This window comes from Benincasa hispida, chromosome 8, assembly GCF_027475165.1.
Source record: "Benincasa hispida cultivar pf3 chromosome 8, pf3_genome.v1.1, whole genome shotgun sequence".
NCBI classification, from domain to species: Eukaryota; Viridiplantae; Streptophyta; class Magnoliopsida; order Cucurbitales; family Cucurbitaceae; genus Benincasa; species Benincasa hispida.
Window position 1 is genome coordinate 38703425 of NC_143485.1, and position 144179 is coordinate 38847603.

Genomic DNA, 144179 nt, shown 5'->3' on the forward strand with positions numbered 1-144179 from the left:
TAAAGATTTCTAGATCTAACTGTTAACAAAGGGTTGTTGAGACAGGTCAGATGCATCTTGCTCAAAGAGTTAAGAGTATCTCAATGTAGTGGGAGGAAAGTGTACTTCCTGGCCTTTGTTGAGATTAAGATGCAATCCCCTTATAGTTTTATCTAAAGCCTATTGTATAATAAATATTCACAATAATTCTCTCGGCTAAAGTGTTTAAGAATTAATTAGTAGGACTAGGAATACCAGATAACCTAGGGCAAGTGGGAGAAATATCGGGTATAGAGATACTGAATGGTAAAAGATGGGTATGGGATGCCCTAGTTTATTGTATTTCTCTATAAAAACTCATAAACTCAGTCTTATATATTGGATGTATAAGTTACCACTGGAGTTTTAGTCTAAGTGGGAGTTTGTTGGTTTTATGTCCTAAAATTCGTGGTATGTAAACAATAGAGCTTATTCTGAAAATTCAATAAAGGTGTTATTGAATAGATCTATTGCTTGAATAGAAATCCAATAAACCTAAAAGTCTCTTGACTATTGGATGAGTACTTAGCAATTTTAATAATTTACCCAAGATTATTCTTTTGCAACGATACTACATCAAGAAATTCTTAACTAAATACTACCTTCAGAATAACTCATATTCCGATAGTCATTTAGGTACCGCTTTTCGTCAGACATTATTAACACTTAATAATTCTGTAAGTGAAGACCCGCCATTTTCGGACCTTATAGAACGGATGAGTATCGCTCTGAAAATAGAAAACAATACCCAAAACGGAACTTTAAAACCCTATTCATGTTACTGAAGCCTGGGTTGCTCTGAATCCTATGTTACAACCATCCGAGGGGATAGCCATCGTTAAAAGACTAGCAAAGAGCTGCCTAAAGCTAACCAGCAGGCGCAACATAAGAATCTCACGGTTCAGACTAATGGAGAAGACCGCAGGATATATTGACACATTTTTTTCACCCACTTACTATGAACTACTTCCTCCATTCACCTTGGTATTGACTCATACGAAACATTTTTCGAAGAGAGGTCACTTCCAGGGGGACACGAAGTGTCATATGAATCTCACGGTGTGAACTATATGGAGACATGGCAGTTGAAATCATACACTTGATCTCTGATCGAACAACTTCCCTTTATTCACCCGAATCTAAATTTAAGCTAAAAAATACTTTCCGAAGGGAGGTCACTTCTAGGGTGACACGAAGTACTGCTTAAATCCAGACTATAAACTCTTAGGGACGCAAGAGTTATGAATAACATACCGTGTATGTTATTAATCTTCTATTGAAGTTTTCTAATAACTCTATCATATAGAAGTTATTCACTACCACTGAAGTGTTCTATGTTTTGGATAATCTTATACTTAGGTTCTTTTCCGGCTAAATAAAAAAACCTTAAGTCTATGTGGTTTATCCATGTATAACTCTTATAAATGGACTTAAACCTACAATGTCTAGGTGATAAACCCTTTTATTACCTCACATCGCTCACGGATACTTATAAAATTGGTTACCAACGCTCAATTATTTGGCTATAATCCCCAGGTAGGAGGTGTTCCGTAGACCATCAACTTAAATACCCCTAGCCTTCGACAGGATTATATATCGGTTGAGTTTGTAACCCTAGTTTTACAAGTTTAACATCCTATTTTAACTAATTAAAACAAATGGTTAACCTACGTGAGCATGCAGCTGTTCTTTGTTATGGATTTTAAATGTCTAACCCAATTTTATAATAGCTTATAAAACTTTGACATGCTAAACATCCACAACATACAGACATTCAATATCTAATATAACACTTATATTAAATACAAGAAACCCTAATATGCATACTATATATTATAACAAATTATAACATACTTTCAATGCATGTTGCATGCTTCTTATGGTGGGATTTTAAATCTAAATGGCATACTATATGCATATACAAGATTTATTTAATTATAACATACATTCAATGCATAAATAATTAAACATGTATTGATATGGTTTTAGTTTTAGCAAAAATAAGCAAACAAAAGCCTAACTATTACAAAAACAACTTCAACACCGCCCGAACTGCTCCAAAATAACTTGAATTAGACCCGAACCGTCTGAACTGGACCAGCAAAGACTGAACCGAACCAACCATAAACAATTTAAAGCTTAACCAGACCAAACCTTAAGAGAACCAGCTGAACTAGCTTCTCTTGCTCTCGCCCAAAATCTCGATAAGTCAAATCGTTTAGCATTGACGACTATCATCATGCAATTGGCTTGATCGTTTAGTGTTTTCTTGATCATTTAGCAACCAACTCCTATTGTTTAACAAAGCTATACGATCATATAAGGTTTGCCTTCTATCGTACAGTGTCATCGTCCAGTACCGGAGGATGCTACACGATCGCTTAATATTAAACACTATCTCATAGCTTCATCGGTTAACACCGCGTCTTGATCGTTTAGTGCATGCCCAAGGTAAGCGATCGCCTAGTGCTATTGCATAGCAATCGACACATCGCTCAGCTGCCACTCATAGGTAAACGATCGCTTAGCGCCATCGCATAGCTCTTCGTCGTATCGCTTAGCTCCGGATCAAAGGTAAATGATCGTGTAAGCGATTGCTCAACACTATCGCATAACTCTTCACCTCATCGCTTAGCTCCCACCCGAAGCTACACAATCGTGTAGTGCCATCGCATAGCAAAATAACACATCGTTTAGCTCCCGAGGTAGACGATCATCTAGCGCACAACACCTAAACGATTAACGCCTGAAGCTACACGATCGTTTATCTTTTCCTTCATATCATCTAACGTATGAAGCTAAATGATCATTTAGCTACAGAAGCTCAACGTCGATATGAACAGAGGCTGATCATCTGGAATCTGTAACTCGACCCCTTCGCTTGTTTCTTCGAATTACAGCTTAATTTCAACTCTAATGACTCCAAATAAATTACAGACTCTTAGGAAGACATTAAAGCTCATCAAGCAAGAGCCAATTACAAATTTAAATGGAAAATCAAAGAGAAATTATAGACCAAAACTGAAAAAACCATATCATTACAGCAGTTTCATATTTTCATACAAAATACCCACCAAACCCGAATTAATCCGAACTGAATGCTTATAAGATACTCTAATACCAATTGTTGGATCTACACCACCACGCAGTGGAAGAAATCAGGATCCATAAGCATTCTAATTCATAATTTTGGTTGAAAAGAAACATGCTAAAAACATAGTATAATGTGTTTCATGAACATACCTTGGCCGAACCAACGAAATCTCCATTTCCAGCTGCAAAATCCTCTGAATCCTTGTGTAGACCACCACAAGAGCTTCTCTACTATCCTCTTGGTGCTCTAGATTGAGTTGTGGGACTCAAAATAAGCTGGAATCAAAGGGAATATGGAGAAAATTCATTGAACAGAACCCATTGAAGAACACCTTCTTCATCCGAATTTTTCAGCAAAAATTCAGTCGGTTCTCCTTCCTTTCTTCACTCCAATCTCCTCAATATATTGCAAACTATTATGCAAAGAGATATGCTGCATGGGATGCAGCTCATGCTTGGAGTAAAGCAAAGGAGTAGGTGGTGGGTTCCTTGTGAGCAAGTTAAAAAAGACTTGAAAAACCCATTTTTCAAGTTTTGTGTAAATTTCCCATTTTCCAAAAAACCAAAATTGATTTTAAAATAATATTTTATTTCTAACATCAAAATTTACTAATTTTACAAATTAATTTCAAAAATTAATTTTCTAATAAAATATATAAATAATTATTTAAACAATTTAAATAATTCTAATTGATTTAATATCTATATTAAATTAATTTTTACACAAATTCATCTTCATATATTTAAATCATATTTAAATATATTTTCTCCAATTTTGTTTGATTCTAATTTGAACGTTTCAAATTAACTTATCACGCGACTCTAGAGCTATCCATTTTCGAGCTAGTAGAGGGACCTCATGGACCTACAGATCATGGGCTTCAACGATCTGAGATTAATCGGCTAAACTCATTAGACCGATCTAACCCCCATTCATTAACTAATGGGTCACTCCACTAAAGCCCATAGTTGAACTCCCCTCACTGTAGATATATTATGTCCACTTGATATAACCATGATTAGTAAGTTAACCCTTCACAAGTTGTTCGCAATAACGACTAGGTCAAATCTCTGTTTCACCCTCGAAATTACCTCTTGTTCCTTAAGTCCCCACTGATCCTCTAATGAACAATTGTTTTGTGATTCAATCACAAAACCGAGTCCCTCTCATGCCAAATGAGAGGGTGGGATCCCTTGTTCTAGCCCCAGAATCAACACTTAAGGGAACAACCTCTCTACTATCCCTAAAGCGGGTAAGAGTGAATTCCCTCTTGCGCCCTATGTCCCCAGCTATCTATTCAGTCTTACCCTTGAAATGGTGGTCGTATTGGGCGGCGCTGTTGAGCCAACCTTCACCTATGCAAATCTAAGGGCAATCCCAGATAAACAGGAGTTCATAGTTAGCTCAGGATTAAGGTCAAGTTACCTAGGTCATCGCTTTGAAATAGTCAGTCTTAAACAGTAAACAATGTTATAAAGTAAGAGTGATTCATTTCGTGGTCCGATCTTGTACAAACTCTTTTGCACAAGGACACCCCCACTCCTCATGTCCAACATGAACGAATTAGGATCACTTCGTTTGTAGTACTTCACAACTCCTTGTAACAACTACAGAGCAGGCCGTATCCAACAGTGTTACCAGAATAAGGTACCCAACTTTATCCATGTACTATAGATCATTTTGACTATTTACTCGAATCTTATCCACGTTTATGTCTCCACATAAAGTTCAAGTACTCGTCCAATAGTCAAGGGATTTTTAGGTTTATTGGATTTCTATTCAAACAATAGATCTATTAAATAACACCTTTATTGAATTTTTAGAATAAGCTCCATTGTTTACATACCACGAGTTTTAGGACATAAAATCCAACAAAACGGTAATTTGGCCTAGTTGTACTTACGAGCATCTGTGAATGGTCATTGTACTCATGATTGGTTATATCAGATGGATGCAGAAATATATCTGTGATAAAAAGAGTTCAGCTATTGGTCTTTAGTGGAATGTCTGACAGTTAACGAATGGTGGATCCCGTGGCTAAATAGTTTAGTCAGCTATTCACGGATCGTTGGAGCTTCAAGCCACAGGTCCATTAGGTCCCTTGGGTAGCTTGGATAAAGTAGAGAACCAGTGTTTGGATTAATTTGAAATGTTCAAATTGACAAAAGGAAGTTCGATTTTATATGATATAATTAGACTGGTTAATTATATATGATCTAATTGACTAAATGTATGAGATACATTATTTTGGAGGAAATTAGATACAAATATAATTTATATCAAGTAGAGGAGAAAATACTATAGTAGATATGTGATATCAAACTATAGGATAAAAATATAATATGATTATATTTATTAATATTTTAGTTGGTTAATTATATGATAATTAACCCAAAAATCACATTTGGACGTGGGTTAGTGGGAATGAGTCAGTTATTGTAATCGATGAAATAAAAATGAAATTGTTTAATTTTTTGAATGGTTCGTCGTCGGTCTCCAAAAGAAAAAGTGAAGTGCGTGTTGGTAGAATAGAAAACGGTCGCTTAAGCATTTCGAGAGCCTATATGATAGCACTCTCTGCCTAAACGATCGTCCTCCCCGCACCTAAATGATCGCACATTAGTTCCTACATGATCGCATAGCTTCTCTAAACAATCGTAGTGTGTGCAGTTTTTGTTAAACGATCGTATACCATTTCCTAAACGATCGTTCAGTAAAACCTACACGATCGTGTAGCTTCTCCTAAACGATAAGCATTTTGCTATGCGATAGCGCTTTTTCCCTCCCACTTTCTTATCGCCTACACAATTTGTGCTTCCTCCTTTCTCTACCAAATTCACCAAAGACCACGCTTTGGGTTCTCACGTCGAGAATACTCGGGGCTCTTTTCTGGTGGTGTCGTCCCCCCGACGTTCATGTTCGTGTGGTTGTTCGTGCTAATGTTGTTGACACTGCTATTGGGCATTGGTAGATCACGTGGAGCGTTCCGCTGCGTTGAGTTCCAAAGTTTGAAGACTATCTTCAACTGGTATGGCAACTCATAGCCTTGTTATTTTGTTATTCATAGCATGCCATTAATTAAGATTTGTTTGCATAACTGTACGTATAAATGTATATTGTTGTATTTTAGTCACTGTGAGATCGGAGTGATCTGAACATGCTCATGGAACTCTTCGGTAAGAGATCCTTCAACTCTTAGTTTAGAACATTGTTTACTACTTAAGACAGACTATTTCAAGGCGATGACCTAGATAACTTGACCTTAATTCTAAACTAACTATGAACTTCTGTTTATTCAGAATTATTCTTAGATTTACATAGGTAAGGGTTGGCTCAACAATGCCAGCTTAATAAGCCTCCCATTTCAAGGGCAAGATCGGGTAGATAGTTGGTGACATGGGGTGCAAGACGGAATTCACTCCTACTCGCTTTTAGGGATAGTAGAGAGGTTGTTCTCTTAAGTACTAACTCCAAGTCTTGAATAGGGGTCCCATCCTCTCATTGGCCTGAGAGGGACTCCATTTGGTGATTGGATCACAAACTAATTGTTCATTAGAAGATCAGTGGCACTTAAGAAACAAGATGTAAAGGGTTGACTTTGACCCAACCGTTATTACGAATAACCTGTGAAGGATTGACTTACTAATTATGGTTATATCGAGTGGACACAAATATATATAGTGAGGGGAGTGCAACTACTGGGATTTAGTGGAGTGACTCGGTAGTTTATGAATGTTGGTTAATTAGATAAAAGAGTTTAGCCAGATAATCTTGTTGGGGTTGATGCCCTAAATCTCGTTAGGTCCTATAGTTTGTGAATGTATTGAACAAACTCATTGTTTATTTAATAGAATATATGATCTTTTATTCCATATTTTTATTACATTAACCATAAACTAATAAACTAGCATCCAAGCTTATCTTGTAACTTAAACATGTATGTAGAAATATACAGGTGGATCATGTTTAAGTGATAGCCTAAATGGTCTGTAGTAGATGGATAAGGCGGGGTACCTTATCCTGGTGACACTATGAGTATGGCTCGCTTTGTAGGTGTTACAATTGTCGTAAAGTGCTACAAATGATCTGATCCTGAAGATTCATGTATAGACATGTGAGCAGGGATATTCTATACAAAGGAGTTTGTATAACACCGGACCACGAAATGTTTAGTCTCATTATATAACGTCGTTCATAATTGAGACTAACATTTCACCAGGATGACCATAGGTAACATGACTTGAATCCTGAATGAGTTCTGAACTTCTGCTTATGAGGACGGTCCTTTGATTTGTATGAGTGAAAGTGGCCATATCGCCGACTCAACAAGCCTACCATTTTAGGGACTCGTCTAATTAGGGAGCTAGGAACACAGCTACACAAGAAGAAATTCACTCCTTCCCCGAGATCGGGGTAAGTAGATAAATTGCTCTCTTAAATTCTGACTCCGAAGCTTGAACAATGTGGCGTAACATCCTCACCTGGCCCGAGAGGGGTTTAGTCATAGTTGGAATATGATTTATTGTTCATTAAAAGGATCAGTGATATTTAAGGAGTTAGATGTAACTACAGGGGCAGAATGGTAATTTTGGCTTAGCTGTATTTACGAGCAATTTCTGAAAGGTTATCGTACTATTGATTGGTTATATCCAATGAACACAAAAATATATCTGTGGTGTAAAGAGAGCAGCTGTCTATTTTTAGTGGAGTGCCCGACAGTTAACGGATGGTGAATAATTTAATTAAAGAGTTTGATTAATTATTCATTTACCGTTTGAGCTTGAAGCTACAGGTCCATGAGGTCTCCTTGGTAGCTCAATAAGATTAATGAGAATCAGTTTTTGGATTAATTTTAATTGTTCAAATTAATAGAGGGATTTAATTATATATGATATAATTAAGTTATTTTTAATTATATGGAGTATAATTATTATAATGTATTTGATACATTATATATTAATTGAGAGGATATAAATATTTGAATAAGATTCAAATATATCAATATGAATTAGATTTATAGTTGTTAAATTTAATATAAATGTGATTTATATTAAATGTCATATAAGAGAGAAAAAAAACTATAGATTATATTGTATATGATACAATAATAAAACTATAGGTTATATGTTGTATTTGATATAACATATAATTTAATGTATATATATTATATGATAAGTTAGTTATTATATATATATATATATATATATATTAAATATCATAATCATTTTTTATTTTAAATAAAAATGAAGGGAGGGAGTTACAACTCCCTCCCCCTCTTTTCTCTTCACCCACGTAAATGAGTGGTTATTATATTTAGTTTTTTGAAAAAGAGAGAGTCTCTTTCATACGACACACAGTGTGAGAATTACAGAAGTGTTCTATGAGTTTTGTGATTGTTGGTGAACAATTTCAATACTTCATCTTCTCTACTAAAATTTCCCTCTTTCCAAAATAGTTAGAGCCCACCACTCTTGGGTTCTCTACTTGAGAATACCGAGGAAACCATTATGGTTGTGTTTCGTTCTTGATCGAGGTCTTCTTGAAGAAAATCTTCAAGGAATTCGTGTATTGTTCGAGGGATTCTTGAAGAAAAGTCTTCAAAGGTAAAGTTTCTAAAACCTAATTATATAACATGCTGTAATTTATGTAAATGCATATCTTGTTCATGATTTACTGTAAAATTTACACTCAAATGAAAAATGGATTTTGGATGATCTTTCTTCCGCTCACAGTTCCCTTCATTTGGGATCCTTCAATTGGTATCAGAGTTGGATTGCTGGTTTACTAATGCCAAAAACCATTTTTTTGTTGAATCGATTTTACAGTGTTGGTGGGTTTTACATATTCTGCATTCTGTTTAAAGTTCATACGATGAATGGCTTATGGTGAATGTGGATTTTGTTGATGGATGTTTCGGGATAGGATACTTAGTTTTAAGGCTCAATTTCATTTACAAATTTGGTTTGTAAAGGCTCTTATTTTGTGCATAATATTTGCTATAGAGTCTGTAATTCATTGTTTTGAGTCACTCATGCTTTTCCCGGGGAGCTTCAAAGAAGAAAAGAAGAAAATGATTCAATTATACAAGATCATATAGCTACAGCTACACGATCGTGTATTATTTGCTAAACGATCGTGTAGCTAATGTTACAAGATCGTGTAGATTTTGCTACACAATCGTGTAGCATTTGATACAAGATCCCACGACAAGTTTTCTACATGATTACTGCAGAGAGTTTGTTAAAGTGTGGTTCGGTTCGAGCGGTTCAAGGCCTGGTTCACCTGTTTAGAACCGGATGACTCTTTCTTTTGTAATAGTTAGCCTTTTAAGTTTTCTTTTATGTGTCCTATCTCGGTCCATCAACTGTTTATATTAAATATACATATGATGTATGTTTTATCTTATATGTCATATTGTATGTCATATAGTTTTAAAACCCACCATAGGTTATGCATTTATATCCATGCATCATTTTATATTATAAGTGTTATAATATATGAATATGCATGATTTAAATTATATAGCATGCTCATGCATCATATAGTATAAATGTTATAGTATATGTATGCATGCATTATAGCATTTTCATGCATCATTTATATTATAATTATTATAATATATGGTCGAATGAATGTATGGAAGTATGCTATAATATGATTCATTACCTAGTTATATAATTGTTATATATATTAGTAGTAAATTGTTATATATATTAGTAATGAATGGAGATTGCATGAAGCATGACATTACGTTAGGTTAATTTATAAATGTTATGATTAACTGAAGAATGTCAAGCATGCAATGGATGTTTTAATTGTTTCGTTTATTTATAATGGTTATAATTAAATGAAATTATAATTAAAATAAATAATTAAGAGTTGCATGCAAAACTTAGGCTATAATCATTTATAAAATTGTTTTAAAATATGATCATATTTCTAATGAGATTAGAAATCTTAGTTTAATCTTTTAATCGATTTAATAGGATTAAATTGATACTTAATAAAAGATTAAATATGTAACAAATGTATCTATGAGGGACATTTTGTCTAAGGCGAGTTCTGGCAAGGCTGGGGTACTTAAGTTGATGGAAACGTCGCATCCTTACCCGGGAACCTACCTGAAAGGTGAATTAGATAGATTTGTTACATGCATGCAAGTTTGATCAAAGTCTATTAAAGAGTTTAATGAGACTTCAATCAACATTGTTTAATCATCGAAGACAAGCTTTGTTTTTTAGAAAATTAAACAAACACTTAGACAAAATCAGTAGACGGATTTTTCCTAAGTTAATTAACCCTAGGTAAAACACTCAGTGGGAGGAAAATGGGGTATATGATACTTTATTTTATCCTCTACACATTTCTCCCTATAAATTCACACTGTGAGATCTACACTTGGCCTCGAGGCACCATGGGTGTCCCCCTACGGATGGCATTTGGATAAGTCAATAACAAGGTGAATGGAGAGAGTGTTTATAGTAAGTGGGAGCGGGACGTGTGACAGCACATTCCTCGGTCTCTCTCATTAGGTTAAATAAAGTTTCATGCATCGCCTCGTGGCATCGTGGGTGTCCTCCTAAAGGATGGCAGTATTGCATGACGCTTTATTCAATCTCCAAATGGATAGAGTTACTTTAGTTTCATTTCCCAATCTGTTTTTCCATATGGTTGACTCATTGGGGCGGAACTCTAGAACCTTAAATGAGGGTTACCCTTACACAGAATTGTTAAGGATGTTAACAAATTTTGGACAGAACCATGGTCACTGTTAGTTGTAGTGAAATGTGTTGTTTCTGTCTAATGGTTGAGAATGCCTCATTTCATTGAAGGGGCACTTGATCACCCTATGGTGACTTTTGTCCTGCCTCACTGAAACATCATTGCAAAATAGATTTAACTGGGGGTACACTAGACTATTTTGCTAAAAATCTGATTGGTTGTCATAAGTGGTTTAATGCAAGTTGACTAAATGTAAATAGTTTGTTCTTTTTCAGCAAACTCTTTAACATGGCTACCGCCACTTTAAGTTTACTTATGGGGGATAAATTAATGAGAGAGAATTACACTAATTGAAAAAAATACAATCAACACAATACTGATCATCGATGATCTTCATTTTTTCCTGATGGAGGATCGTCCTCCCATTCCAACTCATAATGCTCCTCGAAACATTCAAGAATCATACGAGCGTTGGACATGGACAAACGAAAAGGCCCAAACATATATCTTGGCTTGTCTTAACGAAGTCTTGTCCAAGAACCATGAGCCCATGCTCACAGCTCGTGAGATCATGGAGTCCCTGAGGGGAAAGTTCGGACAACCGTTTGCACAGCTCAGGCATGACGCTCTTAAACACATCTTCAATGCCCGTATACAAGAAGGAGCATCTGTTCTCAACATGATGGTCCACTTCAACGTGACGGAGGTGAATGGGTCTAGCATTGATGAAGCCAGTCAGATTAGCTTCATTTTGGAATCTTTACCTGAAAGTTTCCTACATTTCTGTAGCAATGCTATTTTGAACAGGATTGACTACAACTTGACCACTCTGCTAAATGAGCTACAGACCTTCCAATCCTTGATGAAAAGTAAGGAACAGAAGGATGAACCAAATTTGGCTTCATCTTCTAAAAAGTTCCATAAAGATTCAACCTCTGGAACTAAGTTTGTACCTTTTTCCTCCGGCACCAAAAAGTGGAAGAAGAAGAGTGGAAAGGGGAAAGCTAACCCTGTAGTTGCTGCTCAAAGGGATAGAAAACCCATCAAGGCTGCAAAGAGAATCTGTTTCCATTGCAACTAAGATGGACATTGGAAGAAGAACTGCCTCAAATACTTGGAAGAAAAGAAGAAGGCCAAACAAGGTAAATATGATTTACTTGTATTGGAAACTTGCTTAGTGGAGAATGATGATTTTGCTTGGGTTATAGACTCTGGGGCCACTAACCATGTTTATTCTTCATTTCAGGGAATTAGTTCTTAGCGGCAATTAGATGCTACTGAAATGACGACGCAGGTTGGAACTAGGCACATCATCTCGGTTGTGGCAGTTGGAGGTCTTCGGTTGACTTTATGGAACAAATTTCTTATTTTAGAAAATGTTTATGTAGTTTTTGTTTTAAAAAAGGAACCTTGCATCTGTAAAATGTTTGCTTGAACATTCATATTGTATCAACTTCATTGTAAATAAAATGTTTATTTCCAAAAATGGTGTGGATATTTGTTCTACAAAATAGGAAAATAATCTTTATGTGCTAAGACCGTTATCAACTAATGCCCTCCATAACACAGGAATGTTTACGACTACAGTAACTCAACATAAAAAGACTTAAAATTTCTCTTAAAGAAAATATCCAACTTTGGCACCTAAGACTAGGACACATCAATCTCAATAGGATTGAGAGGTTGGTGAAGAATGGACTTCTAAGTGAGTTAGAAGAAAAATCTTTACCTGTGTGTAAGTCATGCCTTGAAGGCAAGATGACTAAGAGACCTTTTATTGGAAAGGGTCATGGGGTCAAATAACCTTTAGAGCTAGTACATTCAGACCTCTGTTGTCTGATGACTGTAAAAGCTAGGGGAGATTATGAATATTTCATCACTTTTATATATGATTATTCAAGATATGAGACGTTTGTTAAACGCAACATAAGTCTGAATCTTTTGAAAAATTCAAAGAATTCAAGGCTGAAGTTAAAAATGCATTAAACAGAATGATTAAAACATTTCGATCTGATCGAGGTAGAGAGTTTATGGATTTTACATTCCATAACTATTTGATAGAACATGGAATAGTATCCCAACTCTCAACACCTGGTACATCTCAATAAAATGGTGTATCGAGAAGGAGAAATCGAACCCTGTTGGACATGGTTCAGTCTATGATGAGTTACGCTTCCTTACCTGACTTGTTTTGGGGTTATTCAATAGAAACTTCAGCATACATCTTGAACTATGTTCCTTCCAAAAGTGTTACTAAAGCACCTTTGGAGTTATGGAATAGTCGTAAAGCTAGTTTACGTCATTTCAGAATCTGGGGTTACCCAGCATATGTGCTTGAGGCTAATCCTAAGAAATTGGATTCACGTTCAAGATTATGCCTATTTGTAGGTTACCCCAAAGGAATGAGAGGTGGTTACTTCTTTGATCCTAAAGAAAAAAGTGTTTGTATCGACAAATGCTACTTTTCTTGAAGAAGACCACATAAGGGAACACAAGCCCAGAATTAAGATTGTGTTTAATGAAATTTCCAAAGAAACTACTGAATCTTTAACAAGAGTTATTGAAGAACCGAGTCTCAATAAGAGTTGTTGAAGTAGGATCATCTAGTAGGTCAAATCCACCTCAAGTGTTGAAGGAACCTCGACGTAGTAGGAGGGTTGCAAACCCACTTGTTCACTATATGGGTTTAACAGAAATCCTGGCTATGGTAGCTGATGGTGAAGTTGAGGATCCATTGTCTTATAAGAAGGCAATGAAGGATATTGACAAAGATGAGTGGATCAAAGCGGTAGATCTCGAAATGGAGTCTATGTACTTCAATTCCATATGGAATCTTGTAGATCAACCTGATGGGATTAAACCTATAGGTTGTAAATGGATCTACGAGAGGAAATGAGGTGTTGATGGGAAAGTGCAAACCTTCAAAAGTAAACTAGTGGTAAAGGGTTATACCCAGGTTGAGGGAGATGACTATGAGGAGACTTTCTCATCTGTTTCCATGCTTAAGTTTATCCGAATCCTCCTGTATATTGCCTCATATTATGGCTATGAGATTTTGCAGATGGACGTTAAGACTGCCTTTCTGAATGAAAATCTTATGAGATCATTTACATGAAGCCGCCCGAGGGATTCATAACCCAAGGTCAAGAGTAAAAGGTTTGCAAGCTTAATCGGTCCATTTATGGACCAAAGCAAACTTTTCGATCTTGGAACATAAGGTTTGATACTGCGATCAATTCTTATGGCTTTGATCCGAACGTTGATGAATCTTGTGTATATAAAAAGATCATTAATAGTTCAGTAGTTTTTCTAGTGTTATATGTAGATGATATCCTACTCATTAGGAATGATGCAGGTCTACTGACTAAAGTTAAGAACTGACTAGCGACCCAATTCCAAATGAAATATTTGGGAGAGGCTTAGTTTGTTTTGGGTATTCAGATCTTTAAAGATCGAAAGAACAAAATGCTAGCTCTGTCTTAAGCATCGTATATTGACAAGATGCTTGTCAAATATTCAATGCAGAACTCCAAGAGGTGCTTATTGTCTTTCAAGCATGGAGTGATATTGTCTAAGGAACAATGTCCTAAGACACCTCAAGAGGTTGAGGAAATGAGATGGATCCCCTATGTATCGGCTGTAGGCAGCTTGATGTATGCGATGTTATGTACGAGACCTGACATCTGCTATGCAATGGGGATAGTCAGTAGATATCAATCTAATCCAGGATTAGATCACTGGACTGCCGTTGAAAACATCCTCAAGTATCTATGGAGAACGAGGGACTATATGCTCATGTATGGTTCTAAGGATATACAGGCTTTGATTTTCAGACTGATAAGATTCTAGGAAATTCACATTAGGATCAGTGTTTACTCTTAACGGAGGGATAATAGTATGGAGAAGCACTAAGCAAGGGTGCATTGCTGACTCCACTATGGAGACTGAGTATGTAGCGGCTTGTGAAGCTGCTAAGGAATCTGTTCGGCTCAGAAAATTCTTGACTGATCTGGAAGTTATTCCCGACATGTCAAAGCCCATCACACTTTATTGTGATAATAGTGGTGTTGTGGCTAATTCCCGAGAGCCTAAGAGTTACAAGCGCGGGAAGCATATAGAGCGGAAGTATCATCTCATCCAAGAGATTGTGCATTGAGGGGACATAATTCTCACGCAGATAGCTTCGGAGCACAATGTTGCTGATCCATTTACAAAGGCACTCACGGCTAAGGTGTTTGAGGTTCACTTATAGAGTATGGGTCTATGGGACAGGCCACGTCTAGACTAGGGCAAGTGGGAGATTTGTACGAGGCGCGTGTTATTATTTGTGTTATTAAAGCAAGTGGGAGCTCATGTTTAAAAGATTTAGGGCATCAACCCCAAATATAAAAATTTGTACAGACCAAAATGGTCTGTAGTAGATGGATAAGGTTGGGTACCTTATCCTGGTGACACTATGAGTATGGCCTACTTTGTAGCTATTACAATTGTTGTAAAGTGTTACAAATGATTTGATCCTGATCATTCATGTATAGACATGTGAGAAAGGATGTTCTACACAAAGGAGTTTGTATAAGACCGGACCAAGAAATGTTTAGTTTCATTATATAACGCTATTCATAATAGATACTTACATTTCACCTAGATGACCATAGGTAACATGACCTTAATCCTAAGTGAGTCGTGAACTCCTACCTATAAGGGCGGTCCTTTGATTTGTATGGGTGAGAGTGGCCAGACCGCCGACTCAATAAGCATACCATTTTGAGGATTCGTCTGATTAGGGAGCTGAGAACACACCTACACAAGAAGGAATTCACTCCTTCCTCGAAGTCGGGGTAAATAGATAAATTACTCTCTTAAGGGCTGATTTTGGAGCTTATACAATGTGATGCCACACCTTCTTCTGACTCGAGAGGGGTTTATCATAATTGGACTATGATATATTGTTCATTAGAGGGATCAGTGGTACTTAAGGAGTTAAATATAACTACAGGGTTAAAACGGTAATTTCGGCCCTGTTGTACTTACGAGCAATTTGTGAAGGGTCATCGTGCTATTGATTGGTTATATCCAATGGACACAGAAATATATCTATAGTGTGAAAAATGTAGTTGTCGGTCTTTAGTGGAATGTCCGACAGTTAACGGATGGTGAATAATTTAATTAAAGGGTTTGATTAATTTTTCATGTACCGTTAGAGTTCAAACTACAAGTCCATGAGGTCTCATTGGTAGCTCAATAGGATTAAATGAGAATCAGTTTTTGGATTAATTTGAATTGTTCAAATTAATAGAGGGATTTAATTATATATGATATAATTAAGTTATTTTAATTATATGGAAAATAAGTATTATAATGTATTTGATACATTATAGATTAATTGAGAGAATATAAATATTTGAATAAGATTCAAATATCATTAATATAAATTAGATTCATAGTTGTTAAATTTAATATAAATGTGATTTATATTAAATATCATATAAGAGAGGAAAGAAACTATAGATTATATTGTATATGATACAATATTAAAACTATAGAGTATATGTTATATTTGATGTAACATATACTTTAATGTATATATATTATATGATAAGTTAGTTATCATATATATATATATATATATATTAAATATCATTTTTTATTTTAAATAAAAATGAAAGGAGGGAGTTAACTCCTCCCCCCTCTTTTATCTCCACCCACAAAAGTGGGTGGTTATTATACTTAGTTTTTCAAAAAGGAGAGAGTCTCCTTCTTCATACGACAAACAGTGTGAGAATTACAGAAGTGTTATGTGAGTTTTATGATTGCTGGTGAACAATTTCAATACTTCCTCTTCTCTACTAAAATTTCCCTTTTTCCAAAATAGTCACAGCCCACCACTCCTGGGTTCTTTACCTAAGAATATCGAGGAAACCATTCTGGTTGTGTTCTCTTTCTTGATCGAGGTTTTCTTGAAGAATTTCTTCAAGGCGTTCGTATACTGTTGGCGGGATTCTTGAAGAAAAGTCTTCAAAGATAAGGTTTCTAAAACCTAATTATATAGCATGCTATAATTTATGTAAATGCATATCTTGTTCATGATTTATTGTAAAATTTACATTCAACGAAAAATGGGATTTGGGACAATTTTTCTTCCACTCACGGTTCCCTTCAATTTGGGATCCTTAAAATCTTGGATCGTTGGAGCCCAAGATCTGTAGGTCCATTAGTTCCCCTACTAGCTCACAAACGGATTAAACCTTAGAATAGCATGATGAATGAATTTGAAACGTTCAAATTCGAATTAAAGGAATCAGTAATTATAGACGTTATAATTACACATTTAATTGTCAAATTAAATGGAATTGGATAATTGGATAATATTTAAATTTTATTTAAATATTAATTACAAGAATAGGGATTCATGTTTGAGGAATTAGTGTATTAATAATTTAATATTGGACATTGATATTTTTTAATTGATTAAATAAAGTTTATTTAAAAATTAATTGTTTGAATTAATTTTATTTTGAATTTTGAATTTTATGAAAATATTAAATAATAAAATAATAAAATTAATTTTTGTTTTAATTTAAGTTTTGAAAATTTAATTAAAATTTGAAAAATTGTTTTTTAATAAAAATTGATTTTAAAACTAATTTTTCAACTTAGTGGGTTTATCTCACATTAGACACTAAATCTCCACTTAATCCACACGTTGGTGGTGTCAATCTTGGATGCATTCTGAATGCATGCTTAAGTTAAATAAAACTTAACAGATTTGAGCTGGTTTTAGAGTTTTGCACGGTTGATTTTGCAGAAATAAGTCTGAAGAAGAGTTCTTCAAACTTGAACCACCAAAAACCAGGTTTTCTCTCCAAAGCCCGTCTTTCTCCATAAAATTCCCTCAATTCCTATTCATTTTGGATCCCACAATCCAATCTAAGTTCCTAGAGGATAGTAGGGAAGATCTGAAGGATCCCTATGAAGGGTCCTTGAGTGGAAGCGAGATCGTCCCAAAATTCTCAAATCTTACAAAATAAAAATTTTACAGAAAAACATACATAATCATGCATTTAATTTAGAATATAGCATGCCAAAAAAATTTGAAGAGCAAAAGGAAATAGGAGGATTACCCTTGAAGACTCTAAACCTTCACGATTCCTTTTTTCTGTGAAAAATACGAACACTCGAAAAAAGGGACTACCAATTGGTGACCTCGGTATTCTCAGGTGAGAACCCAAGATGTGTAGACTCTAGTTATTTTGGATTGAAAAGGAAAGTAGTAATTGAGAGAAAAGATGATGGAATTTCTCAAAGAAAAACACATAACTTTTCTTTATGTTACAAGTTCACTGACCAAAAAGAGAGAAGAAGAAGATCATCCATCTCCCTCTGTCAACTACTCACATAATACGTGGGTGGAGAGAAAACTAGGAAGGAAGTTAATTCCCTCCCAATAATTAAAAATTAATTAATTTAAATTAAATTAATTAATATAATATTTGTATATATATAATAACTAAATTATTATACATATATACATAACTATATATTATATCACATATAATATATAACCTATAGCTTCTATATTGTATCAAATACAATATAGTCTATAGTTTCAATTTTCTCTCACCAATGGCTTTTAATATAAATCAAATTTATAATAAAATTAATTATATGAATTCAATTTATATAATTAATATTTGAATCAATTCAAATATTTATTTCCTCTCTAATAAACTTTATATTATAATGTATCAAATACATTATAGTAATTATATCATATATAATTAAAATTAAATTAATTATATCATATATAATTAATTCCCTAAATTAATTTGAATAATTCAAATTAATCCAAAAATTGATTCTCATTAAATCCCATTGAGCTACTAAGGAGACCTCATAGACTTGTAACTTGAAGCTCCAATGGTACGTGAATAATTAATTGCTCATAACCAATCAATAGTATGATGACCCTTTACAAATTGCTCATAAGTACATCTGGTTCAAAATTACCGTTTTGCCCCTATAGTTACATTTAACTCCTTAAGTACTACTAATCCCTCAATAAACAATAAATCATAGTCCAACTGTGACCAAACTCCTTTCGGGCCAGGAGAGGATGTGGCGCCACATTGTTCAAGCCCCAAAGTCAGCTCTTAAGAGAGCAATTTATCTACTTGCCCGGACAATGGGGAATGAGCGAATTCCTTCTTGTGTAGCTGTGTTCCTAGCTCCCCAATCAGATGAATCCACAAAATGGTAGGCTTATTGAGTTAGCAATCTGGCCACTCTCACCCATACAAATCAAAGGACCGCCCTCATAGGCAGAAGTTCATAACTCATCAGGATTCAAGTCATGTTACTTATGGTCATCCTAGTGAAATATAAGTCTTTATTATGAATAGTGTTATATAATGAGATTAAACATTTTGTCATCCGATCTTATACAAACTCCTTTGTATAGAATATCCCCACTCACATGTCTCCACATGAATGATCATGATCAGATAATTTGTAGCACTTTACAACAATTGTAACATCTACAAAGTGGGTCATACTCGTAGTGTCAACAGGATAAGGTATCCAACCTTATCCATCTACTACAGACCATTTATGTTATCAATTAAACATGATCCACCCGTATGTCTCTAAATACATGTTTAAGCTACAAGATAACCTTGGATGTTAGTTTATTGGTTTGTGGTCAATGCAACTAATTTTGAAATAAAACTTCACATATTTTATTACATAAATAAAATGTTTATACATTACAATTATAAACTATGGAACCCTACGAGATTTAAAGCATCAACCCCAATAAGATAAAGTGGTGGTCTACAATAATTTGGAGTGAAGATTCAAGCATAATTTAAAGACTTAAAGTGTTCTTCAAAGGTAACTTCAGAAACCCTATATTTGTTGTTATGAACTTGCTTGCTTATTACCTAAAATTAATGGAATTAGAGTACTTAATGATTCTATTTGCTTTTGTTCTCCAATAGTATGGTTGAGATCAGATCATTTGTAGTACTTTGCAACAATTATAACAACTACAAAGCGGGTTGTATCATTAGTGTTACTAAGATAAGACACCCAACCTTATCCATATACTACAGACCATTTAGGTTGTTACTTAAACATGCACATGTATGTCTCCACATACATGTTTAAGTTATATCAAATAACCTTAGATACTAGGTTAATGGATTATTTCAGTAGTCATATAAAATTAATCAACCATTGATTCAACTTATATAAAATTACGAGGCTTTAGGTCATACACCCTAATAATCTCCCACTTGCACTAAAGTTGGAACACCCCAACAATCTCCCATTTGCACTAAAGTTGGGGAAATATGAGCTGGTGACACATGTATCCTAGGGCATACACTATACCCTACATGCTCTCTTACTTGCCCTAGCACCCAAGAGACATGTCTCGTAGTCCTAGACAGTCTAGAAGATCCTCTCACACTTTAGCCTAAAGAATCCTTTTATATAATACAAACAGTTATGTCAATAAGAACCATCTGTTCACCAACGAGAGGTACCCACATTCCATGTTATTCCTTCCACTAGGTGTTTACATTTGGTCTCCAACCTAATCCTTGAATCACGTTATCGCATAAAGTGAATATATTGAGTTATATCTGAAACAATTTTCAAATATCTCAAGACACAATGAACATAGGCAAATTATTGCTTCACAAGCAAAATACTGCCTCTCAGTCCAATAGACACCATCTAAGATAAAACATGGATTTCTCTAAATCCAATATGAAACAATGTTACTTATACAAGATCAAATCTTAAACTATATACACTGAAGTTTCATTATTTGTAAGTTTTATTTTTAAACACTCAATGGTCATACCATCGAATTTCTTGATTAAACCAACCAATTGTATATTAAATGTTAATGAAGTCTCATGTAAAATTGATATCCCCTCAACATTTGAGGTGTCTTAGGAAATATTTTCCTTAGACATATCAACGTCATTGTAGACTGGTACATTACCATTCCATCTTTAGCAATCGTATCGAATATTAAAAAACTACTTGGTAAGATGCATGAGACAAATTAAACAACATGTTCTAAACATCTGTATGTGGACTTTTAATATACAAAATCACTTCAAATCAATTATTTGAACTTAGTTGATCAGTCAAACTTGTATATTGATTTTTACTTCATTCATAATGAGCAAATATCAATATAGAACAAATAAATATCCATGTTTCATTTTCTTGTCTGTACAAGAAAATCGTCATCGCTTAGTTGATTGTTTATAGTCCTAGGGGTATTATAGTTATTTATTTTACCCTGTTTTTCTTTCCTTTTCTGTATTTAGACTTGTTGGAGCCCATAAATAAGAATCATCTTGTATCTCTCATGTTGGAGCCTGTAAAATAAAAACTCTTTATCGTGGTTTTTTCTCCCTGTTCTAGGGTTTTCCATGTAAACCTTGTGTCTCCTCTTTCTCTCTCTTTTAACATGGTATTAGAGCATGGTGACAAAATCCTAGTCGCCATCAGCAAAAACCAACTGATGCAAGATAACCTTAGTGCTGCATAAGCACCGTTTCCACCATAGTTGCTGATGGAGCCTCTGACCGTTGCCGCCACTGCCCTTTAGACCATCATTGACCAGTATCTTTGATCGATGAAAATACATCCTCAATAGCTACCGATCGGGAACCTTAGCTCGTCAGCTTTACTCTCAGTGCCACCATCACCGCCTCTGGTCCTACCATCGTTGCCATTGCTCTGCCGCCGCTAGCCACTTCATCCAGTCGGTGGAATCAGAAGTCGGTGCTACTGAATCTTCCATGCATCATCAACGCAAGTCTGTAATCGGGAGTGATGTGCCGCTAGTCATCTATAATAGCTTGTTGTCGCCTGGATTCCCCCATTCGTTGTCGCCAAGCTATAAACATCACAGGTCCATGGGTCTTTCTCCAACAATGGTTTAACAACAGTTATCTGATTTTCAGGCAAGTTTTCAACAACAAATCGACGCTCTTGAGGTAGCCCTAGGTGCTTCCACAACCACAAACTTAAATTCAAGTGTATTGAATTCAAACGTTTCTTCCAGTTAACCGATGTATCTAGAGAATCCGATAAACTTTTTCCCTGCTTTAACTACTGCAAATTATTTGTCTGGTTCTATGGGAAATTCCACAGGCTTAATTGTAAGAGAAAAGTTAAACAACCAGAATTATTTCTCTCAATCCATTTAAATGGCCCTTGAAGGAGAAAATTCTGCTCTGAGGTTCGTCTTGAGGAAGACAAATCTAGTGCTATGAACATCACTACTGTGTCATCTATTGATTCTGTTGCTTTTGGTGCAAAATTATCCAGTAATGATGGTGACAAGCACAATGGGAAACGAACTCCATTGTGTGAATATTGCAAAAATCCATGGCATACAAAGGAACAATGCCGAAAATTACATGGTAGACCATCGAATGGTATAAGACGCTCTCAGAATGACAAATCCAATCCCAACCGTGCACTTGTAAGTGAGTCGACGAATGCTTCTTAGTCACAACCTCAAGTGAATTGTCAAAGTGACTTTGATGTCCCTTTTCTTGGGGAAATTGCTCAATCAAGTACATCACAACTCTTAAGTCTCCTAAGTATAAATGACAATAAACTGTGGATAGTTGATTCAAAGGCTACAAATCATTTAACTGGGTCATCTAATAACTTCTTATTATAGATGGGTCTTTTGTTCCTACTGCGGGTAAACGTCATATTTCTCCCTTTCATGGTTTAACTTTATAGAATGTGTTGCATGTACCTAAAATATCTTACAATTTGCAATCTATTAGTAAGATAATCAAGATCTAAATTGTCAAGTTTCCTTCTCATCGGATAATGTTTTCTTTCAGGACTTGAGCTCAGAGACGACGATTGGCAATAGAGGACTCTACTTCCTTGACGATGATGCTTCTTCTAGGAATAACTATAGGACAAGTTTGTTATCTTCTCATTTTTCAACTTCAAAAAAAGATGGTATGTTGTGGCATTTTTGCCTTGGTCATCTAAATTTTCAATATAAATTTTTATTTCCTCATTTATTTTATAAAGTTGATGTCTCTTCTCTATCTTGTGATGTGTGCATTTGTGTAAAACAACATAGGGTTCTTTTCCCTCTCAACCTTACAAACCTTCACAGCCCTTTAATCTTATTCATAGTGATGTTTTGGGTCCCTCTAGTGTTACCCCCTCTTCAGGAAAATGTTGTTTTGTGACATTTATCGATGATCATACCCATCTTATAGGGGTTTTTATTTTTTCTCATTAATAAATCAGAGGTTTCATTGATATTTCAACAATTTTACACCACTATCGAGACCCAGTTCAATATTAAATTGCTATTTTTCGAATTGATAATGGTCGTGAATTTCTCAATACTACTCTTCATGAATTTCTATCTTCCAAAGGAATTGTTCACCAAAGTTCGTGGGCCTATACACCTCAACAGAATGGAGTGGTTGAAAGGAAAAATCATCACCTCCTCGAGGTTTCCTGATCTCTCATGCTATCTACCTTTCTTCCATCTTATTTGTGAGGAGATGCAGTTCTTACTACAGTTCATCTTATTAACCAAATACTTTCCCATGTTCTCCAACTCCAAACTCCTCTTGAATGCCTCAAGGAGTCATACCCGACCACACGACTAATTCTTGATGTTCCTCTCCGAGTGGCAGAAAATAACAGGGTGGCAAACAGTGATGAGACTACAACAGAAATACAAGAGAGTGAAATTCTACCTCAACGTGAAATGTGTGATCAGAATCCTACTACAGGTGGGAAAGTAGATGAGAAGTTAGACAAACCTAGGGATTATGATGCTTCTCTTGACATGCCAGTTTCCTTGAGAAAGGGCACCAAGTCTTAGACTAAGTATCCTATGTATAGCTTTCTATCTTCCAGTAATCTGTCTTCTAAGTTCAGGGCTTTCACTGCTAGTCTTAGCACAGCAACAATACCAAAAAACATACATGTGGCTATGGAGATTCCAGGGTGGAAGACTGCCGTTATGGAAGAAATGAGAGATCTTGAAAAGAATAATACGTGAGACCTTGTTACTATCCCAAAAGGACATAAAACAGTTGGGTGCAAGTGGGTGTTCACTCTAAAGTATAAATCTGATGGCACTTTAAACAGGTATAAGGCCAGACTTGTATCGAAAAGATTTACTCAGACTTATGGGGTAGACTATTTAGAAACTTTCTCTTCTGTAGCAAAGTTAAACATGATTTGGGTTCTTCTCTCTGTTGCAGTAAATAAAGATTAGGCTCTTCACCAACTTGATGTGAAAAATGTCTTTCTAAACGATGGTTTAGAAGAAGAGGTGTATATGAGCCCTCCTCCAGGTTTTGAAGCTCAATTTGATCAGTAGGTATGTTAACTCAAAAATTCCTTGTATGGTCGGAAACAGCCCCTGAGAGCTTGGTTTGAAAGGTTTACTACCTTTGTTAAATCCCAAGGGTTCACTAAGGGACACTCTGACCATACATTGTTCACAAAAAGGTCAGTGTCTGGAAAAATTGTTGTCCTAATCGTGTATGTGAATGATATTGTCTTGTCAGGAGATGATATTGATGAGATCACCAAATTGAAAAAGAAGATGGCAGACAATTTTGAAATCAAAGACCCTGAGAATCTAAAGTATTTCCTTAGAATGGAAGTGGCCAGATCAAGGGAAGTAATCTTTGTCTCACAATGGAAGTACACTATTGACTTGTTAAAGGAAACAAGTATCATTGAATGTAGACCTGTTGAAACTTCTATAGAATTTAATGCTAAACTGGGAGATTCTGTTAACAAAGTTCCAGTTGATAAATAAAGGTGTCAACGTCTAATGGGAAAGTCAATTTATTTATCACATACCATACCAAACATTTCTTATGTTGTTAGCGTTGTCGGTCAGTTTATGTAGACACCTTATGAAGAACATATGGAAGTTGTGAATTGAATTTTGAGATATTCGAAATACACTCTTGATAAATGTCTAATGTTAAGAAAAACTGACAGAAAATGCATTGAGGCCTATACCGGCTCTGACTGGACAGGATCAATGATTGACAGAAAGTCTACCTCTGGGTATTGTATCTTTATGTGGGGTAACCTGGTTACTTGGAGAAGTAAGAAGCAAAGTGTAGTTGCTAAAAGTAGTGGAGATGCTGAATATAGAGCTATGAGTTTGAGAATTTGTGAAGAAATCTAGTTGAAGAAAGTATTATCTGATCTTCATCAAGATGGCGTCTTACCTATGAAACTCTATTGTGATAATAAAGTTGTTATAAGCATCGTTGATAATCCAGTACAACATGATCAGACGAAACATGTGGAGATTGGCAGACACTTTATAAAAGAGAAACTGGACAATGGCAGTATATGTATTCTGTATATTCCATCAAATCAAAAAGTTGCAGATGTTCTCATTAAAGGGTTACTCAAGCAAAATTTTGACTCTTACATTAGCAAGTTGGGTCTTATTGATATCTATGCCCAACTTGAGGGGGAATGTTGGAAATAAGGTGAAGGAAATCGTGCATGAGGATTTCCATGAGCAGCGGAAAGATCATTTCAAATTACAATCATATATGAACTTTACAATTACAGTCATAAACAGAAATATACGGTTATGCATTCATTAAAGAAATTACAGCATGATGATACAAAAGATCAAGGAGAAATGATACACATATTTGTAGACTCGTCACCACGTTTCTTGATCATGAACACTCGAACACAGCAACCTCGAACACTTGTCCAACATGACCGCTACACTGCTCGAACACCTCGCACTCGAACTCAGCGATCGCCTCAGTCACGAACACCCCAACAACACGAATAGCCTCCAAAAAACCTCGACGGTGTCAAGTTGAGTATGACACCACCAAGAAGGCTACCTTGGTATTCTCGGTGTGAGAATCAAGAAGGTGGGCTCTGTGTGAACTTGGTTTGAAGTAGAAGAACGGAGGAAACAACAATCGTGTAAATGATTGAGCAAGTGGAAGATGGCTGACCTATCGTATAGGTCGATGCCCAACCGTTTAGCAAAAGCTAAGCGATCATTGAGCAAAAACTAAGCGATTGTTTAGCTCATCGTTTAGTTGCGTTTTTGTCGCCTACAAGCACTACACGATCGCTTAGCTCACTCTAAGTTGTCGCTTAGTGAATCCTATTTACTTGACAACTTTCGTGAGATTCCGAGAGAGAAAAATCTCAAATTCACAAAATTTTTACCTTATTAAAATTAGGAAAACAATTTTCCTTTTATCTCACGGTTACCATGAAACCACCAATAACCTCTCACTCAATTGGTTATTAGAGAAAAAGAATTAATTGTCCAATAATTAATATTATTATAAATATAAATGATAATTAACTTATCATACTATATTTATAACCTATAGTTTTAATATTTCATCTCATGAAACATATAAACCATAGCACTTTTTCTGTTCCATGGTACTTAATGTAAATATCATTTACATTAATCCTCTACGAGATGTATCTCATACATCATACCGATCATATCATATATAATCGAAATACCTCTTGACAATTTAAACATTTCAAATCAACACCAAGAACTGATCCTCAACTGAATCCATTGAGCTACCAAGGGGACCTTATGGACTTGTAGCTCGAAGCTCCAACGATACGTGAATAACTGACTAAACTTTTTAGGCACGGGATCTACCATCCGTTAATTGCCAGACACTCCACTAAAGACCGACAATTGAACTCTTCTTACCACAAATATATTATGTGTCCATCTTAACCAATCAACAGAGCGACAACCCTTCACAAATCGCTCGTAAGTACAGCTCGGCCAATAACCATTATGCCCCTATAATTACATCTAACTCCTTAAGTATCATTGATCCCTCTAATGACCATAAGTCATAGTCCTACTATGACTGAGTCCTCTCTTCCAAAGAGAAGTTATGGCCACTATGTTCAAGCCCCGGAATCAACCATTAAGGGAGCAATCTCTCTACTTATCCCTGCTTCGGGAAAGGAGTGAATTCAATCTTGGGGATTGAGTTCCCAGCTCCCAGATCAGACAAGTCCCTAAAAAGGTAGGCATGTTGAGTTGGCAATCTGGCCACTCTCACCCATACAAATCAAAGGACCCTTAAAGGCAGAAGTTCCTAAAACACTCAGGATTGAGGTCGTGTCACCTATGGTCGTTTATGTGAGATGTAAGTCTCTAGTATCAACGACGTTATACATAGAGTCTAGTCATCTTGTGGTTTGGTCTTATACAAACTCTTTGTATAGGACACCCTTGCTCGCACGTCTCCACATGAATGGTCAGGATCTACCATCTGTAGTAGTTTACAAAACTTGCAAACCTCTACAAAGAGGCCATATCCATAGTGTCACCAGGATCAGGTATCCCACTTTAATTCTTATACTACATACCTATTTAGGTTATCACTTAAGGCGTGATCCACTTGTATATCACATATACATGCTTAAGTTTACATAAGATAACCATTGAGCTTTGTTTATTGGATATGAGTAAATGCCAGAATGAAATAACAATTATTTTATTCATCAAACAATGTGTACCATTACAAACAACGAGACTTTGGGAGAATTAGGACATCAATCCCAACAGTCTCCCACTTGTCCTAATGACGCGGGAGATTAATGTACAATACAATATAAAAATGTACAAAATACAATAAACTAGGGCATACCCCAGTATCATCTCCCACTTGCCTTAGACAAGATGTCACATGTCCCGCAGACCCAGACTCTCCAGGTGACCCTCAAACACTTTAACTGTGAGGGCCTTTGTAAAAGGATCAGCAACATTATGTTCTGATGCAATATTCATGACTATCACATCACTGCGATGCACAATCTCCCTGATCAACTGATATTTCGATTCTATGTGCTTACCCTAACGATGACTTCGAAGCTCCTTTGAATTTGCCACAGCCCTACTATTATCACAATAAAGAGTGATAGGCAAATCCATATTTGGAACAACTTTCAAATCTGAAAGGAATTTCCTCAACCAAACAGCCTTCTTAGTTGCTTTACAAGTGGCTACGTATTCGGCTTCCATAGTGGAGTCCGCGATGCATCCTTGCTTGATGCTTCGCAAGACTACAACCCCTTCATTCAGAGTGAAAACTGACCCCGATGCCGATTTACGAGAATCTCTATCGGTCTGAAAGTCAGAGTCTGTGTATCCTGTAAGGATCAAATCCTTATCTTCATACACGAGCATGTAGTCCTTATCCTGTAAGGATCAGATCCTTATCTTCATACACGAGCATGTAGTCCCTCGTCTCTGAAGATACTTGAGGATCATCTTGACCGTCGTCTAGTGATCAAATCTTGGATTGGACTGATATTGACTGACAATCCCAACTGGATAGCAAATGTCGAGTCTGGTACACAACAATGCATATATTTAGCTTCCTACAACTGAAGCATAGGGAATTCGTCTCATTTCCTCAACCTCTTGAGGTGTCTTAGGACATTGATCCTTAGACAAAACCCTTCTTGGAATCCTGCATCCTATACCGGATCAACATTTGATTGATGTACGATGCCGCAGATAAGGCTAACCGTTTTTTTCTTAATATCTCAAATGATCTGGATCCCTAGAACATATTGTGCCTCACCTAAATCTTTCATTTGGAACTGAGCAGCTAGCCATTTCTAAATATCAGTCACATACCCTACATTATTCCTAATTAGTAGGATATCATCCATATACAATACCAGGAAAGCTACTGAGCTGTTGATGATCTTCTTGTAAACACAAGGCTCATCAACGTTCTGATCAAAGCCAAACGACTTGACTGCAGTGTCAAATATGATGTTCCAAGATCTATATGCTTGTTTCAACCCATAAATGGACCTATTAAGCTTGAAAACTCTTTGCTCTTGATCTAGAATTATGAACCCCTCTGGTTGAGTCATATAGATGGTCTTCTCAAGATTACCATTAAGAAAGGTAGTCCTAACGTCCATTTTCCATATTTCATAATCATAAAATGTGGCTGTGAACAGGAGAATCCTGATAGACTTGAGCATGACAATAGGTGAGAAAGTTTCCTCATAGTCAATTTCCTCATGGGTATAACCCCTTGACACGAGTCTAGCCTTAAAGATTTGCACCTTTCCATCTACACCTCTCTTTCACATATAGATCCACTTACATTCAATAGGTCTTACTCCATCAGGTGGATCAACAAATTCCCAGACGTTATTGAAGTACATAGGCTCCATTTCCTGGTTCATGGCCTTAATCCATTCATCTTTGTCAACATCCTCTATTGCTTTCTTAAAAGACAATGGATCTTCGACCTCATCATTCGAAATGATGTTTTGAGCTTCAGTAAAACCCATGTAGCAATCTGGTGGGTTCATAACCCTCCCACTACGTCGAGGCAGTCTCAACTCTTGAGCTAGTTAACTAGATGTACTGACCTTAACAACTCTTGTTAATCTGTCGACCTATTCAACAACTCTTGTTGAACACTCAGCAGTCTCAGTCTCATTAGAGATCTCACACAATCCGAGCTTAATTTGTGGCTTATGATCCCTTATGTGGTCTTCTTCCAAGAAGATAGCATTTGTAGAAACAAACACTTTGTTCTCACTCGTATCATTGAAGTATCCACCTCTCGTTTCCTTGGGGTAGCCTACAAAGAGGCAAACCCTCGAATGTGGTTCCAACTTCTTTGGGTTAGTCACTATCACATGCGCCGGACAACCCTAAATCTTGAAGTGGCATAAACTACTTTTACAGCCTCTCTATAACTTAAAAGGTGTTTCAGAAACACTTTTCGAGGGAACGTTGTTCAGGATATAATGTGCAGTCTACACTGCAAAACCCCAAAACGAGTCTGGAAGATGAGCATAACTCATCATAGACCGAACCATGTCCAACAAGGTTCAGTTTCTCCTTTCTGATACACCATTTTGTTGAGGTGTACTTGAGCTGAGAGTTGGGACGCAATCCCATATTCTATCATATATATCTAGAATTGGAAGTCTATATGCTCTTCACCACGATCAGATCGTAGTGTTTTTATCTTCTTACCTAACAAATTTTCAACTTCGGCTTTATACTCCTTGTACTTGTCAAGGGATTCAGACTTACGTTGCGTTAGGTAGAGATACCCGAACCTTGAATAATCATCTATAAAAGAGATTGAATATTCATACCCACCCTGAGCTCTAACATTCATCGTTCAAAGATGTCTGAATGTACAAGCTCCAAGGCTTCCTTGGCTCTGTAACCTTTTCCAATAAAAGATCATTTGGTGATCTTGCCTTCAAGGCATGATTCACATACCGGCAAGGAGTTTTCTTCTAAACTCTTTAAAAGTCCACTTTTCACCAACTTCTCAATCCTATTGAGGTTGATATGGCCTAACCTTAGATGCCAAAGATTGACGTTTTCCTTAGGAGAAACCTTTGGTCTTTTAGCTATTGTTGTCGTACTAAAAATTTCAGTGTTAAACAAGACTTTATGACTAACGACCTTAGTACATATAAGTTACTTTCCATTGAACCATAACCAATCTCCATTCCATTCTTGAAAATAATCACTTTATTCTCAGAAAAGAAGACGGTATAACCTTGTTCAGTGAGACAAGAAATTGAGATTAAGTTCCTCTTAATATGATGAACTACAAAAACATTATCCAGTAACAAATAACGTTTCTTGTCAATAAATAACTTCAACCTGCCTACAGCAACAGTTGAAACAACCTCACCAGTGCCGACTCGTAGAGTCATCTCTCCCCGTGACAACGTTTGCCAGGAACTGAATCCTTGGTAAGAGGAACTGATATGATTGATAGCACCTGAATCAAGGATCCAGGCAAAATCATCATTCTCTACCAAACAAGTCTCCAAGACCAATAAATCAGATTTATTGTCTTGTCTCCTCTTTTGGAGACTAGTGGAATCAGTGTTAGAACAACTGACACTACTGGTTTTGTTATCCATCCCTTTATGCTCGAAAAGTAAGAACTGACGTTCAAAAAAATCTTGCAACAAGTCCATGATCTCGCATGTAATGATCATGTGTTCAACCCTTTTGGCCAAAACATCGAGTATGTTAGCAAAAATGTAAAGTCTAGCTAATGAATTAGTCTTCATTCACACCTCATATCTATTGCAAACACTTTGCGGTGCATCAAGGGTTGTGACTTGAGGACACTCCTCAACCATGAAAAATACTAAAACGTATTCTTTCCACTGTATGTAGTCGGTCATATTAAAAGCACTAAACGGAAATACTAATGAGTTGCTGAAAAGAAAAAACACATTGATCTACGCTAGGTTTTAAGAAAATACCCGTTGTAAAACAAACAACATCCAATAAGGTTTTAGCAAAACTAATATAAACCTCGTGTGACATCTAGTTTCGCAATTACGCTTCAAAGGTTTAGGACAAAAGCTGCCAAAGGGAGGTCAGTTATCCCTCCTTTGAATTGAGAAGTTCTCAACCAGACATTAATACCAGAACAACTCTTACTCCTATAATGACTAGCCATCATTGATTTGGCCAAGAGATCATTAACTTACTTAATAATCTCCGGTAAGTGTGACTCGCCATTTTAGGCCCTAGAGATCCGTCCTAAAAAGCCAATCCGAAGGGAAAAAATCCTATTGGGGCAGAACTTAAAATGACCATATCCATTTCTAGAGTTCACCTTGATCTTGACCAGCTTCACAAAACCCATCTGAAGGGGGACGCTCACAGGGTTCCACGAGGGAGTACAGAATAATCTCACGATGTGAACCAATGACAGAGACCATAAGACATGTTGACACACACCCTTTACTCACTTACTATAAACACTCTCTCCATTCACCTTGATATTGACTCGTGCAAACACCATCCAAAGGGGGATGCTCCCAGGGCACTACAAGGCCAAGCATGAATCTCATGGTGTGAACATACAGGGAGAAACGTGAGTGGAATCATAGATATATCATATACATCTCTTCCTCCCACTGAGTATTTTATAACCTAGGGTTTAGCTTACTTAGAAAAACACGGCTAAGGATTTTAACTAAGTGACTTTTAGGTTTTCCCAAGAGTAACTTTTACCTTGGATAGTTAAACAACTTTTGATCATCATCCATTAAACTCTTTAATGGAGTCTTTGACCAAATTTTCGCATGCTTGTTGAAAATTTGTCTAATTCACCTTTCCAGGTAGGTTCCCAGGTAGGGGTATTACATTTCCGTCAACTTAAGAACCCCAGCCTAGCCAGAACCCGCCTTAGACAAAAGGTCCCTTATAGATAGATTTAAAACAAATTTAATCTTTTATTCCAACCAATTTAATCCTATTAAACCAATTTTAAAAGATTAATCTATGTTACTAAACTCTTTAGAACAACTTGAACTTAGGTCTATCTCAATCCAATTTTAAAACCCTTTTAAAAAACTTGAGCTCACTCTAAGTCCGCATGCAACTCTTTCTTATTGATTTTAGGTCTAATTTCCTTTATAACATTTATAAACGGAAACCAAAATCATAATGCTAAGCTAACACATGCAAAGCATTTAGAATGATTATAAACAGCCTAAGTGTCATGCTCAATGCATTGTCCATTCATTGCTACTTCTTTTATATAAACTTATACAAAACAACAATGAGACAAGCAAAATATGCTTCCATTCACCCTTAAACTATAACACTTATAAGAAAATGATGATGCATGAAAATGCTCATTGCATGCAAAATATAACTCTTATATTTCATGATGCATGTGCATGCTTTCAAGTAATTTCTTCATGCTAGATTATAACATTTATAATACATGATGCATGAATAATTGCACAACCTAAGGTGGGTTTTAAACTATATGTCAAACACTTTGCCATATAAGCACCATATATCACATGTATAATAAACAAATGTTGATGAACTGGGTAAAATTGCCTTAAGACACAAAATTAAAGCTAACTATTACAAAGACAAGGAGTCTCCGGTTCAAATAGGCGAATCGGGTCTTGAACCGCTCGGGCGAAGCAACGCGTCTCCAACCATCATGTATTAAAACCCCCGCGATCATCTACACGATAAAATAAACACTTTGTTCTATCGCTTAACAACGCTCCCAGAGCTAAACGGTCGTTTAGCAAATACTACACGATTATGTACCTTTTACTAAGCGATGAAGCCTGAGGTACGCGATCGCTTAGCATGCTCCGCACAACACCCACCTTACACGATCTTCTAAATGACTACGATACGGCAAAGCACCATCGCCTAAATGATCGCTTAGCTAGTGCCTCTGTATCGTATATGCATGATCGTGTAGGTAGTAACTAAGCAATGAGGCTTGCTAACTACACGATCATCTAGTGCGCGCCTTTTACTAAACGATGAGCATCACATGCTCCCACTACGATCGTCTACCTCCACGCCTATGCGATCGGGCAACCAACGATATGCGATAGAGTAAACAATTTACCACATCGCTTAGCATTAGCTAAACGATCGTTTAGTAAATATTACACGATCGTATAGAAAAATCTGCATGATCGCTTAGATAAATCCCAACGAACGTTTACCTTAGGCTACATGATATGACCAATGCTTGGTCTTCTTCTTCATTGAAAACCGCATCTCCATGAAACTTCATCATGAACGACTCGACTAACTCAAACTCTTTGAATTACAGACTCGGTTGCAAGTTAATTACGCCCAAAAAAAAAAAGGGCCCTTACAAATTAAAACTTAGTAATTATAGAAATCTTTAACTAAAGGCAATTAAACCCGAAACATTCATCAACTCTAACCACAAATGCACTTAAAAATTAAATACAAATGCAGAAACCCACCGAGCCTGTAAAATGAAGTTCAAAATAGACTTGTAATTTGGAATATCAGAACAACTTAGCTCTGATACCAATTGAAGGAAATCGTGCACGAGGATTTCCATGAGCAACGGAAAGATCATTCCAAATTACAATCATATATGAACTTTACAATTATGGTCATAAACAGAAATATATGGTTATGCATTCATTACAGAAATTACAGCATGATAATATAAAAGATCAAGGAGAAATGCTACACACATTTGTAGACTCATAACCACACTTCTTGATCGTGAATGTTCGAACACAACAACCTCGAACGCTCGCCCAACACGACCACTACACTGTTTGAACACCGTGCACTCGAACACAGCGATCGCCTCAGTCACGAACACCCCAACAGCACGAATAGACTCCACAGAACCTCGACGATGTCGAGTTGAGTATGACACCACCAAGAAGGCTACCTTGGTATTCTCGATGTGAGAATCCAGAGGGTGGGCTTTGTGTGGACTTGGTTTGAGGCAGAAGACGGAGGAAACAACAATCGTGTAAACGATTAAGCAAGTGGGAGAAGGTTGAACCTATTGTATAGGTCGATGCTCAATCGTTTAGCAAAAGTTAAGAGATCGTCTAGCAAAAGCTAAGCGAACGTTTAGCTCATCGCTTAGCTACGTGTCAGTCGCCTACAAACACTACACGATCATTCAGCTCGTTTCAAGTTGTCGCTTAGTAAATCCTATTTACTTGACAACTTCTGTGAGATTATTTTCCGAGAGAGAAAATCTCAAATTCACAAAATTTAACATTACTAAAATTAGGAAACAGTTTTCCTTTTAGCTCACGGTTATCATGAAATCACCAATAACCTCCCACTTAATTGGTTATTAAAGAAAGAGATTAAATTATCCAATAATTAATATTATTATAAATATAAATGATAACCAACTTACCATAATATATTTATAACCTATAGTTTTAATATTGCATCTTATGAAACATATAAACCTTAGCTCTTTTTTTATTCCATGGCACTTAATGTAAATCTTATTTACATCAATCCTCCACTAGATGTATCTCATATATCATACCGATCATATCATATATAATCGAATTACTTTTGTTAATTTGAACATTTCAAATCAATACCAAGAACTGATCCTCAACTGAATCCATTGAGCTACGAAGAGAACCTTATGGCCCTGGAACTCAAAGCTCTAACGGTACGTGAATAACTGACTAAACTCTTTAGTCACGGGATCCACCATCCGTTAACTGTCAGGCACTCCACTAAAGACCGACAACTGACTCTCCTTATCACAGATATATTATGTGTCCATCTTAACTAATCAGTAGTGCAACAACCCTTCATAAGTCGCTCGTAAGTACAGCTCGGCCAATAACCATTATGCTTCTATAGTTACATCTAACTCCTTAAGTACCACTGATCCCTCTAATGAACATAAGTCATAGTCCTACCATGACTAAGTTCTCTCTTCCAAAGAGAAGCTGTGAGCACTATGTTCAAGCCCCAGAATCAGCTCTTAAGGGAGCAATCTCTCTACTTATCCCTGCTTCAGGAAATGAGTGAATTCCATCTTGTGGATTGAGTTCCCAGCTCCCAGATTAGACAAGCCCCCAAAAAGGTAGGCATGTTGAGTTAGCAATCTGACCACTCTCACCCATACTAATCAAAGGATCGCCCTCAAAGGCAGGAGTTCCCAAAACACTCAGGATTGAGGTTGTGTCACCTATGGTCGTTTAGGTGAGATGTAAGTCGCTAGTATCAACGACGTTATATACAGAGTCTAGTCATCTCGTGATCTGGTCTTATACAAACTCTTTGTATAGGACACTCCCGCTCGCACGTCTCCACATGAATGGTCAGGATCTACCATCTGTAGTAGTTTACAACACTTGCAAACTTCTACAAAGCGGGTCGTATCCGTAATGTCACAAGGATCAGGTATCCAACCTTAATCCTTATACTACAGACCTATTTAGATTATCACTTAAGGCATGATCCACTTTTATATCACATATACATGCTTAAGTTCACATAAGATAACCAATGCCAGAATGAAATAACAATTATTTTATTCATCAAACAATGTGTATTATTATAAACAATGAGACTCTGGGAGAATTAGGACACCAATTCCAATAATTTCAATCTATATTTTGTGATTTTTGGTATGTTATTTCAATCTAGATAGGTGTGAAAGGCCCATAGTTCACAGTGGGCTATATTATTCTCGTAAAGGCAGAAGTATAGTGAGCAAGATTTGGCTAAGATACTTCATTTAGGATTGATACTTATAATTTTTGGAATTGTTCAATATGGGGGGGGGGGGGGGGGGAAATGTATTCATATGGGGTTGATAGTTAGTTATACTTTTGAAAATGTTCATGTGGGGTTGATAGTCTACTAACTTATAAACTTTTTATTTGAACTTTGTTAACATGAGGTTCAGTATGATAATATATATATATATTCAAGATATATGAACTTTGTTAGGTTGGTGGAAATTTTGGGTTGATTGTGCTTAAATTATCCATATATATGCATTGTTTTTTTTTTTAAATAAATGATTATCCTCTTCAATTAAATTATATCATTGTTGAACCTCAAAATAGGAGCAATTCTAGGTAATTTCTAATAATACATTTAAAAAAAACACATACGAACTTGACAAAAAAAATGTATCAAGTATTAATTAAATTTTCATTTTTTGGGTGTCAGGATTAAGTTACATTTGACAAGTAAAAATTGTCAAGTTATAAAAACCTAAATTTCAAGATCTTAGACACTTGACACTTTCAATGAGTCAACAGATTTCACATACTTGACAATTTTAACATATCAAGTAAATCACAGCTCGATGTTTTTACCCAATAAAAAATATTAATCTTATTCTTGACACGGGCTTGTTTGACATTTTTAAAAACGTCAAGTACATTGATAGTTGACTTAAAAAATGTCAAGTAATACAGTTCTTGTAGTAGTGATTAAGCTTTTTCTAGATGAGTTTGTCTTCAGTTTAGCTTGAACGGGAGTTTTAGAGTGAATTTCTCATGACCTTATGAATTTTTAAAATGTGATAATAATTTCATTGATCCTCATGAATGAATTTTTGAACTTTTTTTTATCCAATTGAAGGCATGATTTGAGAATTTTAAAGAGAGTTCAACATATTGAATTTCCACTTTTTGAGGAGTAAATTAGTAGATTGATTTATGATGATTGTCATATGTGTTTGTAATAGAGAGACGTTTTTTTTAAGCTCAAAGATATCTCAAACTTTACATATATGACATAAGAATTTAGTAATTCTATTTCATTGTTATATTTGAGCATGAAATTCAATATATATTTGACAAGTATATATTTGAATACTTCGTTGGCGAGCATATTAGTTTATAGTTATTGTATTGCTTTTAATACCTTAAATAGAATGCTATTGTGATTAAGTTTAAATAATGCTACATGTGTTATTTTTACAAAGTTTATGCATGATTCATGTCAAAAAGAATATTATGTTTGGCCATTAATTTCCTTGAAGTTGAAAAGTATTGTAATTACTTTTAATTTAGTTTAACCATGTAATATTATTTGTTGCAACATGAAAACATGTAAATTTATTATTTAGGAAGCTTGCAGAATTTGATAGTAATTTGAGATATTGTCTAATCTATAAAATTTGCGATATTTTATAAGGCGGACTTATGCCCAAAGTAGATATAATAACATACTATTGTGAAGATATTTAGAGAGTTGTTGTCCCTAATAAGTGGTATTAGAGTCATGTCCCTACTTTAGCCATGTTGATATAATCCTCAGTTATCGAACAAAGATGTAGTGGAACCTCGTAAGTAGTTATAGTTTGATCCATGGCTAAACTCTATCAAATAGTGCCTACTTTAGGGGAGGCTCAGTTGGTCCTTTGTTTGAGGGGAGAATTGTTGGAAATGCGACCAAAGTCTCACATTGGTTAAATAAGGAGATGATAATGGTTACATAGATGTGCGTATATATATATAACTCCAATTGATTGAAAGTATAATGTTTTTATTTTATTGAGTCTATCTAAGATCTTGAAAATTGATCTTTATGGATTTAGTATAATTTCTTAAAGGAAGTAAATCGGTTAGGTTTTTAAATGGATCTTCAAATATTTTTATGCACATTCTCATATGACTAAATATTTGAAATAACTACTATAATACTTCAAATAACATTTGAATAATACTTCAAATGGATGAGCTACCAACTAATGGTGTGAGAACTTTAACAATACATTAGAAATATCATTTGATACATGTGTCTACTCAATTTTATTTGAGCTGATTATGTGATCATCTTTTTGTATGTTGATGATATACTAATCTCTAGTACAAACATAGATGTAAGTAATAATACTAAGTTATTTATGTCCTCACAATTTGAAATGAAAGATTTATGTGAGGCTAATGTGATGCTTAGTGTTACTAAAAATGGATTTTCTTTATGTCGATCACACATTAAAAACTGTTAAAGAGATTTTATAGTTTGTTGACGCTCTTGTAAGAACACCTTATGATATTAGTAAGAGTCTTAAGAAAAATAAGGAAGATGGTGTTTCTCAATCTGAATATGCAAATATTATATGAAGTGTTATGTTTTTAATATACTACACTAGACATGATGTCGCATATGTTGTGAGTAGATTGAGTAGATATACACATAATCCTAATAAAGATCATTGGATTGCACTTCGTCATTTGTTAAGGTATCTTAAGGGCATTATAGATTATTGTTTGCACTTTAATAAATTTACTGCTATATTAGAAGGATATTTGATGCAAACTGGGTAACAGAAAACGACGAAGTAAGCTCCACTAATGGATATGTGTTCTTACTAGAAGGGGGAGTCATATCATAGAAGTCTGCAAAGTAGACTTGTATAGCTAGGTCCACCATGGAGTCAGAGTTTATTGCTCTAGAATTAGCAGGACAAGAGGTTGAGTGGCTTAGAAGCCTATTGAGAGATGTACCATTGGGGGCATCCAGTCTTTTTACACTATGACTCATTAGCAACCATATGAATTGCCAAAAATGTATATATATTGGCAAAAGAAGACATATACGTCACAGACATGAAGCTGCGAAACAGTTGTTAAAAGGAGGAATTATCTCCTTGGAGTTTGTGAGGTCAGAGAGGGACTTAGTGCATCCTCTAACCAAAGACCTAACAAGGAGAATTGTTCAGGAATCTTCTTTGTGCATGGGACTCAAACCCATAAAAACTTCATAGCCTTTTCTTTGGGTGATTCTTATATGAACTTGATGGAGATAACTAAAACCTTAAAGATCTATAGCCCTTTCTTTGAATGGTTCTGGTATGGACTTGATGGATAGTTGTAAAAATCTTCATAACTCAGTTTTGAGTGGTTTGTCTTTTGAAAAACTTGATGAAGTTCGTCTAGATATGGACTAGATGTGAAGTCTTCATAGCTCAATTTTGAGTGGTCTATTACGATAGACTTGATACAGCAATAAACATGAATGTGAAGGTGTGGCCGCCTTTTATGAAATAGTTTAAAGGTCTCTTTCTAGAGCTTTCACAGTGACTCGAGGTTTATGTGCATGACCTTATATAGTACATTTTATATTGCAAAATCAAGGAAAAATTAATTAGTAAAAACGTGTTGTAGGGGTCTCTGTTAGGACTGGTGTCTTAATTCTCCTGGAGTCTCGTTGTTTGTAATTATACACATTGTTATGAATAAAATAAGAGTTATTTCATTCTGGCATTTACTCATATCCAATAAACAAAGCTTCATGATTATTGTATATAAACTTAAGCATGTATATGAGATATACAAGTGGATCATGCCTTAAGTGATAACCTAAACAGGTCTGTAGCATAAGGATTAAGGAGGGATTCCTGATCCTCGTGACACTACAAATATAACCCGTTTTGTATAGGTTTGCAAGTATTGTGAACTATTACAGATGGTAGACCTTGACCATTCATGTGGAGACATATGAGCGGGGGTGTCCTATACAAAGAGTTTGTATAAGACCGGACCACGAGATGATTCGTCTCTGTATATAACGTCGTTGATACTAGAGACTTACATCTCACCTAAACAACCATAGGTGACATGACCTCAATCCTGAGTGTTTTGAGAACTTCTGCCTTTGAGGGCGGTCCTTTGATTAGTATGGGTGAGAGTGGCCAGATTGCCAACTCAACATGCCTACCTTTTTTAGGGCTTGTCTGATTTGGGAGTTGGGAACTTAGTTACACAAATGGAATTCACTCCTTCCCCAATGCAGGGGTAAGTAGATAGATTGCTCCCTCAAAGACTGATTCCGGGGCTTGAACATAGTAGCCACAGTTTCTCTTTGGAAGAGAGAACTCAGTGGTACTTAAGAAGTTAGATGTAACTACACGGACATAACGATTATTGGTCAAGCTCTACTTACGAGCGATCTGTGAAGGGTTATCGAACTGTTGATTGGTTAAGATGGATACATAATATATCTGTAATAAGGAGAGCTCAACTGTCAGTCTTTAGTGGAGTCCTGGTAGCTAATGGATGGTGGATCTAGTGACTAAAGAGTTTAATCAGTTATTCACATACCATTGAAGCTTCGAGCTACAGGTCCATAAGGTCCCCTTGGTAGCTCAATGGATTCAAGTTGAGGATCAATTCTTGGTGTTGATTTGAAATGTTCAAATTGACAAGAGGTAACTCGATTATATATAATATGATCAGTATGATGTATAAGATACATCAAGTGGAGGATTAATGAGATTTATATTAAGGACCATGGAATAGAAAAAGAGTTATGGTTTATATGTTTCATGAGATGAAATATTAAAACTATAGGTTATAAATATAGTATGGTAAGTTGGTTATCATATATATTTATAATAATTTTAATTATTGGATAATTATCTTTTTTCTCTAATAACCAATTAAGTGGGAGGTTATTGGTGGTTTCATAGTAACCATGAGATAAAAGGAAAAATGTTTTCCTAAATTTAGAAGTGGTTAAATTGAGTTTCCATTCTCGGAAATTACTCATGGAAAGGTTGTCAAGTAAATATGATTTACTAAACGACAGCTTGGAGAGACTACATGAGCGTGGAGTGTTTCTATACGATAAACACTCAGCTGGCCGATTAGCTAAACAATCGCATAGCTTTAGCTAGACGATCGCATAGCTTTTGTTAAACAATTGGGCATCTCCCTATATGATAGGCTTTAACTTCTTCCACTTGCTCAATCGTTTACACGATTGTTCTCTTCGGGTCTCATCCTCTAACCAAGTCCACACAGAGCCCACACTTCTAGATTCTTACACTGAGAATACTAAGGTAATCTTTGTGGTGGTGTCAAACTCAACTCGACACTAGTTGAGGTTCTGTGGAGGTCATTCGTTGCGTTCACTGTGTTCGTGCTCCGGGTGATCGTTGTGTTCGAGATTGTTGTGGATCGTGCAGTGTAGCGGTCGAAGTGTTTGAGCATTCGTGGTTGCCGTCTTGCTGTGTACAAGCATTCGTGACCAAGGGTGTTGAAGATGAGTCTTCAAAGGTATGTTTGTTCTATCCCTTGATCGTTTAGTAGAGCATGTTGTAATTTCGTTTTATGCATGACCGTATGTTTCCGTTTATGATTGTAATTATTAATGTTTATATATGATTGAAATTTGAAAGGATCCTTCTGCTGCTCATGGAAATCCTCATGTTTGATTTCCTTCAGCCTTAACCATAATTAGTGAAAGTTCAAGTGGTAAACTCATTCTCCCTAATAAGGTTATTGCCCTACTTCACTATACATTAGTTCAAATCGTAAGATATTGATGTTTAAGTTTGTTCTTCTTTCTTAGCTCAAAAAATTGTTTTCAAAATCTTTTTGTTGTGTTTTACTTTATTTGCTATACCAATCATTCATGGGAGATTGTTAGGAATGATTTTGGGCTTTTGGCCCATAGCAAAAGATAGCAAAAGGAAAAAGTAGTTTTGAGAGAACAGAGTTAGAAGTTGTCCCACATTAGAAGATTTAGACTTGACAAGTGAGTATATATTAAATGTTTGCAATGGAGCTTCCAAAGTGTGGTGGTGGTGGAAGTATAATCCTTTCACCATATGCGCGCTGCCGCCAACCAGACAAGCGGACGAGTTCAGGTAATCGTGCTTGCACGAAAAAAGAAATAACTTTTTATTACCTATCTAGTCCGGGTGTTGTGTGAACCTTGTGAAGCAACCAGCTTCTTACAATATAGTACCGAGGTCATACCGTTCTTGCTTTCAAGGAAGTGGATTTATCTATGGCGGGTATTTAAGGCCAAAAATTGAAAATCATTCAAAAGTATCTAAAAAAAGATAGTAGGTCATACGTAAATTATTTAGCAATGGGACCCACATTTCATTATGATTATAGAATATAGGTATATAAGAAGAAACATAGTCAAATGAAAATCATTTTTCAAATTAACATTGATGGATTATGTTTTCAGAGTCATAAACATGGCCCAAAGTATAAAATTCATGATTATTTTCTATAATTTAACCCATTAAGGGGGGTGTTTGGCTCACCAACATGAGTTGAGTCAAGTTAGTATAATATACCAACTCAATGTTTGGTCCACCAACTTTAAATGTTGGTGGAGTTGAGTTGGTATATTTTACCAACTCACTCCAACTCTATCTTCTTCCAATATTTTCAATGACTCCACCTACGACCACTTATAGCGACCATCGCTGTCACACTCCAGAAACCAACTTCAGGCTTCGACAACCACCTCTAGTGACAACTCCGGCAACCACCTCTGAGCTCTTACAACCACCTCCAATAACAATTTTTGCGACTAATTCTGAGCTCCGACAACCACCTCTGATGACAACTCTGGTGACCAACTCTGGCGACCACCTTCACACAACCAACTCCGACGACCAATTCCAAGCTTCAGCAACCACCTCTAATGACAACATTGGTGACCCAACTTCGACAACCACCTTTGCACGACTAACTCCGACGATTAATTTCAAGCTCTAACAACCACCTCTGACAACAAACTCTGATGACCAACTCTGATAACAAACTCTGACAACCACCTTCGATGATCAACTTTGATGACCACCTTCGAGCAAGCAACTTCGACAACCAACTCTTGGCTTTAATGAAAAACTTCGACAACCGACTCTAATACCACATTCATGCGACTAACTTCAGGCTTCAATAATCGTCTCCGATTACAAACTTCAGTGAAAATTATCTTCGATAATCAACTTCGACAACCACTTCCGACTATTATGAGACTAATGACTATTAAGTTATGTTGTAGGGTTGTTGATTATATAAATAATAGTATTTTGTGTACATTAAGTGTGATATCTATACGTAGAAAATTGTAAAATATATTTTTATTTTATTGAATTCACTTATCATGTTAAGAATATTTGGAAAAATATGTATGTAGTTGGATAGTATGTAACATATAACAAAAAAAAAACCATAAAATGGAGGTTTTCTCTCTAGAATATTTTCTAGCAAGAATTAGTGAAAAATGAAGAGTTGTTCTCTGATGGTCCTCCAAATTTTGAGGAATTGAGAGTGAAATTGTTGAAAAAATGTGGTGACATTCTATTAGTTGCTAAGATGATAGGGGATTGAATTAAAAAAATTCATGATAGAGTAAAAATAAATAGCAATAATAAGAAGAAGAATAAAAAGAAGATGATGATAATAAAACTCATGAAGAAAGCTTAATAATCAAAAGTTTTAATTTCTTTTTGGTTTCTCATTTTATTTAACCATCTGTAAGATATGTGGTGAATTGTTATTCATTATTATATATGTGTGTGTGTAAACTTTAAAATTAAAGGGAAAAAATTGCAATCCATATTTTATTCAAACAAAGATAGGTTTAATTATTAAATAAACAAAAATAATAATCGTAAAAACATATTATTTTGGCCGAATTTGGTTAATAATTCAACCATTATAAAGATATAAATTATTGTAATAAATGTAAATGAAATAGATTTAATGTTAAAGATAATTTTTTAAAAAAAGAATAAATAATTATCAAACGAGGTCTTAAAATCCTCCACCCAAAAATCAAATTTATGGTAGAGAGAATTTTGGACAATAGGCGAAACAACATGGCAAAAGGATGTATGGCTGAGACGAGAGGCTAATTGCCCGGCTGAAAAGATCGCGAGATTGGGACCCGCGACGAGTAGCATTTAGCGAAGAGAGAATCCACGCGTCAGCAAGTAAGCCACTCAGTCGAAGCTCGTTTACATTTTTCCGTGAACCACTGAACCATACCTCTTCATCCTTCGACAGTTCTTCAAGCAAGGCGAGCGAGGGCGAGGGCGAGAGAGGCCATGGAAGCTGCAATTTGCGGTCGAGTATCTCTTTCACCCAACCATTTCTTCAGCTCAACCAAGCCAGGTATTCATACTTCTACGAATTTGCTCCTCTTAACTTTCTTCCCTAATCAATTTGTCTGTACTTCTTTTGGCTCTTGGCGCTATGTTCTTAATCCAAATTTAGAGGAAGGTTTTTGAGAAATTTCGGTTTCTTTGTTGAATATTTGCATAATTCCTGGCTTTGTGGAGACTGGAGGTTTTGGCTTCTTAGAATGAGTAGAATTATAATTATTAACCGGGAAAATCTGCGTACCATCTGCATGTAGAATGATTATTTTCCTGTTTGTATGAATTTTATTTGTCTTAAAGAAGGAAACAAGGTGTTGCATTATGAGGGGGAAGAACTACAGATGGAACCAAATTGATATTTAGAGGAAGATCTGAAGCTTTCTATTTGTGTGTGTCTGTGTATTTACGGTGCAGTAGTTTAATTCTTTCGTGATTGTTTAGTAAAATCTTGTTTGTGTGGGTGGAAATATTGATATAATTAACTTTATCCTAATCCAAACGTGTAAGAGAGTAAGAAGTCATATTTTCAAATCCTGTAATGTCATTTTTACTAGGTAACATGAAGTTTGATCTTTAAATTAACTGGCAATGAGAAAAGTAGCTTATCTATCTTATTAAAATCGGAAGGTCTCTTGATTTTTCCAATGTAGGATCCTTGGCATGCCCCCTCAAGATAATACCTCTTTTGGGTTCACCATTCTTGAAATTGGATCCTTTTTTTTTTTTATTGAACCAAATTCTCGTTTGGGTTTTATGAACTCTGTTACCATATTAGATAACATGGAACTCCATCTCAAAACTAATTGGCAATGAAAGGTCAAAGGAGTAGCTCATATATCTTGTTAAGATTTTGAGGTCTTTTAGCCAATTGATCTTCCAATATGCCAGTTTCAATTTGCGAGGCCCCTTGATTTCTCCAATGTGGAATTCTCAAAAAATTTATCTCCAATCAATATTGCATTCCGAGAGATAAGACACTAAAAGTGAATTAAAATAAAGCTTTTCAATTGGAACTTAGAGTAGAAAGACTATAGTCTTTGAAAAAACTGCATTCTTTGCACCAATATAAAGCTTGAAACAAAATTAATTAAAAAAAACTATCAACATTTGAGGAAGGGTACCCAAAAATTCTCCCATTTTGTTCACACCAAAGGTTCAAAAAATCTTCCCTGTTGATAGCAAGCTATGATGATTTCTTCCCACCATGGTAAGGATGACCCACAAAAATGGAGGCAAGAATGTCATCAATGTTGGAACTTAGAGTAGAAAGACTATGGTCTTTGAAAAAACTGCATTCTTTGCACCAATATAAAGCTTGAAACAAAATTAATTAAAAAAAGCTATCAACATTTGAAGAAGGGTACGCAAAAATTCTCCCATTTTGTTCACACCAAAGGTCCAAAAAATCTTCCCTGTTGATAGCAAGCTATGATGATTTCTTCCCACCATGGTAAGGATGACCCACAAAAATGGAGGCAAGAATGTCATCATGTTGCTAGACATAATCATTGACCAACCAAAAGCATCCAACATTAGTATCCAAAATTCAAGAGGCAAAAGAGCAACCGGACAAAAAGATGGCATGGATGTTAAGAAAACACATCACACCCTAGGAAGCAGAGAGGCGAACATGGAGCATTCTCCTTTGAAGGCCAACAACAATATTGATACCCCCATGACTTAGCTCCCACAAAAAGATTTAAATTTTCTTCAGATAAGCTTCCTTCTAAATCACCGAATACAGGTTGTTCGGAGATGAGTCCTTAGCATGGATAAAATCCTTCATTAATAAACGTATCATGAAAGCTTTAGAGGGATGGTCAAATCCGCCAATTGTTAACATTCCTCTTAGGCATGTCCCGGTGGCAAAGAGTTAGGATGTTTGGTGATATTCACCAAAGTTCTACTTCAAGTCTTGCAGGCTAAAAATTTAATACTAATGCAACCCACATTCCATCTAAGACCTAGAAAATATGATGCATTAAATATTTGTGTAAAATTCAATTGGTTAAGGCATATACTCTTGACGTAGAGGTCAAAATTCAAATCCTCGACCCCTACTTATCATTGACTAGTGTGTGAATCATGCAAGTGGATAAACATAAAAGAGGTTCATTGTAAGAACTAAATTTGCAAGTATCTTAGATCCTATTTATATACTCAGCTTTAAGAAACCTTTAAATTTCTAGTTTGAGATAAATATTAATGGCCTATTCTAAACGTTAATATTCTTGGATAATCTTGGATGACAAATCTTGGATAATCTTGGATGGTGATTGTTAAATTTTACATGATCCATAATGGACCAGATCCTGGGCTGCATTTAATTAAGAACTTCTTGCATTTAACACGTGACCAAAAAGTGAACACTTGGGAATATATATTGATAGATGAGCTCAGAATCAGAGTCAGCTTTGGGCTACAATATTCATAATCACAGTACATTTTTTTTTTACCTGCAAAAGTGTTGACGCTGTTCATTTTATTATTCGTTGGAACTTGCATGACATCTTCATACAATATTATCCATTTATAATTGCTATTTGTGTCATAGGGGATAAATACTATTTTCATAAACAATGTAGAAACCGGAGCGTCTTAATGATGTTATCAGTTGCCGAGCTTGGAAAAGGTGGGGGGTTGTTGGAAAAGCCAACAATAGAGAAGACAACGCCTGGTCGTGAATCTGAGTTTGATGTTAGGTATAAAACATTTCTCCTTTGAATTTATGCCACGTATAGGCAACTAAAGATCTGTACGCATAAAAGAAGGTTCAACTTCCAAAAAAAATTTGGTCTTCAGGAAATTAAGGAAAACTTCTCCGCCTTATCGAGTGTTGCTACATAACGACAATTACAACAAGCGGGAATACGTTGTCCAAGTTCTGATGAAGGTGATCCCTGGAATGACCCTTGACAATGCAGTCAACATAATGCAGGAGGCACATTACAATGGGATGGCAGTGGTAATTATCTGCGCACAAGTGGACGCAGAAGATCACTGCATGCAGCTGAGAGGCAATGGTCTTCTAAGTTCAATCGAGCCTGCAAGTGATGGTTGTTGAATAGGAAACACAGATTATGTAATGTACTCTTTTTCCCCCCTTAGTTATCAGCCATATAAAATTGTATGTCCTCGACTGCTACAATATTGCAAGTTGCACCTATGTACATAAATAGAGATACTTCATAAACAAATAAACTTCAATTTATGAATACAATATTCGCGCTAGTTATATTATGAGTTATATACACACAAACACATTTTCCTTTTGAACTATTTTTTACTTGACTTCCATGTGGCTTTTTGTGCACTTATGAATGCAATGCTTAGATTGGGATCTTACTTTTACTTGGTAGGACGAGTTTGAGTAAATTTCTGCAACGTTCTTCCCTTGGTCCCACCCTCATACATACATTGAGAAGATTTCTAAGAATGCTGTTTTCTCTGTTGCTTGCTTGGGATAAAACCCATCGGTACAAGAAATATTTCTTGGTCTAGAACTGAAACTCTGTATTTACACAGTTTCTAGTTCCAATTCTTCCAGTTATAGGAAGTAGCTCAAAATGGCTGGAGTTTCCAGTTTGCAGTTCCACTCCTTCTAGAGGGTAAAGTGAGAAAATAATCACCTTGATTTCATATTCCTAGAATCGGATAAAGACATCAATTACCATCTCTAAAGGTCGATGGCAATTGTTGAACTCCAAAGTGTAGATAAAAGCGAAAAATACGGGGTTAAAGGGTTGCATTATTCGCTATTATCTTGAGACCATTACAGTGTTTTCTATATTAGTTTCTTCATCTTGGTAATTGGGAAAACTAGTTGCAGAGTCTTTTCTGTGTTTACATATCCATATATTTCGAAGTTTCCCAATGCACCTATGAATGTAATGAAATAAAATCAAATGAACACATTGAGAAGTTTATTTTCTATAGTGTTGCAGGGCTGAAAGAGAGATGAATCGGGTGCACCAACTCTTGCAGGACTCAACTTGGACTGCCATTGAATTACTGCAACAGCTGCAGGTAGGTCCAATATCCAACCCATACTGCTATTATTTCTTTCCTTATTTATTATAACATGACAAATTAACTTCGAAGTATGTTAAGAAAAATCCTGGACTTTTCTATCTAGAAGTAGGTGAACTAAGGTACCAGAGTATTTCCATTGTATTTATCGTTCCTTTTAAAAGATTGTTTTCTTTGGTTGGTGAGTATTATTAACTTTCAACAACTATATACAATTTTAAACCAACTTTAAAACTTCTATTACCTTGTAAGTTATACAGGCAAAATAGAAAATTGGTTTCAATACTATTTTGGCCTTGCGTTTTTTGCTTTGGCTTATTTTGGTTTTTATACTTTTAAATGTTCATTTTGATTCTTATATTTTTAATTTTTTTTGTTTTTTTTTTATTCATGTACTTTTAAAATGTTCATTTTAGTCACTATACTTTTAATTTTGATTTTTATGCTATGAAAAAATGATCATTTTGATCTCAAGTTGAAAGTACCGTGACTAAAATAGTATTTAAACATATAAAACGTGGTTTTTGAAAGAAACAAATTTATCCAACCAAACTTCAAAATTTTCCTTCCAAAATATGTATATATCGTAACTCACATGATGCGAAAAATATAATAGGGGATGTTTGGTCAATCGACTTCATAAGTGGATGTTAAATAATTTCAATTCTACCAATTTCAACCGTATTCATTATTAACGTTGGCACATTTATCGAGTAATTTCATCATCTCCTCTTTCTCTTCCTCTTCTTCTAATGTAACTTAATTCTAGGCTAAACGATTTTACACCCCAAACACAAAAGTTCTAACTCTAACATATTAATTTCAGACTTTAAAACTTAATTCAGTGTCACAAATAGCCCCTAAGTGCATCTTAACGACACAAGATGACTTTTTCTTTAAAAGCATATTTTGAGTTTTTTTTTTCCATTGTGATTGCAAGGTAAGTCCATGTAGAGTTAGTAACATTTATTATTGACTACATATGTCACGTCTATAATTTATATTTAAAATTTTCTTTTTTTTTATTAAAAAAAAAACTATTTTATGTATTTCACTTTGAAAATGACAATTTTCAAATTTAATATGTTGCAAGTGTAAATTAAATGTTTCGAAATATATATATATATAAAATGTGAATTAAAGATAAAATTTTAAATACTTTCCTTTTAGGAAGAAAAAAAAGCAGATAATGCCAACTAGGGAGCAGTGCCCTGCCTCCAACCCCAAACCAAACTCAACCATCTTCTCAGTTAAAAACCCGACTTCCTTTTAAACCCAACGCTCAAACTCTACTTCTCACAACAATCTTGTCCCCAACAATGGCGACTCCAAATCTCCCCCCTCTCTTCGCCGTCGCCCTCTTCTTTTTCTCTCTCTTCCCCTTCACTCTCGGTCGCACTTCGCCGGAGCTTTCTCGCTCTTCCTCCTCCTCTGCTTCTCTCGATGTTTCAGCTTCTCTGCAACAAGCCAACCACGTCCTCAAATTCGACCCCAAGCCTTTCATGTCCTTCCAACAGCAGGTTCAGGTTGTTCCCTCCAACTCTTCCTTCTCCTTCTCTCTTCAGCTCCACCCTCGCGATGCTCTTCACAATGCCGGACATAAGGACTACAAGACCCTCGTCCTTTCCCGCCTTGTCCGCGACTCTTCTAGAGTTAAATCGCTCTACGATAGGCTTCAATTTGCTCTCAGTGAATTGAAGAGCTCGGATCTTCACCCGCTGAAAACCGAGATTCTGCCCGAGGATCTGAGTACTCCGATTGTCTCTGGCACCAGTCAAGGAAGCGGCGAGTATTTCTCCCGCGTCGGCGTCGGACAACCGGCTAAGCCATTCTATATGGTTCTTGACACTGGTAGCGATATCAATTGGCTTCAATGTCAGCCTTGTACGGACTGTTACCAGCAAACCGACTCCATTTTTGACCCGAGAACTTCCTCTACTTTTGCTTCACTTCCCTGTGAATCTCAGCAATGTCAAGCTCTAGAAACCTCTGGTTGTCGTGCTTCGAAGTGTCTTTACCAGGTCTCGTACGGCGATGGTTCATTCACCGTCGGCGAATTCGTAACGGAAACGCTGTCCTTCGGTAACTCCGGGACGATTAACAACGTCGCTCTCGGCTGCGGCCACGACAACGAAGGATTGTTCGTCGGATCCGCTGGATTACTCGGACTTGGTGGCGGATCATTATCCCTCACTTCTCAGATGAAAGCTTCGTCGTTCTCATACTGTCTTGTCGACCGTGACTCTAGTTCGTCTTCATTTCTCGAGTTCAATTCCGCTGCATCGAGTGACTCAGTAAATGCTCCATTACTCAAAAGTGGAAGAGTCGATACATTCTACTATATCGGACTCATCGGATTGAGCGTCGGTGGCCAGATACTGTCAATTCCTCCTAATCTCTTCCAAATGGACGATTCCGGCTACGGCGGCATCATCGTCGATTCAGGAACTGCGATAACTCGGCTGCAAACTCAGGCCTACAACACCCTTCGCGACGCCTTCGTCAGTCGCACACCGTACCTGAAGAAGACGAACGGCTTCGCATTATTCGACACATGTTACGATCTGTCGTCACAGTCTCGAGTGACCATTCCGACAGTGTCGTTTCAATTCGCCGGCGGGAAGTCTCTGCAGCTGCCGCCGAAGAACTACCTCATCCCGGTGGATTCCGCCGGAACATTCTGCTTCGCGTTCGCCCCAACGACGTCGTCTTTGTCCATCATAGGTAACGTCCAGCAGCAAGGGACACGTGTCCACTTTGATTTGGCAAACTCGGTCGTAGGGTTTTCACCCAATAAATGTTAAAGGGGGAAATATAAATTAGGTTTTTGTCCTTTTTTGTGTGGGAATTTACGAAATTAGGGTTGTGATGAATTATAATTTTAATTTAATTAGGGGAAATTAATTGGGTTGTTTAAGGAGGGGCCGGTGGATATGGATAAGTAAAATGGGGCCATTGAAATCAATTGGAGAAGGGTTTGGCATGTGCTCCTCATAAATCAATCATAATTGTACTCTCAAGATTCAGTTGAGTGGCATGTATAGTAAATAGAGTGCAAAATTGTGGGCAACTTTCAATTCCCTCCTTGTGCTACATACTCAATTGCCCTTTACACAATAGTGTGAATGGAGGGAAGCAAAGTACACACAAACGTACATATGCTAATTTAAGCATATTTACGTCAAGGTATCCATTATCATCTTATATATATAAATCTTTTGGTTTAAATACTAGTTTTAGTTCCTATATATTTAACTTTGATTTATTTTAGTTCTTGTACTTTCAGAATATTCATTTTAAGGGATCAAAAGGGTCATTTTTTTAAAGTTAAAGGACCAAATTGAACCAAAATTAAAAGTACAAGAATCAAAATGAATATTCTGAAAATATAGGGACCAAAATGAATCAAGAATATAAAGATTGAAATGAACATTTTAAAAGTACAAGGATCAAAATGAACAAATGACAAAAGTATAGGGACTGAAGTAGTATTTAAATTAAATCTTTGTTAGTTATTTGACTGGGTAGTATTGAAGATCATACATCGAAAAAATAGAGAAACATTACAATGGTTATAAGATACATGAGTTACTCCTTATCAATTGATCTTGAAATGGAATCATGTGTTAGTGCAATACAATATAAAAATTGAGATATGAATAAAAAAACATCATTTTAAAGAGATGTTGAGGTTCCAACATTGAAAACATGGAGAGGAATCTTATATTTATTTATAGGTTGTAACCTCTCTAGTTATATTTTGATGCTCATGTTCTTTATTCTAACAAAATAGTATCTATATATTATTCAAGATATATCATATATGTAACAAATTTCATGAACATTTTGACTGGCTAATGATTTGAATAAGTTATCGTACTTTGTGTGTGTGTGTTTTTAGGGTAAAGTTTTGATTATGGTTATATTTAATAATTGTTACTAATATTATCCATGCAGCATTGCATATTTAATAAAATTTTGTTGAGTAATTGTGGTAGCTCAAATAGGAGACATTCTTTCAATACTCCAAGAGTAGGTACCCCTCTATCATTTTTCTTTTATAAATAATTTTGTTATATATAGTTGAACCCTCATCAATATAATTAATGAAAGTAGTATCCATATTTTTGTAATATAATTGTTTTTGGTCATCAAATAGCTAGACAAACTTATTGACGTGTCATTTGTTTGTGTGTACTAAATAAAAACCTAGGAATTCCTTTTAAATTTAAAAATTAAATAGAAACACATCATAATAAAAGAACCAAGTTTGTAATGTAATTAATATACTAAAATAAAAGTATGAAAAAAATCTAGGTTGAAATATCATTTTGATCCTTGTACTTTTGCTTCATTTCCTTTTCATAATTGTAATTTCAATTGATAAATATTCTTTTGTGTTGAAATGCATTAAATTATTACCATAAAATTTCATGCAATAAAAACTCTAAATACGAATATATTTTCAAAAAAAATTAATGAGAATGCTAATAGAAATTATTTTTTTTAAAAGAAAAAATAACAATAAACTCACTACATCAACTATATTTAAGATTTTTTAAAAGTATAGACATTCAAATATAATAAAACTCAAAGTACATGTCCCAAAATCGGACCTCAGATATCACATAATAAGAGGCCATATTTACGAATATTTACGGATTTAAATTCGAGTTGAGTTGGGTTGTTGAGTTATAATTTATTTCTTTTTTCTTTTTAATTAAAAATATGTAAATTTATCTACAATACATATCTGATAACTAAAATATCAAATATCTATGATATTTATTACAAACTTTAAAAAAAGACATATATCATAATAATTTTTAAAAAAAATATATTAAATTTTCATAAATTAATCAATACAAAGTAATCAAATTTTAAACAAATAGATATATATATATATAATTCGGGTTGGGTTGGGTCAACTAAACTTTTTTAGCCAACTCACGACCAAATCCAATCCAACAAAAATAGAAAAAGTTTAACCTAATCCAATTCTTATATTTTGGGTTTGGTAGTTTCTTCTTTGAGTTGTCGAGTCATTTGAATATCCCTAATCATATTAGTTGAATTATACTTATCGGTAATTCAAAAGATCCTTTTAACTAAAATGACATGATATTTTAATGTATTGTGACATGTGAGTTACATTTTGGGATTTAAGGATGACGTAGAATTGAGGTGGCACTAGAAATATTTATGGATGTAAACAAAAGAAGAAATTTTACAAAAAAAAAAAAAAAAACATTTAGACTAAGAAGAACAAGAACCAAGGGGCTTGGGAGAATGGAAAATGTGGGATCCACTTTAGGGAGTGGAAGACAGCATAATAAATGAATAATGAAATGCTAAAATTTATGGATGTCTTTAAAAAAATGATACGCTGCAACAAGGACCACGATAATGTTTTTGTGGATCAATTAATGGCCACCGATTTTACATTGATGTGGGGCCACGTGGCGTGATTGTCGGTGAGGTCCAACCTACCAACTTTATTTTCAGCTGCCAATATCTCACGTTCAATGCTTGCTTTTATTTATTGACTTTCATTTTCTTCAATCTAAGGTTAAAAATGTAAATTCCTTTACTCTCATTAATCCCACTCACATTAGAATACAATTTTTTTTAACTTTATTTTGATGGAAAATTTTATATATATAAAGAAAAGGGTGATACAGAAGTTGAAAAGCTTCCAAGTTGACGCTAATTGAAATAGTGTCTCACTAGTAGAGATGGCAATAGGCGAGCCGGAGTTGGATGCACTCCTCGTCTCCTTTTTCGTGGGAATTTTTAATCTACGTTTTCGTCTTATTTTTCGTTTTGAATAGTAGAAATTGGGATTGAAAATCTCCGTTCATGGATTCGGATCCTTATTTTATTATTCTTATTATTTAAAAATTTTAATATTTGTATTAATATTGTAAATATTTCGAATAAAAGTTTAGCATTATTATTATTATTTTAAATAAAGGATTAAAAAAATATAACATACTTTTTGTTATAAATTTAAGTATATTAGAAAATTAGAAAATTAGAAGAAAAAAAATTAACATTAAGCTACTGTGTACGTGTGTGTGTCTCTCTCTCTCTATATAATTAAAATGTTTTATTATTTTTTCTACTTTATATATATATAAACAAACAATTAAAAAAATGGGAGTGGGGACGGGGACAGGGACGAGGTCGGTGATCAAGTAGGGATCCCCTCCATGTCTCCGATCGGGGACCCGATTTAAATCTCCAATTTAACCTCGTGTCCGATCAAATTGGAAATTTCCCGACCCAATCACACGGAGATTGAAACCCACAGAGAATTTTGTTATCCCTACTCACTGGGGGGAATTGGGATGAAATTGCATTCCAAAAAAAATGATGAAATGTTAATATGAACAAGAATCGTGCTTCATAATGAATTAGGGATCTTATAAAAACAATTTGAAAAAAATCCCCTCCAAAAAAAAAACCTCGTGTCCGATCAAATTGGAAATTTCCCGACCCAATCATTTAGATTGAAACCCACAGAGAATTCCCTAAAATGTATTCCAAAAAAAATGATTTTTATAATGAATTAGGGATCTATAAAAACAATTTTAAAAAAAAAAAAAAAAAACTCAAATTTAAGTTAAAATGTAATTTTGATTTTTATACTTCAAGTTTGATTTTATTTTAGTTCATCTCCTTTTAATAAATAATTAAAATTAGTCCATGTACTTTTACTTAGTCTTCAATTTAATCCTTTAAAATTAATTTTGTCAAAAATTGTTAAATAATAATAACTTTATGAAAAAAAAAATCATGTAAATATATTTTCACAATTTATAAAGTAGATGTATATAGACTAAATTTTTTTGAAAAAAAAATTAACTGGATGGATTAATGTCAAGATTTATTGAAAGTAAGAGAACTAAAATTCAACCAATATATGAATGAAAATGAAATAAAAATCAAATGTTTGAGACAAAAATGTTATTATAACATTAAAATTTAGTAATATATGAAGGAACTTTTAACTTTTTGGAACACATTTTGCACCTCACGCGTTTACATATAAAAACAAGTCCTAAAATAAGCATGTGGATGTCAACACTTCATTTTATTTTTTTATTTTTTAAAGAAAAACAATAAAAATAAATTAAAAAAAGAAAAGGAAAAAGAGAGAGGCTATAATAATACATTTATTCGACAAAATAATAATTGGAATAGAAATTCTATGAGAGACATCATGTGAGTGAGAAAACAAAATATTCTTTGCAAAACAAGAAATTAGATAATAATGGTAAATTAATAAATATAGATTGGGATGATTGATTAAATTAGAGAGCACATGGGAAATCTTATTATGAATAAGAATAAATACAAAATAAAATTACAAGTTGGGAGTTTGGAAAAGGACAACAACGGGGGCGGTGGTTCATGTGAATGTTTTAAAAGAAAAGGACATTCCTCCATTTTTTGAACCCGTGTGACTGTTTTTTATTTTTTATTTTTTGGAAAATTAACGCTAACTATTTGATTTTTTTTTTAAATTAAATCTATTTTATCTACCTTTCTTATAATAATCTACATCTTTTTTTTTAAGTATAATGGTTAAATTTATAACCAAATTATTTTGAAAGTTATTTTTTTTTTAGTTCTCAAATTTTAGCTTTATTTTTTTTTAAAACCATTGGTGAAAAGTAGATAACAAATGAAGAAATTTGAAGGTGGAAGTAATGTCCATAGACTTGATTTTTTTCAAAAACAAAAATAAAAAACAAAGGTCTCGATTGGTAACTATTTTGTTTTTTTGTTTTTATTTTGAAAATTAAGTCTGTATCATCCACATTTCTTATAATAATTTGCATATTTCTTAAGTATAATAGTTGAATTCTAAGCCAAAGTCCAAAAACAAAAATAACTGTTTGAAAGTTATTTTTTTTAGTTCTCAAAATTTGGCTTGATTTTTTAAACCATTGGTGAAAAGTAATAACAAAAAAAGAAATTTGGAGGTGGAAATAGTGTTATAAGCTTAATTTTCAAAAAAAAAAAACAAAAAAAAAAAAACAAAATAGTTATCAAATGTGGTCAAAATGGTTACCAAACGAGGTCAAAATTTTTATACTCATTTGGTTTTACATGTTTAGCTTTTTGGAAAATAAATACATACATACATACATACATACATACATATATATGATTTTCTACTACCTCTACTTATTGAATATAAAAGTATAGAAAGATTAAATGCAGGACGGTAGTATAAAAATTTTGATATTATCTTCATTTATGGTATGCTATAAGAATAAATTTAGGTTAAATTATGTAAATACTCTCGTACATTTTCAATTATATCATTAAACTTTTTTTTTTCACTTTAAATTTATATTTGTTCCTAAACAATCTTAGGTATACATTTCCATTAAAATAAAAAGGAAAATACAATGTGAGAAATACATGTGAAATTGGCGTAAGGTCTCAATTATGCCAATAAACTTTAAAAGTAAAATAAAACATGTCATATCTAAGTTTACAAGCACAATTAATTGAAACTTGCATTTTTTTTCTCATGTTACTCATTGATAGAAAAGTTCAAAATAGTTTATTCGGAAACAAATTTAAAGATTAAGAATAAAAATAAATATTTTTGGAAGTTCAAGAACAAAATTAAGGTGTATTCTATAAAACGTTAGATGATATTGTGTATTACTTCATGAAATAAAATAATAAATAACTTAATGATATGTTAGATTATGAATGAAAGTCGTGATTATCATTTTTTTAATAAAAAATCATTCAACAAATCGAATCAAAACAAAACAAAACGTCTTTAGTAAGGGAGGAATCCCCAAAGGAAAAGCAAGAGGAAAAAAAACCATAATGAAGAAGATGAAACTTTCCTAAGTTTATTTAATTTACTTTCTTCTCTAGATTTTGTTCGATCAATATTGTGTGAACTTGTAATTGAGTAAATGAAACTCCATAAATCAATCAGTTTAGATCTTCATTACGATTAACTTTGAAAATTATTCATGCATTAATTTTTAAATAAGTGTAGACTTTCTTTAGATGCCGTTTTACAAAATGATGATTAGAGTAAATGTATGGACAATTTTCAAAAAGAATTCTGATTAAGAATATAAATTGATTCATTTAAAAATATTTAAAATTTTAATTGATATAATTATAAGTTTTCACGTGAATTTTTTTCAAAGAAAAAATAATAGAATGCGTGAATTAATACACTTACAAAAGTTTAAATTAATACCATTAATATAAATTTTAGAGTGTAATTTGATGTTTTTTCTAATTCTTTTAATATAGTTGAATCTTACATCATTAGAAAATGATGACTAGCTGACATTTGACAAAAGTATACTAAAAGATTCACAAGAGGATAGAGAAGGAATTAGAGAAAAAAAGGTCAACATAAATAAGAGGGAAAGAAATTATGACTTAGAACAGATAAAAGAGAGTATGGTATTCTGACAATACTATAAATTTTCCAAAAAAAAAAAAAAAAAAGAAAGAAAGAAAGAAGGAAAAAAAATGAATTGATTTTTTTTTTTTTTTTTTTGAAAAAAAAGAATTATGAAAATTGAAAAAATATTTTACATGAAGGAATGAAGGTGAAGGCAGGCATACAAACTGAGCTCTGCACAAATGTCTAATCTTTGGTGCCATATATTCTCTGTTTTTGGTGAACATGATAGACTTATAAATCGAGCCGATCGATCGAATTGAAGTCGGTTGGTCGAAGAAGGAGAGGGATCGGTCAGTATCGATTTGAAAATTTTTCAAATCGACAAATTTCAAAAAATAAAATAAAATAAAACAATCAAACCGACCGCCCGACTTTCACTCCTCAACGATCGAGGTCGGTTTGAACATTTACTAAGTCAACCATAGTTAGTTCGATGGTAGTTTAGTTGAAAAATTGACTACGACTGACCGATGCTCACCCCAAACCACATCCCACTTCCGAGAAAATTTCTAGTATTACTAAAATATCACTCTCCTTTTATATTCTAAAAATTTTCTCGATATCAATATTAATATACCAAATTGCTTGGTAAACAATAAATAGAGGTAGTACAATCTCAAAATATACAATACATATATATTATCATGAAACTAAGGTTGGTTTGATTACTTAGTGGGTTAATTGGAGTATTTGTCAGAAATCACCCTAAAAGGTTTTCATCTTTCATAATTAGCACTTTTTGGCAATTCATAGTAATAGTTTTTCTCGGTTCTTCCTTTTTGAGATCAACCCTGAGATTCGAATAAAAATTTAACTTATTTTCATCACACATCTAAATTGTCGATTTTTTTTTTTTTTGTTTCTCAACAGAATTTCAGTCAAGATAAAAATAAACTGTATACAATCTTTCATAAATCTTAAGTAATCTTTTCCTAAATAGTTTCTCATTGTTTTAAGGAAGTGAAATTCTATATAAAAAAATAGGAACCCACTACACTTCTTCTTCCTTCTCTCTCATTCAACTGTGGATTGGTTCGCTTTCTCAATTTTTTCAAATAACTCTCTAACTCAGAAAATCCTTAATGACAATCGAAAGAGAGTCAAAATGTAACGAAGATGATAAGTTTTGATGGATAAAAGGTTTCACTTTTCGCCATTAATATTGGCAAATTGGGGCAATATCTTAAAAGGAAATTTGAGAAAATAGGAAGAAATTACCTCTAAAAAGATTAGATAAGATTTAGGTAAGATTACATACAATAATTTTGATCTTCATCTTGATTGAGATTTTATAGAGAAAACTAAAAAATCAATGACTTAGATGTGCAATAAAAAGAAGTGAAATTTTTATTTGAATCTCGGAGTTGATCTCTGTGGAGAAAAACTATTATAAAAATAGCAAAAAATAGAGCTAATGGCGAAAGATGAAATATTTTTAAGATTATTTGTTACAACTTTTGTGTTTAATTGACTATGGGAGAGGTTGAATCAAAGGATGAATTTTTGTTCTTCAAGGTTGCCTGCCTAATAATTCCCACCTAATCTAGTCTAGGGGTTTCTCCCTTAAAAAAAAATAATTAAAATAATATATATACCCCCTAAAGTTGAGTGAATTTCACACAATCCCTTTGGTCTATTATAATGTCAAATTTATTACCATCTGCCCCATTTGATTTTCATAAACTAATTTGATATTATTACAGCTGTCAGCTTCGGTCAATTTGGTTCATGAGCTCAAATATCTATTTGGATTTTTTTAAATAATTATAATGGTTACGATCATTTTTAGTGATAATAACTAAGTGTATAACAATATATTTAAAAAATTACAAAGGTCTATCGTTGATAGATTTTTACCAACGATATGGTCTATCACATTCTTATCTGTGTTATAGTCTATGATTATCTAAATTTTACTATATTTACAATTTTTTTATATTATGTTATATCTACTAATAATTTGGATTTGATTGTTATATGTAGTGCCATGGTTTCAAAAAGTCAAATTCCATTTTTTTCCATCTGAAAATGGCTTCAACACGGTTGTGGCTTAAAGTCAACATCAACCTACTCACACTTAAATTTCCCAAGATATATATAATTAACATTGTTTACCATTTGAACTCCAACTTGGTCAATTATCACTTGACTATATAGATCACGGTTTGTTTGAAATAGCTTATTAAAAAAACACTTTTCCAGAAAAATCAAAATAAACTTTAAAAAAAAAAAACTAAATTAATGTAATCTCAAACAATTTTTGGTGACTAAAAGTATTTTTTATATAAAAAATTAGTTTTAAAATTTGGATCAATTTTAAAACTATCATAAAAAAAACTTCAATTATTCAAAAACAACTAATAAAAATCTTTCAAATTTGTTGCATGAAAAAAAAAAACACAAAAACATTTGCTATTAATAGAATCTCTCAAATATAGTGTAACAAAAATTTGTTATTTCCAAAACTTTTTATTTTTTATTTTTACTTTTTTAAAAAAATATTGATGCAGGTTATAAAGACATTTTTATTGAAATTATTGTTTTTTTTTTTTTTTTAAAAAAAGAAAAGTTTGAACTAGAAGGTATTTCAGACACTGATTGATCAAGTTTGATTTTCTTCATGTGAATCTTAAATTCAAAATATACTTTTGGTTCTTAAAGTTTGAACTTAGTGTCTATTTGATCCTTAGGAGGCATTTAAATTAAGAGAAATGGGATGGGAATAAGTGTGAAAATTAGTAAGTGATGCTTGTCCGGTTGTTTAGTACAAGTTTTGAAACTTTGGCATGGGAATAAGCTTTTTTCATCCATCTTTTATACCCATGAATGATACACATCCAAAAGTGTGGGATTTCTTGATTCTCACTCTCTTTCATATTTTAATATATGAATTTATTCTTTTATTTTATATATTACTAAAATTAATTAATTTATTCTTCTTTTAAAAAAACTATAATTTAAATTAATTAATATATGAAAATAAAAGTTATAATTTGGAAAAACATATTAAAATTTAAATTATAATATTTGAATTTAACTAATCCAGACTATATATTAATTAATTATTTTTTGAAATATAAATTATTTTTTAAAAGAAAAGATTATATATATATATATATTTGTTATTATTTTTTTTAATAAACCATAAAAAATTAATGCATTAAAACTATTAATTCATGTATAATTATTAATAAATTATACATGTAGCTCATTAATTATTATTACGTTTAATATTTAATGAGATTATTTTTTACTAATTATAATTAGATTATAATTGATTAATTATAATCATCACAAAATGTTATATTTATTTTTTCAAACTAATTTTGATTGTTTCACTAATTAATATAATTATGTAATCATATAACTTTAATTATAAATTACTCATAAATACTTGTAATTAATAATTTAATTATTATTATTATTTGATAATTAAATAATTAACTTTGTTCAAAACTTTGAATTTATTGTCTATCAATTAATCTATTAAAATTTTATAAAGGTATCATGATTAATTTTATAAATTAAATACAATGATAATTTATTTTCATAAAAATTCTAGTAACATTCCCATGCATAATGAAATTCGGTCATCCTTAATTCCCAATAATCTTATTCCCAAACATCTTTAATTCTTGTACATCTATAAAACCTTAAACCAAACAGTCCTTTAAGATTTTAAAATCGACACTTTTAGTCCCTAGATTTTGAAAAACGATTTAAAATTATCCTTGAGTTAACTAACGTAGCATTGTGAGTTGAATTTTTGTTTTTGTTTTTGTTTTTTTTACTGATATAGCAATATATCAATTTTATTTCTCTTCCCTTTAGAAATTTATTTTGCTTTTTTTTTTTTTCCTTTTTGCTCTTCCTCTGTCTATATCTAAGTCTCACAGAAAAAATAAATAAATTATTACAACCATTGGACTATCAAACCCACGTGACAAGTAACAAAATCACTTGGGAAATAAATACTAGAAAATCACTTGGCAAATAAGCCCATCACCAACATTTAAAATTTTGTGGGATCCCACCTACGTGGAATCACTACGTATGAGGGAATTCCAAAGGGAAGGTATTTAGAAGAAACCTGAAAAACATAGGCAGACAAACATGAAGAAGAGAATGTGAATGAGATGAATCGTTAAAGTAGAGAGAGAACATGGGCCAGCCAACCGGGGAAATGCATATGGAAGAAGATGACAAGACGGGCAAAGAAAGAGCCTCCATTGGCGATTGCCAAGATGAGATAATTAAAGCAATAAAAGTTAGGTAGAGGTAGCTCCCTTTTATCAATTCCTGTCTTTCTCAACTTTTACCGGTTGGTTTGCCTGCATGGTGGGGGAGGTTTTTAGCTTTATTGGTCCCTTCAAAGATCACAACTTTATGTCTTAAGAGATTTCAATCCTAAAGGAAGGAGACAGAGAGAGAGGGAATTCAACAAGAAAGACAATGCGATTACCATTGATGGGGTTCAAAATCCTACACTGACTGTTTGTTGCTGCAATAAGCCTTCCACCCCAAGGAATTTGGTAGTTGAAACTGTAGCGAATGCCGCCCCATGCATAAAGCAGTTTGATACATACAGTAAACAATATGGAGTCCTTATAGAGTGTCTATAAAAAGGTTTAAATATTGAATGTTTTCAACCTATTTGTTCCAGAGGTTTGTTGGTGTTGACAAATGTTGCACTTTTGTTGAACCCCTCGAGCAAAAGAATCCGTATCGCATCTGTGCCAACTTGCAATGTAAAATTCAACTGAAAACAGATGATTCCACTTGGATAGTTAAAACTAAACTCAGTTCGATCATCAACAAGCTTCATTTAGTAGAAATATGATAGCATTTTACACACCTCTTCCCGTTCTTGTTTGTTGAAGGGGCGAAGAACAAAGTTCGCAGCATCCATTTTCCCGGGAGGGCGCCCTATGCCTAGAATGTTTTCACCCATTTAGCAGCCGATATTATATAAAAGCAGTGTGGAAGTGTTAACAGAGGCCTAAGGTACGTACCAATCCTTAATCGAGGGAAATCACGACTGCCTTTCAAGTGATCAATAATACTCCTCATCCTGCCACGGACAAATAAGCAATTATAATTTGTGCTTCTGATGTCTATTGCTCTTCTTAATGTTTATTCTATTTACAAACTTAATCATACAATCAAAACTCCTACTAGATCCTTGAACTGAGCTTTCTTTGATCAGGCGCACACATGGTAGCTTTTAATCTTTCTGCAACTTTCACATTTACTTATTCAGTCAACCTAATTAAATTCTATTTCTTCCTCTTAAAAGCTGCAAAAGTTCAAAAGTAAAAGTCTATCGTTAGATCTGAATAAAGTATGATTTTTTATAGGACAAATTTTTTCAGTCAAAACTTTTCAAGTAAAAAAATTTATTTAAAGAAAGTGTACTTTTCCTTGTGTGGACAAAATTGTCGAAAACATAGCCTTTCAACCAAAAGTCCATTAAAATGGAATATGCTTCTTTTTTTCCGGAATGGACAAACACATGCACTGCCTCTACTGCCTCACAGAATGAGAAATAAAAATAAAAGTCAGCATTGTTCAGATACAAAACATAGAATTAGATTGGCCAACACGCCCACAGAAAGTTATCATGCAGTGAATCAAACTTCCTCCACTCTCACAACATTCAACATTCTTCTAGAGCTCATTCTTTAATTAAATGAATGTAACTCGGTTAATATATACACAAAAAGACAGAAGGTATGAAGCATGACCCTGAAGAAATTATATGAAAACCCACCGCTGTACCTCCCTCCTAGTATTACGGATATTAAAAAATAAATGCCACAAAACTCAGGAGACTGAGACACCCAAAATGTAGATTAAAATGAATTACATTTTTGAGAGAGAGAGAGAGAGAATTACCCATTATGTCCTCCATGGCCACCCTTTGGCAGCATCCGCAATTTGGCAAAAGGTAAATCCAAGTCGTCGAAAATCTGTTGTATGGATCGCAATTCATGGCTTAGATGTGGTAGGGGGAAAATGAATCACACAGATCATCCCACAGCCCAACCTCCTCTCTTGTCCTCCCCAAAAGTAGATATATCACTCGTCAAGAATACTGATAGTCTTACATGGGGAATAAAATATTTACCACAAGTACTTGCTTCAATGGAATTTTATAGTAGGAAACAATAGCACCAACCTGCAACCAAAGGTTAAATTGCATAACAAATCAATCATTTAGACCGAAGGACAAAATTAATAATTAAAATGGATGGAGATCCTTGAGACAGCTTACTTACAGACTCACCACTTGCATTCATGAAAGTTTGTGGCTTGGCTAGCATTACAGGAACATCCCCGATGAAACCTGAAATACAAGTACATCGAAAAAATGTCTTCACTATTTTAATAATCTACAGCTGGGAGATAATCATATCCCCAATACTTTTTTCCTGGACAATAACTCGTTTTGGGGGAAAAGAAACATTTTTCTAGACATTTCAATTGCATTACAAAAAATTTTTGGTAAAAAAAACTCCAACTAGTGCATTATGCTTTATCTTTTTTTAACAAGAAACAATCTTTTAACGGATAGATGCAAAAGGAAGATATAGGTTTGAGGATAGAAACCCCCAAATGGAGAGAAGAAACAAAACGCCCAAAGAAAAAAGAAGATGACAAAAAATCCAGGAGCCCGAAAAGAAACCAACTATCCAAAGGGACGAAAGGACACCCAGCCAACTGCTAAAGCTGCATCAAAATGAACACAAAAGATTGAAAGTACAAAGACAACAACAAAGATATAAACTTCTAGCCTTCTTGAAAAGCAAAGCACCGAGGACTCTAAGAGATCTTCTATCAAACAAAAGCTGAAAGGAAAGCTTTAATGGGAAACACCACAAACCACGGAGCCTTCAAGAAAAAAACAGCAAAGCCAGCTGGATCTTAGTGAAACATGTTCATCAAGGATCGAGAATGCAACAATAGAATTAGAATTTCAATGGGAGTCTGAATACAGACAATCTAATTGTAATTTGATCAAATTATAGGTCATGATCAAACCATCTCGTCCCAAAGATAAGGACAAAGAATTTTACACATCTTCAAAGAGGAAAGGATGGAGTCAGTAATCTACCAGCAAATCAATTTAAGTCTAGCAAATTGACTTGCTGGTAGATGTAATTCTCTAAGTTGTAACCAAATACTCTAGTTTCATCAACTGTCAAGAATTGTTACATACTGCACACCTTTCCCGATCAGAGCTTTGAAGGAAACACTACTCATGGATATCCCTTCAGCTTCAGCTACAGTGTCCACCATCTCAAAACCTACCTGGAAATTTAGTCATAGCATTAGCCACTGCTAGTGTTTCAATTCGTCTTCATAAAGGACATCCAGATAACATTCATAATCAACATTAAACCCTAATTTTCCCCAGATAATCGTAAGTTCATGCTCCGGAACTTCCCTAAAGGGTTTCTCACACTTAATAAATCAAACAGAAAATAAGGCATAATCTCCTATCGGTCGACATAGTTATGAACGAGACAGAGGCTAAGTTCTGGAAAAGCAATTAGGCCCAAAGCAAAAATGAACAAGACATAAATGATAAAGTTGAATTCATATAGCAGAGATAGGACCATACGGACATTATGGCGCGTACGATCGTACTTCTTCCCGGGATTCCCGAGGCCCACAATGAGCCATGGCTTCGGCGGCGGCGCGGGCTTTTTGTCATCTACAGGCAGCTGATCTGTGGTCGGAGACGAGGAAGTAGACATCGACGCCGTAATGGAAGAAGAAGTCATTGACGAAAAGATATGTGAAGTTCCAGAATTAAGGAAGGATAGAGAAGGGAAAGAAATGAGGGTTTTGGAGGTTCGGAAGCAATGGAGGCAAATAGGAAGGCGGAGGGCGGTGACTGAAGATATAGAAGAACCAACATTCATATTTGGTATGGTGTTTCTTCAATGAATTGGAGAGATTCAAAATGGGGAAGAATTGGGAAAGGATTGGAGTGAAAGAGACGACAATGGCGGGAGGAGGAGGAGAAGGCAAGAAAGGATAACGAACTTGAAACGCGGAGCGCGAGGGGCCGGCGAGCGAGTGGGCAGGCTACGATTCACAGTTGGCGGGAGAAAAGTAAAATTGGATTTAACCTAATTTTATTCTCTTAAATACAAGTATGACAAAGTTTGAAATGCCAATGTTAATGTAGACTCATCTAGATGAAATGAATTTGAACGGAGTGGAGGGAGCATACTGTTCAGATGGAAAGCTTGGTGAGTAAGATATTTTGGAGTCCCCCAAGGCGAAATAATTGGAAAATGAACCAGACTATTTTCAAAACGCTTTTGGAGGTCCGGGCTTATTGATAGGTGACTCTCTTAGATTTTTGATGTGTCAATTTTAAGCGTGTCTCACGTGAGTGGCCTATTCGGATGTTGGAAGCTCAAGCAATTGTTGAAGGCCTCAGAAGTCTCCTATCCCTCAATCGTGATCTTCCTCCTTCCATCTTGGTTGAATCCGAGGCAAAAGAGGTTGTGGACCAAATCAACCAATTTATTGTTGATCTCACTAGAGTGAGGTCCATAGATGAAATCAAAGAGCTAGCACTCCCTTTGAGTTCATCCATGCTCTCTTTTTCATTCTGCCACAAGGATGAGAATCATGGACCTCATTGTATTGCCCATGTCGCAGCTGGTTTTGAAAACTTTTTTTAGGAAAATGTTTCTTCCAATTTGGAGATGTTGGTGTTTTTTGGAATTCTTTTTATCCAATTTATTGAATGTTGTAAATGGAGAATTATTGTTACCGGTATTTGCCGACACTTAATTTTTAATGAAGTTCTCTTTTCATAAAAGAAAAAATGTCAACTTCATTTAAGATGGTGAGGTCTCAATTTTACAAAAAAAATTATACAAGAAGTCGATATAGGTGGATATTTATGTAACAATTATAAACAAAAAAAAAAAAAAAATTAATTAATAAGTAAAATGTTTTACACTTTGAGATAAGTTAACATATTTATTATTTATATTATATTTACATTAGTGATATTTTATTTCTTATATTTCATGAATTTTTGTATAATATAATGGACAACTCATCCTTGTCAATGTCAAATCTATGAAAATATAAAAATATTGATGAAAATGTAAAAATATTGATTGCAAAAGCAATTCCAAACGAGGCCTAAATCGCCAGAAGAAAAAAAAAGCTTCAATCGTTTGATTTTATATCTAACAATATCTTTCCAACAAGTCTTTAAAACTTCAATGAAAAAAAGTGAGCATACTTATTTAAGCGATCCACAACCAGAATAATATACCTTTTCACAATCCTTTTAATCACTCAACAATAAGGCTCAAAAATAGATCTTTTATTACTATGTAAAAACTTTAAATGACCTTCTATTGTTATGAAAAATAGACAAGAAAGAAAGTGTTGTATTTTAAACCAAGAGTGGAATAGTGAACTCCAAAAAGTTATTAAGTTCATGAAGTTGTGAATTTCTTGGCCCACAATGTAAAAAATTGATAAGATATAAAATTGTTGTTTTTTAGTAGTGAAATTCAAAAACTTAAAATTCAAAAACTCTTTAGACAACTGATCTCGAGGCCAAATATTGAATTCACGTGTTGCCCAAAAAATGTCAAGCTTGGATTAGGGTAGAAATCTTACTTTGATGTTCTTTTTAGAACAATAATAGATATATAGTAAGTTTATTTCATAGTGAAGAAAACGAGTAATTCTAAATGTTAGAAACTATTACAGTTCCCTTTTTACCCTCCCTTCGAGTAGGATATAGACTCTATGAATGGAGGTCTCAACACTTTTCTAAACAAACATACTAATTTGACATCAATTGCTACAAAAATTCGATTGAAACTCGCTCACTTACACCTTCAAACTCACCTCTCTCTTATATACTTGTGCTATATTCCAATATATGTAAACAGTGAAAACAAAGAAAATTTTGAAAAAACAGACGACGCAAGTATAAAATCTTAACTTAATCCAGTTAGCCGTTGATTACACATTTGCACAACTGCCCCCAACAGCGCAGAAAATCACTGAATATTGGGCCTTTGATTAACTTTCCTCTCCATTCCATTAGGGTAGCTTCACCGTCTTGTCATGAGTCCTCACTTTTCTGTACATTTCACCGCTGAAATATTACATCAACCAAGTCCACTTTATGGGTGAAGCTAGCCAACTCTTTGAATCACATTTCGGCATGAATTGATGAAGCAAATTGAAAGAAGCTGCGGACAAGATAAATAGCATAAGCCACACCAAGGTTTTTGGAAACTGTCTAAAGAACGCAACAGAAGGAAATGTTCCGAACATGATAGCATAGCATTTGGACTCACAATGATAAAGTTGCCTCAGATGTTGATCGTTGCTTCCCAGAGCCTCAGAAGGCCATTACGACCGCCAGTGCATATTCGTTTCCTTTCGAGGTCTGAAGATGCACATCGTACCTGGATGCAAGCAATAGGTGCATTAAAACGGAGAACATTTTCTTGAAAATTAAAAATAAAAATACTAAAAATCGAAACAAAGAGAACTAGGAAAGCAACATCACTGTGGACAAGGAAAGATTGTTCTACTACCGTAAAACATTCTTAACATTTGAATATTGCATATAGTTCTTGCTCTCTATCCTCATTAGCCTGAGTGAAGGAAGTCACTAGGCAACTACTAATTTCCTTCTGTCTTCTCAGTTTATGTAAAGAGAAGGTATAAAACCGTTTTTCCAAGGATTGAATAGAACTGATACATTAAAAAAAGAAGAAAAAACAGAACAAAAAGACCGTCAAAAGAGTCCACCGCCTAAGAATTTGAAAAAAGAGAACTTCATACCATGGCTGCAGTCTTTTGTGGGGTTCTGTACAGTTGCCACCCAGCCATTCTTGCACCCGTGTTTGAGAAGCCACCAAGTCTCTCTTGTGGCCGATGAAAGAGAGACATAGAGTTATCTGCCGCTCCAATTCCTAACCAATGTTCCCCAGCACTGACGGACAGTATGGCAGCACTATGAATGGTGACATTCTTCACACATCTAATACCCCCTGCATATACAACCAGAAAAGTTTGCATCACAGTTTCACGTGATTAAGAAAATGAAAAAGTTCCACACGAACAAAAGTTTATAATTGACACTTGATGATGTAGAGAAAGTTAAATAAGTGAAAAACATCAACATCAATAACTTCAACATTTTATATGGATAATTTACCATCCTCATTTTCCCAAAAACGAAGAAGTCCATCAGTTGAACCTGAAAGGAAACATGTAGCCATTATTTCAGTTTTGCTCTTCCATATAACTTTAACTGCATTAGTACCCTGAAGAAGCCAAGTTAAATACCAGTTATTATTCCTTTATCCAGTGTAGAATACTCAACGGCCAATATTGGGCCAGCATGGCATGCTAGAACAGCATCACATGTTCCTCGAGAAACAGACCACAATCTAGCGGTCCAATCATCACTACCAGTAATTATGGTGTCTCCTACCATTCTTATTGAGCTGCACATATGCCATATGTGTATTAACTGACCAATATATTAAAATATCCAAAGATGCGATGAGAGAAAAGCCAAGAAAAACAAAATTGTGATCTCTACATTATTGTAGCTGAAGACGCTTGGCCTCTCTATCTAGAGTGTCCACCATGCTTTTAAACTTAGGTTTAGAGATCTATTCATTCATTAATATTTTTATTTTCCAGCCTGCAAGTTAGAATTTGAGCCTTGTATTTTTACAATGCATTTAGTTGGTGGGCTGGTAGTTTAACTGGTTTCCGACATTTTGAACCTATAGATTTATAAATATTGGCTCCATAAGGTTGCATTAATATCTTTTTTCAAATAAATAAAAATAACTACTGTCTGTTATATATACACCACTTACCGTATCCATTTCGTATGACCTAAAAGCTTGTGCATTTGCCGGCCAGCACGGATGTCCCAGATATTTGCTACTCTGAAATGCGAGTATCCAGTACATAGATAACAAGTTAGTGACCATATAATCTCAAACGACTTGAATAGAACATATCTCATTTCAGACAATTAACAGCATATCTCTGCCACCCTCTAAATCAACATATACAGCAAATATAATTTCAGTGAATTAACATACGTATCTCTACCACCAGCAGCCAATATTCCCGTGGAGTCATCATATTCCATGCATAGAACTGCACTAGAGCAACGACCAACAGTTGCCACACAAGTATCAGTTCTGACATCCCACATCTTTACGGTTCCATCATGCGCAGCGGTAAGAACACGTTCACCTGATAGCATACGCACACAACTGACCTGCAAAAATCAACGTATGACACATTTAGGCATTGCAGATTCCATTTAGTTAATAATACGGGTCTTCACAAGTTTACTCCTTCAAATATTTCAATGTCGCAGCCTAAAAGAAACTAAAATGAGATATGTTCTAAGTCAATATATGACATATTTCATTCAGGCGTTTTAGTAAACTTCTTTATAAGAATCTTAGAAATTTAAAAAAATAATAAAAAAATAAAAAAAAAAACCTGTGCATCGTGGCCTTTCAGCTCTTCTAGAAGCTGGGTTGTTTGCTTATCCCATACAATAACTGACTGGTCATCAGACCCAGAAACTACTTTTCCTCGATCAGAATTAATCGCACGAACAGGTCTGTACGCTTGCAAAAAAGGGGTACAGAGAGGGATTTATATAGGTAAAACTGAAAAGACTATGCACGTGGGAGTAAACTTTTCTAGAAGAAATGGAGCAAATCAAACTGATCGCTCAGAATGAGAATTTAAGAAGTTAAATGAAGTACCCTGTGTGACCCTTTAAAGTTGCTCGCAATTCAGAACCACGAAGACTTGGATCCCATATCTTGACCTAAGAAATTTTGAAAAATATTCTTCAACACTTCATTAATCCATATGCCATAAAAAATCTCTAGCACAAATGGTTCCCCCAAAGATGAGAACAATGAGACATCAAGATTTTACCGAGCAGTCTGTGCTTCCACTAATGAAGAAACCTGCATCCTCACGGTCTCCCACTAAGTCCCACACCTCCCTTTTCGTAACACAATGAAGTGTCGTTACAGCTCCACTATGACCCCTAAGAATGCGAATATTGCTTTGAACTTTTTTCTGGCCAGATGAGGATAAATCTTGTCTTTGAGGAGTAGCACTCTCACTCGTGGCTGAACACAAAAGGACAAACAAACAACGCAAACTTGTTGATTGTACTGCTGATATTAATCAACAAAATCTTGATAAAAGCTACATATGAGGCACTGACCATCAGAGGACCAACGGCCACTACGACCCAAGTTAATCCTTGCAGATGTATCCCTGCTGAACATGCTCTGGACCCAGCTTCTTCCAACAACAGAAGCCTCCGCAGGCTGCTGATTCTGATCAGATCCATCTTTGGGACGTGGAGATGGCAATGCATTGGCAGATATGGACTGAGACTTAACAGAAGAGAGTCCCCAATAACTAATGCGCAGCTGCTGGATATGGGATAAAAAACCTCGGAGCTTTATCTGAAAATCGTTTAAGTAGGATTGTAAACGAGAGAACATGTATGGTAATGCAACTGCTAAACCTAATCCAAGTTTAACATTTTCCAAACTGCAGCTTGCATGTGACATTATGCATGCAATCTACAGGATCCAGAATGAAACCCAGGTTAAAAAAATAATACACAGCCAACCATCTTTAGAACTTTTCTTAGTTGCAGATGAAGCAAGGGTTGAATACATGTAGTAGCTGATGTGAAAAGTTTTGGAATGCATTTGCAGATAATGATGAATCAGATAAAATGATATTTGACTTACAAGTTGCTTGTATCCAATGCTGTTTTTCTCCGCAATTGTCTCAGTCATGTACCAAGCATCAGTGTCAGGAAGCCCAAGCCCAGCCTTCCAAGTAGGCAATAAACTGAATTAAGTTTCTTCTTTTTCTTTTTTTGTGGTGGGTGGGGTGGGGTGGGGTGGGGGTCATTGCAAAAACGAGTGATAAAACAAGTCGAGTAAAGTAGCGTTTTATTCACGCTATCACACAAGGTCAGGGCGAGGAGTACCATATGTGATGCCATGACAATTAGCTGTGCAGAAACCAGAGATGCATAATTGGCGCTTCTGCATTCAAAATAAGATAGAATAAAAACAAGTTAAAATCTACATGAAAGAAGTAAGAGAGAACATCTGGAAGATGGTAGGGAGATACAAATTACCAATGCCCATAGATTATATCTTGGGGGGGAGGGCGAATTTTGGGATGATTAGGGGAGCAATGGTGAAAAATGCAAAGATGCTAAATGTCAGCCGTTGGTCCTATGAGAAGTCAGATGGAGGAAGAACAAAGAGTATGAGCATGTTCAACAAATAGACTGATGAGTTGGAATTATGTGGAAATTCTATGATTTATGGCCACTTAACTAGGTCCAACCTAAGGGAAACCCAAGAGGTCCACCGTTTGGATTTTTAGCTTCTCATGGATGGGTGGTGAAGTTTATGGGCTCCAGACTATCGAAGAAATCAAGAATTGTATAAGACCATGTTCCTATCCTATAAGAAATAGGATTTCATCTTGAGGACTCTATCCTTTTATGTTAATATTTGTGGACCCTGCAACGGGACTTTGTGAAATCCATGGAGTTCTGATGAAGAACAAAGAACTCCTGGGTGGGTCTAAACTGCATCATCAAAAGTAGGAAAAATTGAAAGATCTGAAGGAATGAATTTAAAAGGAGGAGCTGGAAAGACGTCAATAAAAATCGAGAAGAATCTGGTAGGTTGAGAAACTTTGATGTGGCCAAGCTAGCAACCATATGAAGTCAACCTGAAAGATAAAGTCCTATTTAAAGTATTTGAGAAACTTCAGGAGTGAAACGATTGATTAAACCTGAGGTTTAAAAATACACCTAGCCTAAAAAATTATATAGAGCAGCCACAGATACAAAATAATAAGAGAATGGCGAAGTAATAATTAATTCAGCACTTCATTGCATAAACCATGTAAATCCTTACTTATTTGAAGACCGTTCCATCAAATAATCAAAGTAACCTTCCCAAAACCTGCAGAAATTGAATATCAAGATTTAATCCAAAAAAGTCCAATAACAAATAAGATATTTCATGGTAGGATGGACCAATTCGTGAATAAACTAGCCAAATAATGGTAGGATACTGAAAAATCAAAGAGAAATCACAGATCTACAATGTCACATATAGGCACTTAAGAATAAAATTCAATGTAATTTCACGTTTTCCTTCAACTCAACATATGGAATACAAATATCATTTGTTGATAAATAAGAAAAATAAATTATGAAAATGAGATGAGAAAGAATACTAAAAATCTAACATAAGCAGGGGGGGGGGGGGGGAATCTCACCTTAACTCCTCCCATATAGATAGTGAAATAAGATGGCGTTGGATGTAATCAGGAACATTATTAGGGTCTTTCTTGTACATTTCACCAGACACTTCAAGGGCATCCCTAATTGTCAATAAATCATTTCGTGATGTTGCGCGACTGATTGCTGTTTTTAGCTGATCAGAAAAACAAATTTTAATTTTATTTTAAATATTAAATGTGAAGGAACAGAAAAGAGAACTTCCAAATTCTTATTCAGCTGTACAATGCAAAAGGCAAATACAAACTCTTGTGTTTTCTAAGAACCGTTTGCAATTTCAAGTAACTATGTTCAGGAGTAGTTGGAATAGTTTTGTAAACTCTTGCCAATTCTAAGCTTTATATATCTATATACATTCTTCTTTTAAAAAAAATGTCCCAAAATTGCCAATAAATTGCAACCCAAAATTGTTAAAAGTTTATCATACGTTTGCTTACCAGTTTCCAATTAGGGTGGTTTCATTTAGCTTTCCTATAATTACTCTCTGTTGAGGCGATCTTTTTGTAACCTCAACTTGTTAGACAGATTTTCCCCTGCTTTCTTTTGTATCTTTTCATGACGCCAATGAAAAGTTACTACCACCTTCTCAATAGAAAATAAAATAAAACCCCAACCACATTTCTGAGTCAACGAACCATTTTGTTTCTAGCGAAAGAAAACAATTTTAACTCATCTCAAACAACTTGAATTCCCTCCTTTGATTTAAAAACAATGAAAAAGGCTGGCAATATAAACAAAGTAAATTGCGGAAATCAGTTTCGCACATTTTTAATTATAAAGAATAAGTTGTCATGATAAAAACAAAGTCATATGCATGAAGTTCGTTACTATAAACATGTTAAGTTGCATTCCATACCAATTCTTTCACAGCAATAAATTGTTCATCGGTTAACTGACCAAGCCATCCCTGAGAACACAAAACCAGTCAAACGTTACCCAATACCATCTTGAGATAATGAACCTGTCAATGTCTTCATACCAACTGAACTATAATCCTAGGAAAGTAAAGGACACGACATTTATTTATGATCTTAACTTCCTTAACCTCTCTGTAGGTTTTAGATTGGAGGTGTCACATTCTCATTGTTTTGCTTTACTTTTTTCCTAAATTTTAAAAATTTCTGAAACTATGCATTAAAAGCCTCATGTGAATCGGAGATTTGAATTGGAGGGAAAGAGAAATAGAAAAGGTAATGATAATAATACTGAGAGCAGATATCACAAAATGGGAGTTTGAGCATGAATGACCAACTCTTATTAATCCCACGAGCTACTTACTGTATTTATGTGCTCTCTAATACACTCAACAAACCCACTACCACCAATTCCTTCTGCATCAGACTCAATCAAAGCTGCAAAAAGAAAATCATAAAACGTTCTAATTAAAAAACTAAATGTATTTACAACAGCAGAGACAAATACCACCTCTCATCATAAACCACCAATAAGTCTTAAAAAAAACAAAAGACAAAAAAAGAAAATTACCAAGAATGGTGCCATATTCAAAAGAAGAAAGAGGATCATCAGTTGCACCCAGTTTCAGAAGACGTAACCAGAGACCCTAACCAATAGGAAAGGCCTGAAGTCAATACCTTCTATGACTTGAACAGAAGCAGACTTAGAAGAAACTATTGCAATACAAAGTAAAAATAGTGAACCTGTAGCTTGACTTTTATGTCCAAAACCATACGATCTCTTTCAGCCTGTGAGTTGACAATGTAGTAAATTCCAGGACAAGCCTCAAATTAAATTTAGAAGTTCATGAGTGACATAATGTAAAGAACTTACAGCCCTCTCCATTGGACTGAGGCTTTCTGCTTTCAGATCCTTGCCCATCAGCATAGAAGGTGAACTGATTGCAGAAAGAAATCAAACATTAATGGACAAGTTTGACAACCAATTTATAGCTCTGCAGAATAGTTACAAGATCTTAAAAGTAAATCCATACTTGGGATTATGTTTTCCAGCGTATTCAAAAGCTCCGCTCGCTGCTGCCAGAATTTGTTTTCTCTTTTCTTCCTGCTCCTCAGTTCTGATGTTTGAAGGAAATCTATCATAAGTGTACTTGGCACCAGAACCTGCAAAGAAAATGGGGGAGAAAAATCAACATCTTAGCACCCATCAAGGGTTTTAAGAATACTTTTATGCCTGTTCAGTAATTATGCGGCTCACCATTCGATCTGAATTTTATATAGTCTTTACCTGATGTTCCCAAATCAGGGTCAGAGATTGTAATGATCTCAGGTTCAACCAATGACGGAAGAATCGAAAGAGGATTCTGACCCCTCCCAATTGCATCTTGTAACTTGTCAAGAATATTGTTATTACTTTCATCGGAACCTATGCATCTCTCTAGATAGTCTAAAAACCCTTGAGATTCCAGGAACTGAGTTATCTGAAAACAAAATGAAAGTACTAGGGCCATTAATTTATGAACCCAAATATTGGAGGGAACAAAGAAAACTTTCTTGGAAAATATTGTGGCATTCGCAGAAGCAATAAGATAGTATCATGTGAACTATCTATATGAAGATAAATCGGTTTCATTAATAATTCAAAACATAAGTACAAGAAGGATGATGTGCAAAGGATTAATTAGATGGCATTACCATGGGATCTTCTGGTTGATTAGTTGATCGTGAACGCTTCTTCAAGAATGCTTGTGTATTGAAGACATCAGACGCATTGCTATCCTGATTAACAATTTTCATTGAAGAAAATTGTATTAAATTATGAAGCCAAACCCCCTATTATAAATGTTTTTGAGAGAGAGAGAGAGAATTACGTACTATAAAATTGCGATAGCCACTTAAGAGTGATGCAAAAAATTTTAAAAATATCAATCTGCAAGAAGGATAGGAAAAATATTATCATACTCGAGCTTTGTTTATGAAGTCAAGTCCATGCAGATCATGTTAAATTTAGAAATCATACTCCAAATAAAAGTTTACTTCACGTGCCTATGCCCTAAAAACATTTCTTGCATATATATCATAGAGATCCAAGACCGACAACATCATTCAAGCATATAATAGTCATATACATTGCATACTGACTACTTCAGATGCACATATGCTAAGAATTATTACTAGTTTCTGAAATGTCACTTTTATAAATAATCTACAGGTCCATATATTAGTACATTCATACATATTATGATAGCCAAATCAATGCAGACGGGTGATAACAATTTACAACCATGCCGTATGAATTTAAGTGATGAAAAGGCATAAACGGTAAGCCATTTATCATTTCAGATCTCCAATATTCAATAATAAAGAAAAGTAGCACACAAATCATAACTTATACCAAGTGAAACTACTTTTTACTACTGAGAAAAGAACTTGAAATAAAATAAACCATCTGGATATACATGGTGTCCCAAATTAATAAAACTTGTAAAAAATGTTCAGATGGAGCAATGAGTCTATTAAAAAACATATGCCATACTTGTTATGCAGTCTTGAGATTGAGTTTGATATTTAAGAAACAATAAAAGTAAAACTAAGATCTTGAATCTCCAACAAGTATTTAAGGTTCTTCACAACAATCACAAAAGCCAAAACCCTAAGGATATAGACCACAAAAATAATTATCACAGAGGAGTATATGGAAAATAACATAGAAGTTGATCAAATGCAAGTAAACTTTCAGAGAGAGAGAGAGAGAGAGAGAGAGGGGAAAAAGAAAAAAAAAAGTAGGAAAGCTAAAAGTACTTCATAATTACAAGTCTTGACACCCAATTATCACCTAAGCTGAAGGTCATGGTCTTCTCCCCAAGGCTTGCTGCTACCTCTAGGGTACTGCTCAGATGAGCTACGCAAATCAGACCTTATTTGGTCTATACTAACAACATTGGGATGTAATAACTTCATTAACTCGCTACGCAAAGATCCAAGTTCTGGTTCTGGAATAGGTGGTATTTCCTCAGTAGTTGTGATACAATTATACTCAAGGTCCACTACAACAACCTAAGGTTTCAAAATAAACAAACAGTAAGCATTTAGCTGATTTAGTTCACTACATAATTTCATGATAGAAACATCAAGATTTCACAAAATATTTTAAGGAAAAGAAACAACTTATAGAAAAACAGTAAAAGTATCAGTATTCCTGGAAGCTCCAACCCACAAATCTAGTTCGTAATGGTCTTTTTATTGAATCCCTTTTGTGATTAATTATAATTGGAGTGGGTTCTTAAAAGCTCTATGGTGAATGGGGATATCTTCCATTACTTGTACTACATCAATGAAAAAAATAATTAAAAAAATCGTGTGTAAGAGACCACAAGGGAAAAACAAAAAAAAAAAAAAAAGGAGGAAAAATTACTTTTTTGGTCCCTAGGTTTTGAATCTAGTTTTTATTTGGTCCCTAGCTTTCAAAATGTTATACTTTTAGTTCTTAAGTTTTGAGTTTCATTTCAATTTAATCTCTAAGTTTCAAAATGTTTCACTTTTTTAGTACTTAAATTTTGAGTTCTGTTTTAATTTGGTCCCTAGGTTTCAAGATTTACACTTTTAACCTCGATTGTTCACTAAGACCATGTTTACTTCATTGGAAACGTAATCCATCAATGGTAATCTGAAAAGTGGGCCCTATTTGATTACGTTTGTTGTTCTTTACCAGGGTTTTATAATCGTAATGAAATGTCGGTCTTACTATAAAATCCATAATCAACAAAGACAATCCAATTGCAGTGGTGAGGGTGAGCGATCCGATTGCCATTGAAAATTACATGGGACCCAATAATGTTTTTGAAATACTTTTGAAGGATTTTCAGATTTTAACATCACATGTCATCAATTATCGTTTGAATTGCTTTGGGTTGTCCGTAGCGTGGCTTCAATAAGGGGTGCTTGGCTCACCAACATGAGTTGAGGTGAGCTGGTATAATATACCAACACAATATTTGGCCCACCAACTTTAAATGTTGGTGGAGTTGAGTTGGTATATTTTACCAACTCACCACAACTCTCCCTTCTTTCAATGTTTTCAGTAGCTCCATTTATCGGCCACTATCGGAGACTATTGCTACCACATTCCGAGAACTAACTCCAGGCTCCCACAACCACCTCCGATGACAACTCCAACGACCAACGTTGTTAACCAATTCCAGCCTCTAATAACCACCTCCGATGACAACTCCAGTGACCCAACTTCGACTACCACCTTCGTGCGACCAACTCCGACGATCAATTTTGAGCTCCAGCGACTACCTTCGACAACAAACTCCAATGACCAGCTCCGATGACCACTTCCAACTACAAACTCTGACGAAAATCACCTTCAATAACTATCTTCGAGCGAGCAACTCCATTGACCAACTTCGAGCTCCGACGACAAACTCTAGCGAAAATCATCTTCGATGACCAACTCTCACGAACACCTTTGCACGACCAGCTTCGGGCTCTGAAAACCACCTCCGACAACAAACTCCGGCTACCAAGTCCAGTACCACCTTCATGCAACCAACTTTAGGCTCCGACAACCACCTCCAACTACAAAACTCCAGCGAAAATCATCTTTGATAATCAACTTCAACAACCACTTTTGACTATTATAAGACCGATGATTGTTAAAGTATGTTGTAGGGTTGTTGGTTATATAAATAATAGTATTTTGTCTACATTAAGTGTAATATTTATACATAGAAATTTGTAAAATATATTTTTATTTAATTGAATTCACATATCAAATGAGTGTTAATAATATCTGGAAAAGTATGTATGTAGTTGAATTGTATGGAACACATAACAAAAAAAAATAACCATAAAATGGAGATTGTTTTCTAGGACATTTTTTGGCAAGAAATAGTGAAAAATAGAGATTTGTTCTCTGACGAATCTCCAAATTTGGAGGAATTGAAAGTGAAATTATTAAAGAAATGTGGTGACATTCCATTGGTTGCTAAGATGATGGAGGAGATTCAATTAAAAAAATTCATGACAAAGTAAAAATACAGAGCAACAGTAGAAAGAAGAAGATAATGAAATTTCATGACAATCGACTGCCCTATCTCTTATGCCGTCATCGATTGGTTTTTTGGACACATCATCTCATATCCGGTCTTCCCGTTCGCAAGCGACCTTGGGTGTTTTTTTATTTTTAGAGGCTGCCAATTGAGTCATCTTTTCCGATGAGGCTGTTGTCTTTGTGAGTTAGTTTTGTTTTAACTTTGTTTTTTGGTTAGTGGTGTTAAAATCCAGTCACACACAACATGTCCGACAAAAAGTCATCAATGGCCAAAATTTCTGACAACCGTCAGCTTTCAAATGTCCAAATCACCACAACTGACTTAATGGGGACAATTTCCTTCGTTGGTCCCAAAGCGTTCAGATGTATATTCGTGGACAGGAGGTTGGATATCTTACCAGTGACAAAAAGGCACCTGCCAAGACGGATCCATTGTTTACTACTTGGGATGCTGAAAATTCCATGGCTATGACATGGTTGGTCAATTCCATGATTGAAAAAATATGTTCCAACTAAATGTGTTATTCGACCGCAAAGGATTATGGGACAATGTCAACCAAATATATCCAGACCTTGACAATCAATCACCAGTACCAGAGTTGAATCTCAAGCTAGGTGATATCCGATAAGAAGGAGACACAGTTCACAATATTTTCACAAGCTGACAAGAATTTGGCAAGGCTTAGATCTTTTTGAAAGTTATGAATGGGAATTGACTAAGGATCACGCACATTACAAGAAGGTAGTAGAGGACGGCCGTGTCTACAAATTTCTCACTAGCCCCAATGATGAATTCTATGAGATTAGAAGTAGAGTTACCAGTAGAAAACCTCTCCCCTCCATCAATGAAGCTTTTTCTGAGGTTCGCAGGGAGGAAAGTGTGTTATGTTGGACAAAAAAAGTGCAGATTCCATTGAGACATTTGCTATGATGATTGATGCCACTGCCAGTAAGGCTTCTCTGCCACCAAACAAACCCCGAGTATGGTGTGATCATTGTAACAAACCGTGCCATACTCATGAGACTTGTTGGAAAATCCATGGGAAGCCTACAAACTGGAAGAACAACAAGCCACGTGACAAAGGTAACAATTAGTCCGCACCTCCTATTGCTAATAGTGTTGACTCCAATCCATTCAGTTAAGAGCAAATTGATCAACTCCTGAAGCTGTCAAAGATCAATTCGCCATCGGGTAATCCTAGTATTTCCTTGGCACAAACAGGTAACTGTCCTCGAACTTTTTCTTGTCTTAATTCATGTCCGTGGATCATAGATTTTGAAGTTTCAGACCATATGACTAGTACATCTCACTTTTTTTTACTCATATTCCCCTCTATATAACACTGAGAAAATTCGATTTGCAAATGGTAGTTTTAATTTTATTGCAGGAAAAGGAACTATTTGTCTGACCGAAAAAATTACATTACAATCTGTACTCCATGTCCCTAAATTAGCCTGTAATTTATAATCTGTGAGTAAACTTTCTAAAGACACTAACTAAGCCACTAACTGCCCTATCATTTTCTTTGCAGCTCATTATTTGTTTCATGATCAGAATTCGAGGGGAGATGATTGGACGTGCTAGAATACTTGATGGTTTTTACTACTTTGATGACCCTCTGACTAGTGATAAAAAAAAGTTCAGGACTTAAGTTGCGTTAGTTCTCCCTCTGTTCAAGAATCAATCATGTTATGGCATTTTAGACTAGGACATCCTAGTTTTTTCTATTTGAAATTTTTGTTCCTAAACTTATTTAAAGAAATTGATTGTTCAATTTTTCAATGTGAAAGTTGCATCTTTGTTAAGAATCATCAAGCCACGTATTTACCAAAATCTTACAAGACTTCCAAACCGTTTCACTTATTCCATGGTGATGTTTGGGGTTTGTCAAAAGTTTTAACACAGTGGAAAACGTTGGTTTGCTATATTTATTGATGATCACACTCGATTAACGTGGTTCACTTGTTTACAAAAAAAATCTGAGGTCAAAGATATCTTTGTTCGCTTTTATAACATGGTTGAAAATCAATTTCAAACTAAATTAAGCATTCTACACTCTGATAATGGGACTGAATACTTCAATGAATTTTTGGTTGATTTCTTCAAGGAAAAGGGCATTTCTCATCAGTCCACCTATCATGATACTTCCCAACAAAATGGCATTGTTGAACGGAAAAATAGGCATTTACTTGAAGTTGCTCGTGTGATTATATTTTATATGCATGTTCCTCAGTATTTGTGGGGTGATGCAGCTCTCACATCTGCCTACCTTATAAATCGAATACCTTCTAAAATCTTGAATTTTAAAACACCTTTAAATCAATTTAAGGATTTTTTTTCCTACTATTCATTTGTGATCCAATTTACCGCTTAAAGTCTTTGGGTGTACCGCTTTGTTCATATCCCCAATTTTTCTCGGTTAAACCTTGACCCTAGAGCTCTTTTAAGTGTATTTTCTTCGCATATGCCTCTGATAAAAATGGATATAGATGTTTTGAACCCTACACTAGAAAATACATTGAAAGTAAGGATGTGGTGTTTCTAGAAAACAAACCATTTTTTGACAAAAATTCTCTTTAGGGGGAGATATCCAACTTAGAAGATAATTTTTGGGATACATCTCCTCTTCCTTCTATGTGTTAAGACCATCCAAAGCAAAAACTATTTAAATACTGAGATGTTTAAAACAGTTGAAACGCAAAATAAAAGGCAAAAAGTTTCTCTTACCTATCTTTGGCACTTGAGGCTTGGCCTCATTGATCTCAATAAGATTAGGAGATTGGTCAAGAGTGGACTTCTAAGTTAGTTAGAAGACAACTCTTTACCATGTGTGTCATGCCTTGAGGGTAAGATGACCAAAAGATTTTCTATAGGAAAAGGTCTTAGAGCCAAAGAATCCCCATAAACTCGTGCATTTAGGTCTCTGTGGTCCGATGAATGTCAAAGCACAAGGAGAATATGAATATTTCATCAGTTTTATTGATGATTATTCTAGGTATGACTATGTTTACCTAATGCATCACAAGTCCAAAACCCTTGAAAAGTTCAACGAATGTAAGACAGAGGTTGAGAACTTGTTAGTTAAAACAATTAAAACACTTCAATCAGATCAAGGTGAAGAGTATATGAACTTAAGATTTCAGAACTATTTGATATAACATGGAATCCAATCTCAACTTTCAACACCCGATACACCTCAGCAGAATGGTGTGTCGGAAAAGAGAAATAAAACCTTGTTGTGGACATGGTTTGGTCGATGATGAGCTATGCTCAAGTGCTTGATTTGTTTTGAGGATATGCAGTAGAGATTGTTGTATACATTTTGAACATGGTTCCTTCCAAAAGTGTTTCTGAAACAGCATATGAGTTATGGAAAGGCCATAAAGGTAGTTTACGTCACTTCAGAATTTGGGGATGTCATGCACATGAGTTGATGCAAAACCCAAAGAAATTGAAACGCCATTCAAAATTATACTTATTCGTAGAATACCCAAAAGAAATGAAAAGTGATCTGTTTTATGATCCTCAAAATAAAAAAGTGTGTGTCGACAAATGCTACATTCTTAGAGGAAGACCACATGAGAGATCAACAAACTCGCAGTAAACTAGTATTGGGTGAAATTTCCAAAGAGGCTACAGATAAATCGACAAGAGTTGTTGATCAGGCCAGTTCTTTAACAAGAGTTGTTGATCAGGCCGGTTCTTTAACAAGAGTTGTTGATGAAGCTAGTAATTCTGGTTAGTCACATCCTTCTCAAGAGTTGAAAGTGTCTCGACGTAGTGGGAGGGTTGTACATCAACCCGACCATTACATGGGTTTAACAGAAACTCAAGTCGTCATACCTGATGGTGGCATTGAGGATTCATTGACCTATGAACAGGCAAAGAATGATGTAAACCAAGACCAGTGGATCAAAGCCATGGATCTCGAAATAGAGTCTATGAACTTCAATTCAGTCTAGGAACTTGTAGATTAACCAAATGGGGGTAAAACCTATTGGTTGTAAATAGATCTACAAGAAGAAACGAGACCAAGTCGGTAAGGTACAAACCTTTAAGACTCAACTGGTGGCAAAGGATTATACTCAGAGAGAGGGGGTGGACCATGAAGAAACCTTATCCACTGTCGCCATGTTAAAATCGATTAAAATACTCTTGTCTATTGCTAGATTTTATGATTATGAAATTTGGAAAATGGATGTCAAGACAGTCTTTCTGAATGGCAATCTTGAAGAAAGTATCTATACGGCTCAACCAAAGGAGTTTATTGAACAGGATTAAGATCAAAAAGTTTGCAAACTTAAACGATCCATTTATAGGTTAAAACAAGCATCCAAATCCTGGAATATAAGATTTGACACGCGATCAAATCTTATGGCTTTGAGCAGAATATTAATTAATCTTGTGTCTACAGAAAATTGTCAAAAACCATTGTAGCTTTCCTAGTGTTGTACGTTGATGACATCCTTCTCATTGGAATGATATAGGATTCCTAACTCGTTAAGCAATGGTTAGCAACCAAATTCTAAATGAAAGATTTAGGAAAAGCTCAGTATGTTCCTAGAATCCAAATCGTTCAGAATTGCAAGAACAGAGCATTAGCCCTGTCTCAAGCATCATATATAGACAAGATGTTGTCGAGATATAAGATGCAGAATTCCAAAGGGGGATTATTACCCTTCAGACATGGAATTCATCTGTCGAAGGAATACTGCCCTAAGACACCTCAAGAAGTTGAGGATATGAGACGTATTCTCTATGCATCAACAGTTGGTAGTCTGATGTATGCTATGTTATGTACAAGACCTGAAATATGCTACGCAGCGGAAATAGTCAGTAGGTATCAGTCAATCAAGGATATGAATGTTGAAATATGGTGCTTTAGCCCTAAGGGCATATTTGTCTTTTTACTTTATGCCTACTAAATTAGGGTTTCCCCTCATTCTATTTATATCTGAGGTTGGGGTCTCTTGTACGTGTGACATTAAATAATAAAACTCCTCTATCGTGGTTTTTTCTCCCTGTGTTGGGGTTTTCCACGTAAGTCTTGTCTTGTCTCTTTTCTCTCTCCTTATCTTTCAATAATGACCATTGGACTGTCGTTAAAAATATCCTCAAGTATCTTAAAAGAACGAAGGACTATATGCTCATGTGTGGCGCTAAGGATCTAATCTTTATAAAATACACTGACTATGATTTTCAGACTGATCAAGATTGAAGGAAATCTACATCAGGATCAGTGTTCACTCTAAATGGAAGAACAGTAGTTTGGAGGAGTATAAAGCGAGGTTATATTGTTGACTCTATCATGGAAGTGGAGTACGTAGTTGCATGTGAAGCGGCAAAGGAAGCTGTATGGCTTAAGAAGTTCTTGACAAATTTGGAAGTGGTTCCAAACATGCATCTGCTTATCACCCTCTATTGTGATAATAATGGCGCAGTTGCAAATTCTAAAGAACCCAGAAACCATAAGCGTGGGAAGCATATTGAGCATAGATATCATTTTATTAGGGAGATTGTGCAACGAGGAGACATGATCGTCAAACAAATAGACTCGGAGCACAACATTGTCGATCCGTTTACAAAGGCCCTCACGGCTAAAGTGTTTGAGGGTCAACTAGTGAGTCTAGGACTACGAGTTACGTAAATCTATGGTAAGTGGGAGAAGACATGAGTTGTGATGCCCTAGTTTATTGTATTTATGTTTTTCTCTCACGCTCAACATTATATGTACATGAACCCACTAGAGTTTTAGTTCAAGTGGGAGTTTATTGGGTTTTATGTCCTAAAACTCGTGCTTTGTAAACCATGAACATATTTTATTTTGCAATAAAGTTGTTACTGAGATTTATTCAATAAAAATGTTATTGAATATGTGAATTGCACTTAAAAACCTTGAATCCAATAAACTAAGAACCCCTGGCTGTGTCATGAATATTTGAACTCTATGTGGAAACATATGAGTGGATCAAGTTCAAGTAATAGCCAAAACGGTCTATAGTATAAGGATTAGGTTGGGTACCTTTTCCTAGAGACACAATGAATGTGGCCCACTTTGTCTTTGATACAAACGATGTGATCCTGAATTATTCATGTGGAGACATGCGAGTGGGGGCATCCTATGCAATGAGTTTGCATAAGACCGGACCGCGAAATAGTCACTTTTACTTTATAACGTCGTTTACTGTTAAGACTGACTATTTCAATACGATGACCTAGATAACTCGATCTTAATCCTGAGTTAAGTATAAACTCCTGTTTATTTAGGATTATCCTTTAATTTGCATGGGTGAGAGTGATCTGAGTTTGCCAACTCAATAAGCCCCTCATTTTAGGGATAAGATCGGGTAGATAGCTGGGGACATAGTCCTGCAAGATGAAATTCACTCCTACCCGATTCTAGGGATACTAGATAAGTTGTTCTCTTAAGTGTTGACTTCGGGTCTTGAACAAGGGACCTTGTTGGGCCGAGAGGGACCCGATTTGATGGTTGGACCACAAACCAATTGTTCATTAGAGGATCAGTGGGGCTTAAAGAACAAGATGTAATTACAGGGGTAAAACGGTAATTTTGACCCAACTGTAATTATGAACAACCTGTGAATGGTCAACTTAATAATCATGGCTATATTAAGTAGATAGAAATATATCTACAGTGAGGAAAGTGCAGCTACTGGACTATAGTGGAGTATCCCGATAGTTAACGAATGTTGGTTAACTAGGTTAAAGAGTTTAGCTATCGCTAAAGCTTAGGTCCATTAGGTCCCTTGCTAGCTCATATTGGACTAAACCTTAGAGCAGTGTAACAAGAGAATTTGAATTGTTCAAATTCGGCTTAGGAAATAACCGCTATTTATATTCGATATACTTAACGTATTATTGTTTAATTATGAATTAAACATAGAGTTGTTTTCAAATATAGGAAAATGAATCAAAATATTTACAAATAACAGCAAATTTTCATGGTCTATCTTGATAGATCATGATAGACCGCGGTAGACTAGTATCTGTATTTATCTGTGTCATGATAAATGCAGATAGAAGTCTATCGCAGTCTATCACAGATAGACTGTGTGATATTTTGCTATTATTTATAAATATTTTCAACAATTTTGTCATTTAAAATAATTTCCCTTAAACAAATTTGGAGAGTTAAAAATATTTAAATTTGATTTAAATATTGCATACATGAATAGGATTCATGATCAGGATTGGTGTTGATTATTAATTTAAAATTTGATATTAAATTAATATTATTAATTTATTAAATTGTTTAATTAATTTAAAATTAATTATATAATTTAATATTTGATATTAAATTATTATTAATTAGATTATTTAATTAATTATTTAAAATTAATTAAAACTATTTTGAATTTTGAATTTTTGGAAAATTAAAAAATATCATGTTAGTGGGTTTATCCCACATTTTGCTTGATTAACACCTCACAAATCCCACTCAAATATTGCTCAATTTGCTGTCAATTAATGGTGATTTGGTAACTCATATTTCCCTCAAGATTCATCACCAATTTGGATCCTACAATCCGTTCTAAGGTCGGAGAATAGTAAGGAAGACTCTAGTGATGGTCCATGAACTATTCGTGATAAAAAAACAACCAAGGGACAGTTTCAATTTTGAGTTACATTAAGGTTTGTTCATGAAACTCTGTTTTTTACAGCTTGGTATTTGCATGCTTAATCCTTAAATTAATGAAATTAAAGTGCTTAAGATCCTAATTGCTTCCACTTGCATGTTTTTAACTCCATCAGAAAATTCAGGTAATCCTCTTTCTATTCCCATTTCCTCATCTTCTCAAAATCCCTTGTCTAATCTTGATATTTCGATAGCCCATGGGAAATGTTTTCATCGATATACTAAATACCTTATTGCAAACTACCTCTCTTACCATAGATTATCTAATGATTATAAAGCTTCCACCTCTAGGATAACAAATCTATTTGTGCGAAGGAATATACAGGAAGCCTTGAATGATCCAAATTGGAACTTAACAATTATGAAAGAAATGAGTGCTCTAAAAGAAAATGGCACATGGGAAGTTATTGAGCTTCCAAAAGATAAGAAAGAGTGGAATGAAAATGGGTGTTCGCTATAAAGTGCAAAGCTGATGGGAGTGTTGAAAGATACAAAGCGAAGCTGGTTGCTAATAGCTTTACACAAACCTATGGAATGGATTATCAAGAAACATTTACCCTTGTTGCAAAAATCAATTCCATTAGAGTGTTATTATCTATCGCAATTAATTTTAATTGGTCTCTTTATCAGTTTGATGTAAAAAATGTCTTCCTTAATGATGAGCTTGAAAAGGAGGTATTTACGAACTTACCATCGGGCCTTGAAGCCAACCTTGGAACCAACATAGTGTGTAAGTTAAAGAAATCCCTTTATGGCCTTAAGCAATCTCCTAAAGCATGGTTTGAACATTTTGGGAAAGCAGTGACAGGTTATGGGTTCCGTCAGAGTCAAGCAGATCACACCACTTTTTACAGACATACTAGTCATGATAAGATGGTTGTTTTAATAGTGTATGTAGATATCATTCTCATAGGTAATGATTAAGCTGAGATGAACAATTTAAAGGGCAAACTAGCTAATGAATTCCAAATTAAAGACCTGGGAACCTTGAAATACTTCGGGATGGAATTTGCTAGGTCGAAACAAGGTATCCTTGCTAATCAATGAAAATATATCATTGATTTACTTAAAGAGACGGGCTTACTTGATTGTCGTACAGCACAAACTCCTATTGAACTAAACTTAAAATTGCAAGTGGCAAAGGATACAGAGATAAAAGACAAGGAGAAATACCAGAGACTCGTGGGAAGACTTATTTATCTATCTCACACTCATCCAGATATTGCTTTTGCTGTCAGTATGGTAAGCCAATTCATGCATGCTCCAAAGCCAACCCACTTTGAAGTTGTCTACAAAATTCTAAGATATTTGAAAGGGACTCCTACCTTTTAAGAATGGTCATTTACATGTGGAAATTTACATTGACGTTGATTGGCAAGTAGTACCACAAATAGGAGATCAACTTCTAGCTGTTGTTCCTTTGTTGGAGGCAATCTAGTTACATGGCGAAGCAAAAAACAAAGTGTGGTAGCCAGGAGTAGTGCTAAAGTAGAATTCAAGGCTTTAACACATGACATTTGTGATGGTAGATGGATAAAAAGATTATTGGAGAATTGAAATTTATCCAGGTAACGCTTATACGGGTTTACTGTGACAATATGGCCGCCATCTCCATCGCACACAACCCAGTCCACCATTATAGGACAAAACATATAGAGGTTGATATACACTTTATAAAGGAGAAGATTGATACTGGAGTGATATGCACTACCTACCTCCCTACAACAGAACAAATTGCTGATGTACTGACAAAAGGGCTTTCAAAATTATAATTCGACAAATTGACTAACAAGTTGGCAATGGAAGACATCTTTAAATCGGCTTGAGGAGAAGTGTTGATTTATGACACAATATTTGATTTTATTTGGTATTATTTAGTGTAATTATTCTATAGGATTCTTTCCTTCTATGTCCATATTTTTCTTATTTCATTAAGTCTATATTCTATTTAAATTAGGGCTTTGTACCCTTGTAATATTAAGAAAGTGAGAAATAATTCAATAATATTTTGAGAAAATATTTTCAATAAGGCACGCGCCTTTTCTGAAGCCTCAAGGCTTTAAGCCCTAAGCCTTGGGGCTTTTTTGTTATTTTTAAAATATGGTAATAATTAGAAATTTTCCTTTTTTATTAAAAAAATCTAATTTACTAAACTTAAATACAAATCTTCTTGTGTTTGGGATTCTTATTTTTCATATTCCCACTTCAACTATGTTTTCAAAAGGAAACAAGACTTTTTCATTGAATTAATGAAATGAGTCTAATACTCAGAGAACAACATATGTAGTGGATTGAACTCCAGAGGACAACATATGAAACAAAAGGAAGCTTAACAACAAGAGAGAATACAAGAGTATAACTATATCAACTATGCTTTCTCTTCTTTATGTATTACTTTTATATGTGGTGCGCCTCACCCAAAAAAAAAATCTTTTTTTGCGCCTTACGCTTAAGCCCCCAAAGATTATTGCGCTTCCTTGATCCTAAAAAACATTGGGCTACATAATGATTTTTCATGGAGAATAGGTGATAAAAGACTAGGAAACATATTGGCTACTACAGTGGGGTCGAGCCCCCATCTACTCGTCCTCCCAAAAGTATGTATCCTTTCCATCTCACACAACACACTGAATCAGGCCAAGAAAAGAAGAGAGCTCTTTTACAGATTCTTTCAACAAATCTCTGTAAGAGCCATTGACTTCACTCAACAACCATTCAAAGGGATGAGAATCGTACTTGCTCACAATAATCTAATACCAAAGGGTAGTAGACTCAAAAGGGGAACGCCAAAACCATTTTGTCAACAACATACAACTTTAAATTCCCTAACTCCAACCCTCCCAAGTGCACAACTTCCCTAAAACCTCCCAACTAATCATGTACTCACCTTTACCTTTTTCCATACCTTCCCACGGGAAGTCCCTCCAAACTCATGTAAATGGAACATGAAGCTCTAAAAAAGAGGGAAAAAAATAAATGGGAATAAGACTCAATGAGAGTTAGCCTACCTCCGATTGAGGGGGAAAAATCTTCCAAGAAGTCGATCTCCTTTAAATCTTATCCACCACAGGATTCCAGAAGGAGGTATGCCTTAGATTATTCCTAAGAGAGAGACCAAGATACAAAGTAGAAAGGTGCCAATTTCACCACTCACCTACTCACCCTATCGAGATACCTATTCAACACCAAAATCTAACATTACCTCTATCGATGTTAAAACCTTATATGAAATTAAAGAAGGCAAGGATATGATTCAAAATTAAGGAGTCCTTACCAGAGCAGAGGAAGATGGTATCATTAATGAATTGAAGATGAGACAAGGTAACCTTATCATCATGCTCAAAACGTCCACCACAAGCAAGAATAAGAAGGAAGATAATGGACCCCTGCCTTAGGTGTGAACCCCGAATCCCAATTTTACACTTAAGTGTGTTTTCTTATTTAAATTGTCTTAATTTTCCACTTAATTGTGTGTCTCTATTTAAATTTGTATAAATAAGTTGAGTAGGTTGATGAGAAAGTTAGTATGAAATGGTGAAGAAGGGATGGGGATTTGAAAAGAAAAATATGGAAATTGAGTTTGTGAAATTTCGGCTAAGTATAGAGAAGTTATGTGAAATGCGTTATGGCTGAAGGACTGAGAAAAAAATGGAATTTATGTGAAATGCGAAAAATATGGGAAATTACTTTGGAAAAATTTGGAAAATCCGTGTAAAGGTATCATCAAAGTGGTGAGCAAACGTGTACGAAGAACAACGTTCGCAGTAGCTAAGAGCAAGATCGTTGAGAGTGAGATCAGCGAGATCGTTGAGAGCAAGATCAAGACCAGCGAGATTGGAGAGGAAATGGGAGAGAGCGAGATTGGATAGAAGATGGGAAAGAGCGAGACCAGCGAGAGTGGAAAGAGCGAGACCAGCGAGAAAGCTGGAGAGAGCGAGAGTTGAGAGAGCAAGATCAGCGAGATTGCTGGAGAGAGCGAGAGTGAAGAGAGCGAGAGTGAAGAGAGCGAGACTAGCGAGAAAGTGGGAGAAAGAGACACTGCCGAGAGTGGAGAGAGCGACATTGCCGAGAGCGGAAAGAGCGAGAGCGCCTATGCGTTAGCCTTGCTTTGTCCGATTCGAATGTCACGCCCACGCCTCGCCTATGCATTGAACGGCCGAGCAAGCTTCTGGGCGATGTATTTGGACGCGTTGGGGTGGATTATGCATTTAGAAACCCTAATTTGAATACAAACAAAACTTGAAGACGTAAGGGCAAACGTCAATTAAAATCTAGGTGTCCGATTAAGAGAAATTCTTAAACCCTAAGAAACTGTGTTGGATGCGTTTGGGAAGAACACATTGAATCAAGGTGAAGTCAGCTTACGTTGATAAAGGGAGGATTAAACATTTGGCCATGCAGCCAAGTAGGTGTTGTCAATCCCACAAGCAATTTGAACGCCTATAAATAGGGAGTTGGGATTTCATTTTCAAATCGCACAAAAATCATACATTTCGTAGAGAAAGTAGAGGGCAGTGAGGGTTCAAAGGAATGTGTCAAATTTGGATGAGGAGATCTTCCAATCTACTCGTGCGTTTGGAGTGATTCCAAAGCCATCTGAAAGCTCTGGAAGTCTAGATTTTAGAGTAGGGCTACCGGAGGAAAAGGCTCAAAGGAACTGGGCTGGAAGTTGAGAAGAAGGCAGAAGGGTCAGACTGTCGGATCAGTCTGGGCCAGTCTTGAAGATTTTGAGATTCCGGCCAAACCACGAGGAATTCTGAGCTGAAAGTTTAGGGTATATCCTAAGACATTTTAGAATAAGTTTGTAGAAGGAAGTATTTCCAAATAAGGTTCGGAACTATAAGTAATCTAAGTTGTAAGTTGAATCTGGATTCTAGGGGTGAAAAAGGGACCCGAGGAGCTACCAGAGTGAAAAGTTCCTAAGAGTTCGAGGTGAGTGGCTAAAATGTTTTCGAACTAAAATGTTTTTAAACTGTTTGAATACAAACGTTTTACAGAAAGCATGTTTGCGAAAATAATTCTCATGCCTACTAGTTTTATAAAGTGGTTTCCAAGCAAGTTTGAATTGTGATTTGAACGCATGCATATTGTTGAAAAACTATTTACATATGTTGATTTTATCCAGCATGCGTTATCATCTTTAAAGCCATGTTGTATATGTGTTATACTGTACATGCTTTAAAGAGAAAAGTGGTTTATAAATAGTTTTGGTAAAATGCGATGCCAAAGTACAAGGAGAAGGCATCCACCCAACTAGATACTGAAGTACAAGGAGAAGGTATCTATTGGTACTGAAGTACGTTTGAGAAGGTACCAAGCCAACGGGATACTGAAGTACGTTGGAGAAGGTATCATAGTAGCTCGATACTGAAGTACAAGGAGAAGGTATCTGAGCAGTAGTACCTAATGTGTGAAGGTACTTAGTGTGGCCACAAGTGAATAAAGTCAGAGATTGAGCAAAAGGGTTCTCTCTGGACTAGTAATTGGTGTTGGGATTATTTTACCAGTTATACAGTACTGTGATTTGAGAAATGATTTTACTGTTTTATGTTTAAAACAGTTTTATATACATTACGCTTGGAAAATATTTATGCTGCAAAAGTTTATATTTCAGATAAAACTATTTTCTGAAATTATGCATGAGAATTTACTATGTTTTCTCGGTCACTCACTGGGCGTACGCTCACCCCGTTTTCAAATGTTTTTGTTTTCCCCCCCCACAGGTAGCGGTCAAATCCTCTGAAAACAGCTCAGTATCTGTTCTGCCACTAAAGGACCAAAAGACTTATAACCGTTTGCTAGGTGGTTACTGTTAATATTGTACACATGTTACTATTGTTCATATAGGGACTAGGGTTGTGGGTTTTGGGACTTGTAAATCTAATGTTGTAAATACTCTAAACATATTAAGTTTCTAAGTTAATAAATTGTGGGTCTACAGCCGTCCCGTTGCATATAATTTGTATTTGGTATCAAAGTTATTCCGCAAAGAGTTTTTAGGCAGTAAGTGTCAGCCTAAGGGTTGATAACTGCTGCAGTCACGCCCTTCTCTAGGCTAAGAGGATGATCTGGGGTGGAGTGTGACATGAGGCCTCTAAAAGCTATGATCTTACCCCTAGGTCTCCCATAGATGAGAAAAGACTAAAGAGTATTTAACTGCCTAACAAAACGCCATATCCAAGATCACCACTAATAGTCAAAGCCTTTCTTTTCAAGAATTTTGTTAAAGAAATACCAATCCACGTGGTCATAGGCTCAATTTAAATTACCCCCTCCTGTTTCTGCCCTCATTAATCTTCGATGGCTTCATTGGCTATGAGAACCTGATCAAGGATCTGCCTCCCCTCAATGAATGCCCCCAAGCCACTAAAATCACCTAAGCAAGCAACTTTCTCATCCTATTAGTTAGCACCTTTGCTAAAATCTTGTACAATAAATAGAAAGATCTATGTTTCTATAAAATTCAACATTATCATGAATGCAGGGGGTGGTTTGCACAGGACATTTCCAAGAAATAATAATGACTCGTAAAAGACTCCCCTTCTATTAAAACAGCAAACTGCACAAAGGATTAACTGTGATATTATTTATTAGATTAAATAAATAATAATTAAAAAGGTTAAAAAGATTCTGTCAATGACGTAGCATCAAACATATCAGAACTGACCTCCTTTTACAGAGAAAAAGACATATCAAAAAGGTATATAAGCCTTGACGTAATATCTTAATATAGTACACATAAATTTGGGAACCAAGGGCAGCATACCAAATATGCTGCTGACATAAATGCAGGGCATATTAATATAGCCATGGCCCATGATATACATTATTTCACTTGGAACTTAATTGTTTTACAAAATTAATTTTTAAAAAAATTAAAATATAAAAGAAATTACTTACACCATCCATTGCCAGATAGGATGTATCAACGCCTGAATGAAGACCCATCATATATGGTGTGGGAGCATCAATATAGTCTACTCCACTGAAAAAGAGTAACGGAATGTAGACATGCTTCAGGACAACATAGAAAGCTTTGGTTAGAGTCTATAATAAATAAGCAGAAAAATACGCATAAAAACCTCCTCACTAGTATCACACCAAAAATGTGAAGGAGTAACAAACAATTCCAATCAAAAAATCAAGGGAAGAATACTTTAATATTTAATAACATAGAAATTGAAATTTTATATAAACTGACCTGCCATCTAAATGGATATATTAAATGACAAATGGCTTCTGATACAAGAGTTAAAAGTGAATACCTGCAAAAAGAAGAAGAGAAAAACATGAAGGAAAATGTGTTATCACATACTAAAAAAATGACAATTATAAAACTTGGAATTGTAACTTACAAATCGTACAAAAGTATGTACGACAAAGAGCAAGCATCCAGTTGAAATGACCAATTAAATCAAATTGTTCATCAAGAAACTGACTAGCACTAGGATAGAATGACATTAAAGGACAGGGACTAGGGATAACAAAGTCAACAAAAAAAAAAAACATTTGTTCTTTAAGATTACAAGAAACCCTGAACTCTGAAGTATTTGGTTCAATCCTACATTGACTCTCTTACACTTTAAACAATCAAATGAAAATTCCAGTAAGTATATAAATGTATATGTGTATATAATGAAAAACAAATCCAATCTATTCATCAGACAAATAAATAAGATAATTGTGTTTTGACAAATATAACTTCAAGAAGTCTATAGTAACAGAAAGATACTTGTTTGATCGAAGAAGAATCCTCCTCTCCAGTAAGACAGCAGTGAAAAGTTTGATTACATTTTCCAAATCCAAGCATTGCATAAGAGGCTGAAACGAAATCTGCACTCCTCATAAAGAGGAATAATTGTTAGATGAGAAGATAAATCGACATTTCATTTTCTGAATGACATTGCCGGCGAGGCACATCAGCACTTGGTCAGCTTTCAAAAAGTATTATTTATATAATTAAATGATATATTTATATCATAAGGGGGAGGGAGGGGGGAAAAAAGAAAAAGAAAAAAAGAGCTTACATCAGCATATGGAAGCCCATCCTTGGATGGAGCCTGAACGGAGAGAAGGCAATTCTCAATACTAAACAAAATTCGATCCTTCCCAGGAGTAGACAGTGGTACATTGGAGACCATGTGTGCTATGATATCCCACAGAGGCTTGCTGAAATGTTGGGTAGCTGAGAATATTAGTAGCGAAGGGAAAAAAAATCCACTGAAAATCAAATTCTAGGCCAATTGATTTTTATAACGATGACTCCTTATTAGTTAAGGCCAGTTGAATAAATTCTTATGATACCCTTGAAGGTTGGGTTGATTTCTCATCGCCCTTCTACTATATTTTTCTTCCTTCTGGATACAAATTTGTTAAATAGAATCTACTCGTGTCCATGAAATCAGCTTTACAGTTCACAATGTGGTTCCAGAATTTGCTGCCACATACATAAACGTGATGTAATGGAGAGAGCATCTAATTATGCACTGACCTACTTCCACTGCTGGAGAAGCACAAAGCAAACAATTCCTCCAACGCATCTTTAAGGACACGGAAGCTGGGTGACCGCGAAACAACACAGATACATTTATCAGCATAAGAATTTGGTGGAATGCGGTAAGCTTCGGCAATATCCTCACTAACAGGGTCTCTAAAAGCAATGCAACTGACATAAATTTTTGACCCATCGCCCTCTGCATTATAATTTCCACAATCGCAGTGAGTGGAGATACACAGATGCCGTACCATATAACTACATTCCATTTAAATATAATATACATTCGCATAGCAAAGCCCAATGATCTTCGAATTAAGAATGCTGAAAGAAATTCAAAGCTAAGCAGCAACCATACCCGTCAAAACAATCGGATAACTCCGCGGAAAAGTGCAGGCGTCACTGGAATCAAATCCCGATGAAAAAAACTCGACCCCAGCTGGTAAAACACACTGCAAAATGCGATCCACATACGGGGAACTCAAATTAATCAAGCGGTAATACAAATTTGACACCTCTAAAGTAGAAAAACAAAAAACCATGCTTGAAAGTGAATAGAGTTTCTATATTGGAACTCACCGTTGGGAGCTGAGGTGGCGGAGGAGGACAATGAGAATTATTGGAAGGAGGATACTGGTCGAGAAGAGAGGGTAGATACAAGTAACTGAATCCATGAAATCCCTTGTTCCCATCTAGACTCCGAATCTCCGGCCCGATCCCACAAACCACGAAATACTCAAAGATCCGAGCCATTCAACGCCGATGGCCGATTATGCTGTCTCCGTGATTGATCCTAGAGAGAGAATTGACGACCTCCAGTTGATCTTTAAGGTCGATTCCAACTTAGAATGTGGAATTGATGGAAGAAGAGAGAGTAGAATCATACGGAGTTGAAATGGAGGGGAAGACGACGAACTACTCTGTACTCCGTCCTGGAATGACGCGCGATTAGATTTTCCGAATCGGAAAGATGAATGAAATGTATATATGTGGGCGGTTGCCGGTTAGCCCGTTTCAGATTAACCATCGCAAAATTATTAATTGTTCTTTTTTTTTTTTCTTGCGGAGGAAAATGGAAACTGTTTTCTTCAACTCTTACAAATTAATTATATTTTATTTTACATGTCGGATTTGGCTCTAAACTTTTATCATTTTTGGTACTTTTTTCTTTATATTATTATATTTGCTGTATTAAATTACACAAATTTTACATGTATACTTGTATGAATTTTTCATCTTTTAAAGAAATTGGAGAATTAACCAAAACTCAGCATTGCTCGCGTATATATGTTCGATCGAGAGATTAGAGGTCCCGCAAGGTCCTGTCCAATCCCTGATTAGACGAGAAATAGGGGAGGGAATGAGGAAGATTTTTTCCCCGTTGACTAAGCGGGGATTAATTTTCTCGGCCCCCCATCCCGATTTCCCACCCCGACGAATATATATATTCAACTAACTAATATATGATATATAATAACATACATTCATCATACATATAGTACCATATATATATTACAAAATTGATGTTACATCAACAATTACTTATTTTTTACTTTTCATCTCAATTTTTGCATGGTTTAATACACTGTTAAGATATTATCTTTCATGTTATAATGTTTAAGTTGAAGGCCAGACTTATAATATTTAAAATTTAGTAATTATGAGATTAAATTTTTATGTATATCTTTGCACATAAAATATTATTGTCTTTACTAGAAAAATTTATAAATTTTTCTTTGAAAAGAATGCATTGGAAATTATCCATTTGACTAATAAATTTTCATCAAGGCTAAGCATAAATAGTTTTAAATTAGTTTTAAAAGATAATAAATAAAAAAAAAAAGAAATGGAGAATTTTTCTGCATGGGAAACCCGATTCCCATAAATTCCCCGTCCCGATCCCGTGGAAAATTTCGCGAGGATGAAGATTGAAATAGGGGTGGAAGGTTTCCCCGTCCCCGCCCATGGACATCTTTACGAGAGATCTGCTAGCATAAATAATTTATGGATCATTTCTTTCTAATATATATTTTCCTTTCTAAAATTTTTCATTTTTTAATTTTTAGTGTCTATTTATTCCTCCATTTTTGTTGTAAAAATAATGCTAATTAATTTGATTATTCAATAAAATATACAAAATTATAAGGTCTGCATTTGAATCTTTCTATCTTTATTGTACTCAGAAAAAAAATCATTTTGGTTGTTTTTATAACATGATTATACTTTTTTAAAGTGTTATTTTAAGTAATTTGTTATTGGTTCAACTAAGGTAAAAGATGCACTCCTCACAAGGAAACTTAAACCATGTTTTTTATGTTAATAACTTGCAACTTGCACAATAAAAATATAAGTTGTATGGAAATAGCAAAGTTCATGATTAAAGTAATAGACGGTAAGAATTATCTTTAAAATTTAAATTTAGAAAAGGAAAATTTTCACATATAAAAAAATATTAAACTATTTAAAAAATAATGAAAAAAAAATACTAATAGACTTCTATCAGCGTCTATCACAATAATATCAGTGATAGACTTCTAGATCTACACCAAAATGATTATTAAAAAAAGAGGTTTTAATATATAAAATTAGATTAGTTGAGATGAGATATTTAAGAACACCACCAAGTATAAAAGTTCAAATAGGTAAATCATATTTTACCAGTTGATTTAATTCAAACACATTAAATTTATGAATTTAATATTGGTTCATTTATTCATAGAGATGACCACGGGGCAGTGCGGGGCCAGGGATATCATTCCCCATCCCCGTCCCTGCTCCCCATTTCATTCTTCATCCCCGTGAAATTTTCTACGGGGATCGGGGCGGGGATTCCCCTCGGAGAATTCGCGGTGATCGAGTTCCCCCAAGGAATTTTTTTCGTTACCTTTTTTTATTTGTAAAAAACCAATTAATTTAAATCACTAATGTGAACAAATTTTAATTAAATAACATGGTTAGTTTTATATGACAATTTAAATTTAAAGATAAATTACTCAAATTTTGGCCTAAAAAAGCTAATTAATTTTTTAGTAGAAATAAATAAATATAAATCAAATTATTCACATATATAATCTAAATTTAAACATATTCATCATCTTTTCCAATAAATAATCAAATTTGTAATTTAAATGTAATATTTATATAATAATAATAACAACATAACATTAGATAACTATACTAAATAAATATGTAAAAGCTATCGGGGCGGGGATGGGGCCGGGAACGGGGACGGAGAATGCATTCCCCGTCCCCATCCCCGTTTAGCTCACAGGGAATTTTTTCCCCCCACTCCCTCCTCCATTTCCCACCTAATCGAGGAATCTTCGCCCCCTCCCCGTGGGGAAATTGGATATCTCTATTTATTCATCATACTTTTTAATAAACGTTTGATCTCCCCTAAGATTGTTTTGAGAACGAGTTGTATTGTGCGATTATTATTCTTTGAATTTTGTAGAGTATGAGAAACAATTTTGCTTTTAATTAAAAAGTGGCGGGTTTTGTCTCCCTAAAAAAATCGACCAAGATCCACCTTATGGACCTGGGTAGATTATTTTGAACCATAAAAGATGTGTAACTATGGATGAATGTAAGGTTAGACAAAAGGATTGGAGTATTAGTTTGTTGGAACTATAAGTTTTGTTATAAGGATCGCGAGTTGTTAAGCATGAGTAATATGAGCCTAATCCCCCCTCTCTTGAAGTTGAATTCGACACACTTGAAGTGAACAATCTCCTTAAAAGCAATGATTTTTATCGGACTCCTCGTTGGGAATATCTTTTTGTTGGAAATTTTGTTATTATTGTTTTTTTTTTCTTTTCTTTTTTTGCCATAGATCTAGAGAGGATGGGCATCTCATGTATGACATATTTTCCCTGATCTCAAAGTTATTATTTGATATGGAAATACATTTTTTTATACTTCATTCACGAAGAATAAGCAAATGAATAGTTGGGTATTTCTTTATGTTCTCATTCAGTTGCCTAAAACACAAATACATTGAACTCCCTTCATTTACATTTAAGGGGGAGTTTGGCGCACGATAAAAAGAAATAATTGAGTTGAGTTGATAATTATTATCTGGAGAGGTAAATTATCTGTATTTGGTGTGCAAAGTTGAGTTGGTAATTATTGTCTGTATTTAGGTGCTAAGTTGAATTGAGTCTCATAATGTGTTTGGGGTGCAGAGTTGAGTTGGGATATCTGGTGCAGTTTTTGTAAAATAAATTGGTCTTATTTGTTTTTGTTTTTGTTTTTTTGTTTTGTTTTTTCTTTTTTTTGTTTTTTTGTTTTTTTTTTTTTTTTGCTTTTCCATTGTTGATTAATTTCCAACTATATATATATAATACATATATGTATGTATATTAAATCCTGCTAGCTTAACATTAATATAAAAAAAATAAAAAATAACATGTTGTACACATAAACATTGGATAACTTGATAACTTAACAGCTTATAATTATATAATATGCATTGTTTATCTCGAATTGAAATTGTGCATAGAATAATTACCTTTCACTTCATAATGATGTTTAGAATATGATAGTATGGTACAGTTACATTCTTTTGAACATCAAAAAAAAAATATCAAACGACTGAACATGTGGCTGTTCCAAAAAACAAATTAACAAAATATATATTTTTGAAATATTAGGTGGTTGATCTAGTGGGTCCGAGCAAGTAGACGAATGCAATACCGTTCCGTTTCTCTTCCAGTATAGCAAGGAAGAGCTTCGTCTTCTGTATTTTCGTGCCAATTATATCAATTAGGTCGCATCCATCATCCTCAATCAGCCCTTCAATACCAAAAATGACTTGAACTACCTTCTTTTGATGTCCAAACTTCAGCTTATATTTCTTCGTTTGCCACGCAACGAGTTTGCCCATGTGCGCTGACTACATATTAGTAGTTGATCGCATGATGTTGATCATGTCATTTTAGAATGTCAATTGTTTCCCCTTACTTCCTCTGAATGGCTCCACTAATACACTTGCTCTGCCTGTGGAGATATATGGTATACATGCTCTCCCCATGAACATATCTACTTCATCTTCTTTCATTGCATCCTTAGACAATTAGGTTTGTTCATTATATGGGGTAGGGTGTTCCAGTGATACTCGCCGAATCTCATCCTTCATTTTTCAAAACAAATTTGACGCCATCACAACCGGGGTCTCGCAAGACTACCCAATTGCCCTGTCCTTCCCAAATACATTTGATAGTTCATCGTAATGGGTGAATGGCTTGTTCCACAATCCATTCGCGTTGAGATGACTATGCATTGGTACATAAAAATGACATTAGAATTTATACGAGACATGTGTGGTGTACATTGTTCATTTTTTTAACTTACTCGAACCCAGGCATCGAATATCTCTCTGTCCACCTAAACGCACTTGAACTCCTTGTTCCATCCAAACCTTGATTGATTTAACATCTCCATTATTGTCGAGTATTATTTTTCAAACTTCTAATCTTACCTTTGATGGTATTCTAGTTCAGACCACACCCGGGCAATTTGTCATCTTCATCAACATCACTTCCACTTCCACTTTTACTATTATCATCCCAAGTAGCCTTCCTTGCTTTCTTCTCGGATTTCTTAGATGATTTGAGGAGTGGAAAATCCGTTCTTATATGACCCTACTTTTTGTATTCATAACAAATAACCTCATCCTTTTTGTTATTCTCATCTTTTGACTCTCTCTAGGTTTATAGGTGTTTCTTGAATTGCTTCTTCCTCTTGATGAATTTTTTGTACTTACGTGAAAGATAGGCAATGTCAAGGACATCCTCATCTTCAGAGTCAATTTCTAAGGAGATTTTCTTTAATGCAGTACTCTTATTCTTTTTGGACTCATCCTCCAAATGCTCCTTCATAGTGATCTCATGGGTCATGAGTGAACCAATGAGTTCCTTCGATGGAAGTTTGGTGAGATTTTTTTCTTCTTAGATTGCTGTCACCTTTTCTTCCCAAGTCTTAGATAGATACCTAAGAATTTTCCTAACATTTTCGGATGTTGTATAGACTTTACCAAGTCCCTTCAAAGCATTGAAAATATTAGTAAATCTAGTAAACATATATGTTATAAACTCATTAGCATCCAGTTTAAATAATTCATAATTATGAACAAGCATGCTAATTTTAGACTCTTTAACTTGATTTATTCCTTCATCCGCAGAGTCAGCTCAATAGCTAACTTGGATAAGCTACCTTAAAAAAAACACTAGTGAAAGGCAACTCACCATTTTCGCTACTCCTTTAGAGGGTTCTATATAACAAGCAACATCTATACACCCCTCAATAGACTAGGTGACGAAGGCTTTTTATTCCACACCAACGGTGCATCCTCAAGTAGGGTCTATATGGAGCGGATTGATGAAAATCAAGTATGCTTCCATCTAATGTGAGAGTGATTATACTTTGTACGGACTCTCGATTTGGATTATAAACTTGGCATTTGAATGTCTGTAGGTGAACCCCTTCTTTTAGGTGGTTATCTGTGTGGAGGTAGTGATGGTACTGATTACTTGGTCTCGAGATATGGAACAACCCTGTGCAGGGAGTGGGATGGTTTATTTTATGACCCTTCATATAAGACCTTAGACGTCTTTGAGTATTCTTCTGGGTACTACCGTCTCCGCCAGGGAACTTTGGTTGTAGAATGAATATGCCAATCGTAATTTTAAGAGTATTCCAAATTTCTTGAGCAAAAGAACACATGGATATTCTATTAAATTCATCTTTGCTTGAAACACAATACAAACAATTAATAGCCTTGACATTAAAAGAACATTTTTTTCATTCCATTTTCAACATACTCTTCTTCTAATTTAGGCTTATCAACATTATTAACATTTTTCATGGGCATATAAGGACCTTTAGCAATAATTAACCACAAATTATAGTCAATAGATTGCAAATAATTTTTTATTCTAGTTTTCCAACATGCTAATTTGAACCATCAAAATAAGGAGGTCTAGAAGTAGATTGACCTTCAACAATTCCATTTGCTACTAGGTTTTTCATAACGCTCCAACTGTTGGGATTGGTGTCCTAAATCTCTTCATAATCTCGTAGTTTGTAAACTTTATATAAACATATTGTTGTTAATAAAATAAATGTTATTTTATAAGCATATACTCAATCCAATAAACTAAGATTTGAGGTTATTTCATGTAATTTAAACAAGTATGTAGAGACATAGAAGTAAATCTTGTTTAAATAATAACCTAAATGGTCTGTAGTAGATGGATGGGGCTGGGTACCTTATCCTAGTGACACTACGGATACGGCCTACTTTGTAGGTATTATAAATGTTATAAAGTGCTACAAATGATCTAATCTTAATCATCGTGTGAAGACATGTGAACGAGGGTATTCTACACAAAGAGTTTGTATAAGACTGGACCACGAAATGATTAGTCTCTTTATATAACGCCATTAATAACAAAGATTTATATTTTACGAAGATGACCATAGGTGACATGACCTGAATCTTGAGTGAGTTGTGAACTCCTTCTCATGAAGGCGATCCTTTGATTTATGAGAGTGACCAGATTGACAACTCAACAAGCCTACCATTTTAGGGATTCGTCTGATTTAGGAGTTGTGAACACAGCTACACAAAACGGAATTCACTCATTCCCCGATGCAGGGACAAGTAGATAAATTGCTCCCTTAAGGGCTAATTTCAGGCCTTGAACATGGTGGCCACATCCTCTCCTAGCTCGAGGGACTTAGTCATAGTTGGATTATGACTTATTATTCATTAGAGGAATCAGTGGTACTTAAGGAGTTAGATGTAACTATAGAGGCAAAATGGTAATTTTGGCCCAGTCGTACTTACGAGCAATTTGTGACAAGTCATCACACTGTTGATTGGTTATATCCAATGGACACGAAAATTTATCTGTAGTGCGAAGAGTGCAGTTATCGATCTTTAGTGGAGTGACCGGCAGTTGACGGATATTAGGTAATTTAATTGAAGAGTTTAAGTAATTATCCTAATACCACTGGAGCTTCAATTTACAGGTCTACAAGGTCCCCTCTGTTGCTCAACGGAGATTTAATTGAGAATTAATTTGAAGTGTTCAAATTAATTGAGGAAAATTAATTATATATGATATAATTAATTAAATTGATTATATATTTGATATAATTAATATAATGTATTTGATACATTATAATTTAAGGTAATATGAAAGGAATTTGAAGATGATTGAAATACCAATTATATGAATAGGATTCATGTAATTAAATATAGATATGATTTATATTGAGAATAGTTAAATATTTGGATATGATCCAAATATCAATTATATGGATGAGATTCATATAAGTGAATTTAATATAAATGTGATTTATATTAAATATCATGTATTGTTGAGAGAAAATAAAATCTATAGTTTATGTTGTATTTGATACAATATAAACTATAGGCTATACGTTATATTTAATATAACATATAGTGTATATATATACAATAAAATAGTTATTATTATTATTATTATTATTATTATTATTATATATATATATATATTACTAATTATAATTTAATTGAAATTAATTAAAAGAAATGAGTTACAACTTCCTCCCCTTATTCTCTCAATGTATTATGTGGGTTGAAAAAGAGTTGGTTAGAGATTTTTTTTCATCTTCTTCCTCAATTGGCTCTGAGAGAAGAGTTCTCTCCAAGAGAAAGTTCTCAGTAGAATCTTCCCTCTCCTCCTCTCCTCCTCTCCATCTCTTTCACTTTTCCAAGGATCCAAGCAAAGCCCACAAATCTTGCTTTAATCCTTTGTCCCAAGAGAATACTAGAGTTCTCGAATGGTGATGTTCCGCATGGAGAAGTAGATCAATTCGTGATCCGTTCGAGGCAGTTCTTGAAGAAAGGATTCTTCAAAGGTAAGAGTTTCTAAAACCATAAGTTTCTTTTATTTATAGCATGCTATATTTAAGTAAATGCATATCTTGTTCTTATTTACTGTAAAATTTATATTCAATAAAAAATGGAATTTGGGTCGATCTTTGCTTCCGCTCAAAGGATCTTTTTCGATAAATTTCCTTTAATTAGTATCAGAGCCAGGTTGTAGGTTTCTAATTCCAAATTCCATTATTTTATTGAATCATTTTATAATAATGGTGTGTTTTATAATCTGCATCTTATTTCATGCGATGAATGGTTGTGGATGTGGTTTTGTTGATGGATGTTTAGGAATGGGATACTTAGTTTTAAGGCTTTATTTTTTTACAAATTTTGATTTGTAAAGGCCCCTATGTTTTTTGGTATTAATCTTGCAATTGAGTCTGTAGTTTGTAAGTTTGAGTCGCTCGTGTTGTTCCAAGAAGCTTCAAGAAGGGCTGCAGAGCACAATGTCGATGGAGAAGTCGAAGCTACAAGATCGCATAGCAAAAGCTACATGATTGTGTAACATTAGCTACAAGATCACATAATAAGAGCTATATGATCGTATAGCAGCATTTGCTACAAGATCGTATATATGCTTGCTATGTGATCGCACACTCATTCCTACTTGATCATATAGTTGTCTGCTACACAATCGTGCACTCTCCTACGATGTGCATTGGAGTTATGCGATGAAGCTAGGCAACATGCGATGAGGTTTGCGATGGTCTTAGGCTTGCAACCATAGGAGAGACGTGATAGCCTCGAGGTGAGCTATGCGTTGGCCAAGGTTGGGCGATGCACTGTCTGAAGGAGACATACGGCCAAGTGATTGCAAGCATTGGCTTGGAAGTTGAGCCTTGGCTTGATCGCATGGTTCATTTGCTACACAATCAGTTGCAAGGTGGTCCATTGAAGGGCAGTTTGGTTCGAGCGGTTCAAGGCACGGTTCACCTATTTTGAACCGGTTGACTCAATTTTATGTAATAGTTAGCCTTTTGAATTTCCTTTTAGGTGTCCTATCCCGATCCATCAACTGTTAGTGTAAATATACATGTGATGTATGTTTATTATTATATGTCGTAATGTATGTCATATAGTTTTAAAACCTACCATAGGTTATGCATTTAATTTCATGCATCATTTATATTATAAGTGTTATAATATATGTATATGCATGATTTAATTTTATAGCATGCTCATGCATCATATAATATAAGTATTATACTATATGCTTGCATGCATAAATAACATAGTTGTGCATCATTTATATTACAATTGTTATAATATATAGTTTGAATGTATGCATGTGATGTATGTTATTTAATTTCATTACTTTGATATATGATGTATATGAAGTAATGAAGTGAATATTGCATGAAGCATGACATTACTTTAGGTAATCTTATAAACGTTATAATTTTATAAAGTATGTCAATCGATGCAATGTAGGTTTTAATTTGTTTCATTTATTTTAAAAGGTTATAAATAAACAAAATTATAAATTAAAATCAATTACTAAGAGTTGCATGCAAACTTAGGTGAAATCATTTTTTAAAATAGTTTCAAAATATGATTGAGATAAACCTAAGTTCACAAATTTCTAATGTGATTAGACATTAGATTAATCTTTTTTAATCGATTTAATAGGATTAAATTGATTTCAATAAAAGATTAAATTTGTAGCAAATATATTTATAAGGGACCTTTTTGTTGGGGTTGATGCCCTAAAGTCTCGTGTCCTGTAGTTTGTAAACAGTTTATACGAACGCTTTTGTTGTATAATATTACTTCACATCTTGTATTTTGCTCAGTTGCATGTTTTATTTGCTTTACCACAAACCAATAAACTTAAAATCCATGGTTATCTGTATGTAACTCAAGCATGTATGTGGTGACATACAAGTGGATTATGTCTTGAGTGATAACCAAAATGGTTTGTAGTATAAGGATATAGGAGGGAAACCTTATCTTGGTCATGCTATGAATGCGGTCCGCTTTGTGGAATGGTCAAAAGTGTTGTGACTTGTCACAGATGGTCTGATCCTGATCATTCGTGTTGGGGACATGCGAGCAGGGGCGTCCTATACAAAGAGTTTGTATAAGACCTGACCATGAAGTGTTAACGTCTTATTATATAACATCGTTTATGACAGAGACTTCACTTCACTAGGATGGCCATAGGTAACATGACCTTAATCCTGAGTGAGTTGGGAACTCTTGTCATTGAGGGTGGTCCTTTGATTTGTATGGGTACGAGTGGCCAGGTCGCCGATTCGAACCTACCATTTTGGGGATTCGTTTGATTTGGGAGCTAGGAACTCAGCTACACAAGATGGAATTCACTCCTTCCTGAGGCAGGGGTAAGTAGATAGATAGCTCCCTTAAGGGCTGATTCCAGGGCTTGAACAATGTGACGCCACACACCTTCTCTTGGCCCGAGAGGCGTTTACACATAGTTGGACTATGTTGTATTGTTCATTAGAGGACTTAGTGATACTTAAGGAGTGAGATGTAACTATAGGGACAAAACGGTAGTTTGGCCCAATTGTACTTACAAACATTTGTGAAGGGTCATCGTACTCATGATTGGTTATATCCGATGGACACAGAAATATATCTATGGTAAGAAGAGTTCAGCTGTTGGTCTTTAGTGGAATGTCTGACAGTTAAGGGATGGTGGATCTCGTGGCTAAAGAGTTTAATCAACTATTCACAGATCGTTGGAGCTTCGAGCCACAAGTCTATTAGGTCCCTTGGGTAGCTTGGATAAAGTCGAGAATCAGTGTTTGGGTTAATTTGAAATGTTCAAATTGACCAGAGGAAGTTCGATTATATATGATATAATTGGACTAGTTAATTATATATGATATAATTGGCTAAATATATGAGATACATTATTTTGGAGGAAATTAGATATAAATATGATTTATATGAAGTAGAGGAGAAATTACTATAGTAGATATGTGATATCAAACTATAGGGTAAAAATATAATATGATTATATTTATTAAAATTTAATTGGTTAATTATATTAACCTAAAATCTCTCTCGAACGTGCATTAGCATCAGTTATTGTAACAGATGAATAAAAATGATATTTGTTTCATTTTGAATGGTTCGAAAAAAGATCTAAATTTTTTCGTGGGTGTGAAAACGTAATCGATCGCCTAAACTCGAAAGCCTATACGATAGTCGCTCAAGCCTAAACAATCGCATACCTTGCGCCTAAACAATCACCTACCTAGCACCTAAACGATTGGTTAGCTTTCCTAAACGATCTCTTCCCAACTCAAGTCAAGCGAAGCGTAGTGAGGAAGGAGGGGAAGAACAACGTGAGAAGACGGGAAGTCCGGGTTTCCGCATATTCTATTAACGACCCACGTATAGTGTGTCGTGTTTGCTAAACGATCGCCTACTTTTTTCTAAACGATCGTTTAGTAAAATCTACACGATCGTGTAGTTTCTTCTAAGCGATAAGCATTTTGCTATGCGATAGCTTCATGTTTTCTCCCACTTGCTTATTGCCTACACAATCAATTCTTCCTCCTACCTCTACCAAACTCACCGAAGACCACGCTTTGGGTTTTCATTCCAAGAATACCTAAGGCTTCTTTCTGGTGGTGTCATCCCCGCTGCGTTCGTGTGTTTGTGGTTGTTCATGTTGCTGTAGGCGACGCATCTGATCGGCATTGGTTGTTCAGGTAGAGGTCTTCCGTTGCATTGAGTTCCATAGTTAGAAGAGCGTCTTCAACTAGTATGAGAACTCTCTCCCTTATTATTTTGTTGTTCAAAGCATGTCATTAATTACTGTTCGTTTGAATGTATATGGTGTATTTCGGTCACTGTGAAACTGGAGCGATCCGAACGCATTCATGGAACTCTTCATTAAGAAATCCTTCAATTGGTATCAGAGTCAGGTTTTGATACTCCAATTTCATATGTTGCAACGAAATTACATTTACGTTCTTGATGGGTGCATTTCTACACTGTTTAATCGTTAAATTGTTGTGGATGTGCGAGATTAATGGATGTTTTTATGGATGATTAGCCTCGGTTTGATTTAATTTTTTTACATTTGCAGTTGTTTGTAAAGGTCCCTGCATTTTTGGGCATTAATAATCGTTATCGAGTCTCTATTCAAAGTCTGTTTGAGTTTTGAGTCGTTCATGAAGAAGATTGGAGTAAGTGTTGCGATTCTTCGAGGAAGGAGGCAATCAAGGGTTGGTTGCATCGTGCAGACGATGGAGTATGTGATCGCTATTGATCGCATCGTGCAGATGATGGGGTACGCGATCGTTGTTGATCGCATCAGTTAAATGATGGGGTATGCAATCAAAGGTTGATCGCAACGTGTTGACGATCGGGTATGCGATCGCTGAGTATCGCGTCGTGTAGACGATGGGATGTTCGCGTATCGTTTAACGTGCACATGCACTGGACAATCGTTTAGGTCAGCAAGCTTCATCGCTTAGTAACTGGCTAAACGATCGCTTAGTAACGCAAGGTAAATCATTTACCTGTCGTCGCGTTAAGCGATCGCATTGACGATCAGGCTTCACAGCCTCGTTGTCATCTATGCGATCGTTTAATTTAGCTTCTATCGTCTAGTACGCGCTGGACGATCGTCTACCTACGACGTTTACTACACAATTGTCTACCTACGATGTTCTTGGTGGGTGCATTTTTACATTGTTTAATCGTTAAATTGTTGTGGATGTGCGGGATTAATGGATGTTTTCGTATGATTAGCCTCGGTTTGATTTAATTCTTTTACATTTGCAGTTGTTTGTAAAGCCCCCTGCGTTTTTTAGCATTAATAATCGTTATCGAGTATGTATTCAAAGTCTATTTGTGTTTTGAGTTGTTCGTGAAGAAGATTGGAGCAAGCGTTGCGGTTCTTTGAGGAAGGAGACGATTAAGGGTTGATCGCATCGTGCAAACAATGGAGTATGCGATCGCTGTTGATTGCACCAATTAAACGATGGGGTATGCTATCAAGGGTTGATAGCATCGTGTTAACGATTGGGTATGCGATCGTTGAATATCATGTCATGTAGACGATAGGATGTTTGTGTATCGTTTAACGTGTACGCGCACTGGACAATCGTTTAGGTCAGCAAGCTTCATCGCTTAGTAACTGACTAAACGATCGCTTAATAACGCAAGGTAAATCATTTACCTGTCGCCGGGTTAAGCGATCGCATAGAAGATCAGGCTTCATAGCCTCGTTGTCGTCTATGCGATCGTTTAATTTAGCTTCTATCGTCTAGTACGCGCTGGACGATCGTCTACCTACGACATTTACTACACGATGGAGTCTTCCTGGTGATTCAAGACTCGGTTCGCTTGTGAACCGATTTGCTAGATGGAAAATATAATAGATAGGGTTATTTCATTCCGGTTTTTGTAAAGGCTCATCCCGGTCCATTAATCCTTTACTTATTACATGCAATGTATGTTTTTTATATGTCATATGATATGCACATATAGTAAATCCTATCTTAGGTTATGCAATGATCATGCATCATCTATTTATTGTAATTATTATAATTTAGAGAAGCATGGTTTAATTATGTAAGTGCATGCTCATGCATCATATAATATAAGATTTATATTTATGTATGCATAAAAAGCATTGACATGCATCATCTTTATATTATAATTGTTATAGTATAAGGGTGAATGATAGCATGTTTGCTTGGTTGTTATGCATTGTATAAAAGTGATGTATAGTAATGATTGAAAATTGCGTGAAGCATGACACATAGGTTACTTTATAAATGTTATAAACACCTCGTTATGCGCAATGGTTTTAGTGTTTCTTTTTTAAAAGTTAAAGAGAAATTAGAACTAAAAGAAATAAGAAAAACATGCATGCTCACTTAGATTTAATTCATGGTTTTAAAGTGTTTAAAACTTGGATAACATAGACCTAAGATCATGGTCCTAATATGATTAGCAACCCTAAGGCTTTAATCTTGTAATAAGTTTAATAGGATTAAATTGGCTAATAAAAGGTTAAAGTGTAGCAAATCTATCTGTAAGGGACCTTTTGTCTAAGGCGGGTTCTGTCTAGGCTAGGGTATTTAAGTTGACGGAAACGTAACACCCCTACCTGGGAACTTACCTGGAAAGTTGAATTAGATAGATTTAATGCATGCATACAAGTTAAGGACGGTCCATTAAAGTGTTTAAATGTGACTACTTGAACTTATTCTTTTTTTTCATAGACAAACGTTATTTATGGGTGTGAAAACATAATCGATTGCTTAAACTCGAGAGCCTATACGATAGTCGCTCAACGCCTAACGATCGCATACCTCGTGTCTAAACAATCGCCTACCTAGCACCTAAACAATCGCACACTAAGTCCTAAACGATCGGTTAGCTTTCCTAAACGATCGTATAGTGTGTCGTGTTTTCTAAATGATCGTCTACTTTTTTTTAAACGATCGTTCAGTAAAATCTACACAATCGTGTAGTTTCTTCTAAGCGATAAACATTTTGCTATGCGATAGCTTCATGTTCTCTCCCACTTGCTTATTGCCTACACGATCAGTTCTTCCTCCTACCTCTACCAAACTCACCGAAGACCACGCTTTGGGTTCTCACTTCGAGAATACCTAAGGCTTCTTTCTGGTGGTGTCATCCCCGCTTCGTTTGTGTGTTTGCGGTTGTCGTGCTGCTATAGGCGACGCATCTGCTCGGCGTTGGTTGTTCGGGTAGAGGTCTTCTATTGCGTTGAGTTCCATAGTTAGAAGAGCGTCTTCAACTGGTATGAGAACTCTCTCCCTTATTATTTTGTTGTTCAAAGCATGCCGTTAATTATTGTTTGTTTGCATAACTGTGCGTTTGAATGTATATAGTGTATTTCGGTCACTATGAAATTGGAGCGATCCGAACGCGCTCATGGAACTCTTCATTAAGAAATTCTTCACTTTTGTCTAAGGTGGGTTTAGGCTAGGCCGGGGTACTTAAGATGACGAAAACGACACCCCTACCTGGGAACCTACCTGGAAAGGTGAATTATATAGATTTGATTCAAGTATGCAATTGTTGATTAACATTTGTTAAAGTGTTTAACGAATATTAATCAAAATTGTTTAACTTTCCAAAGTAAGTATTAATTTTGGGTAAACTTAAACAATCACTTAGTAAAATATAATTAGCCGTAATTTTCCTAAGTAAATTAAACCCTAGGTTGTTAAAATATTTAGTGGGAGGAAAAGATGTATATGAATGTCATTTTTCCACTCACGTTTCTCCCTTAATATTCACACCGTGAGACTCATGCTTGGCTTTGAGGCACCTTGGGAGCGTCTCCCTTTGGATGGTATTTACATTGGTCAATATCAAGGTGAATGGAGAGAATAGTTAGAATAAGTGGGAGAGGGATGTGTGTCAACATGTCTTACGATCTCTTTCATTGGTTTGCATCGTGAGACCTTCTTGCATGACCTCGAGGCGCCCTGGGAGCGCCCCCTTCGGATGGTTTGTGCAGTTGGTCAATACCAAGGCAAACTTCATAAATGGATAAAATCGCTTTAGTTTTTGCTCCAATCAATTTTTCCCTTCAGTTGGCTCATTGGAGCGAAACTTTAGGATCTAAAATGAAGGGTCACACTTACAAAAAATTATTAAGCAGGTTAATAATTTCTTGACCAAATAAATGGTGACTGATTGTTATAGGAATAAGAGTTATTATGGTGTAATGATTGGTTCAGAGTGTCTCAATTCAGTGAAGGGACAACTGACTACCTTCGTTGGCTTTTGTCATAAATCACTGAAGCATAATTGCAAAATTAGTTGTTAAATGGGGTTCATTTAGATTTTGCTAAAACTGATTGGATTTTTTTTAAAGAGTTATGCTAAAATCTAATATAGATCAATGTGTTTATTTTAAAGCAAATATGTCAAATACCGATTTTCCATTAGTTGTATTTTCTAGTCTGGCCGTTTTTAATTAGATGATGTGGAAAGAATCTATTAAAACGTTTTTCGTGGTAAACGACCTTTGAAATTATCATGACTAAGGATTGTCCTCAAGTCCTAACCCTTGATGCACCACGAAATATTTGTAATGCATATGAGGTGTGGATGAAGGCTAATTCGAAGGTCGAGTTCACATTTTGGTAAACATACCTAATGCGTTGGCCAAAAGGTTTGAGAATATGGTCATTGCACATGAGATCATGGAATCAATGCGAGAATTGTTTGAATGAAATTTCTCACTATTCAAGAAAAATGGGGTTGATGACAATAAAACCAGTAGTGTCAGTTCCCAACATAATCTCCAGTCCATATTGAATGTCAAGGGACTAACAAAGAAAACAATTGTTGCCAACTCTGATGAAGTTTATCGACGAGGATTGTCCTCTACAATGAAACTTAAAGTTTATAATTTGGGTTCTGGAGCTGATCCCATTACTCTTCATAAAAGAAAGAACTCTAAAGAAAATAAATATGATTTATTTATCTTGGAGACGCGCTTAGTAGAGAATGATGATTTTGCCTGGATAATTGATTCACGAGCTACTAAGCACGTGTGTTCTTCCCATCAGGGATTTAATTTCTGGAAACAGTTGGAAGCTAGAGAGATGACTCTTAAAGTCGGTATTGGTGAGGCTGTTTCAGCTGTTGTTGTAGGCATACTTAAGTTATTTTTGGATAAGAAATGATATATGTTATTAGATAATGTATATGTAGTTTCTTATATCAAGAGGAACTTAATTTCTATTTCCTGTCTGATTGAACAAAATTATTCCATGTTCTTCTCTGGGAATAAAGTGTTTATTTTTAAGAATGGAATGAAGATAAGTATTGGTTTAGTGGAAAATAACTTGTATGTACTAAGACCGTTAGTCATAAAAACTGTGCTCAATATTGAAATATTCAAAACAGCAACAACTGTAAAAAGATTGAGAATTTCTCCTAAAGAAAATGCTCATCTTTGGCATCTAAGGTTATGTCACATCAATCTCAAGGATTGAAAAGTTGGTGAAAAGGGGACTTCTAAATGGTTTAGAAGAAAACTCTTTACCAGTATGTGAGTCATGCCTTGAAGGCAAAATGACCAAACGACCTTTTACTATAAAAGGTTATAGAGCCAAAGAAACCTTGGAGCTTACACATTTAGACCTATGTAGTCTGATGAATGTAAGGGCACGAGGTGGGTATGGATATTTCATCTATTTCATAGATGATTATTCTAGATTTCGATTTCTATATCTAATGCAACATAAGTTTGAAGCTCTTGAAAAGTTCAAGGAGTACAAGACTAAAGTTGAAAACTTGTTAGGTAAAAAGATAAAAACACTACGATCTAATCGTGGTGGAGAGTATATAGACTTAAGATTTCAAAACTATATGATAGTGTTGGGATTGGTGTCCTAATTCTCCCGGAGTCTCGTTGTTTTGTAAAGATACACATTGTTTGATGAATAAAATAAATGTTATTTAATTCTGACATTTACTTATATACAATAAACAAAGCTCCATGGTTATCTTATGTGAACTTAAGCATGTATATGTGGTATATAAGTGGATCATGCCTTAAGTGATAACCTAAATAGGTCTGTAGTATAAGGATTAAGGTGGGATACCTGATCCTAGTGACACTACAGATACAACCCGCTTAGTAGAGGTTTGCAAGTGTAAACTACTACAGATGGTAGATCCTGACCATTCATGTAGAGACGTGCGAGCGGGGATGTCCTATATAAAGAGTTTGTATAAGACCTAGACTACGAGATGACTAGACTCTGTATATAACGCCGTTGATACTAGAGACTTATATCTCACCTAAACGACCATAGGTGACACGACTTCAATCCTGAGTGTTTTGGGAACTCCTGTCTTTGAGGGCGGTCCTTTGATTAGTATAGGTAATAGTGGCCAGATTACCAACTCAACATGCCTACCTTTTTAGGGACTTGTATGATCTGGGAGCTGGGAACTTAATCCACAAGATGGAATTCATTCCTTTCCTGAAGCAAGAACAACTAGAGAGATTGCTCCCTTAAGGGCTGATTTCGAGGCTTGAACATAGTAGCCACAGCTTCTCTTTGGAAGAGAGGACTCAGTTATAGTAGGACTATGACTTATGTTCATTAGAGAGATCAGTGGTACTCAAGGAGTTAGATGTAACTACAAGAGCATAGCGGTTATTGGCCCAGTTGTACATACGAGTGATTTATAAAGGGTTGTCACACTTCTGATTGGTTAAGATGGACACGTAATATATCTGTGGTAAGAAGAGTTTAACTGTCGGTCTTTAGTGGAGTGCCTGGCAGTTAGCGGATGGTGGATCCCGTGACTAAAGAGTTTAGTCAGTTATTCACGTACCGTTAAAGCATCGAGCTACAGGGCATAAGGTCCCTTTGGTAGCTCAATGGATTCAGTTGAGGATCAGTTCTTGGTGTTGATTTGAAATGTTCAAATTGACAAGAGGTATTTTGATTATATATGATATGATCGGTTTGATGTATGAGATACATCTAGTGGAGGATTGATGTAAATGAGATTTACATTAAGTACCATGGAATAGAAAAATAACTATGGTTTATATGTTTCATGAGATGAAATATTAAAACTATAGGTTATAAATATAATATGATAAGTTGGTTATCATTTATATTTATAATAATATTAATTATTAGATAATTAAATATTTTTCTCTAATAACCAATTGAATGGGAGGTTATTAGTGGTTCATGGTAATCGTGAGATAAAAGGAAAATTGTTTTCCTAATTTTAGTAAGTTTTGCAAAAAGGTTGAAAAAATGTTTTGAGATTTCTCTCGGAAAAGAATCTCACGGATCAGAGCTTGTCAAGTAAATACTGATTTACTAAGTGACAGCTTGTTTTGGTAAATGATCGTGTAGTGTTTTGTAAGCGACATACACGGTACTAAGCGATGAGCTAAACGATCGCTTAGCTTTTGCTAAACAATTGGGCATCGACCTATATGATAGGTTTCTATCTTCTCCCACTTGCCCAATCGTGTACACGATTGTTCATTTCTTTTTCATCTGCCTCAAACCAAGTCCAAACAGAGCCCACCCTCTGGATTCTCACACCAAGAATACGAAGGTAACCTTCTTGGTGGTGTCATACTCAACTCGACATCGTCGAGGTTCTGTGGAGGCTGTTCGTGTTGCTAGGGTGTTCGTGACCGAGGCAATCGCTGAGTTCGGGTGCGAAGTGTTCGTGCAGTGTTGCGGTCGTGTTGTTCGAGCGTTCAAGGTTTCTGTGTTCGAGCGTTCAAGACCAAGGAGCGTGGAGACGAGTCTACAAATATTCGTAGAGATTTCTCCTTGTTCATTTGTAGTATTCATGCTATAATTTCTGTATTGATTATATAACTGTATGCTTTGTGTACGACTGTAATTTAATGTTCATACATGATTGTAATTTGGAATGATCTTTTCCGTTGCTCATGGAAATCTCAAATTCGATTTCCTTCATATAGAACATGAAATCACGTCCCAACTCTCAGCTCCAGGTATACCTCAACAGAATGGTGTATCAGAAAGGAGAAACAGAACCCTGTTGGACATAGTTTGATCTATGATAAGTTATGTTAATCTTCCTGACTCATTTTGGGGATATACAGTAGAAACTACAGCTTATATTTTGAACAAAATTCCCTCAAAGAGTGTTTCTGAAACACCTTTTGAGTTATGGAAAGGTAGTAAAGGTAGTTTACGCCATTTCAGAATTTGGGGATGTCCAGCCCATGTGTTAATGGCAAACCCCAAAATGTTGAAACATCATTCAAAAGTGTGCCTATTTGTAAGTTACCCTAAGGAAACGAGAGGTGGATACTTCTATGATCCTAGTGAGAATAAAGTGTTTGTATCGACAAATGCTATCTTCTTGGAAGAAGACCACATAAGGGATCATAAACCACGAAGTAAACTGATTTTAAGTGAGATTTCTAATGAGACTACTGAGACTTCAACAAGATTTATTAAATAGACTGATAGATCAACAAGGGTTGTTGATGTCAGTTCATCTAGTCATCTATCTCGAGAGTTGAGATTGCTTCGACGTAGTGGGAGGGTTATGAACCCATATGTACGCTACATGGATTTAATAGTAGCCCAAAACATCATAACTGATTATGGTGTTGAGGATCCATTGTCTTGTAAGCAAACAATGGAAGATGTTGACAAGGACGAATGGATTAAAGCCATGAAACAAGAAATGAAGCCCATGTACTTCAATTCTATCTGGGAGCTTGTAGATCAACCTGATGGGGTAAAACCTATCGGTTGTAAATGGATCTACAAGAGGAAAGGGGATGTAGATAGAAAGGAACAAACTTTTAAAGCTAGACTTGTGGCAAATGGTTATACCTAGGTTGAAGGAGTGAACTATGAAGAAACTTTCTCACCTGTTGTCATATTAAAGTCTATCAGGATTCTCTTGTCCATAGCCACATATTATGACTATGAGATATGGAAAATAAACGTCAAGACTGCCTTTTTGAATGGAAATCTTAAAGAGACCATCTACATGAATCAACCAGAAGGATTCATTGAACATGATCAAGAGCAAAAAGTTTGCAAGCTTAATCGGCCCATTTATGGACTGAAACAAACATCTCGATCTTGGAATATATGATTTGATATTGCGATCAAATTTTATGGCTTTGATCAGAATGTTAATGAGCTTTGTTTTTAGAAGAAAATCATCAACAGTTTAATAGCTTCCTCGTGCTGTATGTGGATGATATCCTACTCATTGGGAATAATGTAGGTTTACTGACTGATGTAAAGAAATGGCTAGCTACCCAATTTCGAATGAAAGATTTGGAAGAGGCGCAGTTTGTTCTAGGGATCCTGATTATAAAGGATCGTAAGAACAAAAAGTTGGCCTTGTCTCAAGCATCATATACTGACAATATGCTTGTTAGATATTCGATGAACAATTCCAAGAAAGGTTTATTACCTTTCAGACATGAAATTGTTTTGTCTAAGGAACAATGTCCTAAGACTCCTCAAGAGGTTGAGGAAATGAGACGAATTCTCTATGCATCAGCCGTTGGCAGTCTTATGTATGTAATGTTATGTACTAGACCTGACATTTGCTATTCAGTAGAGATTGTCAGTCGATATCAGTCCAATCCAGGATTAGATCACTGGACAATGGTCAAAACGATCCTCAAGTATCTTCGGAGAATGAGGAACTATATGCTTGTATATGGAGATAAGGATTTGACCCTTAAATGATACATAGACTCTGACTTTCAGACTGATTGGGATTCTCGGAAATCCACATCAGGGTCAGTGTTTACTATGAATGGAGGAGCTATAGTATGAAGAAGCATCAAGCAAGGATGCATCGTAGGCTCCACTATGGAAGCCGAATACGTAGCTGCTTGTGAAACTGCTAAGGAGGCTGTTTGGCTCAAGATGTTCCTTATGAAGGAACTCTTATCAAAGAGTACCTTTGAGCGGAAGCGAGATCGTTTCAAACTCATTGTGACAGAATTATCGCATTCATAATCAAACAAAATAGTATGTATTTAACAACTAATTACAGGCATGCTTGGAAACTTAAATAACAAAGAAAACAAAAACATATAAGTTGAAGAACCATTCTTCGCCTTAGAACTCGTTCTCGTACAGAACTGCTCCTCTAAGCACGTCAAAGCAATCATCCACTAAAACCCTGTCGTCTATCCACGAACGGCTTTTATACGAACACAGTAACATGGAGGACACCGCCACTTAGAACCTTTAGTATTCTCGGTGTGAGAATCCAAGAGGTGTGGGTTCTGTTGGATTTGGCAGAGGGAAGGAGGAAGAGAATATCGTATACCACAACTAAGCAAGTAGGAGAAGACTGATGTCTATCGTATGTACAATACACGATCATTTAAGAAGAGGTACACGATCGTTTAGTAAATAGGCCCCAATCGTATAGACGATCGTTTAGTAAATGCTTCGGCGCACGTTCGTTTAGGAAAGAGTTAGACGATCGTTTAGCAAATCCTATGCGATCGTGTAGAAAAAAGGCACGCGTGTATACGATCGTTTAGAAACGTTGAGCTATCGTGTAGGCTCTTGGTTTGCTATGCGATAGCCAGTATACACCAAACATGAGTGAATCTCTGATCTCTTTGCAAAATGAAAATGATTTTCATTTTATCCTTCAGTTAAGGAAACTAAAAGCAACCTCCCACTATCTCATAGTTACGGAGAAAAAACCGGCACAATAATTATCCCATAATTGTCAAAACTAAATAACAAATATAATCATAATATATTCATTAACCTATGGTTTAATATCACATCAAATGCAACGTATGAATCGTAGTTTTTTCTCCTCCACTAGATATAAATCATATTTATATCATTTTCCTCCAAATAATATATCTTATACATAATGTCAATCATATCATATATAATTAACCAGTTCGATCATATCATATATAATCGAACTCCCTCTTGTCAATTTGAACACTTTACACTGACCCAAAAACTGATTCTCAACTTGAATTCATTAAGCTACCAAGGGGATCTTATGAACCTATGGTTCGAAGCTCCAACGGTACGTGGATAGCTGACTAAACTCTTTAGCCACGAGATCTACCATCAGTTAACTGCCAAGCATTCCACTAAAGATCGACAGCTGCACTCTTCTCACCACAGATATATTTATGTGTCCATCAGATATAACCAATCAACAACAGGATAATCCTTCACAAATGCTCATAAGTATAGCTGGGCCAATTTACCATTTTCCCCCTGTAGTTACATCTAACTTCTTAAGTACCACTGATCTCTCTAATGAACAATACAATATAGTCCTACTATGTGTGGACACCTCTCGAGCCAAGAGAAGGTGTGTGGCGTCACATCGTTAAAGCCCTGGGATCAGTAATCTATCTACTTACCCCTGCTTCGGGGAATGAGTGAATTCCATCTTGTGTAGCTGAGTTCCCAGCTCCCAAATCAGACGAATCCCCAAAGTGGTAGGTTTGAGTCAGTGATCTGGCCATTCGCACCCATGCAAATCAAATGATTGCCCTCAAAGGCAGGAGTTCCCAACTCAATCAGGATTGAGGTCATGTTACCTATGGTCATCCTAGTGAAGTGAAGTCTTTGTCATGAACGACGCTATATAACGAGACTATAACACTTCGTGGTCCGGTCTAATACAAAGTCCTTTGTATAGAACGCCCCTGCTCGCATGTCTCCACATGAATAATCAGGATCAGACCATCTGTAGTAAATCACAACACTTATAACTATTCTACAAAGCGGGTCACATCCATAGCGTTACTAGGATAAGGTTTCCCTCCTATATCCATATACTATAGACCATTTTGGTTATCACTTAAGACATGATTCACTTGTATATATCCACATACATGCTTAAGTTACAAACGACAACCAGGGATCTTAGTTTATTGGTTTGTGGTAAAGCAAAAAAAACATCCAATGTTCATAGACAGAAGTGAAGAAAACATCATATATTATACATCACAAACATTTGTTCAAAACTGTATTTTTAAACTACAGGATACGAGAGTTTACGAAATCATCCCTAACACCTTACTGATTTGGAAATTGTTCAAAATATATCTTTGCCCATTACACTTTATTGTGATAACAGTGGTGCTGTGGTAAATTCTAAGGAACCTAGGAGTCATCGAAGAGGCAAGCATATGAAACAGAAATATCATTTGATTCGAGAGATTGTGCATCAAGGTGATGTGATTGTCATGAAGATTGCTTCGGAGTACAACGTTGTTGATCCGTTTACAAAGGCTCTCACAGTTAAAGTGTTCGAGGGTCATTTAGAAAGTTTGGGTCTACGGAATATGCGACATGTTGTCTAGGGCAAGTGAAAGATGTTACTGGGGTATAATGTATGCCCTAGTTTATTGTGATTTTGTACTTTATTTGTATTGTACATTAGTCTCCCTAAGCTTTAGGACAAGTGTGAGATTGTTGGGATTGGTGTCCTAAATCTCTTTGTAATCTTGTAGTTTGTAAACTTTGTATAAACATATTGGTGTTAATAAAATAAGTATTATTTTATAAGTATATACTAAATCCAATAAACTAAGATCCGAGGTTATTTCATGTAATTTAAACAAGTATGTAGAGACATACAAGTGGAACTTGTTTAAATAATAACCTAAACGGTCTGTAGTAGATGGATAAGGCTGGGTACCTTATTCTGGTGATACTACGGATACGACCAGCTTTGTAGGTATTACAAGTGTTGTAAAGTGCTACAAATGATCTGATCCTGATCATTCATGTGGAAACATGTGAGTGAGGGTATCTTATACAAAGAGTTTGTATAAGATCGGACCACGAAATGATTAGTCTCTTTATATAACGTCGTTAATAATAGAAACTTACATTTCACTAGGATGACCATAGGTGACATGACCTGAATCTTGAGTGAGTTGTGAACTCCTTCTCATGAAGGCGGTCCTTTGATTTGTATGGGTGAGAGTGGCCAGATTGCCAACTTAACAAGCCTACCATTTTGGAGATTCGTTTGACTGGAGAGTTGGGAACACAACTACACAAGACGGAATTCACTCATTCCCTGATGTAGGGGCAAGTAGATAAATTGCTCCCTTAAGGGTTGATTTCGAGTCTTGAACATAGTGACCACAACCTCTTCTAGCCCGAGACAGACTTAGTCATAGTTGGACCATGTTTTATTGTTCATTAGAGGAATTAGTGGTACTTAAGGAGTTAGATGTAACTACAGGGGCAAAATGGTTATTTTGGCCTAGTTGTACTTACAAGCAATTTGTGAAGGGTCATCGTGTTATTGATTGGTTATATCCAATGGATACAGAAATTTATCTGTACTGCAAAGAGTGTAGTTGTCGATCTTTAGTGGAGTGACTGGCAGTTGACGGATGTTAGGTAATTTAATTGAAGAGTTTAATTAATTATTCGAATACCATTGGAGCTTCAATCTACAGGTCCACAAGGTTTCCTCTGTTTCTCAATAGGGATTTGATTGAGAATTAATTTTGGATTAATTTGAAGTGTTCAAATTAATTGAGGAAAATTAATTATATATGATCTAATTAATTAAATTGATTATATATGTGATATAATTAATATAATGTATTTGATAAATTATAATTTAAGGTAATACGAGAGAAATTTGAATATGATTCAAATACCAATTATATGAATGAGAATATGATTTAAATTGAGAGAAATTAAATATTTGGATATGATCCAAATATCAATTATATGAATGAGATTCATATAAGTGAATGTAATATAAATGTGATTTATATTAAATGTCATGTATTGTTGGGAGAAAATAAAATCTATAGTTTATGTTGTATTTGATGCAAGTAAACTATAGGCTATATGTTATATTTGATATAACATATAGTGTATATATATATAATAAAGTAATTATATATATATATATATATATATATATATACACACACACATGTATATATATTATTAATTGAAATTAATTAAAGAGAAGGAGTTACAACTTCCTCCCTTTATTCTCTCAATGTTATTACGTGGGTTGAAAAAAAGTTGGTTAGAGATTTTTTTTCATCTTCTTCCTCAATTGGCTCTGAGAGAAGAGTTCTCTCCAAGAGAAAAGTTCTCAGTAAAATCTTCCCTCTTCTCCCTTCCATCTCTTTCCCTCTTCCAAAGATTCAAGCAAAGTCCACAACTCTTGCTTGAATCCTTTGTCCCAAAAGAAGACAGAGGGTTCTCAAGTGGTAGTGTTCCGCGTGGAGAAGTAAAACAGTTCGTGATCCTTTCGAAGGAGTTCTTGAAGAAAGGGTTCTTCAAAGGTAAGGGTTTATGAAACCCCAAGTTTCTTTTATTTAGAGCATGCTATATTTAAGTAAATGCATGTCTTGTTCTTATTTACTGTAAAACTTATATTCAATGAAAAATGGAATTTGGATCGATCTTTGCTTCCGTACAAAGGATGTTTTTCAATAAATTTCCTTCACTAACAATAAATTTTATTAAGAAAATTAAATTTCAAGAGAGCAACCTCTCTCTGATACTAATTGTTGGATCGGTACGGTAACCTTGAGGGGGGTGAATAAAGTTTAATTAAATTTTTTTCTTAAAGTATGCTCGATTTGATCTAATTATATAATTTATAAATTAAATTAACAAAACCCTAATTAATACTCAATAACAATATTGATAAAAAAGAATTATTTGATAATATATTCAATCAATATCAACCAACAAGAGCAAATAACTAGGAACGAGTTAGAGAAGAAGACATATAGTGGTTCGATCAAACAGACCTATATCTACTTTCTCAAACGCCTCTTGGAACTTTGATTAAAAATTCTTCTTTGACTCTTTCCACGGATGAGAATCGAACCGCTACCTTACTCATTTTTCGGGTTCAAGAGCAAATCCGATCCTTTCAATGGGTTAGGATCCAACTGTTACAATGTTTCTCGATCTTTTAACACACACAATAAACTCTCTAAATAGAGTGAGTATACAAATTGAGCTCACACACTTTAATATTCACAATACAATAGAAATTTCTCTCAATAATAAGATGGAGAGAAAGAAAATTGGAAGCTTGTAGAGAGAGTAATAATTGTGGCTTTTTTTTTAATTAATTTTGAGGATTGTAAAATGTGAAAAGTTGAAAGAATTTTGGAGAAGATGAAGTATAAAAAGAGAGGGAAGTAGGGCAAAAAGTGGATTTTAATTTGGGTCATTGGATTGTTCAAAAAGTTAAATTGAATGGTGAAGATTTAAACTCAACTAGCTGCTACACAAAAAAAAAATATATCTTTTAAAACCCAACAAAAAAGAAGAGTCTATCATTTGTTAAAAACTAGCCGTCAGACACAAATATAAAATAATATTAAATTCATTTTTTTAATTTGACAAAATCAATTTCTTTTAATTATCTTTTCTTTCAATAAAAACTAAAATCTATCAATTGCAAATTTAAAGCCCCACGTGTCACTCACCCTATAGCTCCAAGTGACAATCTCTAATTGGTCCAATTTGATGATTAATTCACCACATCACTATCTCGGATATTTTCCTATTACACTTATTTTTTGTATACTTTTTTCATCCGAAATCCGATTTGGGTGATTCAAGATGGTCGGAGTCGTTGTTCCAAAATCTACGCTATGAACTATTTAAAATAATAAAATTATTAGTAAACAAAATTAGGTTTGTTATCGACTAAACATTAATTAATTATTTAATTTGAGATTAAGGGCCAACCGCAGACGCGGAGAAGCACCGTAAACCCTAGTCATAAACATGCAAGCCAAAAAATCCAAATAGAAAAAAGAACCTCACACAACGGATTTGTCATGCAAACTGTTTTCATGAAATCGAGGACATATCATTAAAAATATGAAATAACATGCAAGGACGAATAAAACATGAGGGAATACAAATGAGAACACTCAAATCCAAACCCATGGAAAAAATAACATGCAAGGACGAATAAAACATGAAGGAATATAAACAAGAATGCTGAAATCCAAACCTAGAAACCAAATATTTCAAAAGATTTTAGATCTAAACCCTAAAAAATAGTTAGATCTACTAAAAAAAGTTAGATCTACAAAAAAAAAAAAAAAAAAGTTAAAAAAAAGTCAGATCTACCAAAAAATTATTTTTATCTACTACATCTAAAAAAATAGCCATACAAAAAAAAGTTGAAGAAGAGAAACGCAGTGTTCAACAAGAAAACGCAAATATAGAATGAAGTCAGAGGAGAATACAACCCATATGAACTAGAGGGAGAAAGAAGAGATAGGATGAAGGAAGACGACGAATTGAACGACGAAAGAAGAGAGAGGATGAGAAGAAAGAGGGAAAGGTGAGTAATGAAAATGCAAGAAGAGAGAGAGAAGGGGGAGTAATTAAAACACATGACGAAAACGGGTGTAAATTTTTTAGAGTAAAATGGTGGATTATTAAACCCACCATTTTCTTTTAACGGGTTAACAAACATCGGGTGGGTTTCCAACTCTCTTTGACTACCAAACGCCTCCTAAATTTATGAAATTAGTTTTAATTAAATCCTTGTAATAACATTTTATAATTGGAAATCACCATATTCAATTCACATATCATTTCATATCTTATTTTATTATTTTTATTTTATTTACAACACTTTGTTTTTATTGGAAAAATCATATATATTCTTAAATGAGCATAATTCAATTGATATAATATTTGAATAATCAACTATAAAGTTAAATGTTTGATTTTTCTACGATTAAAAAAAAGAAAAACAATGATATATATTTCCATCTTATAAAAGAGTGAGTTCAATAACTTTTTCTTCAGCAAATAAACAACCGACTTGCTAAATCACTTTTCTAACACGTCTATCAACCAAGGCCAAGAGCCAATTCAGGAATTTGCTTTCCAATTTGTCCAATGTCATTAGCCACATCATTTTGTTATTGTCTCATGTGTCAACATTTGCAAGCCGTACATACTAAGAAAAAATCACCCGCAAAGTAAATTTTGTGGGCGTCTTGTTGAACCACTCGTATGACACTAACACATCTTAAAAGTTGGAGTAAGTATAGCTCAACTAATATATAGAAAAAAAGAATTTTATTGATTGGAAAATATTTTTGAACCTATTATTTAGTGGTTTGAATAATCAATTGACACGAAGTAAATAGAAAAGAATGATGGGGGAGAAAAAAATTGAGAAATTTGTATGGATGATCCCTATTTAGGGATCTACTTGAAATTTGGTCTCACTTTAAAAATGTTCGAAATTTGACTTTCTGCTTATGTTAGTCACGTGTGTAAGTATCGTTTTAACCCCAAAACGCGCGTGAGGTCAGACGCAACTTAGATTTCTCGCTCTTTCATCTCGTTCGTTCATCCCGTCCTCCAATTCACGTTGTGCTCCTTCATTTTTTTTCCTTCTTTTGAATTCATCCTCTCACTTCTTCTTCTTGTTTATTCCTTGTCAATTTTGTAGTTTTTTCTTTAATTTGAATTCTCACTCTCGCTTCTTCCTCTTGTTTTGATTCACGCTCAAACTTACATATTTGATTTGACAAGAAAAAGACATCGACATAAATAGAAGAAATCACCGAAAAAGAAGAATAATGGAAGAAAAGATGGTGGAAAGGAAATCTTGTCGGAAAAATAAAAAAAATGAAAAAAAGAGCGAAATAAATATAAATTATCGAAAAAAAAAATCGCTGGAAAACGAACCGCGTCACTAATAGAAGAAATCATTTAAAAAAAAAAAAGAAAGGCAGAAAAACTGATATTTATTTATTTATTTCAAAAGAGAGAAGGTAGAAGGAATAAATGGTAAATTAACATGGTCACGACATTAGTAGAAACCAAAATTCGATCAAATTGAGGACAAATTTAAATGAACATCTGTACCAATTTTCCCCAAAAGTTGTAATGATTCAAAGCCACCAAAAAGTGGATAAAAGGAAATTCCCTTTTCACTGGTGCTTTCCCTCGCGTTTTCTATATGAAGACCGTGGAAATGGCCCACCACGATGCTGACCCTGACCTTGTTCAACATCTAAGCTTCCGACATCCTTTCCCACTGTGGACTTTCCCCTAACCAACTCCCCGTCCCCAATCCCTTTGATTTGTTCACAATTTGACTTTGACAACTTCATAGATGGAGATTTCATCCCAGTAACAAGCAGTTTGCTCTCTCATCTTGAACTTCTGTAGCTCCTCGGTGCTTCAAGAAGATGGAGTCCGATAAGATTAAAGGGGTTGTCGTAATCACTCTTCCGCCGCCGGACAATCCGTCGTTGGGTAAATCCATCACTGCTTTCACACTTACCGATGACTTCCCGGAACCTCCTCGCGAATCCGTTGCCGTTGATCAAGAAGTACAACAACCCAACAGTAATCATTTGACTCTTACATCGAATCTCCCGATTCAAGCTCCTTCGTATCAGCGAAGTATCCCTTTGTCGAGGGAGCTTTTTGCTGGTACTCCTAGAAAGCTTGTTGTCTTATTAGGCATTGCCCTCGTTGCTATTTATCTTTATTCTTCCAATTTTCCGGAGACTCTTCAGGAGCTACGTAGTTCCGAGAAGAACGATGAGGATCGCCCTACATCCTTGCTGTTTCCGCTTTATTTCGAATCGGAGTTGGGTGCTACCAGTGATTTCCAGCTTAAGTTGGGAAGAACTGTAGGTGTAAATAAGGATGATCTGGGTGCAACATTCAATGATGTACTTGGAGTGCCGAAGCCTAGCAAGTTGATTTCTGCCACTTTAAAATCTGATTCCTCAGCCGTTTTTCCTGTGCGGGGAGATATCTATCCAGATGGGTATGTTTTTATCTTGTTTTTTTTCCTACTTAAATTACTTTCTGTCCAATGATGAATCCGTCAATCATCCCCAAACCCAAGATATTGCGGTGAACTTTCTAGCTTAAAGTAGTTGAATTACTTTTTGAAAGCTTCTTTTGATTTGAAGATTAAGAAAAATGAATAAAAAGGTACTTTCAGCAGGGGAAGAATAAACGCTAGAAAAATATGTAAATATAGTATGTACTTGCATCCAAGTTGATGTTGCTTCGTTAAAGATCTTTGCTCATACCAAAAACCGAACTTTTCAATTGACATTAAAATGATGATTGGGGTTAACTAATGCTACTTTTGAATGACCAAAGAAATTATACTACCGGTTCTGACTATAAATTAGGATTCTTAAGTTTATGCATCTGGTCATTTTGTGTAGATAGCATACACTGTTGGTCATGATCATGGAGATGCCATTATTTGCACTAACATGGATTTTTTCACCAACATATAGATTGTATTATACTTACATAATGGTTGGAGAGCCACCGAGACCTTACTTCCTCGACATTGATACTGGGAGTGACTTGACATGGGTTCAATGTGACGCTCCTTGCACCAGTTGTGGCAAGGTAATGTCCCGATGTTATTGAAGAATTTGTGCTCTTGTTCAACATAATTAATTTTCTATTGTTTGTTTGTTTGTTTGTTTTTTTTTTTTTTTTTTAATAATTTTGTTTGGGGGGGGGGGGGGGGGGTGTGGTTTCAAAAATAGAAAAATAAGAGAAAATATTTATACAAATAGCAAAATTTAATTATTTTCTCCTTCCCCATCTTCCGGCTTCTCTTGCTTCCTCTTCTCCTTTTTTTTTTCTTCTTCTTCTCTATTTATAGTTTTGTTGCTAGTTGAAAAATGTTAATTAGAATAATAATGACAGACAATGGAAGGCCAAATTATAGACCAAGTGATGGTAGTTTTTGGTAGTTTTGTTTCTAATTCCAAAATAATAATTAGAATGATAATCATAGACAATGGAAGACCAAATGATAAACCAAGTGATAGAACACTATCATCATCTATCACAGTTAGACAATGATAGTTGTTTATCACTGTCTATCTGTGATAGACAATGATAGTCTTTTATCACTGTCTATTAGTGGTTACTATCAATTGCCTATCAATAGATAATTATTTTGTTGTTGCTAGTTGTTGGTAGTTTTTTTTGCTTTTAGATAGTTTATGCTACATACACTAGACATTGTTATTGAAAATTTTGTTGCTTTAGATAGTTGTGATAGACGCGGATAGAAGTCTATCAGCGTCTATCAGATACAAGTTTATCAGTGATAGATGTTTATAGAAGTCTATCAGTGTCTATTAGTGATAGAAACTGATAGAAGTCTATCATAGATAGAGCTGATAGAAGTCTTTCATTGTGATTGAAACTGATGGAAGTCTATCATTGATATTATCAAGGATAGAAACTGATACAAGTCTATCATTGATAGAGGTTGATAGAAGTCTATTAGTATTTATCAATGTTTTTTTTCCTATTTCTGTAAATAGTTTGACATTTTTTCTATCCGTTAAAATTTCTTTATTTTGTGTATATTTTTTCAACTTGTATATTATCTAAAATTCAATTTATCAAGCCACTATACAGCTTTTTCTTACAACATTCGTCCTTCAAATGAGATCTTACCTGATTCTTGTATGGGGATTATTTCGTGTGTGAACAATCCAATTCTTTAACCATACTTTCTTGGTATTTCAATTTATCAAGCCACTGTTACAACTTTTTCTTACAACATTATTCTTTCAAATGAGATTTTACCTGGTTCTTGTATGCGGATTATTTCATGTGCGAACAATCCAATTCTTTGACCATACTTTCTTGGTAGTGCCATAATCCTCGTGTCAATTATAACAAGTGTTTTCTAAGTGAGGTCTCAACATTTACATAATTATGTTCACGCCTGCTTTGAGCTTATCATTTATTTATCTGTAATCGGACAGGTTGAAATAACTTTCTGGTTTTAGGTTAATTTCTTGATTCAAATGAATAATGGAACCATGTTTGATGGTCTTCAATGGAAATATTTTGGAGGTGTGGTTCGATCATATTTTAGAATGTTAAGGGAAGATTAAGGTAAAGGAAGGAAAAGATAAATAGATTCATATTAGGAAAACTAAAAATTTTTAATGGGTCAAATAGCACCACCTGAACCAACTTGAATGGATAATTAAATTTTTATCATTTAGAAGATTTGGAGAGACTAGACAATATATTACAAATGGAGTTATAAACACAAACATTTTCTCTTTGAAAAATGAATAATATGCATCCGTGATCCCACCTATGATTTTATTTTCTTATGAGTACAATGCACTTTGCAGTCAAAATTTATTGCAACTGTTTGCATATTAGTCAACCATCACTGATTACACGACTTAGCTGATGACAAACAAAACATTAATCTAATGATTTAGTTTATGTAGGGAAGAAATCCATTATACAAGCCAAAAAGAGAGAACGTTGTATCTTTCAGGGACTCTTTGTGCATGGAAGTTCAGAGAAATTATGATGGCGATCAGTGTGTAGCCTGCCATCAGTGTGACTACGAGGTTCAATATGCAGACCAGAGCTCCTCTCTAGGGGTTCTTGTTAAAGACAAGTTTACTTTAAGGTTTTCCAATGGATCATTGACTAAGTTAAATGCAATTTTCGGGTATAACTTTTTCTCCTTGTACCTCTGTTGTATAGATTATCCATGTTCTAGTTTTGTGTCAATATTCTAAAATTCTCTTGTTTATTTGGTTACAAGGTGTGCTTATGATCAGCAAGGCTTACTATTGAACACTTTGTCGAGGACAGATGGCATTCTGGGACTAAGCAGGGCTAAAGTTAGCTTACCTTCCCAGTTGGCCAGTCAAGGGATAATAAACAATGTGGTAGGTCACTGTCTTACCGGTGATCCAGCAGGTGGTGGATATTTGTTTTTAGGTGATGATTATGTGCCACAGTGGGGGATGGCATGGGTTGCCATGCTTGACAGCCCTTCCATGTGAGTATGGATTACACCTGTTATGGGTGTAAATTTGTCTTACACAAGAAGATTCTTCTTCCAACTAATTTTTTAAAGATGAAATAAAAGTTGAAGAGAAGAAGCTATAATCGAATTTGGATCTCAACATAGGTGCTCATAAGAAGCATACATATATCCATTGCTTACCTATACGCAAAGACAATTAAAAAAAGAAAAAAAAAAGAAAAAGAGAAGGGTGGTGGAATACCAATTATTTTTTTGGTTGTCTTTCATCAAATCAACTCTGCAGTGTACAGTTTCTGACGAGAAATTGAGCTTTGAAAAAAAAAACCCGAAAGAATATACAAAAGCACAGAAAAAAGATAGTCTAATGAAAGGAGCCCATACACACACACACACACACAAAAAAAAAAAAAAAGGGCCTCACGATGAGACCTTATAGTTTACAAAAGAACCTTAGCAATGAAAGTCAACAGATGGGCATTAAATTCAAGGAGAAATCATACCTCTCAACTCCTCTTAAAGTTCTCATATTTCTCTCTAGCCAAATGCCCCATAAAACAGTGGAAAAACAAGCATACTAAAAAACTATGCTTTTCTCACGAAAGCATGCCAATCAAACACGACATAGTTCTCTGCCAAAGAGTTCTGCTATGTACATTTAATTCTTTGTACTGTGTGGCTTTTACATGTGCTTCATTGCAATAGCTCTTTAACCACCTCAATTTTTTTATTTCAGAGATTTTTATCAAACAAAGGTTGTGAGAATAGATTATGGAAGCAGCTCACTGAATCTTGATACTTGGGGAAGCAACCGAGAACGAGTAGTTTTTGATAGTGGCAGCTCATACACATACTTCACAAAAGAAGCGTATACCCAATTGGTTGCAAATGTAAGATTCGAGATATAGTAGCCTGGAGCGAACTTTTTTCTTGTTTCTGCAAAAAAAAAAACCGCTGATTATGTAATTCCATTCCTCTGCAGCTTGAAGAACTCTCGGTTTTTGGGCTTATTATTCAAGATTCGTTGGATACCATTTGTTGGAAAACTGAATCTTCTTTCAGGTATAAGACGGATACGAAGACATTCTTAGATAAGTAAGAATGCACCATTGATAGACAATTTGGATAGCATATACTTCTTAAAATTTTCTCTGACAGCTTTACTCACGAGTCAAGACTCACAAGTGGGTGTACTAAGCTTAAAAAAGAACATAGAAACTCTTGGTAGAATGAAACATTTCCTTAACCATGTTGAATTCGACAAAAAATGTTCCACTTCAATAATTCCAGTCTCAATGCCAACTCTCCACTATTGCTATGGTAGAACCTAAGTTTCATATGAACGCCTGCAGATCTGTTAAAGATGTCAAGCAGTTCTTCAAGCCTCTAACCCTTCAGTTCGGGAGCAGATTTTGGGTTGTGTCAACAAAACTTGTGATTCCTCCAGAGAATTATTTGTTGATCAATGTAAATCTTTATTTATTTCCTATAAAAAAAGTATACATATTTCTGCTGCTGTTATTTGCATGTTTTCCAATTTTATTCATGTTTATAATTATTGTGGAAATAAGAACTCCATGTTCTGCAGAAAGAAGGAAATGTATGCTTGGGAATTCTTGATGGAAGCCAGGTACATGATGGGTCCACAATCATTCTTGGAGGTAAAAACAGTTTAGAAAGTTCGTATGATTTTATGCTACCTCATGGAATTGAATCGTAACCTTATACTCTTCATAAATAAAGAGTATTTTTATATATTTCAATCTTGCATTTTACAAAAAAGAATTTTCATTTCTTTTTATGTCATGTCTAAGCTCTAGCACGTTAAATGGCACTTTTAATATGCCTCTTGCTTCAAAAACAACGTTGATCTTAAATGGCAACACAAGATTCCGTTGAGTTTTCAGCATTGTTAGAGCCTGTTTGGAAAGACATTTTTAAGTTTAGGAAAAAAAAAGTGTTTTTAAGCACTTAGAAGACTAAACGAAATAGGCTCTTGTGATTGTGGTGCAAATATTCCTGGTTTGCAGTTACTGATGTTTGCCACTTAAACATCATTTTAACCTTTCTTGAATTCGAATTTATATTTCATGGTTTTATCTTTCAGACAATGCATTGCGTGGGAAATTGGTCGTTTATGACAACGTGAATCAGAGAATTGGATGGACTTCATCCGACTGTCACAATCCAAGAAGAATTAAACACCGCCCACTAGTTTGATACACTGTCAATCTACAGATAAACTACTTAGTAATTATTACGTGGCATGCCTAGATTGTTCTGTCTATAAATACGAACTGCTTATTTGTGAATAAAATAACAAGTTTTTCAAATACACGTCCGTAAGCACTGGACTTTATAATTCTTACATAATCAACTGTAGGTTCATCTTTTGGTTGACTAGTAAACAACTAAATGCATATAGTTTTATGAAGTAATTTGCATGTATGACTCAGAAAAATGGCAAAATAGTATGAAAGATGATGAAGAGTTTATGTTATAGAATTTGGTAATTCTTCCTTTTCTTCTGTGTCACCTTCATGCTTACAACAAGTTTCAACTTGGTCATAGTTGGATTGGCATTTCCAGGCATTGATGATCAAGGGTCCTTGGATATCATTATTTTCAGTGAAGGTATCACACTCTTGAATCTCCAATATCTCTACTCTGCGGTTGGTTTTCTTCCTTATTTTGATTGCTATATCTTGAGGGCTAAACTTTCCACAAACGCTTACCCTGCACTGCTTTTGTTCTATCAAATGGGTCTCCAACTCTATCAAGATGACAAGGACTTGCATGTCAAAAGTTACCAAGTAGAATCAATTGAAGAGTCTATGTCTAGCTCAGAAAGAGAGAGAGGTAGGAAGTTATTTAATCTAACTTCCACAATATGATTGTCCTCTTCCAAACTCTAACGCTCGATTTAAAAAGATCTCCCCAACACGCCCCTAAGCCCAATACGCAGGTATGATGTCTCCCCTTGAAAAAGGGGGACTTACAAAATAAGGCATGCACCTTTTGTGAAGCCCAAAGGCTCAAAGTCCTAGGTAGGGTTGTTTCATCATTTTTTTTTTAAATTGAAATAATTAGGGGGTTTTCTAAATTATTAACTAAAAAAATCATACTAAGCCTAAATGCAAAATTTCTTGTGTTTAGGGGTCTTTTTTTTCTTCATATTTCCACTTCAACATGCTTTCTCTTCTTTATGTGTACTTTTATATGTAGTATGCCTCACAAAAAGAAGCTTACATTTTTGTTTTTTTGTGCTTTGCACTTAGGTCCCAAAAGACTAACGCGCTTTATTATACCTTGAGCTTTAAAAAACACGGACGATTAGTTGCACTGTAAAAAACAGTGTTTAATTTCTCTCATCCTTTGAATGGTTTGAAATAGTCAGCCATATTGTTTTAGCCCCTGAAAAAAGAAACAGGAAAAGAGAGAGATTTCACCTTTTATACTGAGAATAGCTCTTCTTACTTTCCTGTAACATCCATTGCAATCCATGTGAATTCTCAAAACCATGCAGCAAAACTGCCATAGTTGTCAAGGGAAAACAGTTCAATAAAGCCAAATGAAGCTTGGAAGGAGAAGAATGGAGAATTGGTGAGATTGAACTTGCCTTTCCTGTCATCAAATCACTGTCAAAAACAGAACCTTTCTCCAAGAATGATGCTTGAACACAGAAACAGAGAGAAAACTAATGGGTTTTTTCACAGAACTTGAAAGGGATGGACTTGAAAATCTGCGTTTAACGATAGTATTGATTGATGAGAGAATATTAAAACACTGAATAACAACAACAATAATAATAGTAATAATAATGATAATATTATCTGTTCATATTAATATTTGGAACCTGATTCTGCATTGTGGTTTATAGGCTGTTCATTATTCTTGGCTTTATTTTTCTTTTTCATTCTCTTTTACGTATGGAGAAAAAGAAGGCATCCTTTCTTAAACCAGAAAGCCATTATTCTTTTTCTCATAATAAGGGTATGCTTCTTCAAAAATAAATTAAAGGTTTAACAGTGCAAGCAATAGGAAGGCAACAACCATATAGAAAACCTTTTTTCCTCTTTATATTAAGGAATATTCCAAAGTATTCTCAGGTTTTATTTGGTTTAATCTATAATAAAAACCCGAGCTTAGATCTGCTATGTTTTATCCCGAGTTATTAACTCGTGAATCCCACTAGTGGCATAATTGCATAAACTAAATATATATTGGCCATTCGAGCATAGTTAGTGGATAAGGCATTAATTATCGTAAGTTTATTATGCAATCATTGAACTCGGGAAAAAGAAACAAAATACAAATTCTACACTTAGGTTTAACTTTATTAAACATCTTTTATTCAAACTTGACAAATCCAAACTAAATAAACTAGATAAAGTTTAACCATCATGGATTGACTTAGTGATAAATAGAGAATGTGACTTTAATAAATGGCTAAGATATCATGAGTTTAATTCATGGTTGTCACTTACCTAGGATTTGATATATCCTACGAGTTTTCTTGATATCAAAAAATGTTCTAGAGTCAGGTGGGTTGTCCCGTGAGATTAGTCGAGCTATTAAGACACTCACAGATATTAAAAAGAAAAAAAAATGATAAAGTTGAGAGCTACAATACTTTAAAGTTTTAGAAGTTTAAATAATATCCTTATACCTAACTTCATTTAAAAAATTAAAGATAATATGATGTGGTATGTCAGGCCTGTTTTTCTTCTTTTTAAAGTTTAACAATGTTTGGGGTAATATTTTGAACATCGGTTTGACTTTTAAGATAAACTAACGTTTTAGAGCCCTTCTAGAATGATTAGAGAAAAAAATTATTTTTTTAAAAAGTCATTTTCGTTTAAACTCTTTTGATAAAAATGGTTTAAAATGAACTTTAAAACTATTTCAAAATCTATTTTGAGATGTTACCAAATACTTCATTTTTTTTTCTCAAAATACTTAATTTTAAACACTTGAAAAGTTAATCCAAACACATCCTCCATCAATTGTGTTATATTTAAGTTGACATTAATCAATTGTGATATACATAAAGTTAGACATTAAATTTTGTTTTGTATTTAAATAAAATATAAACATATTAAGTGACAATAGCACATTGACCTTTTTCACATCTTGCATTATGTTCATAAATTTTCTCGATATATATATATATAAAATCCATACAATTCACGTATTTTCAATTCATGTAGGTACAAAATTTATTATGTCATTAAATGTCTAGACAACCATAATTGACTTTTTAAAAGCAAAAAAACATCCTAAATGTCAATTTACAATTGCTTGCCCAAAAGATATCTTGAAAACAACTAAAAGTTTAAAAATTTGAGGTAGCTACTATAGTTTGAAAAGGAAAAAAAGGCTCATAGTTCCTAAATGAAAATTAGATTGCAATTAAATTAAAAATAATTAATGCACACAATATTATCTTAATTGGGAGTTAGTTTATCATATATATATAAACAAAGTACTAAAGAGAAAAGATCGATAGGTGCACCAGAAATCTCAACTAGACTGATATATCCTTACTACCGTGATTATATCCCGAAAACTAGTGATTCGTTCATTCAAGTTGATCATATTTTTCTTGTTGAAGGGATTGATTCGAGAGGGAAAAAAAGTCAAGTCTTTTGTTTTTCTTAACATCAACCTTTGCTGTTAAGATTCTGAATGTACTTTATTCTTAGTTTCACTAAATTTGAAGGACACTTTTTTATGCCACAAACAATTATTTTGAGATATGAAAAGATTTTGTTTTTATTTTTATAAAATAATATTAAATAAAAATGGAAAATAAAGTACAATTGATCACTGTTTAAGTTAAAGAGGAGAAATTTTAAAGGATATGAGTTCTTTGGTGGGCCAAGTTCATGTTAAGAATTTCCATTTGAAAAAAAAGGCACATTTATACGAAAATAAGAAATTTCCATTTCATTAAAAAAAAATATTAAGATTAATTATTTTAAAAAGTAAAATTACTAAAAATATTTTTAAATATAACAAAATGTCACTATCTATCAATAATAGACGGTAGAGATATTTATGTGACACTTGTAGATCAGTCTATTACTGATGATGTGACATTTTGCTATATTGGTAAATAAGTTAGTTCATTTTTTTTTATTTGAAAACAAATCTAATCTTTAGCATAGTTTTTATATATTACTTTCTCATGTTATGAATGGTATATTCATCTATCAACCCAAAATTTTGGAATTTTCGAAATTATAGTTATAAAAAATATTGAGTTCAATTGTAGTTCAATAATTTGAGAACTTGATTGTAGTAATATTTAAAGAGTTAACCGTAAAATTTCAAATTTTCAGAGAGAGATTGATCTTAACAAAAACAAATTGAGGTTTATTGTATTGTAGTGTAACCACTCCCATGGTTAAAAAAAAAAAAAAAGAAGAAAAAAGAAAAAAGAAAAAAAAACATGTACTAAAATTGTAATTTAACAACTATGTTGAGTTTCATTACTATTATCAAATATGGAAATTATTACGGATAGAAACTTTTTAAATATCTCTACAATAATATGATGTTATTATTATCCATTAGGCATAAGTAGACATTATTGAGTTTTGACAAAATATTATAAGTGCAAATGTCCCACACAGAAAAGTTGAAAAAAGAGATTGCTCTTGTAATTGGGTTGAGAGAGAATTATTTTATATGAATGTAATAAATTTTCACATAGTGAAATTTTCCAGTCTGTGGTTTTTGTCCTGTTTAGAGTTTTTTCACGTTAATTCTTGTGTTCTTAGTTTATTGTTTATCTTTTGTTTCTGTGTTACTTTTCTATTCATTCCTACGATAACAGCGAGAGGTTTTTCCCAACAACATAATTATGTTTTTTTTATTTCAACCTAAAGACATGTCATTATACATTATCGGAGGAGACATATAGTTGTTCCCATATGTATACATATGATCTTCTTTTTATCTAGTAAATGTAGAACTTTCTTTGCATTTCTACCAAAAAGATTGAAGCTTGGACCTCACAAAAAGAAAATAAAAAAGCATTAACAAATTTTTTTATTCATAGAAGTATATATGTTTGGACATTGACAATTGAAATAATTGGAAATGAAGGTATGTGGAGGTGTTGTTAGATCATTTCCAAGGGTACACTAATTTATAGGTTTTGAGAGTATGATAATGGAAGGAAATACCAAGGTCTCCAGCACTCCAATTGCAAATATTATGGTCACAATTATCAGTGAGAAAGGTTTCAGATTCTGGCCAAAAAACATTACCAATAACATGTCCATGTTTGCTACTAAAATCGCACCAAAACAATGTGGTTTGCCAAATATTTTCTTCAAACGTCCAATAGTATTTGCCATTAGGGTCGAGCACGTGCTCGCCTAGATCGTCTTCTTTCGACTTGCAATGAACCACTAGACTCGAATCCTTCAAATGGTTCCAAATCGTCACTTGCCATGACGACAATGGATCTTGTAGTTTGGTTTGTCCAAAACACGACTTAATTGTCATGTTTGATTCAAAAGCAAAAAATAAGATGATACATAATATGTTTAGAGGCTTCATTATTTTCTTTGGAGCAGTGATTTGGGCACTCTTCTTTTCTTATAATAGTAAGCCCATCTTGGTTTTTGTTTCATATATAGCGAAATTGAATTCCTATATAGAAAGATTCACCTTTTAATTTCCTTACCTTATTTAATATAATACTTTGTATGTGTCATGTCTAATATATGGAAAGTTATTACTTAGATAGGTGACAGTACATGAATTTCGAATTGAAACTGATTTTAATTCAATAATGATGTTGTTAATGAATAATGCCAATTAAAGTAAACAACAAAAGAAAATCGTTATAGTATCATTTTGTTCCGTCCGTTATAAAATTTGAAATTCGTTTTGGATGAAATGTATTTTTATCTATTTCATGTAGTTTTCTTTGTTGTATTTTTCGAGTCTATTTAGTCTGCAATTCAATGTATTATGATTATCCTGATTAATCAATATAATATACAAAAATTAACGTTTATATTAAGAGTTTTTTGAGATATGAGTTGAGACATACCATGTTAAATGATAAAACTTTATATTATGGATTTTCTTGTTAGATTATGCCAAATGATTTGTAATATATGACCATATTTTTAAATATCACGTGACTATATCATCATTCAATTTTAACAACATTGTTGCTTGAAGTGAGGAGACGAATATAAAATATATGTATGTGTGCGGTTATATCAAATGTCACGTCACTGTTCGATGGTTAAATTTCAACTACATATTAACAATGATAATTTTTTTAAAAGATTGAAACATAGAGAATGATATTTATCTTAATATACTTCATCCTTAGAGATGGGCGAGAGATTTTGAACTGAGCTAAACCAAACCGATAGTTTTTATTAAAATCACTTTTATTTTAGCTTTGTTTGTGTGTGTATATATATAAAGAATATACCAAAAAAAACATATGAGAGTAAAAGTATTTGTTTTTAAATACAAAAAAGTACGAAGTACTACATCTATTAATAAGGAAAACTATTTACATAAAATAATTAGATTATGCCACTTGATTTTGTACTTTATTTCGGGAGGATTTTCAAAAATAAAAAAATAAAGAAAATTATTTACACAAAATAACATAATTTAATCTACTATTGGAGTGATAGAATGTGATAGAAATCTACCATTGATATTATGTGATGGACACTTATAGAAGTCTATCAATATTTTTTTGTTATTTCTGTAAATAGTTTGACATTTTTTTATCTATGAAAAATTCTTTTATTCTTGTTTGTATTATTATTATCTTTTATAAAAATATCATTATAATTGTACTTTTTTTAAAAATTATTCTTAGTTGCACTAAAATTGAAGATAATGGATTTTCTTTTTCCTTTTTGCCTTCAAAAAGAATTATTTTCGAGGGGGAAAAATAATTGAAGCCGACCTATTTTTTTATTTCGGGAAAAAAAAAGCCGAGGATGAAGGTCAAATATCTACATAATCACCAACAGTTTTTTTTTTTTTAATATTGTGATTAGGAAAACAATTTAGGAAAATATAATGGTTTTGAAACTATTTAGAAATCTATGGTTATTTTGGAATTTTCGAGGGCGGGGATTTTGTGTAAAGTATTCTGTCGAGGGTTCAACCCTTGACCTGGTGAAAATTAAAGAAGAGGTCGAACCCTCTACCTTTCGAAAATTAAAGAAGAGGTCAAGGGTTTGACCCTCGACCTAAAGGAAATTAAAGGAAGAGGACCAAATTTGAAGAAGAGGTCAAGGGTTCAACCCTCGACCTGTCGAAAGTTAAAGAAGAAACCTTCGACCTAAAGGAAATTAAATAATCGTTTAGTAATTATACACGATCGCACACAATCATTTAGTAAATTACAATGCGATCGTTTAGTAATTATACACGATCACACACAATCGTTTAGTAAAATTACTATGCGATTGTTTAGTAATTCTTTATTAACGTAACAATAGGTGCAAACTTCTGGAAAGAACAAGTGAACGATGAACAACTTCTTTATTAGACGATAAGAATCAAATAAGATTAATCGGTCGCTTACGAGACACTAAATGATCGTTTATCGCTCAGTATGACTAAACGATCGCTTACTAAATCCTCTGTGATCGGCCACAAACTCCTACACGATCGTTTAACTATTACTATTACACGATCGCTGTGAAACCCGAATTTCTATTTTCCTTACTTAAGCAAGTGATAAAAAGAAATAACTAAGTGAAAGTTAAATCCTAAGTTAAGGGGAAGGAAATTTCTAAGTGTCAAGTAGATTTTCTTTGAATAAATTAAGTTGAACTTTAATTGGTAAAATTGTAATGAAATTTGTATAAATAAGTTGAGTAGGTTGATGAGAAAGTTAGTATGAAATGGTGAAGAAAGAATGGGGATTTGAAAAGGAAAAAAAAATATATACGGAGAACATTTGTCACAGTAGCTAAAGATTGGAGAGAAAACTTGGAGAGAAAGATGAAGAGAGCGATATTATTGAGATCGAGACCAGCGAGATTGGAGAGGAAACGGGAGAGAGCGAGATTGGATAGAAGATGGGAGAAAGCAAGACCAACGAGAAAGCTGGAGAGAGCGAGACCAGCGAGAAAGCTGGAGAGAGCGAGAGTGGAGAGAAAAGTTGGAAAGAAAGTTAGAGAGAGCGAGATTGGAGAGAGCTGACCAGCGAGATTGATGGAGAGAGCGGGACCAGCGAGAAAATGGGAGAGAGCCACATTGCCGAGAGTGGAGTGAGCGACATTGTCGAGAGCGAAAAGAGCGAGAGTGCCTATGCGTTAGCCTTGCTTTGTCCGATTCGAACGTCACGCCCACGCCTCACCTATGCATTGAACGGTCGAGCAAGCTTCTGGATGATGTATTTGGACGCGTTGGGGTGGATTATGCATGTAGAAACCCTAATCTGAATACAAACAAAGTTTGAAGACGTAAAGGCAAACGTTAATTAAATCTAGGTGTCCGATTAAGAGAAATTCTTAAACCCTAAGAAATTGTGTTGGATGCGTTTGGGAAGAATACATTGAACTAAGGTGAAGTCAGCTTACGTTGATAAAAGGAGGATTAAACATTTGGCCATGCAGCCAAGTAGGTGCTGTCAATCCCACGAGCAATTTGAATGCCTATAAATATGGAGTTGGGATTTCATTTTCAAATCACACAAAAATCATAAATTTCGTAGAGAAAGTAGAGGGCAGTGAGGGTTCAGAGGAATATGTCAACTTTGGACGAAGAGATCTTCCAATATACTCGTGCATTTGGAGTGATTTCAAAGCCATCTGAAAGCTTTGGAAGTCTAGTTTTCAGAATAGGGCTGCCGGAGGAAAAGGCTCAAAGAAACTAGGCTGGAGGTTAAGAAGAATGCAGAAGGGTCAGATTGTCAGATCAGTCTGAGCCAGTCTTGAAGATTTTGAGATTCCGGCCAAACCACGAAGAATTATGAGTTGAAAGTTTAGGTAAGATTCCTAAGACATTTTAGAATAAGTTTGTAGAAGGAAATATTTCTAAATAAGGTTCGGAACTATAAGTAATCTAAGTTGTAAGTTGAATCTGGATTCTAGGGGTGAAAAAGGGACCCGAAGAGCTACTAAAGTGAAAAGTTCCTAAGAGTTCGAGGTGAGTGGCTAAAATGTTTTCGAACTAAAACGTCTTTAAATTGTTTTGATTACAAACGTTTTACAGAAAGCATGTTTGCGAAAATAATTCTCATGCCTACTAGTTTTATAAAGTGGTTTCCAAGCAAGTTTGAATTGTGATTTGAACGCATGCATATTGTTGAAAAACTATTTACATATGTTGATTTTATCCAGCATGCGTTATCATCTTTAAAGCCATGTTGTATATGTGTTATACTGTACATGCTTTAAAGAGAAAAGTTGTTTATAAATAGTTTTGGTAAAATACGATGCCGAAGTACAAGGAGAAGACATCCACCCAATTAGATACTGAAGTACAAGGAGAAGGTATCTATTGGTACTGAAGTACGTTTGAGAAGGTACAAGCCAAAGGGATACTGAAGTACGTTGGAGAAGGTATCCTAGTAGCTCGATACTGAAGTACAAGGAGAAGGTGTCTGAGCAGTAGTACATAATGTGTGAAGGTACTTAGTGTGGCCACAGGTGAATAAAGTCAGAGATTGAGCAAAAGGGTTCTTTCTGGACTAGTAGTTGGTGTTGAGATTATTTTACCAGGTATACAGTACTTTGATTTGAGAAATGATTTTACTATTTTATGTTTAAAATAGTTTTATATACATTACGCTTGGAAAATATTTATACTGCAAAAGTTTATATTTCAGATAAAACTATTTTCTGAAATTATGCATGAGAATTTATTATGTTTTCTCGATCACTCACTGGACGTAAGCTCACCCCGTTTCTAAATGTTTTTGTTTTTCCCCTCACAGGTAGCGGTCAAATCCTCTGAAGACAGCTCAGTTTCTACTCTGCCACTAAAGGACCAAAAGACTTATAACCGTTTGCTAGGTGGTTACTGTTAATATTGTACACATGTTACTATTGTTCATATAGGGACTAGGGTTTGTGGGTTTTGGGACTTGTAAATCTAATGTTGTAAATACTCTAAACACATTAAGTTTCTAAGTTAATAAATTGTGGGCCTACAACCGTCCCGTTGCATATAATTTGTATTTGGTATCTGAGCTTTACTACACGATCGCCTAGTGGAAGTAGATGATGAGCAGCACACTGCGATGACTTCTCCACGACAGCGTCTGCCGAACTCTCACTCTCGAGAGCTCTCTTTCCTCACTACACGATCGCCCACAAACTCCTACACGATCGCTTAGCTATTACAATTAGACGATCATCTTCTCAAAACCTATACGATCGCCTTCTCAAAACCTATGCAATCGCCTTCTCAAACCCTATACGATCGCCTACCTTTTACTATACGATCGTATACCAAGTGCTACACGATCGCTGAGCTTTACTACACGATTGCCTAGTAGAAGTACATGATGAGCGGCATGTTGCGATGACCTCTCCACGATCGAACTCCCACTCTCGAGAGCTCTCTTTCCTCACTACACGATCGCCCACAAACTTCTACACGATCGCTTAGCTATTACAATTAGACGATTGCCTTCTCAAAACCTATACGATTGCCTACCTTTTACTATACGATCCAAGTGCTACACGATCGCTGAGTTTTACTACACGATCGCCTAGTGGAAGTATACGATGAGCGGCACACTGCGATGGCCTCTCCACGACAGCGACTTCCGAACTCCCACTCTCGAGAGCTCTCTTTCCTTACTACACGATCATCCACAAACTTCTACATGATCGTTTAGCTATTACAATTAGACGATTGCCTTCTCAAAACCTATACGATCGCCTACCTTTTACTATACGATCGTATACCAAGTGCTACACAATCACTGAGCTTTACTATATGATCGCTTAGTGGAAGTAGACGATAAGCGGTATGCTGCGATGGCTTCCCCATGACAGCGTCTTCCGAACTCCCACTCTCGAGAGCTCTCTTTCCTCACTACACGATCGCCCAAAAACTCCTACATGATCGCTTAGCTATTACTATTAGACGATCGCCTTCTCAGAACCTATACGATCGCCTACCTTTTATTATACGATCGTCTACCAAGTGCTACACGATCGTTGAGTTTTACTATATGATCGCCTAGTGGAAGTAGACGATGAGCAGCACGCTACGATGACTTTAAAATGAATCCAAATATTTGTAGCGTGCGTCAGAGTGATTTGAACCGTCGACCTCCTTTAAAACAAATTTGAATCTCTGCAACGTGACGCATCTCGTCCCGTCCCATCCATTTAATTTTCCTGACGCCGAACGTCCGTGGGTCAAGTTTTCAAAACTCGACCTTTAACCTTATAACCCCCCTCACCTCCTCTCATTTTCTCACATTTTCTCACTGCCTTCGTTCTCTCATTCTCACTGCTTTCAACCTCTCATTTTCTCACATTTTCTCACTACCTTCATTCTCTTATTTTCACTACCTTCAACCTTCGTTCTCTCATTATGCCTTTTTCGAACCTAATTAAAACTCTTACAAATTTGCTTCTACCTTATTCATTTCTTTATTGTCAAATCTTCTTCTTCTCCCACATTCATCTATTAAATTGTGAGGTTTGTACCTTTACTATACAAAATTTTATTATTTTTTTAAATAATTATAAATTTTGTTCCTATTCTTATACTATTACATATTTTTTTTTATAGTTTTTTTTTTTGCTGTTTGGGAAACAAAGAACAAAAAAGGTAACGTTAACAAAAAAAATCATATATTCTCATAGTATTTTTTTTCATAGTTTTTGTTGTCGGATAACGGAGAAAAGAGAGACCGTTGTCACTTTGGGGGAAAAAAAAGTAAAACCACTATTAAATTTGTGAGTTTATTATTTATTTATTACTAGTTTTATTATATTTAGTAGATCTATCATGTTGAATTCAATAATATTTACATATTGATGTTAGTAGTTCTTTCTCTTTTAGTGTTAATCTTAGTAGTTGTTATTAGTGTTAATCTTATGGTTGGGATGTTATTGTGCGGATGTAAATTGTAAATGTATATGATGTTATATGCTGTGTTATGTTTTGTATCGCTTATACACACTACTGATGGATGAATGTAATACAAGCTCATGTTGCCATAAACTTGTTGACTAAAGATTTGGATCTATCTTTATTTCTTGCACTGATGAATGAATGAATGATGCTCTATATGCACTCAAGCTTTGCGATAAAGATAATTTATGCGATACTACGTTATGAGTGTATGCGTTGATAGTGATATTCTCGTAGTATGCGATGAAGTAGTGCGTGTCACAAATTTCCTTGCACTAAAACCAAGTATAATTCCAACGCAAGTTTCTCAGAATGATCCAAGGTCGAACACGGGGATTGTTGTCGTTAAATGCAATACTTATGTGATACATGCGACCGGTTACAATAATGAATAAAGAATTTTGGTTTGTACAGAAATATAAATTGCGCTAAAAATAAAAATGCGTTGATAAAGTAAATTCCTAAACCACTATGATATATGATACATGATACAGGGGTCGAGGACTGGCTGTGAAGTTGTACAAAAGAATCGATGAATGTGATGGCAAGTCTTATGGATGAGGCAGAAAGTGAGAAAGAGTAAAAAGTAAAAACATCGCAAGTTCGTCAATCGCGTTAAGGATGCAACTAAGGTTCCTCTTTCCCTTGGCGTACACCTTTTAGTGATC

The 144179-nt window shown here is 34.8% G+C and overlaps 6 protein-coding genes across 17 annotated transcripts; 3 read left to right on the forward strand and 3 right to left on the reverse strand.

The window, feature by feature from the left end:
- Positions 1 to 43800: 43800 nt before the first annotated feature.
- On the forward strand, positions 43801 to 48335 carry LOC120082800 (ATP-dependent Clp protease adapter protein CLPS1, chloroplastic-like). Of its 3 annotated transcripts, none has more exons than XM_039038119.2 (4): positions 43801 to 44131; positions 46673 to 46820; positions 46921 to 47200; positions 48055 to 48335. In XM_039038119.2, exons 1-3 carry the CDS (start codon positions 44065 to 44067, stop codon positions 47180 to 47182), a joined length of 477 nt encoding a protein of 158 aa, XP_038894047.1. In that variant the 5' UTR covers positions 43801 to 44064; the 3' UTR covers positions 47183 to 47200; positions 48055 to 48335. The 3 variants fall into 3 exon arrangements, with proteins under 3 accessions (XP_038894047.1, XP_090172360.1, XP_038894048.1); XM_039038120.2 differs by having other exon boundaries at positions 43958 to 44131; positions 48063 to 48335; XM_090316234.1 differs by lacking the exon at positions 48055 to 48335 and having other exon boundaries at positions 43825 to 44131; positions 46921 to 47358.
- Positions 48336 to 48522: 187 nt separating this feature from the next.
- Positions 48523 to 51380, forward strand: LOC120082799 (protein ASPARTIC PROTEASE IN GUARD CELL 1-like). The gene has a single exon (XM_039038118.2). The coding sequence runs from the start codon at positions 49467 to 49469 to the stop codon at positions 50949 to 50951; it is 1485 nt and encodes a 494-aa protein (XP_038894046.1). The 5' UTR covers positions 48523 to 49466; the 3' UTR covers positions 50952 to 51380.
- A 10120-nt stretch (positions 51381 to 61500) lies between these two features.
- Positions 61501 to 65791, reverse strand: LOC120082673 (Peptidyl-tRNA hydrolase family protein). 9 transcript variants are annotated; one of them, XR_005483246.2, is made up of 10 exons: positions 65239 to 65776; positions 64837 to 64921; positions 63889 to 63956; positions 63738 to 63788; positions 63506 to 63579; positions 62623 to 62681; positions 62466 to 62542; positions 62261 to 62341; positions 62073 to 62152; positions 61501 to 61941 (listed from the first exon to the last, which is right to left on the reverse strand). XR_005483246.2 is itself a non-coding variant. In XM_090316237.1 (10 exons), the coding sequence occupies exons 1-9, from the start codon at positions 65325 to 65327 to the stop codon at positions 62085 to 62087; spliced, it is 684 nt and encodes a 227-aa protein (XP_090172363.1). In that variant the 5' UTR covers positions 65328 to 65791; the 3' UTR covers positions 61501 to 61941; positions 62073 to 62084. The 9 variants fall into 9 exon arrangements, 7 of the variants coding, with proteins under 7 accessions (XP_090172363.1, XP_038893865.1, XP_038893866.1 ...); XM_090316237.1 differs by having other exon boundaries at positions 62261 to 62369; positions 65235 to 65791; XM_039037937.2 differs by having other exon boundaries at positions 62261 to 62369.
- A 1492-nt stretch (positions 65792 to 67283) lies between these two features.
- Positions 67284 to 96193, reverse strand: SCD1 (stomatal cytokinesis defective / SCD1 protein (SCD1)). Its single transcript, XM_090316235.1, has 32 exons — positions 95730 to 96193; positions 95509 to 95602; positions 95148 to 95349; positions 94684 to 94825; positions 94389 to 94489; positions 93858 to 93921; positions 93557 to 93670; positions 76776 to 76996; positions 75815 to 75869; positions 75635 to 75718; positions 75228 to 75420; positions 74974 to 75103; positions 74814 to 74877; positions 74684 to 74728; positions 74511 to 74586; positions 74304 to 74377; positions 73882 to 73932; positions 73004 to 73161; positions 72637 to 72684; positions 71688 to 71745; positions 71443 to 71526; positions 70902 to 71148; positions 70604 to 70803; positions 70426 to 70490; positions 70154 to 70277; positions 69742 to 69923; positions 69511 to 69582; positions 68966 to 69126; positions 68835 to 68876; positions 68459 to 68667; positions 67966 to 68076; positions 67284 to 67857 (listed from the first exon to the last, which is right to left on the reverse strand). The coding sequence occupies exons 1-31, from the start codon at positions 95901 to 95903 to the stop codon at positions 67981 to 67983; spliced, it is 3630 nt and encodes a 1209-aa protein (XP_090172361.1). The 5' UTR covers positions 95904 to 96193; the 3' UTR covers positions 67284 to 67857; positions 67966 to 67980.
- Positions 96194 to 125475: 29282 nt separating this feature from the next.
- LOC120083366 (Eukaryotic aspartyl protease family protein) lies at positions 125476 to 131735 on the forward strand. Its single transcript, XM_039039098.2, has 9 exons — positions 125476 to 126378; positions 126866 to 126983; positions 128852 to 129081; positions 129178 to 129417; positions 130139 to 130292; positions 130385 to 130464; positions 130755 to 130869; positions 130991 to 131063; positions 131510 to 131735. The coding sequence occupies exons 1-9, from the start codon at positions 125789 to 125791 to the stop codon at positions 131620 to 131622; spliced, it is 1713 nt and encodes a 570-aa protein (XP_038895026.1). The 5' UTR covers positions 125476 to 125788; the 3' UTR covers positions 131623 to 131735.
- On the reverse strand, positions 131677 to 133366 carry LOC120083367 (heavy metal-associated isoprenylated plant protein 19-like). Of its 2 annotated transcripts, XM_090316385.1 has the most exons (4): positions 133259 to 133366; positions 133022 to 133144; positions 132852 to 132933; positions 131677 to 132175 (listed from the first exon to the last, which is right to left on the reverse strand). In XM_090316385.1, exons 2-4 carry the CDS (start codon positions 133031 to 133033, stop codon positions 131895 to 131897), a joined length of 375 nt encoding a protein of 124 aa, XP_090172511.1. In that variant the 5' UTR covers positions 133034 to 133144; positions 133259 to 133366; the 3' UTR covers positions 131677 to 131894. The 2 variants fall into 2 exon arrangements, with proteins under 2 accessions (XP_090172511.1, XP_038895027.1); XM_039039099.2 differs by lacking the exon at positions 133259 to 133366 and having other exon boundaries at positions 133022 to 133162.
- Between the last annotated feature and the right edge of the window lie 10813 nt (positions 133367 to 144179).

What these genes read in the sequence shown, in the direction of transcription:
- LOC120082800 (XM_039038119.2), top strand. Translation starts at nt 44,065, where the DNA reads ATGGAAGCTGCAATTTGCGGTCGAGTATCTCTTTCACCCAACCATTTC. An exon ending in CTTCAGCTCAACCAAGCCAG is followed by an intron (nt 44,132 to 46,672) that starts GTATTCATACTT and finishes TTTGTGTCATAG; the next exon opens with GGGATAAATACTATTTTCAT. An exon ending in GAATCTGAGTTTGATGTTAG is followed by an intron (nt 46,821 to 46,920) that starts GTATAAAACATT and finishes TTTGGTCTTCAG; the next exon opens with GAAATTAAGGAAAACTTCTC.
- LOC120082799 (XM_039038118.2), top strand. Translation starts at nt 49,467, where the DNA reads ATGGCGACTCCAAATCTCCCCCCTCTCTTCGCCGTCGCCCTCTTCTTT.
- LOC120082673 (XM_039037937.2), bottom strand. Translation starts at nt 65,538, where the DNA reads ATGAATGTTGGTTCTTCTATATCTTCAGTCACCGCCCTCCGCCTTCCT. An exon ending in CAAAGCTCTGATCGGGAAAG is followed by an intron (nt 63,957 to 64,836) that starts GTGTGCAGTATG and finishes CTTGTATTTCAG; the next exon opens with GTTTCATCGGGGATGTTCCT. An exon ending in ACAAACAAGAACGGGAAGAG is followed by an intron (nt 62,370 to 62,465) that starts GTGTGTAAAATG and finishes ATCTGTTTTCAG; the next exon opens with TTGAATTTTACATTGCAAGT.
- SCD1 (XM_090316235.1), bottom strand. Translation starts at nt 95,903, where the DNA reads ATGGCTCGGATCTTTGAGTATTTCGTGGTTTGTGGGATCGGGCCGGAG. An exon ending in TCTATATGGGAGGAGTTAAG is followed by an intron (nt 72,685 to 73,003) that starts GTGAGATTCCCC and finishes CAATTTCTGCAG; the next exon opens with GTTTTGGGAAGGTTACTTTG. An exon ending in TTGTCATGGCATCACATATG is followed by an intron (nt 71,527 to 71,687) that starts GTACTCCTCGCC and finishes CCTACTTGGAAG; the next exon opens with GCTGGGCTTGGGCTTCCTGA.
- LOC120083366 (XM_039039098.2), top strand. Translation starts at nt 125,789, where the DNA reads ATGGAGTCCGATAAGATTAAAGGGGTTGTCGTAATCACTCTTCCGCCG. An exon ending in CTTGCACCAGTTGTGGCAAG is followed by an intron (nt 126,984 to 128,851) that starts GTAATGTCCCGA and finishes TAGTTTATGTAG; the next exon opens with GGAAGAAATCCATTATACAA. An exon ending in ATGCTTGACAGCCCTTCCAT is followed by an intron (nt 129,418 to 130,138) that starts GTGAGTATGGAT and finishes TTTTTATTTCAG; the next exon opens with AGATTTTTATCAAACAAAGG.
- LOC120083367 (XM_090316385.1), bottom strand. An exon ending in AGCTATTCTCAGTATAAAAG is followed by an intron (nt 132,176 to 132,851) that starts GTGAAATCTCTC and finishes TCATCTTGATAG; the next exon opens with AGTTGGAGACCCATTTGATA.